Source organism: Salmo salar, chromosome 15, assembly GCF_965601325.2.
Source record: "Salmo salar chromosome 15, fSalSal1, whole genome shotgun sequence".
In the NCBI taxonomy this organism is placed as follows: Eukaryota; Metazoa; Chordata; class Actinopteri; order Salmoniformes; family Salmonidae; genus Salmo; species Salmo salar.
Genome location: NC_138305.1, coordinates 77988646 through 78132824, shown reverse-complemented (window position 1 = coordinate 78132824; position 144179 = coordinate 77988646). Strand labels below are relative to the sequence as shown.

Here is a 144179-nt window from a genome sequence, read left to right as displayed (position 1 = left end):
CAGTTACGTCCATTGAGTGCCTTTCAGACAGTAGATACGACCTCTCTGTTACCTAGCAAGCTAAGGAACTGGCAGTGGATCAAACCATTGTGAGGCAAAGGGTGGGGGGGGTCGCAATCTTTTGAAACTTAAAAACGCGCTATTAAGTGTCTATAATCTGCACAATTGCTTTCATTGCGTATTATTAATATTATTTAAATTACATAGTTATGTTTCAGTGATATATTGGGGGGGACAAATCATATTTTTCCCAGGATGGGGGGGTCGTGTCCCCCCCGTCCCCCCCTGGATTTCCGCCCCTGAATTGATGAGAAGTTATCCTGGAAAGATCATATTCAATTTGTAGCCATTTGATTAGCTGTTCATCAGATTTATTGGATTGGGGGTAAAAGCTGTTAAGAAGCCTTTTGGACCTAGACTTGGCACTCCGGTACCACTTGCCGTGCAGTAGCAGAGAACAGTCTATGACTAAGGTGGCTAGTTCGCTTTCAAGGTGCGGGACTCTAACCCGGATGCTTCTAAGAAATCCCGTTATGCCCTCCGACGAACCATCAAACAGGCAAAGCGTCAATACAGGACTAAGATTGACCTAGTCATCATTAACCCACTGCTAGCTAGCCAACCGTTACCGACTAGCAGCGCTGTAGATACTAATACTTTACAACGGAACGATTTGACTAGTGCAGTGTTAGCTAGCTAGCTACTTAGTTGTCTTTGTCATAGCTTGATAATTGTGTAGTTTAGTAATTACCGAGGTTAGCTAGCCAGCCATCGAGGTTAGCTAGCCAGCTATTTCCGTCCCCCGCGACGCCATTTTTCCTAACCCAGCCAACTATTACCGACGAGCAGCATTGTAGAAACTAAATACATTACAAGGAACGTCTTGATTAGTGTTATGTTAGCTAGCTAGCTACAAAGTTGCTTTGTATCATGACAAGGTGTAGTACTGAAACTATCGAGGTTACCTAGCCAGCTACACGTTCAAAGTCAACAACGCAGCCACTGCTAGCTAGCCTACTCCACCAGCCAGCAGTACTGTATCATTTTAGTCAATAAGATTTTTGCAACGTAAGCTTAACTTTCTGAACATTCGAGACGTGTAGTCCACTTGTCATTCCAATCTCCTTTGCATTAGCGTAGCCTCTTCTGTAGCTTGTCTACTATGTGTCTGTCTATCCCTGTTCTCTCCCCTCTGCACAGGCCATACAAACGCTCCACACCGCGTGGCCGCTGCCACTCCAACCTGGTGCTCCCAGCGCGCACGACCCACGTGAAGTTCCAGGTCTCCGGCAGCCTCTGGAACTGCCGGTCTGCGGCCAACAAGGCTGAGTTCATCTCAGCCTATGCTACCCTCCAGTCCCTAGACTTCCTGGCGCTGACGGAAACATGGATTACCACAGATAACACTGCTACTCCTACTGCTCTCTCCTCGTCTGACTACGTGTTCTCGCATACCCCTAGAGCATCGAGCCAGCGGGGTGGTGGCACTGGAATCCTCATCTCTCCCAAGTGGACATTCTCTCTTTCTCCCCTGACCCATCTGTCTATCTCCTCATTTGAATTCCATGCTGTCACAGTTACCAGCCCTTTCAAGCTTAACATCCTTATCATTTATCGCCCTCCAGGTTCCCTTGGAGAGTTCATCAATGAGCTTGACGCCTTGATAAGTTCCTTTCCTGAGGATGGCTCACCTCTCACAGTTCTGGGTGACTTTAACCTCCCCACGTCTACCTTTGACTCATTCCTCTCTGCCTCCTTCTTTCCACTCCTCTCCTCTTTCGACCTCACCCTCTCACCTTCCCCCCATACTCACAAGGCAGGCAATACGCTTGACCTCATCTTTACTAGATGCTGTTCTTCCACTAATCTCATTGCAACTCCCCTCCAAGTCTCCGACCACTACCTTGTATCCTTTTCCCTCTCGCTCTCATCCAACACTTCTCACTCTGCCCCTACTCGGATGGTATTGCGCCGTCCCAACCTTCGCTCTCTCTCTCCCGCTACTCTCTCCTCTTCCATCCTATCATCTCTTCCCTCTGCTCAAACCTTCTCCAACCTATCTCCTGATTCTGCCTCCTCAACCCTCCTCTCCTCCCTCTCTGCATCCTTTGATTTCCTCTGTCCCCTATCCTCCAGGCCGGCTCGGTCCTCCCCTCCTGCTCCGTGGTTCGACGACTCACTGCGAGCTCACAGAACAGGGCTCTGGGCAGCCGAGCGGAAATGGAGGAAAACTCGCCTCCCTGCGGACCTGGCATCCTTTCACTCCCTCCTCTCTACATTCTCCTCTTCTGTCTCTGCTGCTAAAGCCACTTTCTACCACTCTAAACTCCAAGCATCTGCCTCTAACCCTAGGAAGCTCTTTGCTACCTTCTCCTCCCTCCTGAATCCTCCTCCCCCTCCCCCCCCCCTCCTCCCTCTCTGCGGATGACTTCGTCAACCATTTTGAAAAGAAGGTTGACGACATCCGATCCTCGCTTGCTAAGTCAAACGACACTGCTGGTCCTGCTCACACTGCCCTACCCTGTGCTTTGACCTCTTTCTCCCCTCTCTCTCCAGATGAAATCTCGCGTCTTGTGACGGCCGGCCGCCCAACAACCTGCCCACTTGACCCTATCCCCTCCTCTCTTCTCCAGACCATTATCGGAGACCTTCTCCCCTACCTCACCTCGCTCATCAACTCATCCTTGACCGCTGGCTACGTCCCTTCTGTCTTCAAGAGAGCGAGAGTTGCACCCCTTCTGAAAAAACCTACACTCGATCCCTCCGATGTCAACAACTACAGACCAGTATCCCTTCTTTCCTTTCTCTCCAAAACTCTTGAACGTGCCGTCCTTGGCCAGCTCTCTTGCTATCTCTCTCAGAATGACCTTCTTGATCCTAATCAGTCAGGTTTCAAGACTGGGCATTCAACTGAGACTGCGCTTCTCTGTGTCACGGAGGCTCTCCGCACTGCTAAAGCTAACTCTCTCTCCTCTGCTCTCATCCTTCTAGACCTATCTGCTGCCTTTGATACCGTGAACCATCAGATCCACCTCTCCACCCTCTCCGAGCTGGGCATCTCCGGCGCGGCCCACGCTTGGATTGCGTCCTACCTGACAGGTCGCTCCTACCAGGTGGCGTGGCGAGAATCTGTCTCCGCACCACGTGCTCTCACCACTGGTGTCCCCCAGGGCTCTGTTCTAGGCCCTCTCCTATTCTCGCTATACACCAAGTCACTTGGCTCTGTCATATCCTCACATGGTCTCTCATATCATTGCTATGCAGATGACACACAATTAATCTTCTCCTTTCCCCCTTCTGACAACCAGGTGGCGAATCGCATCTCTGCATGTCTGGCAGACATATCAGTGTGGATGACGGATCACCACCTCAAGCTGAACCTCGGCAAGACGGAGCTGCTCTTCCTCCCGGGGAAGGACTGCCCGTTCCATGATCTCGCCATCACGGTTGACAACTCCCTTGTGTCCTCCTCCCAGAGTGCTAAGAGCCTCGGCGTGACCCTGGACAACACCCTGTCGTTCTCCACTAACATCAAGGCGGTGACCCGATCCTGTAGGTTCATGCTCTACAACATTCGCAGAGTACGACCCTGCCTCACACAGGAAGCGGCGCAGGTCCTAATCCAGGCACTTGTCATCTCCCGTCTGGATTACTGCAACTCGCTGTTGGCTGGGCTCCCTGCCTGTGCCATTAAACCCCTACAACTCATCCAGAACGCCGCAGCCCGTCTGGTGTTCAACCTTCCCAAGTTCTCTCACGTCACCCCGCTCCTCCGCTCTCTCCACTGGCTTCCAGTCGAAGCTCGCATCCGCTACAAGACCATGGTGCTTGCCTACGGAGCTGTGAGGGGAACGGCACCTCCGTACCTTCAGGCTCTGATCAGGCCCTACACCCAAACAAGGGCACTGCGTTCATCCACCTCTGGCCTGCTCGCCTCCCTACCTCTGAGGAAGCACAGTTCCCGCTCAGCCCAGTCAAAACTGTTCGCTGCTCTGGCACCCCAATGGTGGAACAAGCTCCCTCACGACGCCAGGACAGCGGAGTCAATCACCACCTTCCGGAGACACCTGAAACCCCACCTCTTTAAGGAATACCTGGGATAGGATAAAGTAATCCTTCTAACCCCCCCTTAAAAGATTTAGATGCACTATTGTAAAGTGGTTGTTCCACTGGATATTATAAGGTGAATGCACCAATTTGTAAGTCGCTCTGGATAAGAGCGTCTGCTAAATGACTTAAATGTAAATGTAAATTGAATCTTACTACACTGGATGTGGCAAGGCTTGCAAACTATTACAGACTACAAAGGGAAGCCCAGCTGCGAGCTGCCCAGTGACACAAGCCTACCCAATTAGCTAAATTACTTCTATGCGTGCTTCGAGGCAAGCAACACTGAAGCATGCATGAGAGCACCAGCTGACATGTTCTCCAAATAAACACATGTGAGATTTCATTAGGAGAGACTCAATTGATTTTGACGTTGCGTATTTTTTCTTTTGAATTGTGGAATGTTTCTCATGGAGTTCAGCATGCCAGGGTAGGCAGAGTCATTTTCGATTTCCCTGTATTTTGTAGGAGGGCTCCTACTCGGCGTAGATGGCAGTGGTGAAAGGAGTCCTTTGCCATGAGATCTGGAATGTTTTCCCATGGGATGCCCACTATGGGGCTGCTTGCTTCTCTCTCACTGCTACCAGCAACTGAGGTGATTAGCATCTGCTCAGCCATGTTTTGTCCTTTTCTGTTATTTCTGTCCATAAAGTTGTGCGATCACTGTATCTATCAATCCATCACCTGCTATTACAAATAAAAACAGGTCAATTTACAAAACAAAAGTCATAACATTTTCGAAAATGTACCACAAATGCCCTGGTTTGTTGGGACGTAAGTTCAAATAAAATACACCCATTCAGAATAACGCCATCTTACTCAATTAAATAATGCTATATTAGGTGAACATTAAAAAAATTTAATAAAATGTCTGCGTGTTAGTTACTGATTACTTTCTTTTTCATGTAACATCAAAAGGATTTTTTTTAATAGAAATCTGCTATCCGCCCAACCCTTGATTTGATATTTGATTACTAATCAATACTGTCACGCTGTATAATGATAGGAGACAAGTGCAGGAATATGTAATAGGGGGTTTTATTTTCTCCACCCAAACGAAAGAGCGAGGTGTAATCCTCTAAATAATACACGGGACGAGACCCGTATAACAAGTGCACAATAACACGTAGTATGGAAGCCGATAGAACAGCACAGGTGCTCACAAGACCAACGGGTGTGGTAACAACAACCGACAAGGACAATGGGGAACAGAGGGCACATAAATACACATACTAATCAGGGGGAATGGGAACCAGGTGTGCATAATGAGACAAGACAGTCCGGGGTTGGTGGTAATGAATCCAGTTCAGTGACGCCTAGAAGGCCGGTGATGTAGACCTCCGGAACTGGTGAATAGAATGAGCAGCAGTACCAGGGGATCCGTGACAAATACTGTTATTGTAACATGGGTCGTATAAAGGGGGACCAAGGTGCAGCTTGTAAAGTGCTCATATTTCCTTTTAATGATAAGACTTAAACAAAATAACAAAAACGACAGCCAACAGTTCTGTCACGTACATAGACAAAACAGAAAACAACTACCCACAAAAACCCAGGAAGAAAAACCCCTACTTAAATATGATCTCCAATCAGAGGGAACAAGGACCAGCTGCCTCCAATTGGAGATCAACCCCAAAAAAACAACATAGCAATAGAAAACCGAGAACACAAACATAGAAATAGAAAACATAGAAAAACACAAAACACCCCCTGTCACGCCCTGACCTACTCTACTATAGAAAATTACATCTTACTAGGGTCAGGACGTGACAGTTATACTGTCTTGTCTGTTATAACCAACTAATGTAAAAAAGCAAGTCCCTGTGATAAACTCTGCATATTCAATTGACAAAAATCTGATTTTGAGGTAAGAAAGTAATTATTTTGACCAAACTTGTTTTTGTGATTGCATCAACTGCTTTGCAGTTCCATTCACCAAACTTATGCTTTATAAGGTTAATAACCAGTCTGTGTAGAGATATTTGATGCAAGTTAGCAATGCTAAAGTTTTAACATTTAGCTAAAATGGAAGCTAGCTAATGGCTGCAAGGGTTTGGGTTAGTTGTAACTTCTTGCGAGAAAATATTACAACTAACCCTGAGTAAAACTTTGTGTTTTTTGGTGAATGTTTTCTATCACTTTCAGCATGCCTAGATCATGGAAAAGACAGATAGTAGTAGAGTACGTCTCTACACTGTGAAAAGAGCATCAAATGATGTAGCAGAGAAGGGGAAGTCAATCAGATCAGTTGCAAAGTTGTATGGCATACAGTTGAAGTTGGAAGTTTACATGCACCTTAGCCAGATACATTTAAACTCAGTTTTTCACAATTCCTGACATTTAATCCTAGTAAAAATTCCCTGTCTTAGGTCAGTTAGGATCACCACTTTATTTTAACAATGTGAAATGTCAGAATAATTGTAGAGAGAATGATTTATTTCAGCTTTTGTTTCTTTCATCACATTCCCAGTGGGTCAGAAGTTTACATACACTGAATTAGTAATTGGTAGCATTGCCTTTAAATTGTTTAACTTGGGTCAAACGTTTCGGGTATCCTTCCACAAGCTTCCCACAATAAGTTGGGTGAATTTTGGCCCATTCCTCCTGACAGAGCTGGTGTAACTGAGTCAGGTTTGTAGGCCTGCTTGCTCGCACATGCTTTTTCAGTTCCGCCCACACATTTTCTATAGGATTGAGGTCAGGGCTTTGTAATGGCCACTCCAATACCTTGACTTTGTTGTCCTTAAGCCATTTTGCCACAACGTTGGAAGTATGCTTGTGGTCATTGTCCATTTGGAAGACCCATTTGCGACCAAGCTTGAACTTCCTGACTGATGTCTTGAGATGTTGCTTCAACATATCCACATACATTTTTCTGCCTCATGATGCCATCTATTTCGTGAAGTGCACCAGTCCCTCCTGCAGCAAAGCACCCCCACAACCTGATGCTGCCACCACCATGCTTCACGGTTGGGATGGTGTTCTTCGGCTTGCAAGGCTCCCCCTTTTTCCTCCAAACACAACGATGGTCATGATGGCCAAACAGTTCTATTTTTGTTTCATCAGACCAGAGGACATTTCTCCAAAAAGTACGATCTTTGTCCCCATGTGCAGTTGCAAACCATAGTCTGGCGTTTTTATGGCAGTTTTGGAGCAGTGGCTTCTTCCTTGCTGAGCGGCTTTTCAGGTTATGTCGATATAGGACTCGTTTTACTGTGGATATAGATACTTTGTACCTGTTTCCTCCAGCATCTTCACAATGTCCTTTGCTGTTGTTCCGGGATTGATTTGCACTTTTCGCACCAAAGTACGTTCATCTCTAGGAGATGTCTCCTTCCTGAGCGGTATGACGGCTGCATGGTCCCATGGTGTTTATACTTGCGTACTATTGTTTGTACAGATGAACGTGGTACCTCCAGGCATTTGGAAATTGCTCCCAAGGATGAACCAGACTTGTGGAGGTCTACCATTTGTTTCTGGGGTCTTGGCTGATTTCTTTTGATTTTCCCATGATGTCAAGCAAAGAGGCACTGAGTTTGAAGGTAGGGCTTGAAATACATCCACAGGTACACCTCCAATTGACTCAAATTCTGTTAATTAGCCTATCAGAAGCTTAATTTCCTGGAATTTTCCAAGCTGTTTGAAGGCACAGTCAACTTAGTGTTTGTAAACTTCTGAGCCACTGGAATTGTGATACAGTGAATTATAAGTGAAATAATCTGTTTGTAAACAATTGTTGGAAAAATGACTTGTGTCATGCACAAAGTAGATCGACTTCCCAAAACTATAGTTTGTTAACAAGAAATTTGTGGAGTGGTTGAAAAATGAGTTTTAATGACTTCAACCTAAGTGTAAGTAAACTTTCGACTTCAACTGTTTGTCATGGGACACTGTACAGATTCTGCAGAGAGAGAAAAAGCGACTGGAGAAGGGGTCGAGAGAGCTTCCTCATGTAGGCTACCGTGGAAACAGGGTCTTCATGGATGAGCAGGAGTAGAAGTTGTCAGAGTATCTCTTGAGGGCAGCTGATTTATATTATGGATTGTCTCCCCATGAGGTAAGCACATGATAGGAAGGAGTAAGTCATGGCAAAGTTAGCAACCTCTTACATTTAGACGTTCTGCTAGCCGAACACCTGCTCCAATATCCAATGATAGGCGTGGTGCGAATTACAAATTCCTCAAAAATACAAAAACTTCAATTTCTCAAACATATGACTATTTCACAGCATTTTAAAGACAAGACTCTCCTTTATCTAACCACACTGTCCGATTTTAAAAAGGCTTTACAGCGAAAGCAAAACATTAGATTATGTCAGCAGAGTACCCAGCCAGAAATAATCAGACACCCATTTTTCAAGCTAGCATATAATGTCACAAAAAACAAAACCACAGCTAAATGCAGCACTAACCTTTGATGATCTTCATCAGATGACACACCTAGGACATTATGTTATACAATACATGCATGTTTTGTTCAATCAAGTTCATATTTATATCAAAAAACAGCTTTTTACATTAGCATGTGACGTTCAGAACTAGCATACCCCCCGCAAACCTCCTGTGAATTTACTAAATTACTCATGATAAACGTTCACAAAAAACATAACAATTATTTTAAGAATTATAGATACAGAACTCCTTTGTGCAATCGAGGTGTCCGATTTTAAAATAGCTTTTCGGTGAAAGCACATTTTGCAATATTCTGAGTAGATAGCCCAGCCATCACGGCTAGCTATTTAGACACCCACCAAGTTTAGCCCTGACCAAACTCCGATTTACTATTAGAAAAGTCTGATTACCTTTGGTGTTCTTCGTCAGAATGCACTCCCAGGACTGCTACTTCAATAACAAATGTTGGTTTGGTTCAAAATAATCCATTGTTATATCCAAATAGCGGCGTTTTGTTCGTGCGTTCAAGACACTATCCGAAGTGTAAATAAGGGTCACGAGCATGGCGCATTTCGTGACAAAAGATTTCTAAAAATTACCGTACTTCGAAGCATGTCAACCGCTGTTTAAAATCAATTTTTATGCCATTTTTCTCGTAAAAAAGCGATAATATTCCGACCGGGAATCTGCGTTTAGGTAAACAGACGAAAGAAAATAAAGCATGGGGTCGACTCGGGCACGAGCGTGAGTCTCACAGTACTGTGACCAGCCACTATCCAAACTCGCTACGTTTTTTCAGCCAGAGCCTGCAAAGCCACGATTCAGCTTTTTGCCGCCTTCTGAGAGCCCATGGGAGCCGTAGGAAGTGTCACGTAACAGCAGAGATCCCCTGTAATGGATAGAGATAATCAAGAAGGGCAAGAAATTGTCAGACAGGGCACTTCCTGCATGGAATCTTCTCAGGTTTTGGCCTGCCAAATTAGTTCTGTTATACTCACAGACACCATTCAAACAGTTTTAGAAACTTTGGAGTGTTTTCTATCCAAAGCTAATGATTATATGCATATTCTAGTTTCTGGGCAGGAGTAATAATCAGATTAAATCGGGTACGTTTTTTATCCGGCCGTGAAAATACTGCCCCCTAGCCATAACAGCTTAATGTTGGTGGCAATTAAAGTCAAGGGAGGTAGTACCTATGTAAATTATTAATGTAAAGTATTAATTGGGGTAAGTATTGAACATATTTTATTATATTGTTACAGGTCCAGGAAATTTGGTTCAGACTGGTTCTCGTCTTACCTAAAGCGGCACCCTACTCTGAAGCAACTAGTTGGACACGGGGCACACGTTTCAACAGAACAAATGTGGCAGAGTTTTTCAGCAAACTAGGAGAGGTGATAAATAACTACAGCCTTGATGGCAATGACATTTGGAATGTTGTCGAGACAGGAATCACCGCAATACAAACACCTGATAAAGTGGATGCGAAAGGTGATACCAAACCGTTTGGAGCAATCACCTCAGCAGAAAGGGGTACACTAGTGTCAATGGCATGTGCTATAAATGCAATAGGAAACTCAATCCCCCCAACTTTTGTTTTCCTACGCAAAAGGTACCACGACCACTTTGTACGGAATGGACCAATTGGATGTGTTGGAAGTGGAAATGGATCCTGCTGGATGCAGGAGGATGACTTCCTCATTTTCCTTGAACACTTCGCAAAACATACCAAGGTCAGCCTGGAAAGGAAGTTGGTCCTTCACCTTAACAACCACAGCTCACACCTGTCTATCAGCGCCATTGATTTCTGTAGGCGCTCTGGCATAGTCCTGCTTTCTTTCCCCCAACACCGTTCACACAAGCTCCAGCCCCTGGACAGGAGTGTGTAAGGGCCATTTAAGAAAATGGTGAACTCTGCCAGTGATGCCTGGATGAGGGTGAACTCCGGAAAGGCCATGACCATATATGACATTCCAGGACTTGTCAAAACAGCACTTCCAGGTGCCACAACACCCACAAATGTACAGGCTGGGTTCAGGTGCACTGGCATTTGGCCATACAACCTTGATATATTTCAGGAATGTGACTTTGCACCCTCACTTGTCACTGATCACCCTGCTCCAGCTGACATACTGGCCTTGCCAGCTGCCTCCCAGGTCACCTCTTCAGCCACCTCTCAGGCCACTGTGCCCAATGCTGTCCAGCCCTCCTCTCCAGCTGCCTCCCAGGTCACCTCTCCAGCTGCCTCCCAGGCCTCCTCTCCAGCTGCCTTCTAGCCCACCTCTCCAGCTGTCTTCTAGCCCACCTCTCCAGCTGCCTTCTAGCCCACCTCTCCAGCTGCCTCCCTGGCCTCCTCTCCAGCTGCCTTCTAGGCCACCTCTCCAGCTGCCTTCCAGGCCACCTCTCCAACTGCCTTCCAAGCCACTCCTCCAGCCACTTCACAGGGTACCTTCCTACATGTATCAGGTTGTGGGAAACACCTGATTACTCTTCTAATTTCAACCCAGTTAATGTACGCCCAAAAGCAGGGCCCAAGAAAAGGGGTAGGAAGAGGAGAAAAACTGCAATTTTGACGAATACACCCGTCAAGCAGGGACTGGAATAAAGCATAAAAAATCAAGCCTTCAGAAGACAAAATAAAAATGTCTCTGCCTAAAAAAACTGCTGGACAGAAAAAAGCCAAAACAAAGCACACTGAACCAGAATATTCAGATTCCTCCAACGAGGAAAACTTCTGCATTGTGTGCATGGAGCACTTTAACAATTCCAAGTCCAAGGAGGTCTGGGTGCAGTGCTTGGAATGTACAGGCCCACCAAGCCTGCTTCCCAGGACCGCCATACCACTGTCACAACTGTGACTCTGATTAAGTGAACATGTCCAACACCTAGTCACACACTCAGTTACACACACACAGACATGTACGCAGCACCCGCACGCGCACGCGCATGCGCACACTCACACACACACACACACACACACACGTGCAGGTGTTTAGTTTAGCCTAGTTGTTGTTTGGTTGAGAAAGATCATTTAGCAGAGGGTAAAATAATAAACATTTTATTATTTATTATTATTTCTGCCAAACAAAATGTTGAACATGGCAATGTTGCACTCATGGTCTTAATAAAGGCATTCAATAATTAGTTGCATGTCATGATTTATGCACTTTTTCAATCTGTTACAATTCCCCCAAAGCACTGTTACAACTAACCCAGACCATGGAGTAAAATTGTAACACTTCACTCCTTGTATTTAAGACAACACCATGCATTTGCAGTTTGATTAATATAAATGGTTAATGGTTAAATAAATACAAAATTGAAAAGGAAATTATAGTTTATTGAACAAAGTGAAAGGACGCTTCATGGTCCCCTCCTTCCTCATTGGGGAACAGGAGACGAGATCTTCCTCTGGTGGTGTTGTTAGAGACGGGTCCCTGTGGGCTACAGCACGACTCAGTTAACCATTGAGATTTGGTTGTTGAGTGTCAGTGGTCATAATGTCTATCTAGGCTAGATCTATTCTACATCTATCTATGCATACGTCCCAAATGACACCCTATTCCATTTGTAGTGCACTACTTTTGACAGGGCTCTGGTAAAAAGTAGAGCACTAGACAGAGAATAGACCACTTCCCTCAATCTTCTAAATGTATTCAGACATTTTCAGAATGGAGTGTCTGATTATAAACAAATGTATCTTAGTTCCACAACTCAATTAAATATTCATGCAGTTTCAGGTTATAAAGAAATGTAAATATGCCTAGCTAATATTATTGCCTAACTTTTCTTTGACGTCCTTGTGGGTGTTCATCTTCAAAGTGCGCTATTAGCAACACTTGAAGAGGGAGCTGCAAGCACAGGTGAAACTGTAGTTTATAAAAAGCCATTAAAACTCTGCCGGTAACAGGGGGTGTGGCAAGCGTAGCGGCAGAGAAAAATTGCCCACACGTGCCCGTCCCTCCCCGAATCTGCCCCCGGCGTTACATAGAAACCAATGGAGGCCCCTGCATTTTCCTCGTTGATTATTGATTACTTTAGGCTCTGTGACTGACTTGGCCTCACAGTGTCGTCCTGGCTGAAGTCCTGCGTCCTGGCTGAAGTGACAGACCAACTGACTGACTCTGTGATTAAACACTTACTTAAGAACTCCTACTATCTATTCTTACTATTCATGTTCATTTGACATTATGTGGACCAGATTACGTCATAAGTGTAAAAAACATGCCTGATGCAATGATGCTTGCATGTTGGCACCAAAGGGGACAAAGATTTTCAATTTCTAATCTTGCTATGGTTTTCTACCCTTTCTGATTCAAAACAAGTGGCAGTAGGACTACAATGGCTTGACAGAATGCATGACAGTTCTTCTGTGTGATTGAGTTATTCTGCATGGATTCAGCAGTAGTATATATACATCTTTGCAGTTTGGGCAAATACTCCCATATTGTGGCTACAATGAAACAGCACTGTATGGTCAATTACATTTGTAATTCAACTTCAGTTTATTAGTGATGATTTTTACACCCCAGCATACAGCAATTAAGCATATCATTATTTAACCTTGAGTACCATAGTGCTGTGCATATATTTAAAGCTAGAATCCTTAGTTGCTACATCCATATTGGACTTATATATTAATGATATATACCCATTGATTCTTGAAAAATGTAACGTATGCCTCATGAGTTTAGTTCAACTGTCATACCCCATCAGAAACGGAAATATAAACTTGTTTTACTCCAATGTTTGTAAACAATGTAAATGTAAACAAACACTATAGCCTCTAACATGGATAAAAGCATAATTCAGATATCATTGATAGTCAGTCCTGTTGTTGGAACTGTTTAAAAAATATTCACTTTTATTACTCTATGTAGCAATATGCAGTACAAATCTTTCTCTGACAATTAACAACATACTTAACATCAGAAATGGGTAAACACATTTTAAAAAATACCAGAACATTACTGATAACATTAAAAATCTGAAATCAATATATATATATAATTTTTATTTTTTTAACGGAAAAGGGATAGTGTGCTTGTATTACGATTGTCACGTCTGCTCCTGCTCCACCATTTGGCGAACAATTCCGCCAGAGTACTAACCACTGGTCCTGGCATTCATCATTACGCACACCTGGCACTAATCATTACGCACATCTGTGAATCACCTGGACCCCATTACCTTCATAATTTCCTCCCCTTTATATGTTATTCTCCCAGGTTCACTCACTAGTTGGTATTGTTCTTGTGTCTCGGCGTACTGCCTTATGTTAGCGGCGTGTTCTTGGTGTTGTTGTTTTATTAAAACGTTTCACCTGCTTCCGACTCACTGCCCCATCATTACAACGATCCTCCTCTGATACAGTCTTCACCAAGGTTACATAATAGCTGACACATTATCACCCCAAACAAACCCATTTCTATACGATACTAAGTTGTTCCACTGCTTGATTCACAGTTTCTTTGGGATTGCAATGGTCCTCTTGATTGGTCTTGTGATGCTGCCATGATGTCGTTATTTGGGGCGGCAGGTAGCCTAGTGGTTAGAGCATTGGACTTGTAACCCAAAGGTTGCAAGATCAAATCCCTGAGCTGACAAGGTACAATCTGTAATCTGTCGTTCTGCCCCTGAACAAGGCAGTTAACCCATCATTGAAAATAAGAATTTGTTCTTAATAACTGACTTGCCTAGTTAAATCAATTTGATGTTTAATTCTATGGCTCTGATCCAATGACTGTATGTATATCCATAGAGATCCTATTAGTATTCTAATCATCAATTCTGTACCTATGTGTACATTTAGGTCTTACCTATGTGTATTTAGTACTTAGCATTGTTGAACACTCATTTCTGATTGGCTTGAAGGACATTCTAGAGCATGCATTATTTCCCTTTAAACAACAGGTGGGTCTAATCCTGAATGCTGATTGGTTAAAAGCACATTCCAGCCGGTGTCTATTCCACAAATTACCACCGGCTAAATCTATGATGTTAAAATGCCTATTTACTCTGTTCCATCTGACTGCGCAATCCACTGTCTCATTAGCCCAGGCAGGGAAGTTAAACTTCACATAAAAAGCATCTATACATTATCTCACATTTCTTTTAGACTAACATTTAGATTTCAACAGAGGAGATTTGTATAAACCCTTACTGTCCTGTCTCTCGAGACCACTATGATGACACACCAAATGCGTTTGATGGATCCTTTTTGTCTTCTTCTAATGCCTTTTAAGGGGAAAGCAATCAGATAACATTAATGAGTTTGGGTAATCTAAAAGTTACGTTAATTATTATAACTTTGGACAGGTAACTAGTAACTGTAACGGATTACATTTAGAAAGTAACCTGCCAAACCCTGCAGGTAACCAGTCTCTGAAGTGGAACTTGAACAGGAAGACTACAGTCCAGGTGGTGACATCATATTTACAGTTCGGTGGGTGAGTAGTGGTAGAACTGCCGACTCCTGATGTCACATGGTCCTTGGTGGTGGGGGTTTGACCTATGTCTAATTCACTCTCTCCATCAGTCTCTCATTCTCATTCGTGAATTACTGTAAATAAAATATAAAAAGACTCAAATCTATTTCAAAAGAAGAAGAAAAGAACAGCCTTCATGGTCTTATGATGCTGTCGTGATGTCATATTCACATCTGGGTATGATCTTATTCTGTGGTGAAGTCATAAGTGATGTCCCAGCAGCCTCCACAATCCTATCTGGTGGTGCTGGGGTGATGTGACACGGGCTAAGTAAGCCTCCAGACTCTGTGGTTCTCTGCAGTGATGTCATTGGTTGGGGATATTGACTGGAGCGCTTGCAGCTGCTCCAGGCTGTCCTGCAGCTGGTGGGCGCAGCCGGCCAGGTCCATGTAGAGCAGAGCAGAGTAGATATCCTCCAGGCCTGCAGCCGGGCCCTGGCTCCACAGACGCAGCATCTGGTACTGCCGTTCCATGGAGCCTAGGCCCGGTTCCAGATCTACACGCTCCAGATGTTGGTCGGGCACAGAGAGCAGGCGCAGGAACTCCTTCCAGCGCCGCAGAGGCACCTCCTTGATGATGGCGTACAACACCTTGGCGGGCCAGCGCTCCTCCTGGGTCTCCTGTCGAGGGACTGAGGAAGAGAGGGGAAAGGTGGAGAAGAAATTAATTATTGTAGTGTTCAGGTGAGCAAGGTGGTGTGGTGAGTGTGTGATGAATATTCAATCGAAACTGGTATCAGGCCATTATGGTATGAGGAAACCATATTGTTCGACTGAGGAACAGAGAAATGGGAGGGAGGCAATCCGAAAGGTACTGTAATAGGTGAGAGAGATTCTTGAAAAAAAGAATTGTACACATTTTTACTAATTAATGAAAATTAAATAACAAAAATATAGTCGTTGCATAAGTATTCACCCCCTTAAATGTAGGGTCTTCAAAAACGTTTTATTCAATGTCGTCTAAAATGAGAACGGTAACCCCTGTCCATGAATACAGGGTGTCTCCTGAAAGCTGGGGATCTTCTGAAACACAACCCAGCCAAGCCGCACTGCTTCTTGACATAATGCCTGCTTAACCCGGAAGCCATGTGTTGGAGAAAACACCGTAAACCTGGCGACCGTGTCAGCGTGCACTGCGCCCGGCCCGCCACAGGAGTCGCTAGTGCGCGATGGGACAAGAACATCCCTTCCGACCAAACCCTCCCCTAACCCGGACGACGCTGGGTCAATTGTGCGCCGCCCCATGGGTCTTCCGGTCGCGGCCGGCTGCGACAGAGCCTGGACCCGAACCAGGATCTCTAGTGGCATAGCTAGCACTGCAATGCAGTGCCTTAGACCACTGCACCACTTTAGTGCGATTTAGTACCATATATGAGCATGTGGCCATAAAAGGGCAGGTCATACCCACGAGCCCATTTCAAGATGGCTGCGACTCAAGAAGCCAAAACGATACAAATCTTGAACAACGTTGATATGTGTTGAAAGCGAAGACTCCACAGACGATAGGGATATGTTATTTGTCAGCCTGTGACCTACCATTGTCGATTCAAAGCCCAGAGAGTCATTTTCACTAAACATCAAACAACTTACAAGGTAAGCAAAAAACAGTTACTTTGTGTGTGCTTAATCTTGTGTGATCTGAACTGAGCCATTCCTATCTATGTTCTGACCATTTCCTTATCTCCCAGGTATTTTCTTTCTAATGATACCAAGTTCACGCATGTCCTTTTGACATAACTGCTTATTAAAAGCAGTTACTTTTGGGTATGTCTATTTAGACGGAAAGCTACATTTTTGCCATTACATTTAAGAGGCTTTTGGCAAGCCTAAATTAGTTCAGAAGTAACATTAGGCTTAACAAATCACAATACGTTATATGGACTCTGGGTGAAATAATTGGGGTTGAAATGATTGAATGACTACTCCTTCCTCTGTCCCCCATACATACAACATCTGTAAGGTCCCTCAGTCAAGTATTGCATTTCAAGCACCGATTCAACTACTATTGTGTAGACCGTGGACAAAAAAATGACACATCCATTTGAATCCCACTTTGTAACATAATAAAATGTGAAGAAATCCAAGGGAGGTGTACACTTTCTATAGGCACTATAAGTAATAGAGAGTGTGGGCGAGATTCCATCAAAACTGGTCTCAGATCATTTTCTTTGGGATGAGAGAAAACACTGAGGATGTGTTTTTAGGAGTGATAAATGTTTTTATCAACATTAACATATCTCTGTCTAGTCTGTGTAAATTATAAGACCTAGTTTAAATAACAAAATGCTTGCTAGAAATAAAGGTATTTGCACACTATGCAAAATCCCAGTCCAATTCATTTGTTTTTGTGGGGGAAGCCTCAGTCTGGATGGGAATGACACGCAACCTGAGCTACACAAAAGCTCCATAACCTTACAACGACACCACAGGGGAATTCTGATGTTGACAACCATAAGCAATCTTCACGTAAACTAAACGTGGGCATACTATTTCATCATAAAGAGACATGGGGTTTTGACTGAAATATCAACAAGTAAACCTAACATTTGAGGTTAGACCCGGGTTGAAAGACTCGGGACAAACCCTTACTCTCACAGTGCTAAAACTACGCTAACTAATATCACGCTTATCAGGTACATATTTTCAGTGGATTGGATGTTGGAATCAGAGTGTAATTTGTAAGATGGATAAGGCAGCACGCTCAAATGTTAAAGGTCAAGCAGCTGGCTACTTCTTGGTATCGGATTTGCCATTTTCTCTGAAGCTCAGCTTATTTCTGATTCATATCATCAAAGTTTCCCAGTTTCCACCTACACATGCATGCACACCCACCACATGGCTGACCAGAGATACGTTTTACGCTGACACGCTGAGGTGTTAAAGGAAAGGCGGTTGTTTTGATTCTGAGAACACAACAAACCACAACAGAGATGCTACCCACACCAGGAACAGGAACAGGACAGGTAGTAAGTACTATGCTGTACACACTACTCAGAAATGTGCTTGATGGGATGTCAGTCCTATTTTATCTTAAGAGTACAGGGACTTCTGCTTCAGATTTTTGAAACATTAACGTTATTACAATATGTCATATTCATTTATTATAAATCCAAGCTTCTGAACCCAACCTTAAGTGCTACTTGTGTAGCTTGCTAGAGAAGCTGAAATGCAATGTTGGCTAACTAAGGCTGATGGCAAAGCAACAAACTACATTAAAGACTTACTTCTGGGCTCTCTACCTGGCAACAGGGGTGTGACAAGGGTGTGATACTCCGTCTTGGTAGCACTGTGAGAGAATGTCGTCATGGGAATCCCTTGAGTAATATTCAGTGTCTTGGAAGGGACAGTCAGACAGACAAAAGTCCTTAGCATCTGTCTCTCTAAGCAGTACAGAAAAGTTTCCATACGCACATACAGTATATGTACATGGTAACATCAAAATAGATACAGGTCATTTTCTAAACTAGATAAGTCCTTACAGGTTTAAAATCACTGACTTTGTAATTAAAGAGGATAAAGACAAATGATTGGAAGAAAAAAAGATCTATTGATGTAAACATAGTAACGTAATTAACAATGATTTTGCTTTGACATTATTAGTAATTTAGCAGACACTCTTATCCAGAGTAACTTAAATTTTCTTTTTTTTTCGTAATGTAGTGCACGTGCTAGTAGTGTGCGTAAAGCACGTGCTAGTCAGGATTGGTCTACAGGTAAATAAAATGTATTTTTCTCATGTTCTTTATCGTTTCTCATTTGCTTCCTTTCCCACACTATCACTGATCATGATCCAAATGTAACACAATTAACTGATACTTACCAGTGATGTTGGACCATTTGGCTGACCTGTTTGAGTTAAAGACAGACTATCAGCGTTTCCTGCACCAACTGTTGCAGGGAATAACTTGTAAAGTGTATTCACATCAGATCGCTTTAAGATTTAAGATGAATAATTATAATTTCTGCTAATAACAGTTGACCCATATTTTCATATAAACCAAGTATTACATTCAACACTTCAAAAAATAAAATAACTTTCTATTATATATGAATTGCTCTTAGGGGTTCAATCTCAGTAGGCCATTGATGAGCCAGAGCCCACACTGTGAAATGGGTTACTGGATAGTTTATCATTACCGTTGGCTGATGTGTCCCTTGTAGGCAACTGGAGGTCCTTTTCAGGGGTCGCACAACAGCCATGTACCATCCATCCACCCTTAGTCAGGACAAGGAGACCGGCAATTAACAGAGTGGTCATCAGGACAACCACAAAGACATAACTGGTGGTCAGAAGGGGATCTGTTGAGGATATGAATAAATATAACCATCAATGGTGTTTTTCATACCACAAAAACAACTGAACTATGTGACTACGTTCAGAAGAATGAAGGGGAGAGAGCAACAAGATTAAACTAGAGCACCATTTTTTGCATGGAGGAGAAATTCAAGTTACTGTAAAAAAAAAAAGTACATCATAGAATTTGTCAGTATGATGCACTAATGCTGTACATAGATTCATGCTATCAATTCAGCGGCAATAGTGCCAGATGATTTGGACAGCAACATGAACATGATGATACTCTTACGGAGGTGCAGTGATAATTCAGATGGAACTGTTAGCAGGCATATAGGTGTGCCTGTGTCAGTGAATACAGGGCGGCTTGGAACGCTGCTCGTCCAATCAGCATCCAGGATTCAAACAAACCATTTTAGAATTGTAAAAAGGTAAGGTTGTCTGACCGTTAATGACAGGCGCTGTGACAGGATTTCAAAGGCTTCATGAGGTGACTGAAAGAAGGATCTGTGGAAGCCAAGTTATTGGTGGAACTCACAATGGTCTGGACCTGTTTGAGTGATGCTGGGGTTGGGTGTCAAGGTTGGAGGTCTCTGAGTCGTAGTAATGGTGCAGGAGGTGTGACATTCTGTATAGTTTGAACAGTCTTTACTGAAACATGAAGACAGAAAAACTCAAGGTCACTCACATTAAAACCAGAGGGGATTTCCCAGAAAACCCTATCACCTTGACATTCATAACAATTGTTCTATACGATACCAACAACACTTAAGTATACATTTCAGGCCTGGTTAGGGAACATCAGATGGATCCAATGTTTAGAAAACTTTCAACGAAAGGAAGGTTTAGATAGAGATGTTTTTTTTGCATGTTGTGCTTTTGCGTTGTACTCAATCCAGTCTAGAAGTTTAAACTTCCTCAATTTTAGTGTCACTGATTTATTACTTAAATCAGAGGGATGAAAATAAATATTGTATCTGTGACAAGTGGGCGTGCCTTTAGAACATGATTACCAGAAACACAAGAGTACCTCAGAAACATAGACGGGATGTTCCTGAACTTCAGACCATATAAATCTGATAAAGCACCACTTTGAGAGGAAGTCCTCAACCCACTGACCTCAATGCATGTCATTACAGGATATGATTGATCTTTCAGCAGCATCCAACAAATAACTGTGCTCCCTTAGTTGACGTCAACAACAGAGCACGTTATTTTTCTAGTACACTGGATTAAAACCCATGGCTGAGTCATTTCAGGGAAATCAAGTCTACATCGACAAAACCTGTGGGTTTTGAGGGGTTATACTGAAGATGTTCTCTATATATTGCACTACTTATGTATTTTTTTTAAAATGTAACCTTTATTTAACTAGGCAAGTCAGTTAAGAACAAATTCTTATTTACAATGACGGCCTACCCCGGCCAAACCCGGACGACGCTGGGCCAATTGTGCACCGCCCTATGGGACTCCCAATCACGGTCGGATGTGATGCAGCCTGGATTCAAACCAGGTACTGCAGTGACGCCTCTTGCACTGAGATGCAGTGTCTTAGACCACTGTGCCACTCGGGAGCCCTTTTGATCAGGGCCCATATCAAAAGTAGTGCACTATATAGGGTCCACGATGCAATTTGGAATGCATGAAGGTCTCAATGTGAAACACTGTGGATGTGTCTGAGGTACTTTGGCAAGAATACAAATTGGATTTAAAAAATGTTCTAGGATGTTCTATGGTCATTGCCTCTGTCAAAATGTGATTGGTTTGTGAGACTGTAAAGACGTGTGTGAGCACTACTCCTTGGCACTACAGAATATTGTATTGTCAGAGCTAAACAGAAAGGGTGGTGCATATGCTCAGCTTACTAAATGTATAAATATTGTAGAAGCTGGAATCTGGTGGTCGTACGTTTGACATTTGATGCATTGCAATCGATGTTTGGATTTCTTTGGGTAGTAATTCTTCATGCAGCCACATTCAGTGTCATTCTTGGGCTCACAACTCTTCACCACCATTTGAGAGACTAAGACACAAAGACAAAGAAAAGACACTGTCTCAGTCTCACTCCTATCACACACACACACACACACACACACACACACACACACACACACACACACACACACACACACACACATACACACACACACACACACACACACACACACACACACACACACACACACACACACACACACACACACACACACCCTCTGTTGATAGAAACCGTTCTAGCAGTGTAAAATATTAAAATTGTTCTCTTTGCACACTGCGAGTGTCGTTCTGCTGACAGAATACGCTCAAGTCCCACACCATAAATAACCACACAGATATTCTTCACACCAACATGAACACATGTCTGAAAAATAACTGCAGCACTCAGTGCATTATTAGACTGCAGTCCATACAGTAAATGGTCACGTAAATAGGAGTGAAGAATGCTTACCTCCTTCATCACATGCTTTACAGCGTTTACAAGCTACATCATAATTTCGTATTGCAGTGAATTCTTTGCCCGCAATACATTTTATGCATTTGGAGGTTCCTTTTTCTTTGTGAAAGCCTGAAAGACATGTTGAAATACAGTGCAATGCATATGTATCTTTCGCCAAGTGATGCACAAACATTGTATTATATGCACTGTAATGTGTCTCAATTTAACTACGGTCTTACATCAAGATTGTGAACAAAGCTACGACAATACTGTATACAAAAAAAGCACATTTCTTGCAATTCAACACATTTTGCCATGGGGTGGAGAGAACATTTTGCCGTTTTAAAGCTGGAGTCCTTAATGGTGAAACAGCCCTGTCCGTTTGCAATACTACAACAACAAAGAAGTTACTGCAAACATCGAACACCTCGGACATCATTGCACGAGTGATAGAAGAGCACAATATGTACAACTTTTTTTTTATCATGTTGCTCCTCAGCTTCTTCACACTACTGCGGATCCATCTTTTAAGCTAATTTCCGGCAATTCTACACATTTTGCCATGTCTTGTGTGTGTTCATATGATACAAATAGCTCTGTAAGTAAATGACAGAACAAGAGGAAAACTGCCCATGCACTACCAAATTTCCAAATTGCACCGACTACTACAACTCTCAATAGCAGTAAGTTGAAAGCCCGACTTAGTTTAAAAAATAAATAAAAAAGTTAGGACCCGCGGTCTGTTTTGACCCCATTCTGGGTCCAGATCCGGACCGCTGTCAGCCTATTGAGTATGGCTGGTATACACTATACTGTAGTGTAGTTCGGGACTAACCAGTCCCACTTCTGTTCAAGGTCAGATTCTAATTGTGTTACTCAGTGATGTTTACCTGCTGGACATTCATAGCAGGTACTTTCCGGGTGATTTTTTAGCGTCTCTTCTGTGCAACTCCGCACAGAGTCAAGACAGGCTAGTGTCAACACCTGGCAGACAAAGGAGAGACAGAGGTTTGTCATTAGTGATATGCCATTTGTCCTTGAGGAGTGCATAAACTGCTACAGTTTACAACGCCAACATACTGATATACTCTTACAAAATACATTTATGTGTATTTGGAAATTACCTCACTAATGCCCCACAATTAAAGAGGCATTGTGCAGGGTTTTAACCTCATATTCATTATCTCCAGCACAATACCAGTGCTACATATGAGCAAACGATATGTGATAATTAGGAACACTTAATAAGAACCGGCCAGTCAACACATTTAGAAATATTGCCTTCCACTTCACAACCTTGCTAACACCTATGACAACTATTATCACCAAACATTAAATAGTAAACATTTCGAGCATCGTCATAAATAACCCTAAACCTAATCCATTGACAGTAACATGAAATAATTGTCTGTCATTATATAAATAATCTGCCATGATATCACTTTACATATCCATTATGATGTCGTTATATAAGCATTATGACAGGCCAATAACAGAAAAAAATGTATCCAAATTAATGTAAAGCAAAATGTGATTTTCCAATCAAAGTAGAGGAATTTGAATGAACACAACTAGAATATACAGAAATTAGATTTAGATAATAATTGTGTAAATACTTACCAACACATAGAACCACATTTTGAAAATAATTTAAAATGATAAAGTGTAGCCAGTGGTTTGCTTCTCTCATCTGAAATAAATGGATGTACTCAACTCAATCATAAAACAAAACTTAAGATCAATATTAAAAAGACTATAACGCCCAAAAAATACATAGCAAGTCAATACAAAATGTTTGCGGCATTCTATCTAGCCATTTGCCAATTTCCTAGTAGAAATTTGAACAAAAAAGCTAAAATGGCTCTTAATACGCTGTGATGAGTTAGAAGTAGGTCAAAGGAAGTCTATAGTGTCAGCTCTTTCAAGACTTCAGAGAACTGATAAGGCAACAGGAAACTCAGTCAGATAAAATACTGGTTTCCATTGCTGGTACAACCATACGTAAGCAAGCATTTCTATTTAAGTCTATAAAGCTGCAATTTACTGTACATTGCCTTCAAAAAATATTCACAACCCTTGACTTTTTCCACGTTGTTGTGTTACAAAGTGGGATTCAAATGGATTTTTTGTCAACAACCTACACAAAATACTTTAATGTCAAAGTGGAAGAAAAATTCTAACATTTGTAAAAATAAATATGACAAATAAAACACTCATAACTTGATTAGATAAGTATTCAACCCCCTGAGTCAATACATGTTAGAATCACATTTGGCACCGATTACAGCTGTGAGTCTTTCTGGGTAAGTCTCTAAGAGCTTTCCACACCTGGACTGTGCAGCATTTGCCCATTATACTTTTCAAAATTCTTCAAGCTCTGTCAAAGTGGTTGTTGATCATTGCAAGACAACAATTTTCAGGTCTTGACATAGATTTTCAAGTAGATTTAATTCAAAACTGTAACTCGGCCGCACAGGAACATTCACGGTCTTCTTGATTATCAATTTTCATGCCGTGGAGGAGGTCTTCGTGGGCAATACTCAGCCTTGTCTCAGGGTAGTAAGCTGGTGATTTCAAGATATCCCTCTAGTGGTGTGGGGGCTGTGGTTTGGCAAAGTGGGTGGGGTTATATCCTGCCTGGTTGGCCCTGTCTGGGGGTATCGTCTAACGGGGCCACAGTGTCTCCCGACCCCTCCTGTCTCAGCCTCCAGTATCTATGCTGCAATAGTTTATGTGTCGGGGGGCTAGGGTCAGTCTGTTATATCTGGTGTAATTCTTCTGTCTTATCCGGTGTCCTATGTGAATTTAAGTATGCTCCCTCTAATTCTCTCTCCCTCTCCCTCCCCTCCCGGAGGACCTGAGCCCTAGGGCCATGCCTCAGGACTACCTGGCCTGATGACTCCTTGCTGTCCCCAGTCCACTTGGTCGTGCTGCTGCTCCAGTTTCAACTGTTCTGCCTGTGGCTATGGAACCCTGACCTGTTCACCGGACGTGCTACCTTGTCCCGGAGCTGCTGTTTTCAACTCTCTCTCTCTCTCTCTACCGCACCTGCTGTCTCAAACTCTGAATGCTCGGCTATGAAAAGCCAACTGACATTTACTCTTGAGGTGCTGACCTGTTGCATCCTCTACAACCAATGTGATTATTATTATTTGACCCTGCTGGTTATCTATGAACGTTTGAACATCTTGGCCATGTACTGTTATAATCTCCACCCGGCACAGCCAGAAGAGGACTGGCCACCCCTCAGAGCCTGGTTCCTCACTAGGTTCCTTCCTAGGTTCCTGCCTTTCTAGGGGACTTCTTCCTAGCCACCGTGCTTCTACATCTGCATTGCTTGCTGTTTGGAGTTTTAGGCTGGGTTTCTGTATAGCACTTTGTGACATTGGCTGATGTCACAAAGTGCTTTATAAATACATTTGATTGATTGATTGATTGATTGATTTGGCCTTGTGTTTTAGGTTATTGTCCTGCTGAAAGGTGAATTGATCTCCCAGTTTCTGGAGGAAAGCAGACTGAACCAGGTTTTCCACTAGGATTTTGACTGAGTTTAGTTCCATTCCGTTTCTTTTTTTAATCTTGAAAAACTCCCCAGTCCTTAACAATTACAAGCATATCCATAACAGGGCTGGCACGAGAAAGAATCAGTTGATCGGGCCTTTGATTTCCATAGGCAGGCACGTTTTTTCAAAGAACTGCAAAGCTGCTGGGTTTTTCACGCTCAACAGTTTCCCGTGTGTGTCAAGAATGGCCCACCACCCAAAGGACATCCAGTCAACTTGACACAACTGTGGGAAGCATTGGAGTCAATATTACTCAGAATCCCTGTTGAATGTTTTTGATACCTTGTAGAGTCCATGCCCTGGCGAATTGAGGCTGTTCTGAGGGCAAAATGGGAGCGGGGGGTGTAACTCATTATTACGAAGGTGTTTTGCATATACAGTTGAAGTTGGAAGTTTACATACACCTTAGCCAAATACATTTAAACTCAGTTTTTCACAATTCCTGACAATTAATCTAAGTAAAAATTCCCTGTCTTAGGTCAGTTAGGATCACCACTTTATTTTAAGAATGTGAAATGTCAGAATAATAGTAGAACGAGCTTTTATTTATTTAATCACATTCCTAGTGGGTCAAAGTTTATATACACTCAATTAGTATTTGGTAGCATTGCCTTTAAATTTCTTAACTTGGGTCAAACGTTTCGGGTAGCCTTCCACATGCTTCCCACAATAAGTTGGGTGAATTTTGGCCCATTCCTTCTGACAGAGCTAAAGTAACTGAGACAGGTTTGTAGGCCTCCTTGCTCGCACACTCTTTTTCAGTTCTGCCCACAAATGTTCTATAGGATTGAGGTCAGGGCTTTGTAATGGCCACTCCAATACCTTGACTTTGTTGTCCTTAAGCCATTTTGCCACAACTTTGGAAATATGCTTGGAGTCATTGTCCATTTGGAAGACCCATTTGCGACAAAGCTTGAACTTCCGACTGATTTCTTGAGATGTTGCTTCAATATATCTACATAATTTTCCCGCCTCATGATGCCATCTATTTTGTGAAGTGCACGAGTCCCTCCTGCAGCAAAGCACCACCACAACCTGATGCTGCCACCCCAGTGCTTCACGGTTGGGATGGTGTTCTTTGGCTTGCAAGCCTCCCCCTTTTTCCTCCAAACACAATGATGGTCATTATGGCCAAACAGTTCTATTTTTGTTTCATCAGACCAGAGAACATTTCTCCAAAAAGTACGATCTTTGTCCCCATGTGCAGTTGCAAACCGTAGTCTGCCTTTCTATGGCAGTTTTGGAGCAGTGGCTTCTTCCTTGCTGAGCTTCTTCCTTTCAGGTTATGTCGATATAGGACTTGTTTTACTGTGGATAAAGATACTTTTCTACCTGTTTCCTCCAGCATCTTCACAAGGTCCTTTGTTGTTGTTCTGGGATTGATTTGCACTTTTCGCACCAAAGTACATTCATCTCTAGGAAACAGAACGTGTCTCCTTCCTGAGCGGTATGGCGGTTGCGTGGTCCCATGGTGTTTATACTTGCATACTATTGTTTGTACAGATGAACGTGGTACCTTCAGGCGTTTGGAAATTGCTCCCAAGGATGAACCAGACTTGTGGAGGTCTCCAATTTTTTTTCTGAGGTCTTGGCTGATTTCTTTAGATTTTCCCATGATGTCAAGCAAAGAGCCACTGAGTTTGAAGGTTGGCCTTGAAATACATCCACGGGTACACCTCCAATTGACTCAAATTATGTGAATTAGCCTATCAGAAGCTTCTAAAGCCATGACATAATTTTCTGGAATATTCCAAGCTGTTTAAAGGCACAGTCAACTTAGTGTATGTAAACTTCTGACCCACTGGAATTGTGATACAGTGAATTATAAGTGAAATAATCTGTCTGTAAACAAGTGTTGGAAAAATTACTTGTGTCATGCACAAAGTATATGTCCTAACCGACTTGCCAAAACTATTGTTTGTTAAAACGAGTTTTAATGACTCCAACCTAAGTGTATGTAAACTTCCGACATCAACTGTACGTAAACAATTCTATATAGAGTATCCCGCACATGCGCAAGCTCTCTTTGACCTTTAGCTTTCGGGAAGAGAGGTCCAGTAAAAGTCAGATCCGCAGCAGCTCTGTAAATTCTAAAGTCAATCTCAATGTGACTTGGATTTAAAAAGAATAGCGCAGAGACTGATGCTAAAAAATATGTTTACACCAATCCAATACTTTTAAACTTTAGTAGAACAAAAATAATCAAGTTGGCTCCTGAGTGGCGCAGTGGTCTAAGGCACTGCATCATTGTATCGCAGTGCTAGAGGCGTCACTACAGACTGGTTCGATTCCAGGCTGTATCACAACCGGCCGTGATTGGGAGTCCCATAGGGCGGCGCACAATTGGCCCAGCGTCGTCCGGGTTAGGGTTTTGCCGGGGTAGACCGTCATTGTAAATAAGAATTTGTTCTTAACTGACTTGCATAGTTAAATATTTTTAAATTCCCTGTTAGCTTGTGATAGCTAGTGATACACAAGCTAGGCCTATTTGAAAAGTTGCCATCTCCTGGATGCATTTACCTTCCAGATTCATTAGCTTGAAAACCTCCCAAAAGCTTGAAAACCCCATTAGATTTTTGGTTAAAGTTAAAGATGCAAAGGCCTCCCGAGTGGCATTGTGGTCTAAGGCACTGCATCGCAGTGCTAGCTGTGCCACTGGAGATTCTGGGTTCGAGTCCAGGCTCTGTCGCAGCCGGCCCGCGACTGGTAGACCCATGGGGCAGCGCACAATTGGCCCAGCGTCATCTGGGTTAGGGGAGGGTTTGGCCGGCAGGGATGTCCTTGTCCCATCGTGCACTAGTGACTCCTGTGGCGGGCCGGGCGCAGTGCACGCTGACACGGTCACCAGGTGTACAGTGTTTCCTCTGACTTATTGGTGCAGTTGGCTTCCGGGTTTAGTGGGCATTGTGTCAAGAAGCAGTGTGGCTTGGTTGGGTTGTGTTTCGGAGGACACACGGCTCTCGACCTTCGCCTCTCCCGAGTCCATACGGGAGTTGCAGCGATGAGACAAGACTGTAACTACCAATTGGATACCACTAAATTGGGGAGAAAAAGGGGTAAAAAAAGGTAAAGATGCATTATGCAGAAATCGGTCCACCATTTCCTGGTTGCTCAAATTATAATAGTGCGCTTAATTTCAGTATATGCGACAAAACAAGCATTATACTATGCCATCACACTTCTGACACCAGTGTAGCGAACAGCAACATTGCGGGTCGCCCAAAAAGCTACATATTGCAGCTTAAAGAAAAAATAAACGTAATACATAGTTTTCTTTTTTTGTTAGTTTCTGTCAAAGATAATAGTTGCAGAATATTTTTTGTTTTTCAAACCGGTTTGTTAATTATTTTATTTAAATTGACTAATTTGTTTTTTCCTGACAAGTATTTGTTTCAGTTTTCATTTACTATAAACCTTGGTTAGGAGACATAGGTTCGAGACCGGCAGGGGGATTGCCCTGTCACCGTTTGCTATGCCATCCCACTTCTGACACCAGTGTAGCAAACAGCAACATTGTGTATTGTGGTGAAATACTAGACTAAATCATTATTGTAGTATCCCCAGGAATGCTATATCCACTGCCCTTGGACTGTATGCTCTCTAACATTAATTATGAAACAATTCCATAATAAACAATTGTCACTTTGCTACCACTACTAGTGGAAAAAAATCAAGTGCCAATGTAACAAGTTTTGGGCGTGTGATAAGATCAAGAAGTCATGTATCGATCAACGCTCTTTTTGAGTAATGTTTGCCATTGACACCTGATGGACATTAGATCAATGCTTTGTGCGTCTTTGTTTTGCATTATAGCCAAGTTAAAATAAAAACCACTGCAGTTGGATTCAGATTAGCCTACTTTTTAAAATGTCCAGCCTTCGGACAGCTTGGCAACAGCAGCTACGTACAGTGTGTAGCAGCACCCAGAAGCGAACAAAGCGACCCGGAAGCGCTGAACCAATTGGAGGCAGGCAGAAAGAATACCAATCTTTAATAATAAAGCAAGACAAAATCTGCAATCGGGACATCAGGTCTGTGTGCAATTCATGGAATTTGTATGTAAATGTGCATTTCTGGAAGTTGATAAACCCCAAATGTATGCATTATGCAGATAATATCATGTATGCCCCTCGATTCGTTAAAAAGTTGGAATGTAAAAAATACCAAAGTGAACGCATTTTGGAAAAGATTGGCATTACGTCTTTTGAAATATCTTTCTGTCAGCGTTCGGTTGTTGCATTATGACCTTTACGCATTGATGATGTTTTATAAAAACATTTAAGCGCAAAGCTCGAGCATCTTACCTATTTCCGTGCTATTTGCAGGGCATGGTCTGTTTAGGAAGTGTCCGTTTTTTAAGAGGTGGGGAGGCCGGGCTATTCAAACCTGCAATTCGTCGTAAACATTGATTCATGTTTTTGACATAAACACACATCTGTGTTAAGCGGCCTCCTTTTAGGAGAAAATGAGACGCTCCTAATTATGGGGTCTGCAGAATATGGCGTCCCGCCTTATAAAAATAAGTCAGGCTGCCATTTTTGTTTCTCTTTTGTCTGAAAATGTTTTAATAAATGTGTCTGAGAATGTTTCTGTGTGGCATCGTATCGGATTGTCGCATCGCCAAATGTGACTGAATTTCAGAGCTGTCGAGGGGCACACGTGCTATCAAAAGTCTAGACTACCAAAGGAAACATTTTCTAAGTGAAATGCTGCCTAAATTAATTATAACTGGAAGGGGACGTAACAAATATTTTACAGGAAATATATTTTGTAAAGGATAAAACGTTGACATTGAGCCTATTCTGATTTCCGTAGACCAACAATGTGTGCTAAACTGTCTAGGCATAAAACCTCTGGCATAAACCTTTGGGAGTGGGATAAAGAATATTGAAGGTAGGCCTATCGAAAACGACTTGACAGGTGTGACCGTATTCAGTGCAAGTTTGGATGTTTGATTGCATTCTTGTAATGTCTTTTGAGGCCTGTGATTCACTGCAGTTTGAACTGAACATACTACGTTTTTATACAATAATTATGAACATTTATTATTGTGACTATGTGTGAATTGTGCTATTTGTTCGGTTAATTACCCAAATCAGACAAAGTTACTCTATTGGCATATCATATATTTTTTCTAATTGGCATATCATATATTTTTCCTAAGTATTCATGTAATATAGTAGAAAGAATATAATAACTTAACTTATTAGGTAATAAACTCATGATAACAGCCCACTTCACACAGTCACAATCTAATTTCATAAGCCATATGGTACAAAACAGGTTTCTTTGTCTTGAGAGGTAGAGACCTGAGTCTACCTCCCATTAAGGCTATTGTACTTTTCCCCACTCTACTACTACTGCTCTGTACAAAGGAAAATAGGAGGGATGCTCAAAAACAAAACAGTCACAGGAATCCAAGAATAGATGGACAGATATCTTGACTCTTGACATGAAACATCAGTATACCTGTCCATTTTATTCTTAGTTTAAATTTAATACGTTTTAATAACCTCCCAATACATGGAATAATGCTTTGTAGATAATTGTGTTTGGAAAATGATAAAATACCGCAATAAAACGTGCGTTTCTATTGCAGGATGGCTGAGCCTCGGTTCAACAACCCCTACTTCTGGCCTCCGCCTCCCTCCATGCCTGGCCAGGTAAGGACATCTGAATTTTTTTCTGTCCTTCCATCTAGGCTGACATAGTTATGCATACACAGCTCGTTATTTTCTCAGTTAAAAGTATTTCAATCTAGGCATGGTCCGTATAGGTAAATGCCCATCAGAAGAGGTTAACAACTAAGGTATTAAACGGTAACAAAAGTATGACTATAATGGGATCATCTTTAGCTTGATGGTTGATACAGTGGAGCTCTTTTCTGTTGAACATGACCGGTTAACCCTTTCAGCTGGATAACCTGGTGCTCATCAACAAGATCAAGGAGCAGCTGATGGCTGAGAAGATCCGACCCCTACACCTGCCACCCAACTCAGCCCCCTCCCAGCAAACCCTGCTGGTGGCTTCCTCCCCCTCGGACGGGGGGCAGCAGCAGCACGGCATGCCCAAGCACCAGCAGGGGCAGCACCACCCTCAGGGCTCGGTCCAGCAGCCTGACATCGCCCTGCACGCCCGCCCAGCCTCCAGCTCTGTGCCAGGTAGGTACTGTAACAGTGTTTGCTGTCTGCTCACCACACTGGAGTGCACACTGGCGACACCACCTGGCTCTGGTCATGCTTAAAGACCTATATTCTGTTCAATGGTCTCAATCTCAATAGTCCGAAGTGCATTCCCCTTCGCATCTCCTCTCCGTCATCTGCATTGATTAGGAAAGCACAGATTAAAGTCATATGGTGGATGCCTACCAGTGTAGTTCTTTCATATCGGTGCAGAGGATTGAAAGTAAGTAAAAAATGTAGCTTAAATGCAGCCATAGATGTAGACATTTTTAATCATCCCCGTTGTATTATGGAGCGTTGTAAGATCTCAGGATGCATGTTGAGTATAAATTGGTGCTATTTATAAAGTGATTTTCTCATTTGTCCCTCAGTTAGATCAGTTAATTTTATTACCTTCAATGTCGATGATGCAGACGTGAATATGGATGACAAGTCAGCAGTGAAGGCCAAAGGACTGTGGGATGAGTGGCACATGCGACAGATCGTCGAGCAGCCCTCTAGAGTTAACCATCGGTCAGGTAATAACCACACCACCTTTCTCATTGGAAACATACAATCGTCAATGAAAACATTAAAAAGCTGTGTAGTTCACGAGGGTTAGACAAGAGCCGAATACATTTCAGTGTGCCTCTTAAGTTCTGACACCTTCCCTAATTAGTTTGTGTCAAAGCTCATTCTCTCAGCAAGCTAAATCGCTAACCTTTTGCATGGCTTATCATTTGTAAGTCTTCATGTGCCCATACACAGGTCTGGCCCCGTCGTCCCGGCCGGACGGCCACAGCACTTCCGAGGCCCTCACGCCCACCACACCCACCTCTAGCAGCCAGAACCGACTGGGAGGGGCCCCATCGGTCAACATCATCTCCGGGCTGGCCAGTGGGCCTGGCATGGAGCAGATGAAGAGCGGGGGCCTGGCCGGACTCCTCGGCCCTCCACCCAAGACACCCCGCGGGCGGAAGAAGATCAAAGCGGAGAGCGGAGGGCCTCTTCTGGTGGTGCCCTACCCTATCATGGCCTCTGGCGCAGACCAGGGCTGCATCACCTTCCCTGCCAAAGAGGGCAAAACCTACAGGTATGGGCAATGTTTGTAAAACTGCTTCAATTTAGCTTAGTTTCAAGTGTACATAATAATTCTTATTTCTTCAATAAGCACCCATTTCAGTGGTTGTAGACCTAGAGAAGTTTTAGTCACATGCACATATCGGTAACGGTGTTATTGATAACACCGTGTTATACATAACACATTCATAACACCCTCAAAAATCTGTCATGACACCTTTTTGAGTGTTGCAGTATCATTCATAACACAACCTTCATCCATGACATATGATATGACCCAGTCCCATTTGTATGTATCCCTCCACCCAGATGCAAAGTGTGTCCGCTTACCTTCTTGTCCAAGTCGGAGATGCAGATCCACTCCAAGTCCCACACGGAGGCCAAACCCCACAAGTGTCCCCACTGCTCCAAGTCCTTTGCCAACGCGTCCTACCTGGCACAACACCTCCGCATTCACCTGGGCATCAAGCCTTACCACTGCTCCTACTGTGAGAACTCCTTCCGTCAGCTCTCGCACCTGCAGCAGCACACCAGGTAATTTGAGTTCACCTTCATGGAATAAGAAGGAATAGGAAAAAAAGTAATTACCAAAATCCACACCGTATTAAAATGTGTTTGTGGCTTCACAATGGCAATGACAACATTAAAAACATATTTTAAACAGGAACACTCCATGTATTGCTGGAATGTACAGTAGCCTTGAACTGCTTTGTTGGATAAGGGCTTGTAAGTAAGCATTTCACCGTAAGGTTGTATTGGTACCTGTTGTATTCGGCACATGTGACAAATAACATTTGATTTGATTTGCATCAGTGACCCTGACATTGGGCAGCACTGAGAAATGTATGATTATGTATCCTTTGTTTTGTAACTCTTTATTTATTTTTTTTACACCATATTCTTTTACATTGTCATTACATTATATTTCCTGTCATAATTACTAAATAAAACATAGTATTTCAGTCCATTCTCTCTCCAACATGCATCTATTTTTCTCTGCATGCGTCTTAGAATCCACACTGGTGACAGACCCTATAAATGCGCGGCCCCTGGATGTGAAAAGGCCTTTACCCAGCTCTCTAACCTCCAGGTCAGTATTACACCACAGCAGGATTACTTACGTATGCTCTACAGTCCATCTCTCAGTGCTGAATGGCCCCGAGCCTATTGATAATATTAAAGGTGCTACATAGTAAAATTCTAACTGAATGTAGCCCTAAATGACATACTGCAGAAGTGAAGGTATAAGATTCCATGAGAGAAAAATATGGTTTACTCACCCATACAATAATTACTTTCCTGGGATGCTCTGAATGATAGTTATCCTCTAATGAGTGACTGAGTTGTGCTTATCTCTTCTATTTCTCTCTCGCTCTGCCCACCCCCTCCCCCTTCTCTCTCTCTCTATGTAGTCTCACCAGAGGCAGCACAACAAGGACAAGCCGTACAAATGTCCCAACTGCTACCGTGCCTACTCAGATTCAGCATCGTTACAGATCCACCTGTCTACGCACGCCATCAAAAACGCTAAGGCCTACTGCTGCAGTATGTGTGGCCGGGCATACACCTCAGTGAGTATCCTATCCCTCTGTTCGGTATTAGGTGTTAGTAGTAGTGTAAGCAAATCCAAGGCATTGCTATAGTCCTGGTCAGTTATAGCGTCTGTAAACATTTGCAGAAGCCGCACATAAAACCACAACATAACTAAGCATGAATTAAGCTCACCACATGAAGAAAGAAAGAGGGGTCAAAGATTGTGATTTACAGAATCAGTTGCTTACTGACTTTTATAAAAACCTGCAGGTGATTACTGAATTTTGGGACCAGGGTTGCCAACCTATTCCTGTGTTTAGGTATTTGTGTGGAGAAACCAACAGGTTTTGAGTCGTCCATTTTGTGTCTTTGCAGGAAACCTACCTTATGAAGCACATGTCCAAACATACAGTGGTTGAGCACCTAGTGAGCCACCAGTCTCCCCAGAGGACAGAGTCCCCCAGTATCCCAATACGCATCTCCCTCATCTGAGCTCTCCACCCACACAGCATTACTGTATGTTGTTGTATTAATTGTCTATGTAAGGCTGTAGTTTAGGGACCCTGCATATAAGGCCATTGACACAAGGCCTATATACGGTGCCTTTGGAAAGTATTCAGACCCCTTGACTTTTTCCACATTTTGTTACGTTACAGCCTTATTCTAAAATTGATTTTTAATAAAAATCCTCAGCAATCTACACACAATACCGCATAATGACAAATTGAATACAGGTTTTTTGAATTTGTAGCAACAAAAAAAAAATTGGGGAAAAAAAAGAAATACCTTATTTACATTCAAACCCTTTACTATGAGACTCAAAGTAATTTATGGTAGAGTGGCCAGAAGGAAGCCACTCCTCAGTAAAAGGCACATGACAGCCTGCTTGGAGTTTGCCAAAAGGCACCTAAAGATTCTCAGACAATGAGAAACAAGATTCTCTGATCTGATGAAACCAAGATTGAACTCTTTGGCCTAAATGCCAAGCGTCACATCTGGAGTAAACCTTGCACCATCCATACGGTGAAGCATGGTGGTGGCAGCATCATGCTGTGGGGATGTTTTTCAGCGGCAGGGACTGGGAGATTAGTCAGGATCTAGGCAAAGATGAACAGAGCAAAGTATAGAGAGATCCCAGGTGAAAACCTGCACCAGAGCGCTCAGGACCTCAGACTGGGGCGAAGGTTCACCTTCCAACAGGAGAAAGACCCTAAGCACACAGCCAAGACAACGCAGGAGAGGCTTCGGGACAAGTCTCAATGTCCTTGAGTGGCCCATCCAAAACCTGGACTCATCTGACCTGATAATAGCTGTGCAGAAACGCTCCTCATCCAACTTGACAGAGCTTGAGAGGATCTGTAAAGAATGGGAGAAACTCCCCAAGTACAGGTGTGCCAAGCTTGTAGCATCATACCCAAGAAGACTTGATGCTGTAATCGCTGCCAAAGGTGCTTCAACACAGTACTGAGTAAAGGGTCTGAATACTTATGTAAATGTGATATTTCAGTTTTTTTTGCAAAAATGTCTAAAAAACAGTTTTTGCTTTGTCTTTATGGGGAATTTTGTGTCGATTTTTGAATAAGGCTATATCGTAACAAAATGTGGAAAAAGTCCAGGGGTCTGAATACTTTCCGAAAACACTGTATGCATCTCGACACCTGACATTCATTTCCAAACCCCTCGTTCTATTTTGACACAGATTGGGTCGGTTAAATGAAAACGAACACATTCTTTGCAAAGGTTTATGTCAATGGAAACAAATGTCGGATAATGTCTCGCGTCAAATAAAACTGAGCACTTACAAAGGCGTTTTGCAAACAGTGATTTATATATATATATATATATATATATATATATATATATATATATATATACAGTACAAGTCAAAAGTTTGGACACACCTACTCAGCATTTTTTGTCTTTATTTTTACTATTTTCTACATTGTAGAATAATAGTGAAGACATCAAAACTATGAAATGACACATATGGAATCATGTAGTAACGAAAAAAGTGTTAAACAAATCAACATTTATTTTCGATTTTAGATTCTTCTAAGTAGCCACCCTTTGCCTTGATGACAGCTTTGCACACTCCTGGCACTCTCTCAACCAGCTTCATGAGGAATGCTTTTCCAACAGTCTTGAAGGAGTTCCCACATATGCTGAGCACTTGTTGGCTGCTTTTCCTTCACCCTGCGGTCCAACTCATCCCAAACCATCTCAGTTGGGTTGAGGTCGGGTGATTGTGGAGGCTAGGTCATCTGATACAGCACTCCATCACTCTCCTTCTTGGTCAAATAGCCCTTACACAGCCTGGAGGTGTGTCAAGTGTGTCTTGTATTCTAAATAAATCACAGACTGTGTCACCAGCAAAGCACCATCACAACACCTCCTCCATGCTTCATGGTGGGAACCACACATGCGGAGATCATCCGTTCACCTACTCTGCGTTTCACAAAGACACGTCGGTTGAAACCAAAATTCTCAAATTTGGACTCATCAGACCAAAGGACAGATTTCCACCGGTCTAATGTCCATTGCTCGTGTTTCTTGGTCCAAGTAAGTCTCTTCTTCTTATTGGTGTCCTTTCGTAGGGGTTTCTTTGCAGCAATTCGACCATGAAGGCCCAATTCATGCAGTCGTCTCTGAACAGTTGATGTTGAGATGTGTCTGTTACTTGAACTCTGTGAAGCATTTATTTGGGCTGCAATCTGAGGTGCTGCTACTCTAATGAACTTATTCTCTGCAGCAGAGGTAACTCTAGGTCTTCCTTTCCTGTGGCGGTCCTCATGATAGCCAGTTTCAAAGTTCTTGAAATGTTCCGTAATGACTGACCTTCATGTCTTAAAGTAATGACGGAGTTTCGTTTCTCTTTGCTTATTTGAGCTGTTCTTGCCATAATATGGACTTGGTCTTTTACCAAATAGGGCTATCATCTGTACACCACCCCTACCTTGTCACAACACAAGCTCAGCTCATACGCATTAACAATGAAAGAAATTCCCCAAATTAACTTTAAACAAGACACCCCTGTTAATTGAAATGTATTCCAGGTGACTACCTCATGAAGCTTGTTGAGAGAATGTCAAGAGTGTACAAAGCTGTCATTAAGGCAAAGGGTGGCTACTTTGAAGAATCTCAAATATAAAATACACTGCTCAAAAAAATAAAGGGAACACTTAAACAACACAATGTAACTCCAAGTCAATCACACTTCTGTGAAATCAAACTGTCCACTTAGGAAGCAACACTGATTGACAATACATTTCACATGCTGTTGTGCAAATGGAATAGACAACAGGTGGAAATTATAGGCAATTAGCAAGACACCCCCAATAAAGGAGTGGTTCTGCAGGTGGGGACCACAGACCACTTCTCAGTTCCTATGCTTCCTGGCTGATGTTTTGGTCACTTTTGAATGCTGACGGTGCTTTCACTCTAGTGGTAGCATGAGACGGAGTCTACAACCCACACAAGTGGCTCAGGTAGTGCAGCTCATCCAGGATGGCACATCAATGCGAGCTGTGGCAAGAAGGTTTGCTGTGTCTGTCAGTGTAGTGTCCAGAGCATGGAGGCGCTACCAGGAGACAAGCCAGTACATCAGGAGACATGGAGGAGGCCGTAGGAGGGCAACAACCCAGCAGCAGGACCGCTACCTCCGCCTTTGTGCAAGGAGGAGCAGGAGTAGCACTGCCAGAGCCCTGCAAAATGACCTCCAGCAGGCCACAAATGTGCATGTGTCTGCTCAAACGGTCAGAAACAGACTCCATGAGGGTGGTATGAGGGCCCGACGTCCACAGGTGGGGGTTGTGCTTACAGCCCAACACCGTGCAGGACGTTTGGCATTTGCCAGAGAAGACCAGATTGGCAAATTCGCCACTGGCGCCCTGTGCTCTTCACAGATGGAAGCAGGTTCACACTGAGCACGTGACAGACGTGACAGAGTCTGGAGACGCCGTGGAGAACGTTCTGCTGCCTGCAACATCCTCCAGCATGACCGGTTTGGCGGTGGGTCAGTCATGGTGTGGGGTGGCATTTCTTTGGGGGGCCGCACAGCCCTCCATGTGCTCGCCAGAGGTAGCCTGACTGCCATTAGGTACCGAGATGAGATCCTCAGACCCCTTGTGAGACCATATGCTGGTGCGGTTGGCCCTGGGTTCCTCCTAATGCAAGACAATGCTAGACCTCATGTGGCTGGAGTGTGTCAGCAGTTCCTGCAAGAGGAAGGCATTGATGCTATGGACCGGCCCGCCCGTTCCCCTGACCTGAATCCAATTGAGCACATCTGGGACATCATGTCTCGCTCCATCCACCAACGCCACGTTGCACCACAGACTGTCCAGGAGTTGGCGGATGCTTTAGTCCAGGTCTGGGAGGAGATCCCTCAGGAGACCATCCGCCACCTCATCAGGAGCATGCCCAGGCGTTGTAGGGAGGTCATACAGGCACGTGGAGGCCACCCACACTACTGAGCCTCATTTTGACTTGTTTTAAGGACATTACATCAAAGTTGGATCAGCCTGTAGTGTGATTTTCCACTTTAATTTTGAGTGTGACTCCAAATCCAGACCTCCATGGGTTGATAAATTGGATTTCCATTGATTATTTTTGTGTGATTTTGTTGTCAGCACATTCAACTATGTGAAGAAAAAAGTATTTAATAAGATTATTTCATTCATTCAGATCTAGGATGTGTTATTTTAGTGTTCCCTTTATTTTTTTGAGCAGAATATATTTTGATTTATTTTTTGGTTACTACATGATTCCATATGTTATTTCATAGTTTTGATGTCTTCACTATTATTCTACAATGTAGAAAATAGTAAAAATAAAGAAAAACCCTGTAATGAGTAGTTGAGTCCAAACATTTGACTGGTACTGTATATTTTCCATTAAATGAATTTCCAAAATGTGCCAGACAATATTTACCATTATACGGAAAATAAATAGATTTGAAAAAATATGGGTGTGTTCTGGTGACATCCAAAGACCATCTTAAAGGGTCAATATGCAGTTGCTACATACATTTCTGGACGTATAAATGTATTCAATGTCCCCATTGATTCTTGAAGATTATAACTTATAAATGCTTCATAAGTTTAGGTCAACTTTCATACCGCATCAGAACCCGAAATATAAGCTTGTTTTACACCAATGTTTGTAAACAAGGTAAATGTAAACAAACACTGTATACCCTTAAAACATGGTTAAAACTATCCGTTTGATATCATGGGTGGTCAGTCATTGCATCTATAGCCCGGTCTATGAATTTGAGAGTGGTTACATTTCTCCAGCCCCATCCCTCAACTTTTTACCAAAACAGTGGCGGGGAATACATTTTGTTATTGTTTCAACTGCGGATTGTCCCTTTAAAGCACTTTCAGGCTTTGTGGTTTTGGCTCCAAATGTTTCCATCTTTTCCAATGGAAATGCAAAAGCATTGCTTGAGGCAGCTAAGAGTATTGACTGTGTCTAATCGAAAGTCTTTTTTTTTTTTTTATATATATATTTTTTGTTCAAGCAAAGTATACAGGGTCAAACTATAAAAGCGGCATTTAAGTGGAAAGCAATTGGAACTATGTGGACAATTCGATTGTAAGGTTGTTTCTCTCAGAGGAATGATGAAACAAACTAAATTGCACCAAAATGTAAAAAAGGAATGAATGTTTGTTTTGTCTAGATCATTTCAATCATTGTTTATGGTTAATCGAATCAAGATCATATGGGTTATATGACTAGACACTAATTCAATCAACTGAACTGTTCAAATCAACAGAACATTTCACCGGTTTTCCTTGCGGCCAGGTAGTACAGATGGTAGCTTTGCAGCTATTTGAGCCAAGTCAAGATTCATTAGGAAAGCAAGCTAACATTAGCTAGTGTGCCAGCTTTACGGTATTAGTTGGCACTGCCCTCAATAGGCATACGCAAAGATATCACAATGAGCATTACAACTGTCATTTACAGTCATGCCAGCTTTTGTCAAATAACTTCCGATGGCCCTCATAATACAAGCTACTGTTAGCTAAGGTGCTAATAACAGATAGTAATGCTTTTGTCACGATAGTTCTATAATAAGTCACAACAGCTGATGATGGCTCTCATGATTGTGACCGAGTCAGGCAGGCCTTGACAGGGGGCATCAAGTTAAGTGTTGCCACGTTGGTAATGTTGTTAGGTCTATGTTACTTGAGTAGAACATTTCTACTCCAAATATAGAGAAATATATAGCGAGCATACATTTATTGGAGGTTAAGTATTTGATATTTATGTTGACTTCTAGTTTGTTACTCTCACTTGTGTCACATTAGACTTAAAATTCTTATCAAGTCAACTTAAAGCTATTGCCCAGCCTGGTAATAGAGGCCCGTGCTGCTTTATCAATAGAAAGTCAGTCAATAAAACAGTTTAAACATGACAGTAGTCTTTGAAAGTGGACCAAAAAGTGAACCAATATTAACCCCTAAGCCCACTACATTCAGGATAGATTAATCTTGATTTTCAACAGGTTTACATTTAATTACCATAAAGTACAGTCAGTTTGAATTTGTTCAAAGGTTCATACCATATATAACTTCCTATGAACTGGCAGTGTTACTGCAAGTGTTTCTTTCATCATGGTATACACAGTATTGTTTGTTGTATTTTTACTGTAATTTTACCTTCTGGTTGCTCTGGATGGTACTAGTAGCTTGTATTCTTCCAAGTTGCTTAAGAAAAGGTGCTAAGGCTAGATGTTTATTTGAGATGGAGCTGAAAATATTGTTAAATACATTTATAGTATGTAAAAAAATAAAATAAAAAAATATATATAATTCAAGCCACTGGCCTGGAAACAAACATTTATGCCAACAGATCCTGCCTCTTCAATTTAGTCTCTTCTGAGAAAAATGATAGGGAAATGTACATGTTGCTGTATTGTAATGATCCTCATTCTAGTACCATTTTCATAAACTGTTGTTTTGGGTTAGAGTTTTGTACAGGTATGTTTATGTATGAACTTATTGTAATGATTTTAGTCTATCCGAATATTGATCATTTGTTATTAATATTAATGTTTTCAGTTTACGTATAAGCCTTAACTATTTTATCATTGAACAACCATTTTATTTCCATATTCTGTATTGTGTTCTTCAGTATTCAGTCTAGTAAACATTTTTATTTTTCCGCATGGAATATCCAAACTGTAATCTGTATATTAATGAACTGTTAACCCATATTCTCTATGAAAAGATATTATGTGTAGATTTATTACCTCTTTCTTTGTGATTTCATATAAAGTTTTTAGACAACTTAATGTGCACACAAGACTGAGAAGTAAAACTAAGAATATCGATGTTTAAAAAAACTTTATCTTTACCTCTATCTTGTTTAATAAACAGACAGTTAAACAAAAAATTGTACTGCATAACTTTGATGAATAATTTAAAACCAAACAACAGTTTGCAGCCACAGCATGTAAAACATGGGTTGAATGTTGTATTCGCCATTCAATATTGCAACATTTATCATCAACAACATGATTGTTCGACCTTCTGTTCCTAGATATGACCTGGAGTTTATTCATTAGGAACCAGAGAGAAGCAAACAGCCGAAACGGGGAGGGACTAACCTGAACTTGTCCAATAAGAAACTCAAATTTTCAGTTGCCCAAATTTTAGCTTCTGTTTGGCACAAATGAATACACCACAGGTGCGCTTAAACTAAACAAAGGAATCAAATACACATGGGAAGATTGAATTACCTTTATTTATGAAAATACATGTTTATTATCTTTATATATATTTAAAAAAACGCATTTACATTAGTACCTAAAAGTGAATGTTAATTACTCTAATGAATATGACTTAATAGAAAGCATTATTTGTAGATTGATATTCCCTCTCAGTTTAGCAGCAGGACAGAGCATTACACTTTATCATTACAGGCACGTTGAAGACAAAATGGATGATTACAAAGAATATCATACCATATTATTTAATGTACATTCCTTGCTGAATCAATCTCTAAAGGCTACAGTGAATGATTGTAAGTTGTTAGTGGCTAAATAAAAGGTTAAAATTCCAAGATTATAAAACATTGCTAAATTAAATAATCGCTTTGTGGTTAAAACATCTAAGAGTCATACTACACAAACTTAAAAAATCTATAGTGAAAAAGAATGCATTACTGTAACAGGTGATCAAATGCTGTGTATACTGTGAATATGGTATTTTCCAAGACTACCAAGCAGTCCCTAACCTCGACAAGATATTAATGTCACTCCCACAAAAGTTATGTAAAAAATAAGCAGCTTTTTTTATTTTTAATGATAAAGTACCTAAAAACCCTGACCTCTAAACGGGCATGCAATTCGATCCCATTCAAAGCAAAACAAACTATTGTAAAACTTGCTATCTTTCTTAACATTTTTAACCTTTATTTAACTAGGCAAGTCAGTTAAGAACAAATTCTTATTTTACAATGATGGCCTACCCCGGACGACGCTGGGCCAATTGAGCGCCGCCCTATGGGACTCCCGATCACGGCAGGTTATGATACAGACCGGGATCGAACCGGGGTCTGTAGTGACACCTCTAGCACTGAGATGCAGTGCCTTAGACTGCTGCGCCACTCGGGAGAATCTCTTACATAAGAGACAACACACTGTATTGTCCGCCATATTAAAACGTGTTTTAGTTAAGAACATAATGACAGAGGTATAGTATAGCCTACACCAGAGTACAGGTTTGTAGTGGTTTGAGTGATATTAGGATTGCTAATAATGGCTATTTGAAAGCCAACAATCTGTTTCTTAGCATTAGGCTACACACACATACTGTATCTGCCTCATTACAACACCTCCAGTTGTATGTAACATTCTCACCCTCGTAACACCAATGTTCCACTCGATAGAAAACACGTTTGTAAACTTAACAGATACGCCTTGAACCACGTTAAGACTTAATCTCAGAAAACATCCTAAAACATATTACAATCCCAAAAGGCATGCGTTTTTCATAGAAAATAAAATGCCTACAATGGATTTAAGTTAAAGCCTACAGCTACCGTTTCACTGCCACATTCCTCAGAATGTAAACCAACTGGAGCATGTTCTAAAAAAAGTGATAATTTTCAAAGGCTCTTTCACACCACTGTCATTTAATTGTCACTATTGTACAGTGATGTCAGACACATGCAGTAAGGTACAAAAGTATTTGGACAGTGAAATGTTTTGTTGTTTTGCCTCTGTACTCCAGCACTTTGGATTTGAGGGTATTTTCATCCATATTGGGTGAACCGTTTAGAAATTACAGCACTTTTTGTACTTAGTCCCATGATTCTAGGGAATCAAAAGTTTGGGGGAAAATGTACTTATGATATTTATGCCTATTTCTCACTCATCATTATTCATGATTCATTAAATTATTATCCGTAATCATGGTAGCATCCACATGAATGTAAAAGTATTTAGAAACATATTCTATTCTTATTTACAATAAAAGTGAATCCAAAATGAACCAATACATTATTTACCACGAATTTCTATTAGGCAAAACATTTTCTGAAACACAACCAAAACAAACTGAAAATGCATCCAACAAGTTTGTAGAGTCACAAGCTTGATGTGGTCATTGCGTGCTAGGAATATGGGATCAAATACTAAACTTTTGACTACACACAAGTAAATTTGTCCAAATACTTTTGGTTCCCTAAAATGGGGGGACTGTGTACAACAAGTAATTGTAATTTCTAAACGATTCACTTGATATGGATGAAAATACCATAAAGTTAAAGCTGAGAGTCTGCACTTTAACCTTAGTCATTGTACCATTTCAAATCCAAAGTGCCGGAGTACAGAGCCAAAACAACAAAATATGAGTCACTGTACAAATACTTTTGGACCTCACTGTATTAGTGTAGAAATTGTGATGCTAGTATCTAGAACAATTTTTAAAAAGTTACCGGTCTTTTCCTTGAATACAAAAACACATATTTGATTCAATGTAAATGTAGTCATACCACCTCCAGACCTTCATAAGGCTCCATGTTCAGTTTGGACTTATTTTCTGAATATAAAGACCATCGTAGCATTTGGAAGATTTAAAATTAAGAGCATCCACATTTAGTGCATCCAAAAAAGACCATATCTTAGTTAACTAGTTACTTCCACTTCCAATCGAATAGTTGCACTGAAGCTCAAATCACGCAAGTCAATGTTAAAAATACTATTTTCAATGTTTGCCATTCACACACTCCCACAGACTTAACCAGCCAAACCCCCAAAAGCTCACTTTTCAAACATCCCACTGTGAACACAAGGAAGATAAGGCAGCAGCTGCAAGCCAAATGAGGGAGTCAGTGGTATAATTCCACAATTCAAACTGTGTTCCACAGGAAAAGCAGAAAAGACCATGAATTGTCGTTACAGTGGAGGCATCGCATAAAAAATTCTCACAACTGTCTATTTTGTACACAATGACATGATTGTCTTGTAAAATCACCACTCAGGTCAACACCTCAAAGGTAAGTAACAGTAGCCTCAGCTTCCAGGCTTCCTTAGAGACTTGGAAGAATGGTAACGCAAGACTAGAGTAACAGTGACAGATTCTCCTGTGGTCAATGGAGCAGTCATTTTGTATACCAGGGTCCTCACCACCCTTTAACCCCTTCTTCATACCTAGTCACTCCCCACACTGATCACTTTCTGGTCACTGGTCACTCTCTTCTGGGTCTTTGGTGTCTGGGGGAGCTACAGGGGAGGTGAGGTTCAGGTAGCCCAGTTCAAAGGACTGCAACTGGGAATGGGGCGTGGAGGACGACGTCTGGATGCCCTCCACGCGCTCGCCCACCTTCACCCGGCAGATGGCATTGAGGATGCCTAGAGGGTCACACGCACCTGATGTCAGACTGCAGACAGACAGGTGGTTACTGTAAGAACAATGGATGAATGGTGCAAGAAGTTATGAATGACCTTGCTACAAGTGCAGTTAAAATGTTGTTCAAGCCCAGAGCAGTCACAATGTTGAAGAGCAGCTTCAAATAAGAACATACAAGCAAATAATGTAGTATGCCCTGAGTATATTTATGAACAAAAATATAAAAGAAACATGGGACCAACACTTTACACAAGTGTTGGTCCCATGTTTCAAGATCTGAAATAAAAGATCCCAGAAATGTTCCATACGCACAAAAAGCTTATTTCTCTCAAATGTTGTGTACACATTTGTTTACATCCCTGTTAGTGAGCATTTCTCCTTTGCCAAGATATGCCACCCCTGTCAGGTGGCTGGATTATCAAGAAGCTGATAAAACAGCATGATCATTACACAGGTGCACCTTGTGCTGGGGACAATAAAAGGCCACAAAAATGTGCCGTTTTGTCACACAACACTATAGATGTCTCAAGTTGAGGGAGCGTGCAATTGGCATGTTGACTGCAGGAATGACCACCACAGCTATTGCCAGATAATTGAATGTTCATTTCTCTACCATCATTTTATAGAATTTGGTAGTACGTCCAACCGGCCTCACAACCGCAGACCACGTGCATGGCGTCGTGTGGGGGCGAGTGGTTTCCTGATGTCAACATTGTGAGCAGAGTGCCCCATGGTGGCGGTGGGGTTATGGTATGGGCAGGCATAAGCTACGGACAACGAGCACAATTGCATTTTATCGATGGCAATTTCAATGCACAAAAATAACGTGACGAGATACTGTGAGGCCCATTTTTTTTTAAGGTATCTGTGACCAGCAGATGCATATCTTTATTCCCAGTCATGTGAAATCCATATATTAGGGCCTAATGAATTTTTTTCAATTGGCTGACTTCCTCATATGAACTGTAACTCCGTAAAATCAATGAAATTGTTGCATGTTGCATTTATATTTTTGTTCCATATATAATATATGAACTATAAATATATGCAATATATTGTATGCATCTATGCAATTTGTACCTTAATGTTGACTTATGAAGGACGCTGTCGTTCGCAAGACTTTCAGAAGGAAACATTTTCTTGATATCCTGAGGGGGGGAAAGCAGATTAAAAATGTGTTAGGCAAACATGATGCTCTTCTGCTCCAATGTCAGGGACCATGGGATTGGTACCTCTAGGTTGCAGAGCGATTGTGATTGAACGTTCCTCAGAGCCCGCTCTAGCGTTCCGACTTGATTGGTCAACTTTAAAGTTCTTTCCTGAAGTTGTCTGTTCTCCACCTCCAGAAAGTTGACCCTGAAAGAGACACATGATCCGTGTGGACAGGAGCTGGAAAACACCGTCATCTCTGCAGTCGCTGTTCTACCGGCTCTGGCTACATAACTTCTCAAAACTATAAAATAACACATGTAGTAACCAAAAAAAGTGTTAAACAAATCAAAATATATTTTATATTCTTCAAAGTAGCCACCCTTTGCCTTGACAGCTTTGCACACTCTTGGCATTCTCTCAACCAGCTTTATGAGGTAATCACCTGGAATGTATTTCAATTAACAGGTGTGCCTTGTTAAAAGTTAATTTGTGGAATTTCTTTCTTAATGCGTTTGAGCCAATCAGTTGTGTTGTGACAAGGTAGGAGTGGTATACAGAAGATAGCCCAAATTGGTAAAAGAACCAAGTCCATAGCATGGCAAGAAAAGCTCAAATAAGCAAAGGGAAATGACAGTCTATCATTCCTTTAAGACATGAAAGTCAGTCAATGCGGGAAATTTCAAGAAATTTGAAAGTTTCTTGAAGTGCAGTAGCAAAAACCATCAAGCGCTATGATGAAACTGGCTCTCATGAGGACCGCCACAGGAAAGGAAGACCCAGAGTTACCTCTGCTGCAGAGGATAAGTTCATTAGATTTACCAGCCTCAGAAATTGCAGCCCAAATAAATGCTTCAGAGTTCAAGTAACAGACACATCAACATCAACTGTTCAGAGGAGACGTGAAATCAGGCCTTCATGGTCAAATTGCTGCAAAGAAACCACTACTAAAGGACACCAATAATAAGAAGAGAATAGCTTGGGCCAAGAAACACGAACAATGGACATTTGACCAATTGAAATCCGTCTTTTGGCCTGATCTCCAAATTTGAGATTTTTGGTTCCAACCGCCGTATCTTTGCGAGATGCAGAGTCGATGAACGGATGATCTCTGCATGTGTAGTTCCCAACGTGAAGCAAGGAAGAGAAGGTGTGATGGTGCTTTGCTGGTGACACGTTGATTTATTTAGAATTCAAGGCACACTTAACCAGTATGTCTACCACAGCATTCTGCAGCAATACGCTATCCTATCTGGTTTGCGCTTAGTGGGACTATCATTTGTTTTTCAACAGGACAATGACCCAAAACACACCTCCAGGCTGTGTAAGGGCTATTTGACCAAGAAGGAGAGTGATGGAGTGCTGCATCAGATGACCTGGATTCCACAATCACCCGACCTCAACCCAATTGAGATGGTTTGGGATGTGTTCGACAGCAGAGTGAAGGAAAAGCATCCAACAAGTGCTCAGCATATGTGGGAACTCCTTCAAGACTGTTGCAAAAGCATTCCAGGTAAAGCTGATTGAGAGAATGCCAAGAGTGTGCAACGCTTTCATCAAGGTAGAGGGTGGCTTCTTTGAAGAATCTCAAATATAAAATACATTTTTATTTGTTTAACTCTTTTTTTTGTTACTACATGATTCCATGTGTTATTTCATAGTTTTGATGTCTTCACTATTATTCTACAATGTAGAAAATAGTAAAAAGAAAATAAAAACCCTTAAATGAGTAGCTGTGTCCAAACTTTGGACTGGTACTGTACCTTAAAAAGGGACAGTTCGGCAAAATTACATACTGTAAAAATTGTATTAATAGCCCAGGAGCTTACTTGCTTAAATCACTGAACACAACAAGCATTTATTAGAGACAGGCTTCTATTTGAGCCATTCTTCCATTTCCTTCCAGCATTCCAATCACTTCCAACATTTTAATACATTTCTTCATTTCCTGCACTAATGTGTTATCATTTACACACTGTAACCACGTTTCCATCCAGAGTTGATGCGAGTCATACCATATTTAAAAACAATCACAAAAGTTTCAGTATAATTTTTTAAATGCTGAAAGAATTTGTTTGTTCAATATCTTTATGTCTGTAAAATTAATTGTGCGAAAAATGGTGGTGGAAACACCTTCATGTGCAAATATTGAAAAAAATAATCATAAGCTTTGAGGCACGCGACGATATGGTGTGTGGTTCTCCCATTACGACTCGGGAAAACATGCAGTTTTAGGCTACAGAAGAAATAAGTCATGATGAATTTCACAGGGTGGTGAAAGTGAATGGTGGTCTTGATGCTCCTTTCCAATAAATATCTAGGGTCTTATTTTACTGACATGTTCGATGCTTGACTGCCATTTGACCCCCCAAAAATGCTGACCACAACGCTTGCGTTGCAAAATAAATGTAGTCATACATATTATTCAATCATTGCACCCACAATGCTCGCGCACGTCAACGAGCGTCGGCGTAGCCAGGCGCTAAAATAGAACTTGGTTCTATTTGTGACGCTTGATGCGCAGCAAGTACCGCCTCTCCCATCTCCTCATTGGTTTTAGGAGCATATACCCTCATGGATGTTTGAAAGATGACCTGGGGTCCACCCTCCAGACCAGTTGGTAGTGGTAATGCACCTTAAAGTTGGTTGCCAACCGTCATATAAAGTCCAAAGAAGAAGAAGCCTGAAGCAGAAGAAATTTCTAGAAACAAACTTTTACCCTTTTATCTGTGGATTAATTGTCGGAGTAGAGGACCTTGTGCATTTCAGGTAAAATAACAACCCAATGTTTATATCCAAGGACAAATTTGCTAGCAACAGCAAGCTAGCTAGCTAAATTGCCATAAATCTTTAATGCTTTTCGACCTGTCCCCAAATTAATACAGATGGTTCAGAGTTCGTTTCGTTATTTCAACCTGCATGTCCTGATCGCGTCTGCTGTGGGTGGACAAAATCAACATACGCGCGATGGTGGCGCACGAGTGATCTGGTCAGCATGTTAGGCTATCCATAATAATCTCATCATGTAGACTAGACTACCTGCACAGCCTACCCACACTGTATCTGCGAGCTGTTGGCTAGAGCACTCGTACCAAGACCATAGTAGGCACATTTGCAATTTAACGCAACAGTTTTGTCACAAAAACTATCTGTAGAGTTGAAAATGCGATGAAGAGACATTGAACTTTAGATTTTATTCGGTACATGAAAACATAAGCGAAAGAATACATTTTGCCTGCACTACATCATCACGCAATGATTATTTATCCACAACCAGTCCGTTTGGTGGAAACACCACTGGTGGAAAATGTCAATATTTTCTTGATGCTTTTTTTAATATTCACATAAATCTGTTGCCAATTTAATGGAAACCTAGTTAATGTCACTTTTCTTTTGTCTTAGTATACTGCCATAAAAAAAATAAAAAAAAATATATATATATATATATATATATATATATATATTACTTTTCCTTGACAGAATAATTTGACTCTGACTGTGCATTTCCTGCAGTTGTACTTTCACCACTAGAGGGTGATCTGCCAATTACTGACTGTTTTCTTCTTGCCAGTTAGCTTGCAGTTCTCAGCTGTTGGCAGCCAATGGCTAGTTGTTTCTTACTGGCGATAAAAATGGATGATTTACATTTTTTTTTTGTCAATACTGAATTATTTAATGTAACAAATCAAACCTCAAACAATTCATTAAGATCCTGTGTTTATTTGAAACAGACATTTACTTGGTGAAATGTGTGCCGTTGCCCGGCTTTTAAAAAGGAACAGGAGGCTATTCGCGTTTAGTTGAAGTTTTACGGTATTTAGATATTTGTTTCCTTACCCTGAAAGCAGTCTATGGAGAAGCAGAGACTGAAATCCACATGTTGGTTTTGTGGAACTTTCCCTCATTTCGCTGAACTATACCTTTACCCAGGTGACTATGTTACAGCCTGAGTTGCGTGTGGTGAACACATTCACATCAACACTTGACCGAAAGACACACTCCTTAATTTGGCAGCCCCACCTTGCTTTAACTACTTATTACAAAAATAAGGAATGGGGCTGGAGAAATGTAGCCACACTCAAATTCATTGATAGAGTACTCAGTACCTGTGCTGAACATTGGAGGCCTTTCTCAGGCCGTTGCTCCCCATCTCCTCTGCCTCGCTCATCCTCCTCAGAAGTTCTCTCTTCTCTACCAGCAATTTTTCATTCTCCTCCATAACTGTCCTGATCCAGTCTTTCTCCTGCATACCATAAGAGAGGCAGAGAGGTAGAGTCCTTCAAGGCTATCATCACTATTATTACTACTACAGCAACTGCTCATGCCACATCTCAATGCTCTCTCAGACAACAGATACCAGGACACTACAGATGGCACTCTTTCAAAAAGGGCAGACAAACCCATCTAGGGATGTTGAAAACTAGCATATAGCATCGGATGATTGTTACATCAATGTGTCAATGTGTTTTTACCTGTCCCTATTCATGAAATGAACCATGAAACCAATGAAATGACTGACAAACGGACAGACTGATTGACAGACAGACTGACCTTGTGGGAGAGGCTGGAGGCCAGGGCAAGGTCGTTCTCCAGTTTCTGGATTGTGCGGTCTCTCTGGGCCGTGGCCATCAGGAAGATCTGCTTGGCCTTCCTCAGCTTGGTCTTGTGTTGCGACTGTTTCTCATTGTACTTCCTGTATGTGGAATGGGGAGGTGGGAGAGATGTTGGAGCGTTCAGGAGGTCTATAGTTTAATATTAGTCTATAGTGTTTATGGTATTCATGGAGGAAGTCATCTTAATGTTTGTGTATGTGTACAGTAAGTCGTTGGAGAGGTTGGTGGTGTGTGTGTGTGTGTGAGCAAATGTGCCCATATATATATATACACTGCTCAAAAAAATAAAGGGAACACTTAAACAACACAATGTAACTCCACGTCAATCACACTTCTGTGAAATCAAACTGTCCACTTAGGAAGCAACACTGATTGACAATACATTTCACATGCTGTTGTGCAAATGGAATAGACAACAGGTGGAAATTATAGGCAATTAGCTAGACACCCCCAATAAAGGAGTGGTTCTGCAGGTGGGGACCACAGACCACTTCTCAGTTCCTATGCTTCCTGGCTGATGTTTTGGTCACTTTTGAATGCTGGCGGTGCTTTCACTCTAGTGGTAGCATGAGACGGAGTCTACAACCCACACAAGTGGCTCAGGTAGTGCAGCTCATCCAGGATGGCACATCAATGCGAGCTGTGGCAAGAAGGTTTGCTGTGTCTGTCAGTGTAGTGTCCAGAGCATGGAGGCGCTACCAGGAGACAGGCCAGTACATCAGGAGACGTGGAGGAGGCCGTAGGAGGGCAACAACCCAGCAGCAGGACCGCTACCTCCGCCTTTGTGCAAGGAGGAGCAGGAGGAACACTGCCAGAGCCCTGCAAAATAACCTCCAGCAGGCCACAAATGTGCATGTGTCTGCTCAAACGGTCAGAAACAGACTCCATGAGGGTGGTATGAGGGCCCGACGTCCACAGGTGGGGGTTGTGCTTACAGCCCAACACCGTGCAGGACGTTTGGCATTTGCCAGAGAACACCAAGATTGGCAAATTCGCCACTGGCGCCCTGTGCTCTTCACAGATGAAAGCAGGTTCACACTGAGCACGTGACAGACGTGACAGAGTCTGGAGACGCCGTGGAGAACGTTCTGCTGCCTGCAACATCCTCCAGCATGACCGGTTTGGCGGTGGGTCAGTCATGGTGTGGGGTGGCATTTCTTTGGGGGGCCGCACAGCCCTCCATGTGCTCGCCAGAGGTAGCCTGACTGCCATTAGGTACCGAGATGAGATCCTCAGACCCCTTGTGAGACCATATGCTGGTGCGGTTGGCCCTGGGTTCCTCCTAATGCAAGACAATGCTAGACCTCATGTGGCTGGAGTGTGTCAGCAGTTCCTGCAAGAGGAAGGCATTGATGCTATGGACTGGCCCGCCCGTTCCCCTGACCTGAATCCAATTGAGCACATCTGGGACATCATGTCTCGCTCCATCCACCAACGCCACGTTGCACCACAGACTGTCCAGGAGTTGGCGGATGCTTTAGTCCAGGTCTGGGAGGAGATCCCTCAGGAGACCATCCGCCACCTCATCAGGAGCATGCCCAGGCGTTGTAGGGAGGTCATACAGGCACCTGGAGGCCACACACACTACTGAGCCTCATTTTGACTTGTTTTAAGGACATTACATCAAAGTTGGATCAGCCTGTAGTGTGGTTTTCCACTTTAATTTTGAGTGTGACTCCAAATCCAGACCTCCATGGGTTGATAAATTGGATTTCCATTGATTATTTTTGTGTGATTTTGTTGTCAGCATATTCAACTATGTAAAGAAAAAAGTATTTAATAAGATTATTTCTTTCATTCAGATCTAGAATGTGTTGTTTAAGTGTTCCCTTTATTTTTTTGAGCAGATATATATATATATATATATATATATATATATATATATATATATATATATATATATATATATAGATTCCCTTTTCACACTATTGTGCACAAACAACCCGAACTGTGCTGACTGAAATTTCCTTTCCAGCACAGTTCCAGCAACTGTGGTGGGATGCGTAGCCAGGCCAGTTTGGTACAGTAGTGTGAAAATCCTTTTATAGGCTACTTGATGAACAGGCTCTGACCTGATGTAAGTGTCCAGCTGTGTGATGACCTGCTGGAGCTCCTCCTGGAGCCGTTCACTCTCCTGCTGACTGGCCACCAGCTCCTCTCCCAGCTGAAGACACGACCTCTGGCACTCTCTCTGCTGCAGACCAGAGCATGCATACGCAAAACACAACGTTCAATCTTTATTCTTAATACTAGGGTTGACCACATGGAGTCGAATTGATGAATATCAAATTATACAAATTATCTGATTTGAATGGTGGCGAAATGACATTTTTAACATGAACCTCGGCCTTGAAAAATACATACACTAATCAAAACATTAGCTTAATTAAAGTGTTGGCCAAATTGTTTCCACCTTTCTGGGCGCAGAGACCCAGTAAAAGTGAATGAGGGCAGAGAAAAGTAAAAGAACTATGGGATTGGAAACTCGCTTCAGAGGTAGATCCTGTAGGTATACTATTTGAGATAATTTCAAAAACATTAGCTGGTCACCAGTGAGCTTCCCTGTTGCCATGGAACAAATACAAACGTCCCAAAAGTTCAAACCCCACCCCCCTGGCATTCTAGACAGACTAAAAGAAACGCTCAAAGTTTTTGAAAAATATCAAATAGTATTTGAACCCACGTCTGGGCCCAGTATCTACTGACCTCCTCTCTGGCCTTGCCATGCTCGGCTTCCAGGACGGCTAGGCGTGTCTCCAGCTGCTGTGTGAGGTGTCTGAGCTCTGAGTTGCTGCGTCCCAGCGATACCTCCTTCCCCCTCAGAGAACGCACCTGCTGCTGCAGCTCCTCCTCCCTCTGCTCCAACAGCTTCCTGTTCAAGGGGGCAGGGATGTGGGGACATGAGATACAGCCATAGTCAGATCAGGCACTCTGTGTTAGGTGATGGTACTTTTAAAAGTGTCATCCTTTTTAATATAAATAATTTGCATTGACCCACTTTTTTTTGCACTGATATTCTCACACTGGCTCGATGCACACTCATTGGACTCTACCCACACACACACACACTACACTGACACTCCAACAAACATAGATGCACACTACATACGCTCACAGACAAACATATTGATGCCATTCACTCACACACTCCTCACATATGCTGCGGCTACTGTTTATCATCTATCCTGATTGCCTAGTCACTATTACCCCTACCTACATGTACATATTACCTCAATTACCTCGTACCCAAACACCAATCTTAGGCAAAGTCATACTATAAAGCTAACAGAAATATTGCTAGCGATTGCCAAGAAATGTATTGCCTTGAAATCGGATTCCTTCCTGCCAGTTGCAATGTGGCTATCGGAAGTTAATAGTTGTATCCCACTGGAGAAAATCACTTACTGCTTGAGGAATAAGTTAAAGACATTTTACAGAATTTGGCAACCTTTTATTGACTATATGGAGAATCTCCCCTCACATCACATTGATTGAATCTCTATATAATTCTTATATAATGTTTCACACGTAATGTATAATATGTAGCTTACGGCAGGTGACCATATGATTCAATGTCTCATTAATATTATTTTTTATTTTACTCTTTATTATGACTTATGTATCATGTATGTTTTTTTATGTATTATGCATGTCCGTATATATAAATTTTATTTTTTATTACGCTCGTCTGTTACCGTCACTTTGTCCTTTGTTGTCTAACATATTTTCACTTTTGTTTTGAATGTTTTTAATTGGAAAATGCAAAAATAAAATATTCAAAAAATATATATATAATTACCTCGTACCCCTGCACATTGAGTCGGTACAGGTACTCCTTGTATATAGCCTTGTTAATTATATTTTATTGTGTTACCATTTCCTTGCTAAACTTTTCTTACTTTTTAACACTGCACTGTTGAGAAAGGGCTCGTAAATAACCATTTCACGTCTACACCTGTTGTATTTGGAGCATGTGACAAATAAAATCTGATTGAGATACGAGTCTCTTTTTCAATGTGATCCCTCGAGGCCTTTTCTTCTGTCCTACAGCTCACTCAATGATCTTTAAAGGCTGCGGGGGTAAAAGCAATATAGTAGTGAGTGAGAGAGAAAAGATCCAAAGTAGTATATTTTATAAAGTGCCCTGGTGTGCCTCAGCAGACTATTATTCTCTGACTCTAGAGTACCACAGTATGAGTCATAATACCCATAAAACATAGCGGTCAACCATTTTTCCACCATTCATTTTTTCCATAGTGGATTTTAAAAACACTTAAAATTAGAGCTGCTTCTCATGTAGGCTTACCCTGGCGTGATGTTTTGATAACTGTGTAAAAGCCAATTATGCTTGATCAGAAAATGTGGTCTAAAGCGCCGTATGGATGGTTGTGATGCAATTGGGAGCCTCCAGAGGCACGCAGAAGCCAAATTGAGCTCCGCACCGACTCTCAAATTTTGTAACAATGTGGAGGGCTCCGTATAGCTCTGCATTGACATGATTGGTTGGTGGTAGGTGAGGGCGGGAGGTCCTGTATAAACACAAACTCACTTTCTTGACAACAGCAAGTAGTACAGTATGAATGCCCTGATTTCTGCAGAGGACATATTACCGTAAATTCTGCACGGTCAATGCAGATGGTCGATTGATGTGGAAGTTACCAATCGTCCCTTGACGAGTGAGGGTCAATGGGATATTCAGCTATCCAATGCCTCTGCTTTCTTTACACTAGTAATCACCTCTGGAGCTGGTCCTCCAGCTGTCTGGCTCGGAGAGAGGAGAGGGTGTCGGACATGTCTCTACTGTCCCTCTCTAGCCGGCTGGTCTCCCCGGCCCGGGCCTCCTCCAAACGGAGCTGGTGGTGGGCACTCTTCAGCTTCTGCTGCAGCTCCAACACCTACAGAACACAGCCAGGCCACAGCAAGGGGTTCACTTACATGAAAGAATATACATACCTTTGGGAGGGTCCAAAAAGCTTTATAGTTTCAAAAGTATAAATATTAGCAAAAAACCTTAATGGCAAACTAAGTTGAGGCAAGCAGCATATTATAAAGTTAGATTGGTGTGTCTAGCTTAAACTGTTGAAGAGCAGGATGTGTTGATGTGTTTGCACTGAGAGGACAAATGTTTCTGTAAAATATGATGAATCAAAAACCCTAAACGGCATGTTCCACTACCGCTAAGCAATCATGTTGGCTCAGTATTGAGTGAGAACTGAGGAACCTTCTTGTCTGCAGAGATGACGCGGACTCTCTCTGCTTGGAGCTCCTCCTGCAGGCTGGCGTTGGTGTTGCGGCTCTGCCCGCTTCTGGCCAGCTCCAGTTCCAGCTCTCGGAGCTTGTGCTGCAGCCGCTCCGTCTCCGCAGCCTGCCCCGATCCACTCTGCTCTGCCTGGGAAAGCTTTGCCTGGGCCTGCTTTAGCTCCACACACACCTGGGAAAAGAAGTCCACATTTCGAAACCCCCAAGCACAAAATGACTGTACTGAAACTCCAAATGTAAGTTTGGTGAAGATCATAACCTCTCACACACAAACACACAATGACAATAAGTGGATGAGCAGATGGATCTGGGCAGGGGTGGTGATGTAAATGTTTGTGTGCGTCTGTATGTTGTCGTTTGTATGTGTATATTTTGTATTGTTAAAAAATATACAGTACTGTTCAAAAGTTTGGTGTCACTTAGAAATGTCCTTGTTTTTGAAAGAAAAGCACATTTTTCTCCATTAAAATAACATCAAATTGATCAGAAATACAGTGTATACATTGTTAATGTTGTAAATGACTATTGTAGCTGGAAACAGCTGATTTTTGATGGAATATCTACATAGGCGTACAGAGGCCCATTATCAGCAACCATCACTCCTGTGTTCCAATGGCACATTGTGTTAGCTAATCCAAGTTTATCATTTTAAAAGGCTAATTGATCATTAGAAAACCCTTTTGCAATTATTTTAGCACAGCTGAAAACTGTTGTCCTGTTTAAAGAAGCAATACAACTTGCCTTCTTTAGACTAGTTGAGTATCTGGAGCATCAGCATTTGTGGGTTCGATTACAGGCTCAAAATGGCCAGAAACAAAAACCTTTCTTCTGAAACTCGTCAGTCTATTCTTGTTTTGAGAAATGAAGGCTATTCCATGTGAGAAATTACCAAGAAACTGAAGATCTCGTACAACGCTGTGTACTACTGCCTTCACAGAACAGCGCAAACTGCCTCTAACCAGAATAGAAAGAGGAGTGGGAGGCCCCGGTGCACAACTGAGCAAGAGGACAAGTACATTAGAGTGTCTAGTTTGAGAAACAAGTCCTCAATGGCAGCTTCATTAAATAGTACCCGCAAAACACCAGTCTCAACGTCAACAGTGAAGAGGTTACTCCGGGATGCTGGCCTTCTAGGCAGAGTTCCTCTGTCCAGTGTCTGTGTTCTTTTGCCCATCTTAATCTTATCTTTTTATTGGCCAGTCTGAGATTTGGTTTTTTCTTTGCAACTCTGCCTAGAAGGCCAGCATCCCGGAGTCACCTCTTCACTGTTGACGTTGAGACTGGTGTTTTGCGGATACTATTTAATGAAGCTGGCAGTTTGATGTTAGTGTTAGTTTGATGTTAGTGTTTTTGAAAGAGTTCTTTCAAAAACAAGGGCATTTCTAAGTGACCCCAAACTTTTGAACGGTAGTGTACAGTCGTGGCCAAAAGTTTTGAGAATGACACAAATATTAATTTTCACAAAGTCTGCTACCTCAGTTTGTATGATGGCAATTTGCATATACTCCAGAATGTTATGAAGAGTGATTAGATGAATTGCAAAGTCCCTCTTTGCCATGCAAATGAACTGAATCCCCCCCAAAAATTCCACTGCATTTCAGCCCTGCCACAAAAGGACCAGCTAACATCATGTCAGTGATTCTCTCGTTAACACAGGTGTGAGTGTTGACAAGGACAAGGCTGGCGATCACTCTGTCATGCTGATTGAGTTCAAATAACAGACTGGAAACTTCAAAAGGAGGGTGGTGCTTGGAATCATTGTTCTTCCTCTGTCAACCATGGTTACCTGCAAGGAAACACATGCCGTCATCATTGCTTTGCACAAAAAGGGCTTCATAGGCAAGGATATTGCTGCCAGTAAGATTGCACCTAAATCAACCATTTATCGGATCATCAAGAACTGCAAGGAGAGCGGTCCAATTGTTGTGAAGAAGGCTTCAGGGCGCCCAAGAAAGTCCAGCAAGTGCCTGGACCATCTCTTGGCGGTCAGGCAGGTGTGAGTGCATCTGCACGCACAGTGAGGCGTAGACTTTTGGAGGATGGCCTGGTGTCAAGAAGGGCAGCAGAGAAGCCACTTATCTCCAGGAAAAACACCAGGGACAGACTGATATTCTGCAAAAGGTACAGGGATTGGACTGCTGAGGACTGGGGTAAAGTCATTTTCTCTGATGAATCCCCTTTCCGATTGTTTGGGGCATCCGGAAAAAAGCTTGTCCGGAGGAGACAAGGTGAGTGCTACCATCAGTCCTGTGCCATGCCAACAGTAAAGCATCCTGAGACCATTCATGTGTGGGATTGCTTCTTAGCCAAGGGAGTGGGCTCACTCACAATTTTGCCTAAGAACACAGCCATGAATAAAGAATGGTACCAACACATCCTCCGAGAGCAACTTCTCCCAACCATCCAGGAACAGTTTGGCGATGAATAATGCCTTTTCCAGCATGATGGAGCACCTTGCCATAAGGCAAATATGATAACTAAGTGGCTCGGGGAACAAAACATTGATATTTTGGGTCCATGGCCAGGAAACTCCCCAGACCTTAATCCCATTGAGAACTTGTGGTCAATCCTCAAGAGGCGGGTAGACAAACAAAAACCCACAAATTCTGACAAACTCCAAGCATTGATTATGCAAGAATGGGCTGCCATCAGTCTGGATGTGGCCCAGAAGTTGATTGACGGCATGCCAGGGCGGATTGCAGAGGTCTTGAAAAAGAAGGGTCAACACTGCAAATATTGACTCTTTGCATCAACTTCATGTAATTGTCAATAAAAGCCTTTGACACTTATGAAATGCTTGTAATTATACTTCAGTATTCCATAGTAATATCTGACAAAAATATCTAAAGACACTGAAGCAGCAAACTTTGTGGAAATGTATATTTGTGTCATTCACAAAACTTTTGGCCACGACTGTATATGATATATATATATAAATAAAACAATGTTTTAAGAGGATAACAAGATGATGTCTAGGCTCGATGGTGGTACGATTTAACGGGCGAATCCTAACTTCCACATAATAAGCACTTAAGTCTCAGTCCCATTGACATCAATGCATGACTAAGTGAAACTGTCAGTGAAAGTTAGAATTGGCCGTCAGTGAACATGTGGTTGTGTTAAGTGTACCTTGATCTTCTCCTGGTCCAGGAGGGCGTTGTGTCTCTTGAGGTCCAGGTTCTTCTCTCTCTCGTAGCGTAGCTCCCTCTCAGCCGAGGTGAACAGACTCTGGGCTCTCTGGAGGTCCTGCTTCAGCTGCTTGCTCTCCTCAGCTTTCTGCCCCAGCACAGAGTCCTGGGACTGGGGAGGCATTGGGGAAGAGGGATGGTGGGGGAACAGATACGCCACTGAATTGGAAGGGCTGGTTCACCTCAAAAAAGGAGAATATCACATCAGCCAATATTTCAAAAAGTGCTTTATATGGCTTTATATTTGTGTTTATATTAGGGACTAGACTTTTTGTTTCTTTGTCTTTAGTGCATTAGGTGTGACAGTATTTTGATTGAGTAATGTTGGCTTATTATCGAGGGATAACGTAGACTAATATTGGCTTATCGTTGTTCAGTGCATTATGCATGACAGTATTGATTGAGTTACACTGACAGGCCGTTGAGGGGACATTGGGTACTGACCTTAGTGCGGGCCTGGGCCTCGTTGATCTGGGCCTGCAGGGCTAGCTGGTGCTGATTGGCCAGCTGCCGCTCCTCCTCCAGGGTGGCGTGCAGACGACTCAGCTCACACTTCAGAGACACCAGCTAGGAGGGGAGCGCAGAGCACACACACAGAACACACAGAGACAGACACAATCTTTGTTAGGGAAGATACATAAACAATCTACTGATAATTGATGTATGTGCCAACACAATTCGATATTCATACATCGTTTGGCTTGTCATAAATCAGATAAGATGTTTTTCTATTTAAGACCCTATGAAAGTAACCATGTTCACCTTATGTTTCTATGTGAATGCTTATCCAGGTACCTGGTTGAGGCATTCGTCTTTGGTCCTCTCTGCTAGGAGGAAGCTGTGGTCTGATTCTGGGGTATCCTGTCTGGGCCTGGTGGGCCTTGCGGTCTCCTGCCAGGTCTGGGTGGAGAGTTGGAGTTGTTCCCTGAGCCGGAGTAGCTCGATGCCCAGTCTCTCCTTCTCCCCTTCAGCCGTCAGCTTCTCCCGGACCCTCTCACTCAGCTGGGCCTGGAGGTCTGCGGCCCGCCTCCTCTCCTGCACCATCTCATCCCTGAAATTTGGCATGGACAAGCAGAAGTGGGAACTGTTACCGTGGCATCATTGAGTGTGACCTGACTAGGACGCATGACTGTATGGCAACCTAACAGTACACAACCGCAAGGCCATACGGGGGAGTGTGAGGACGACAGATTGGAGGGAACGGTACAAGGAATCATAGGGATAGAGCTGCACTCTGTAGAGGACAATTACATCAACCGCTGCCGCAACAAGGCTCACTGTATAATCATGTGTACCACATAACAACAGAAAATCACATTTCAAACCTCCAGTCACAAAATGACTAGGTAAAGAAAAAGTCAGTCTAAAGTCTAGATTGGTGGTCACCAACCTTTTGAGTCAAGATCACTTTCGCAGTCAAAAAGCAAGCCAAGATCTACCGCTCAGATTTTCTTATTTTTTTTACGTGAAAAATGTAAGCCTATGCAACATTAACAAAACCAGTTCTGTAGGAATAAACTTTCTGCAGTAGGCCTAATACATTATCACATAATATTGGCTATTTGCCTGGCCTGCTAATATTGTTATTCTCAGGCCATATTAGATTTCAAACCTTGAGCTTTGACAACAAAACAGATCCGTTGTATTACTTGTGAGGCACAGCGGAGCATAAATTGAAATAATTGTATTTTTTATTGACCAGAGGGACACCGTCCTCCTACTGATGGTGAAACTCGAGTCGCACCGCATTATTTGTGCCGCATGCACAAATGAACGTTGTTTCTATGACCAGAGAAAGTGAAATATTCCTTGATATTAAAATAGACATAACGAGCTGCTAACAATAAAAACGGAGGCCTATCGATACACTTGGCTGCTAATTCAGTGCAGCTGCACCGCGAGAGTCAGGAGAAGCGCGTTTTATGTTTAATAAAAACATTGTTGAAACATGGTGAAGCCGCAAAATTCCCCTCGCTAGAAGCCTGTGTTTCAGACATAAGGAAGTGGATGGCTGCAAACGTTCTACTTTTAAACTCGGACAAAACAGAGATGCTTGTTCTAGGTCCCAAGAAACAAAGAGATCTTCTGTTGAATCTGACAGTTCATCTTGATGGTTGTACTGTCGTCTCAAATAAAACTGTGAAGGACCTCGGCGTTACTCTGGACCCTGATCTCTCTTTTGAAGAACATATCAAGACTGTTTCAAGGACAGCTTTTTTCCATCTACGTAACATTGCAAAAATCTGAAACTTTCTGTCCAAAAATGATGCAGAAAAATTAATCCATGCTTTTGTTACTTCGAGGTTGGACTACTGCAATGCTCTACATTCCGGCTACCAGGATAAAGCACTAAATAAACTTCAGTTAGTGCTAAATACGGCTGCTAGAATCCTGACTAGAACCAAAAAATTTGATCATATTACTCCAGTGCTAGCCTCCCTACACTGGCTTCCTGTTAAGGCAAGGGCTGATTTCAATTTTTTACTGTTAACCTACAAAGCATTACATGGGCTTGCTCCTACCTATCTTTCCGATTTGGTCCTGCCGTACATACCTACACGTACGCTACGGTCACAAGACGCAGGCCTCCTAATTGTCCCTAGAATTTCTAAGCAAACAGCTGGAGGCAGGGCTTTCTCCTATAGAGCTCCATTTTTATGGAATGGTCTGCCTACCCATGTGAGAGACGCAGACTCGGTCTCAACCTTTAAGTCTTTACTGAAGACTCATCTCTTCAATAGGTCCTATGATTGAGTGTAGTCTGGCCCAGGAGTGTGAAGGTGAACGGAAAGGCTCTGGAGCAACGAACCGCCCTTGCTGTCTTTGCCTGGCCGGTTCCCCTCTCTCCACTGGGATTCTCTGCCTCTAACCCTATTACAGGGGCTGAGTCACTGGCTTACTGGTGTTCTTCCATGCCGTCCCTAGGAGGGGTGCGTCACTTGAGTGGGTTGAGTCACTGACGTGGTCTTCCTGTCTGGGTTGGCGCCCCCCTTTGGGTTGTGCCGCGGCAGAGATCTTTGTGGGCTATACTCGGCCTTGTCTCAGGATGGTAAGTTGGTGGTTGAAGATATCCCTCTAGTGGTGTGGGGGCTGTGCTTTGGCAAAGTGGGTGGGGTTATATCCTGCCTGTTTGGCCCTGTCCGGGGGTATCATCGGATGGGGCCACAGTGTCTCCTGACCCCTCCTGTCTCAGCCTCCAGTATTTATGCTGCAGTAGTTTGTGTCGGGGGGCTAGGGTCAGTCTGTTATATCTGGAGTATTTCTCCTGTCTTATCCGGTGTCCTGTGTGAATTTAAGTATGCTCTCTCTAATTCTCTCTTTCTTTCACTCTCTCTCTCGAAGGACCTGAGCCCTAGGACCATGCCTCAGGACTACCTGGCATGATGACTCCTTGCTGTCCCCAGTCCACCTGGCCGTGCTGCTGCTCCAGTTTCAACTGTTCTGCCTGCGGCTATGGAACCCTGACCTGTTCACCGGACGTGCTACCTGCTGTTTTCAACTCTCTAGAGACAGCAGGAGCGGTAGAGATCCTCTCAATGATTGGCTATGAAAAGCCAACTGACATTTACTCTTGAGGTGCTGACTTGTTGCACCCTCGACAACTACTGTGATTATTATTATTTGACCATGCTGGCCATTTATGAACATTTGAACATCTTGGCCATGTTCTGTTATAATCTCCACCCGGCACAGCCAGAAGAGGACTGGCCACCCCTCATAGCCTGGTTCCTCTCTGGGTTTCTTCCTAGGTTTTGGCCTTTCTAGGGAGTTTTTCCTAGCCACCGTGCTTCTACACCTGCATTACTTGCTGTTTGGGGTTTTAGGCTGGGTTCTGTACAGCACTTTGAGATATCAGCTGATGTAAGAAGGGCTATATAAATACATTTGATTTGATAGTGCTGAATGAAAACTTCAACATGAACTCACTCATAAAAACAGCAGCTCTTTGCTGTATTCTTTGACAGTTTCTCTCTGGTAGGCTGGTATCAAACTTTGCTGTACTAGGCACGTTGATTTGAGCTATGCGATTGGCCAGGTCAGTAGGCGCACTTGATTAGGCGGAGTTTGCCCCTTCAGACAAATGAAATGGTTCTTAATGGGAACACTTTGCCTAACCGGAGGGCAGGGCTTCTGAATCAAGTGCACTTCTGCCAAAAGCGCAAAGTCAAAATAAAAAATAAATAAAGGAACGCAAGCCTTTATCGTTGGCTTTTCTACAGAAATGTTTGGTGATCAACTAGGAATGCCTATAAGATCGACCGGTTGTTGACCACTGGTCTAGATAATGACCACACACACAAACTATTGTCTAGATAATGACCGCAGTGTGCAATGCTCTTCCTCCAAGCAGGAGAGCACCGAAGTGAGTCGCTCCACTTTGGCTCCCAGCTCCGCCACCTGCGTCCTGCTCTCCCTCAGGTCCTCCTGGGTCCGGCTGCTCTCTGTCTGGTGCTCCCGGTCACTCAAGAGTCTGCTCTGAGCTCGCTCCAACTGGGCCACCTGCCGTGAGCACAAAGTGAATGAAAAACACTTTCACTAGACATGTTGTCCATTCAGATCAATAGAAAATTATATTAGGTCAGTACATTGTCTTCTGTTTGGCAGCTTCAGCCCTACGACACAATAGTCTCTTGATCAGTGCAGTCGAATACAATGAAGGATAGATTTGAAATTCATCACAAACCGAACACTATTGCCCAAGTCGCACTATAGGGCCGTCTCAAACCGTACTTTGCTGGCCCAAACTGTACTTTTATCTTCAAATCAAATCAAATTTATTTATATAGCCCTTCGTACATCAGCTGATATCTCAAAGTGCTGTACAGAAACCGAGCCTAAAACCCCAAACAGCAAGCAAAGCATCTTGTCCTTTTCAGCGCGGTTTCAGCATTTTACCAGGTCAGCCAGCCCAGTATATCTCGGCTTGGCCCTATAGTGTGAATCAGAGTTTGTGTTTTTGATGAACGTATAACAATGGTGTCCAGACTGTATTCAGTGATGAACAATGGCAGGGGCAATTTGGTAAATTCAACTCACTTTCTCTTCCAAGATTCCCTTTTCCCCTTTAACTTGCGTTAGGCTCTTGATGAGCGTTTTCCCTTGTTGACATTCAGTTTGCAGGCCCTGCAGCTCCAATCGCAACTTCCTCAGCTCCCTCTCATCTCTCTGCAGTGTCTTGAGGTGACAGACAATGACAGTATTATCAATAAACAACTATAGTTGCTAAAGCTATACTTCTACAGATAAAACTACAGCTATGAAACCAAAGGAAAAAGATCTTGCTGTTGTGTATTTCCAAATGAATGAGATAGGCTGTTGTAACCTTTCCACATGCTTTAGGCTAAAACCATGCGAGATGTATTCAGGGGACAAAGTAGGCCCCTGATAGATAGCTATCCAATGGAGGAGTCTGACAAATTCAACCATTGGAGGTAACCAATGATGTGTATAAACCCTGGATGACTGACATGGAGCGCTGTATTGAACCCACCGCACAGCCATCTTGGTTCTCCTCCATTGTAAAAAAGAATTTGGAAGCTATAGAAATGCATTTAGGTCTACATACATTTTTGCCAAGTATATTCTACTACAGACACCTTAAAGCATACTTTTAAATTATATTGTGTGAACTAAACATTAAAAAGAAAATATCTAAACATTTTTCTGCAAAATTTCTGCAAAGAAACCACTACTAAAGGACACCAATAAGAAGAGACTTGCTTGGGCCAAGAAACACGAGTGATCGACATGAGACTGGTGGAAATTTGTCCTTTGGTCTGAGGAGTCCAAATTTGAGATTTTTGGTTCCAACCACTGTGTCTTTGTGAAATGCAGAGTTGGTGAAAGGATGATCTCTGCATGTGTGGTTCCAACGTGAAGCATGGAGGAGGAGATGTGATGGTGTGGGGGTGCTTTGCTGGTGACACTGTTGGTGATTTATTTAGAATTCAAGGCACACTTAACCAGCATGGCCACCACAGCATTCTGCAGCGATACGCCATCCCATCTGGTTTTCACTTAGTGGGACTATCATTTGTTTTTCAACAGGACAATGACCCAAAACACACCTCCAGGCTGTGTAGGGTCTATTTGACCAAGAAGGAGAGTGATGGAGTGCTGCATCAGATGACCTGGCCTCCACAATCAGCTGACCTCAACCCAATTGAGATGGTTTGGGATAAGTTGGACCACAGAGTAAAGCAAAAGCAGCAAACAAGTGCTCAGCATATGTGTGAACTCCTTCAACACTGTTGAAGCTTGCTGAGAGAATGCCAAGCGTGTGCAAAGCTGTCACGGTGGCTACTTTGAAGAATCTTAAATATAAAATAGTTTTTTGATTTGTTTAATACTTTTTGTTACTACATGATTCCATATGTGTTATTTCATAGCTTTGATGTCTTCACTATTCTTCTACAATGTAGAAAATAGTAAAAATAAAGAAAAACCCTTGAATGAGTACGTATGTCCAAACTTTTGACGGGTACTGAACATCATTGGACTTCGCAAAACCCATTATTCCACCTAGCATGCCTTGCAGTGTACCTCTTTGTTATTTTTGAGTGCAGCCTGGGCAGCGCCGAGGTCTACCTCCAGCTGTCTTCTCCAATCCTTCTCTTCGGTCAGACGAGCCTCCAGCAGGGCCACCCTCTCCTGGCTGCTGTCCCTCAACTAGGTAGGGGAGGCAGAAAAACATATTACAGTTGTTAAAAGTCCTTATTCACTGATGAAAGTTCAGGTATTTTTATAGTCCTTCCTGTTTTGTGGTTAGGGGCAACTTGTAACTAAAGCACAGCTCCTGTTCTCAAAGTTCACAAATCACAAACCGTTAAGATGTACAATAGGTCACTGGCAATCAAATAGCTCTAGGCGATGGCCAGTCTGGGTGTCTCTGGGTGCCTGGGAAGAACTTCTTTGGCCTGCTACATTGGTTTTAAATGATTACCATTCATGGGTGCCTGACACTTTTGAGAAAGTAGTTGGATGAGACAAAACAATGGCACAGGCAAGTTAGTTTACAGTGGAAATTTAAACGCTAACAGCACAACGTTTTCCTACCTGATGTAAGTACGTCTCGGTCTCTCTGCCGACGACACCTCCATCCTTCAGCACCTGGTCCTGAGCACAAATCTTCTTCAGGTCTGCCTCTAGGGTTTTAATCTGTGAGTGGACATTTAAAGGAACACTTTATTATGATTTATAACCTCATATTCATTATCTCCAGCACCATAATAGTGTCTAAATCTGTGAAGAGATGTTCTATGTTTTGTTAGCAAAAAGTTAAGAAGAAAAGGTTCTGAGAAAATTACTCTTGATTATGTAATTTATGTCCCTCCTCGTTCAACCCCCTCTCCCACCTTGCGGTGCAGTCCCTCGAGTTCACCCTCATGGCGCTGGCACTCCTCCTTGCTGGCGTTCTGGGCATCTCCCAGTAGCGCCTCTAGCTCTTCGTTCCTCTCCACCAGCTCCTCCTGCTCCCGCTGCTGCCTCTGCATGCGCCGCTGCAGCTCCCGCAGCTGGCAGCCCACGTCCTCCACAGCCTCGCGACACCTGCAGGACAGGGTGAGAGTGTCAGGGAGAGAGTGAGATCGTGTGAGAAAAGTGTGTAAAAGAGAAGGAGGGAGAGAAAGAAAGAAAGAGTGTGACATATGCGAGTAAGTTAAGGGGAGGGAGAGAGAAAGACGGCACAAGGGAGTAAGATAAATGTGTGAGAGGGAGAGAGAGTGTGAGAAAGAGAGAATGTTAGAGCCGATTTGGACATATTTGTATTAAAGACAGAATATACAGAGCTCCATGTACATTTGTGTAAATATACTGCTCAAAAAAATAAAGGGAACACTTAAACAACACATCCTAGATCTGAATAAAATAAATAATCTTATTAAATACTTTTTTCTTTACATAGTTGAATGTGCTGACAACAAAATAACACAAAAATAATCAATGGAAATCCAATTTATCAACCCATGGAGGTCTGGATTTGGAATCAGACTCAAAATTAAAGTGGAAAACCACACTACAGGCTGATCCAACTTTGATGTAGTGTCCTTAAAACAAGTCAAAATGAGGCTCAGTAGTGTGTGTGGCCTCCAGGTGCCTGTATGACCTCCCTACAACGCCTGGGCATGCTCCTGATGAGGTGGCGGATGGTCTCCTGAGGGATCTCCTCCCAGACCTGGACTAAAGCATCCGCCAACTCCTGGACAGTCTGTGGTGCAACGTGGCGTTGGTGGATGGAGTGAGACATGATGTCCCAGATGTGCTCAATTGGATTCAGGTCTGGGGAACGGGCGGGCAAGTCCATAGCATCAATGCCTTCCTCTTGCAGGAACTGCTGACACACTCCAGCCACATGAGGTCTAGCATTGTCTTGCATTAGGAGGAACCCAGGGCCAACCGCACCAGCATATGCTCTCACAAGGGGTCTGAGGATCTCATCTCGGTACCTAATGGCAGTCAGGCTACCTCTGGCGAGCACATGGAGGGCTGTGCGGCCCCCCAAAGAAATACCACCCCACACCATGACTGACCCACTGCCAAACCGGTCATGCTGGAGGATGTTTCAGGCAGCAGAACGTTTTCCACGGCGTCTCCAGACTCTGTCACGTGCTCAGTGTGAACCTGCTTTTATCTGTGAAGAGCACAGGGTGCCAGTGGCGAATTTGCCAATCTTGGTGTTCTCTGGCAAATGCCAAACGTCCTGCACGGTGTTGGGCTGTAAGCACAACCCCCACCTGTGGACGTCGGGCCCTCATAACACCCTCATGGAGTCTGTTTCTGACCGTTTGAGCAGACACATGCACATTCGTGGCCTGCTGGAGGTCATTTTGCAGGGCTCTGGCAGTGCTTCTCCTGCTCCTCCTTGCACAAAGGCGGAGGTAGCGGTCCTGCTGCTGGGTTGTTGCCCTCCTACGGCCTCCTCCACGTCTCCTGATGTACTGGCCTGTCTCCTGGTAGCGCCTCCATGCTCTGGACACTACACTGACAGACACAGCAAACCTTCTTGCCACAGCTCGCATTGATGTGCCATCCTGGATGAGCTGCACTACCTGAGCCACTTGTGTGGGTTGTAGACTCCGTCTCATGCTACCACTAGAGTGAAAGCACCGCCAGCATTAAAAAATGACCAAAACATCAGCCAGGAAGCATAGGAACTGAGAAGTGGTCTGTGGTCCCCACCTGCAGAACCACTCCTTTATTGGGGGTGTCTTGCTAATTGCCTATAATTTCAACCTGTTGTCTATTCCATTTGCACAACAGCATGTGAAATTTATTGTCAATCAGTGTTGCTTCCTAAGTGGACAGTTTGATTTCACAGAAGTGTGATTGACTTGGAGTTACATTGTGTTGTTTAAGTGTTCCCTTTATTTTTTTGAGCAGTGTATATTAAATATTAATGTATATGATGACATATTAGGTACGTACCTTTATGATTTATATTCACCTGATTGAGATGTATTCATTTGTTGTTAGTGTAACTTAGTTTTTGGCCCCCCCTCTTGCCCATTCATTGTACTGTGGTAAGTGTGTTAGGATAAAGGCAGGAAGTTGGGCCTTTGGGGAGAGGAATCCTTGCTAGACGTGGGAGCGGTATAGTTTTTTGACCATACAGACAGGTCATATTATGTATTTTCCATATCAAGTAATCTATGGTTTAAGTTGATTGGATAATACTTTTTTTGTTAGATATAAGAAGAATAAACATTTTTGTTGTACCATATCCCTGGATCTCATTGAATGTTTGGCCGTTTGGATACCTTGAGTGTGGACTGTATGCGTACCAAACAACCCCGCTTCAGGCTTGGGCAGTGGCTATGGTAAAGAGGAAAGGAAGCCACTACAATCAAGTAAAAAAACTCAGTGAAGGATTGCTATCGGAAGGAAATCTCAGGTTCGGACACACGCTGGATATTGTTCTATTTGTAATTGCATTCGGACCATAAGGACGGCTCGCTTGGAAGGACTTGAACTCCTAGAATTCGCCAGCCGTGAGTAACCACTGCGAATGAATGAGCTGCCCTGTTGAATGTGATCATTGATCATGCATATTATGGTAGCGCAAATGTGCTTATAATTGGAATGTTTGATAAACTTGGAAATAGAATTCAAAACACAGCGCTGCGAAAACAATTAGGAAGTTTAAGTTTGGGAAACACTGAGATCCTATGCACAATGTAGCCTAATCATATGTCTAATATTTGGCCTAACGTGGAAATGCAATGCATCAACGCAACGAATGCAACTTAAGGATCTAAAGATACTTCGTGTTTAAACTTCATTAAAGGGACAAAACTTATAAATGGGATGAAATGTTTAAAACGCATCTAAAATGCCGAACTTGCACATGTTCAATTCAAAATGGATCAATTTGCTGAAATGGATGACTGTTTTTAAAGCATTAAAGGAGGTCCAAAGGGGCATTACGTTTAACAATCAAACCAACAACTGTGTCATTGTAAATTGAGTGAACTAAAAGTGAATGATGGAGGATGAAATCCCAAATAAGACTCCACTGGAGAGGGCAGAGGAGCATCTAAATTCACTCTATGCAGCCCGGAGAGACAAACTTGGAGTGTGTACACACAAAATTAATGAAATAAAAGTCCTTCTTGTTGATGGAGGAAATATTGAAACTGTGAATGAGAGTCTTGAAGCATTTGATGCTGTTCTCAATGACTTTAAGAATGCTCACGAATCTGTGCTAGAGATAGTCAGTCACAGAGGAGGAACAGGAAAGCATGAACTATTATCAACCAAGAATGACAACTTATTAACATTTCCTGAAAAAGGTGGAAATATGGAAAAAAAGCTGAAGTTGAGCCACAAACGCTCATTGAACCACACGACAGCATTTCCAATGTGTCAAAAACATCAAGTAATACAGAGTATTCTAAGACTGCTTCCTCAGTGTCCTCTGCACGCCTAAAAGCTGAGGCAGAACAAGCAGCTCTACTAGCTCGCCAAGCATCATTACAGGACAAGCATGCATTGGAACTGGAGAAAGCTCAACTGGAACAACAGAATGTGCAACTGAATGTTAGGATGGAGAAAATGGCACTGGAAACGGACATAGCAGCATATAATGCCAAACTGAAGGTCCTGGAGAGTGTTGAGTCAACTTCTCAATCCCATGCTGTGGCAGCCCATTTACTAAGCCAAGAATATGGAATGACCTCTTATTTTGAGAACCAGGAACCCGAGGTCTATGAGGAACCTGAACCATCACCTGTTGAGTTTGCTGCATTAGGTGCAGTTCCAAAGACCCCACTACAAAGAGTTTTACAACAACCGACCACAAAGCCATCAAAACCTATTCAGAAAACAGTCATAAACCACACCCTTCAGCAGCCAACAGCAAGGTCTAGCAATCAACACAGAATCAACACTGCGGGTATCAGCCACAATACCAGCCATGATAACCTCTCTACTGTCATGCAAAGGCAGAATGAAATTGCTGACCTCCTTGTACTACAGCTCAAACAGGCCACACTCCCACCTATGTTTGACGGTGATCCTCTAAACTTTAGGCCATTCATGCGTGCATTTGAGCATGGTATAGAAGATAAGACAAGCAGTCACCAGGATAGGCTCTATTACCTGGAACAGTACACCACTGGTCAGCCCAAGGATCTGGTATGTAGTTGTCTGCATATGGAAGCCAGAAGAGGCTATGTAGAGGCTAAGAGGTTGCTAAAGGAACACTTTGGCAATGAAATCAAAGTCACCACTGCTTACATGGAAAAAGCTTGGAACTGGACAAACATCAAACCAGATGATGGAAAGGGACTGGGTGGTTATGCACTCTAAGAGGTTGCTGTAATGCTATGCAAGACCTACAGAACATGGAAGAGCTTAATCTTCCCTCCAACATGAAGTTGATCATGTCAAAACTTCCCTACAAACTAAGGGAAAAATGGCATGTCTACGGCATGTGATATTTTAGAGAGAAGCCACCTGAGGGCCCAGTTCAGTGACCTTGTGACGTTCATGGAAAAACAGGCCAAAATACTGCAGGATCCGTTGTATGGAGATATTCAAGATCCCCTGTCCAACAAAACGTTTTTAAAAACCAAAACAGATGCTGACTTTAAACAGCAGTTCAAGTCCAAGAGTAGGGGAAGTAGCTTTGCCACTGCAGTAGCTGTAGTGGCAGATTGTGACTCTGAAAAACCTCTAAAAGAACAAACAGGTACCAGGTACCTACCCTTCTGATGCTCCCAGTATCTCGTGTATTTTGTGCTGGAGAGCATTTATTGGTTGACTGTCAACAGGTGAAGGCACAGCCACATGAATCCAAGGTTGAGTTTCTGAGATCAAAAGGCCTTTGTTTTGGCTGTTTGATGAGAGGACACTTAAGCAAAGAATGTAAAAGAAGGATGACCAGTCAGAGCTGTCAAAGAAAGCACCCCACTATCCTGCACATTGAAGGAAGAGAGAGATTTAGTTCTCAAAAGGCAGATATGAGTGGTGTAGCAGTAAAGCGGGAGGAGACTGTCAGCAGTGCTCTTGGTGACGATACCGGGACCGGTACAGATTGTGCACTTGCAATTGTGCCAGTTCAAGTAAAGGTGGCAAATGGAAGCAAGACTGTGTTAACCTATGTGTTTCTCAATTCTGGTAGCTCAGCAACATTTTGTACGGAGAGACTCATGAGGCAGCTGAAAGCTAAATGCAGTGAGGCTGAAATTCTGCTACGCACAATGGGGCAGGAGAGTCCTACCAAGAGCTTTGAGATATCTGGATTAGAGATTGGCAACGTGGAAGGCAACACATTTCTTGCATTACCAAAAGTCTACACTCAAAATAAGATCCCAGTGAAAAGAGAGAACATTCCCACTCAGAAAGATCTCAAAAGGTGGCCATACCTGAAAGAGGTTCAGTTGAAGGAAATTGATGCCAACGTCAAACTCCTGATTGGTGTAAATGCTCCAAAGGCAATGGAACCCTGGCAAATCATAAATAGCCAAGGCAACGGACCGTATGCAGTGAAAACCCTCTTTGGATGGGTGATGAACGGTCCTCATAACAATTGTACCATGGCAGAAGAATCTGGATGTCCTACAGTGATGGCCAATCGTATGTCAATGGCTGACCTGGGGGTTCTTCTTGTAAATCAGTACAACCATGACCTCCCTGAGAGAGAGTATGAAGAGAAAAGTGAGATGTCAGCTGAGGATCGTAAGTTTGTGGAGATAGTATCAAGCTCCATAACCCTCAAAGACCGTCACTACTACTTACCGTTGCTCTTTCGCAACAAACATGTAGTCCTGCCGAACAATCGTGACATGGCAAAGCAGCGGGCTCTAAATATCATCAGGAAGTTCAAGAAGGATTAAGGTTACGCTGCAGAGTACAAAGGCTTCATGGAAGAGATGATAACAAAAGTTTATGCCGAGAAGGTACCACAAGAACAGCTTCTCAGAGAGAAAGGCAAGGTATGGTACATACCACACCATGGCATTCACCATAAGTGCAAAGGAACAATACGAGTGGTGTTTGACTGTTCATCATCCTATAAAGGCACATCTCTCAACAGTGAACTCCTTCAAGGCCCTGACCTGGCAAACACGCTTATAGGAGTCTTGCTAAGATTTCGGCAAGAGCACATTGCCATGAAGGCAGACATTAAAGGAATGTTCCATCAAGTACGTGTCCATGAAGATGACTTAGACTTCCTGCGATTCCTATGGTGGCCGGATGGTGATACTAACAAAAGATTGGAGGAGTACAGAATGACGGTACATCTTTTCGGTGCTATATCCTCTCCAAGTTGTGCAAACTTTGCACTGCGAAAGACAACTGTGAGAGGTACGAAGAAGAGGTGATTCAAACAGTCAAGTCCAACTTCTATGTTGATGACTGCCTCAAGTCAGTGGCCACAGAAGAACAAGCCATACCTCTCACAAAAAACCTCAGGGATGTGTGCTCTTAGGGTGGGTTCAAATTGACTAAGTGGGTCAGCAACAGCCGTGCTGTGCTGGCTTCCATCCCTGATGAACACAAAGCCAAACAGATAAAATAACTGGACCTGGACAGAGAAAAGCTGCCTGTTGAAAGAGCACTTGGAATCCGATGGAACATTGAAAGTGATGCGTTTACCTTCTGAGTCACTGTCAAGAACAGACCCCTTACAAAAAGAGGTATTCTCTCAACTGTCAGCTCTGTTTATGATCCATTAGGTTTCCTCGCCCCATTCGTATTAAAGGCAAAGCAAATTCTTGAAGTGCTCTGCAAGCTAAAGTGTGGATGGGCCGAAGTCATCCCCGAAGAACACTCTATTTCATGGAAGAGATGGCTCTCAAAGCTAGACCAGCTCTCCAGATTCCAGATAGACAGGTGTATGATGCCTGAGAACTTTGGTCAAGTCAAGATCGCACAGCTGCATCACTTCGGTGACGCAAGTGAACAAGGTTATGGCACGGCAAGCTACCTTAGGTTCACAAACAGTATGGAAAAGGTCCACATCGCATTCATACTGGGGAAATCAAGGGTGACTCCACTCAAGCAGATGACGATCCCCAGACTGGAACGTGCTGCAGCAACATTGGCAGTGCGAGTGGACAGGATGTTAAGGCTGGAGCTCCAGATTGAACTTGAGGAGTCAACTTTCTGGACAGACAGCCAGTCTGTGCTAAACTACATCCGCAACGATACCAAGAGATTCCATACCTTTGTGGCTAATAGGGTTGCTATGATCCGTGACCTATCGAAAGCAAAACAGTGGAGGTATTTGAACTCCAAACACAACCCAGCCGATGATGCCTCAAGAGGATTACATGTTGAAATTTTCCTGAACTCAAAGAGATGGCGCAAAGGACCAGAATTCCTGGAGAAAACAGAAACAAAATGGCCGAAAGTCCCCGAGGAGCTTGGCTCCATCCCTTCGGGTGATCCAGAGGTGAGAAAAGACGTCATCGTAAACAGTACATGTGTGGAAGAAAAGAGTCCGACCAACAAACTGATTGAGTACTATTCAACATGGAACAGCTTGAAGAAAGCAGTTGCCTGGATGCTGAAACTGAAGAGACTTCTTCTACAGTTAAGCCAGAAAAGGAAAGTTTTCACACAAACTGATCCAGGATCAGATCAGAGTCTGATAAACTCATTTAAGGAACAAATTGACAAGTTCAAACTGCCATTTGGAAAAGAAAGTCTGTCTGTGGATGACCGAGATGAAGCAGAAAAGGTCATCATTCGATTTGAGCAACGACAGCACTTTAAACAAGAAATTGCACTAGTTGTGAAAGGAAAACAATGTGCCAAGAGAAGCGGCTCAATCTGTAAGCTTGATCCAATTGTTGACAATGGCATTCTGAGAGTGGGAGGAAGGTTAAGCAAAGCTGCTATGCCTACGGAACTAAAGAATCCTATGATCCTGCCCAAAGACTCCTACATCTCCAGACTGATCTTACTCCACATCCATGAGCAGGTTGGCCACTCTGGGAGAGGTCACATGCTTTCTAGACTTCGCCAGCGATATTGGATACCCTGTGCCAACTCCTTAGCAAGGAAGATCCTTAAGAGCTGTGTCTTCTGCAGGCAGATGCAAGCTAGAGCTGGAGAACAGAAGATGGCCGACCTTCCACAAGATCGGGTGTCACCTGATTTGCCACCTTTCACCCATGTGGACATAGATTACTTCGGCCCCATAGAGGTGAAGCGAGGCCGCGTTCATCTGAAGCGGTATGGTGTGATCTTTACTTGCCTTGTGAGTCGAGGTGTCCATCTAGAAGTTGCTAGTTATCTGGATACTGATTCCTGCATCAATGCCCTGCGCTGGTTCATCTGTCGAAGGGGCCCAGTAACAAGTATCAGAACAGACAATGGCACCAACTTTGTTGGAACACACAGAGAGCTAGGAGAAGTTCTGAAAGAGCTGGATCACAACAAGATTCAAAATGAATTACTGAAGGAAGGAGTGACATGGTCATTCAATCCTCCCTCTGGAGCCCACCATGGGGGGGGGGGGAAGAGGTTGATCCGACTGGTCAAAAGGATCCTCTATTCAGTCCTTAAAGAGCAAGTATTAGATGATGAGGCTTTGCAGACAGCCTTGTGTGAAGTTGAGGCGATTATGAACGACAGACCAATCACAACTGTAACAAATGACCCTAATGATCTACAACCCCTGACCCCGAACCATCTGCTTCATCTGAAAGCAAAGCCAGTCCTGCCACCAGGACTATTCCAGAGAAGCGACCTATACTCACGAAGGAGATGGAAGCAAGTACAATATATTACTGACCTCTTTTGGAAGAGATGGATCAGGGAGTATCTTCCACTTATGCAGGAGCGGAACAAGTGGAACAAAACTAAGAGAAACTTCAGTCCTGGTGACCTTGTGGTCATCGTCGATGACACCGCCCCAAGGAACTCTTGGCTAATGGGGCGTGTGGTGGAGGCTTTGCCAGGGGCCAAAGGTCTTGTCCGGAGCATCATGGCTAAGACCAAGACCAATATCTTACAGAGACCTATCAATAAACTCTGTCTGCTCCTTGAGGTGACGGAGTGAGATATACACACACACACACACACACACACACACACACACACACACACACACACACACACACACACACACACACACACACACACACACAGTGCTCCATCTTTGAATCACGTGCACCTCTGATTCGTTGATGTCGTACTCTTACATTCTTTGATGTCGTAGTCATACATTTTTGGATGTCAAACTCTTGACATTTTTGGAAGTTGAACACCTGAACACTTCAACTCAGACTGAGATCTATGGACTATTTTCCTATATGGTACCTTGTATATTTGTATATAGCTATGAACTGTAATAATACTCTGGTATAGAATGTTTTGTGTATTGGCTCTACGTTTGAAAATTAAGTAATTGTTGTGCATTCAGTGCAGTCAACAATTAGTGGCCGGTATGTTAGAGCCGATTTGGACATATTTGTATTAAAGACAGAATATACAGAGCTCCATGTACATTTGTGTAAATTTACATTTACATTTTAGTCATTTAGCAGACGCTCTTATCCAGAGCGACTTACAGTAGTGAATGCATACATTTCATTTCATGCATTTTTTTTTTTGTACTGGCCCCCCGTGGGAATCGAACCCACAACCCTGGCATTGCACACACCATGCTGGCGTTGCAAACACCATGCTCTACCAACTGAGCCACAGGGAACCTGTGTATTAAATATTCATGTATATGATGAAATATTAGGTACGTACCTTCATGATTTATATTTACCTGATTGAGATGTATTAATTTGTTGTTAGTGCAACTTAGTTTTTGCCCCCCCCCCTCTTTCCCATTCTTTGTACTGTGATAAGTGTGTTAGGATAAAGGCAGGAAGTTGGGCCTTTGGGGAGAGGAGTCCTTGCTAGACGCGGGAGCGGTATAGTTTTTTGACCATACAGACATAAAAAACAGGTCATATGTATTTTCCATATCAAGTAATCTATGCTTTAAGTTGATTGGATAATAATTTTTTTGTTAGATATAAGAAGAATAAACATTTTTGTTGCACCATATCCCTGGATCTCATTGAATGTTTGGCCGTTTGGAAACCTTGACTGTATGCGTACCAAACAATCCCGCTTCATGCTTGGGCAGCGGCTATGGTAAAGAGGAAAGGAAGCCACTACAGAGAACAAGAAAGACGTCAGATCATTGGTGAACGGCAACTGCTGACGTAAAAGGGCTTCATTAAATACATTTGATTGAACACAGTGAATGCTACTTCTTATGACTGACATGTGGACATGACTGACATGAGGTGACTCCTGGTCAGCACAACCAGAGAAAGACCTCTGAACAAAATGATTCTACAGATGCAGGATAAACGTATTTATTGCAATGGGGCTGAGTGTGCATCCATACCTTTTATGAATCTGCTCCTGCTCCTCAGGTTTCGATGTTGTCAACAACAGCGTAGGCAGATCTTTAGGGTGCTCACTGCTATTGCCCTCCCCCTGACAAATACAAACATTGTTGTACACACATCATTCCTTCTGTATAGGAAACAGCCTCACTCTACTTCACAAGGCTCATAAAAGTACTAACCACATCCCATAGTGATGAGAGTTTGTCTGTCAGTCTGTGACATTACTGTTCGAGCTTACAAAGGATCAGCTAGGTAATATGTGGTAACCCAATATTTTAGGGCCCAAAAGTAGGCTTATATGTTTAGTCAACGCGCACCATCTGTAAGAGGGTTTTCTTCTCAGAGTCCAGGGAGCGTACTCGCTCTCTCAGAACCCGGATTTCCCCATCCAGTCTTTCGTTGTGCTCCTTCGCCTTCTGCAGCTCCAGCGTATCTAAGGAAAACAAACAGGCATTGTATAAAGGGGCTTCACATGGACCTCCACAAATAAAGTGCTACTTAATAAGTGCTATTACAGTGCATTGGGAAAGTTCAGAACCCTTCACTTTTTACTCATTTTGATACGTTCCAGCCTTATTCTAAAACAGATTAAATTGTCCCTCCCCATCAATCTACACATATTACCCCATACTGACAAAGCAAAAACGGGTTTTTAGAAATTTTAGCAAATGTATAAAAAAATGTACTGAAATATCACATTTGACATAAGTATTCAGACCCTTTACTCAGTCCTTTGTTGAAGCACCAGTCTTCTTCGGTATGTCGCTACAAGCGTGGGCACACCTGTATTTGGGGAGTTTCTCCCATTCTTCTCTGCAGATTCTCTCAAGCCTGTCAGGTTGGATGGGTAGACACGCTGCACAGCTTTTTTCAGTTGTCTCCAGAGATGTTCGATCGGGTTCAAGTCCAGGCTGTGGTTGGGCCAATCAAGGACATTCAGAGACTCCTGCATTGTCTTGGCTGTGTGCTTAGGGTCGTTGTCCTGTTGGAAGGTGAACCTTCACCCCAGTCGGAGGTCCTGAGCGCTCTGGAGCAGGTTTTCATCAATGATCTCTCTGTACTTTGCTCCGTTCATCTTTCCCTCGATCCTGACTAGTCTCCCAGTCCCTGCTGATGAAAAACATCCCCACAGCATGATGCTGCCACCACCATGCTTCACTGTAGGGATGGTGCCAGGTTTCCTCCAGAAGTGGCCCTTTTGCGGCACTTTTGCCACAACTTTGGAAGTATTCTTGGGGTCATTGTCCATTTGGAAGACCCATGTGCGACCAAGCTTTAAATTCCTGACTGATGTGTTGATGTTGCTTCAATATATCCACATAATTTTCCTCCCTCATGATGCCATCTATTTTGTGAAGTGCACCAGTCCCTCCTGCAGCAAAGCACCCCCACAACATGATGCTGCCAACCAGTGCTTCACGGTTGGGATGGTGTTCTTCGACTTGCAAGCCTCCCCTTTTTCCTCCAAACATAACGATGGTCATTATGGCCAAACAGTTCTATTTTTGTTTCATCAGACCAGAGGATATTTCTCCAAAAAGTCCGATCTTTGTCCCCATGTGCAGTTGCAAACCGTAGTCTGGCTTTTTTATGGCGGTTTTGGAGCAGTGGCTTCTTCCTTGCTGAGCTTCTTCCTTTCAGGTTATGTCGATATAGGACTCGTTTTACTGTGGATATAGATACTTTTGTACCCGTTTCCTCCAGCATCTTCACGAGGTCCTTTTCTGTTATTCTGGGATTGATTTGCACTTTTCGCACCAAAGCATGTTCATCTCTAGGAGACAGAACGCGTCTCCTTCCTGAGCGGTATGACGGCTGCGTGGTCCCATGGTGTTTATACTTGCATACTATTGTTTGTACAGATGAACGTGGTACCTTCAGACATTTGGAAATTGCTCCCAAGGATGAACACGACTTGTGGAGGTCTACAATTGTTTTTCTGAGGTCTTGGCTGATTTCTTTTGATTTTCCCATGATGTCAATAAAAGAGGCACTGAGTTTGAAAGTAGGCCTTGAAATACATCCACGGGTACACCTCCAATTGACTCAAATTATGTGAATTAGCCTATCAGAAGCTTCTAAAGCCATTACATTATTTTCTGGAATTTTCCAAGCTGTTTAAAGGCACTGTCAACCTAATGTATGTACACTTCTGACCCACTGGAATTGTGATACAGTGAATTATAAGTGAAATAATCTGTCTGTAAACAATTGTTGGAAAAATTACTTGTGTCATGCACAAAGTTGATGTCCTAACCGAATTGCCAAAACTATAGTTTGTTGACAAGAAATTTGTGGAGTGGTTGAAAGATCTCGTACAACGCTGTGTACTACTCCCTTCACAGAACAGCGCAAACTGGCTCGAACAAGAATAGAAAGAGTGGGAGTCCCCGGTGCACAACTGAGCAAGGGGACATGAACATTAGCGCGTCTAGTTTGAGAAACAGACGCCTCAAGTCCTCAACTGGCAGCTTCATTAAATAGTACCCGCAAAACACCAGTCTCAACATCAACAGTGAAGAGGCGACTCCGGGATGCTGGCCTTCTAGGCAGAGTTCCTCTGTCCAGTGTCTGTGTTCTTTTGCCCATCTTAATCTTATCTTTTTATTGGCCAGTCTGAGATATGGCTTTTTCTTTGCAACTCTGCCTAGAAGGCCAGCATGCCGGAGTCGCCTCTTCACCATTGACCTTGAGACTGGTGTTTGCGGGTACTATTTAATGAAGCTGCCAGTTGAGGACTTGTGAGGCTCAAACTAGACACTCTAATGTACTTGTCCTCTTGCCGAGTTGTGCACCGGGGCCTCCTACTATTCTGGTTAAGAGTAAATTTGCGCTGTTCTGTGAAGGGAGTAGTACACAGCGTTGTACGAGATCTTCAGTTTCTTGGTAATTTCTCACATGGAGTAGCCTTCATTTCTCAAAACAAGAATAGACTGACGAGTTTCAGAAGAAAGGTCCTTGTTTATGGACATTTTGAGCCTGTAATTGAACCCACAAATGCTGACGCTCCAGATACTCAACTAGTCTAAAGAAGGCAAGTTGTATTGCTTCTTTAAATCAGGACAACAGTTTTCAGCTGTGCCAACATAATTGCAAAAGGGTTTTCTAATGATCAATTGGCCTTTTAAAATGATTAACTTGGATTAGCTAACACAACGTGCCATTGGAACACAGGAGTGATGGTTGCTGATAATGGGCCTCTGACGCCTATGTTGCTATTCCATTAAAAATCAGCCGTTTCCAGCTACAATAGTCATCTACAACATTAACAATGTATACACTGTATTTCTTATCAATTTGATGTTATTTAAAAAATGGACAAAAAGTGCTTTCTTTCAAAAACAAGGATATTTCTAAGTGACACCAAACTTTTGAACGGTAGTGTGTGTATATATTATATACACACACACACACACACACACCACACACACACACACACACACACACACACACACACACACACACACACACACACACACACACACAGAACCCCTAGACATAGCAAGAGTTTTCTGTAGACTGGCTAGTTTGTTTCCTAACAGTAGTTTAAGTTAGCCTACCTTACACACTTTGTGTGCATAAGTCACCAACTGGCTTCAGTCAATAACGGAGCTTATTGAGACTCCGCGTTAATATGGATTGTGAAAAGAAATTGATGGAAGAGGAGCTATCAAGGTCAAGGCAACACAAGTATCTCACCACATTGCTTCAGCTTGTCCACCTCCTTCCTCAGGCTCTCCACCTCTTGACCAGTTCGCTCAAGCTCAGGTCCTACATTTTTTTTTACAAATGACAAAATTGTGACATGATTTTAAGAGCAGGCTACACACTTCTATTACGCCAGCATTTTTCTCACTAATATCACACTTGATTAAATTGTTTAAAAATAATTGTGAAAAATTCCCAACATTTCTCATGTTATGGTGTAAAGGGATGAACTTCCCTCCTGCACATTAGCAATCCTTTCATGGTGATGCAACACTGCGGCATATTCTCCTTTCCCGTTGTGTGTGAAAATCATAAGAAATAAATGTGTTATTATTATAATATTGTGGGAGCATTTAAAAGTGTTAAACATGTATTATAAACTGGGTGGTTTGAGCACTGAATGCTGATTGGCTGACAACCATGGTATATCAGACTGTATACCATAGGTATATGGCCAATATACCACAGCTGAGGGCTGTGTCCAGGCACTAAGAACAGCCCTTAGCAGTGGTATATTGGATATATATATATATATATATATATATATATAATCTCACCCCCCCCCCCCCCCCCCGGGCCTTACTGCTTAATTATACATTATGCTACCTAAATTCCTAGTCTATGTTATAGCCCTTTTTGATATATACAGTGGGGTCCAGAATGACCGAATCCCTTGATAAAGATGAGCAAAAAGCGTGTATAAAATACAAAATGCAACAATTTCAAAGATTTGACTGAGTTACAGTTCATATAAAAGGAAATCAGTCAACTTAAATAAATTCATTAGACCCTAATCTCTGGATTTCACATTACTGGGAATACAGATATGCATCTGTTGGTCACAGATACCTTAAAAAAAGGTAGGTGTGTGGATCAGAAAACCAGTCAGTATCTGGCGTGACCTCATGCAGCGCAACATCTCCTTAGCATAAGCTGATGATTGAGGCCTGTGGAATGTTGTCCCACTCCTCTTCAATGGCTGTGGGAAGTTGCTGGATATTGGCGGGAACTGGAACACGCTGTCGTACACATTGATTCAAAGCATCCCAAACCTGCTCAATGGATGACACATCCATGGAAAAACTGGGTCATTTTCAGCTTCCAAGAATTGTGTACAGATCCTTGCGACATGGGGCTGTGCATTATCATGGTGAAACATGAGGTAATGGCAGCAGATGAATGGCACAACAACGGGCCTCAGGATCTTGTCACGATATCTCTGTGCATCGATAAAATTAAATTGTGTTCATTGTCTGTAGCTTATGCCTGCCCATACCATAACCCCACCGCCACCATGGGACACCCTGTTCACAACATTGACATCAGCAAACCGCTCACCCACACAAAGCCATACACACTGTCTGCCATCTGCCTGGTACAGTTGAAACCGGGATTCATCCGTGAAGAGCACACTTCTCCAGCGTGCCAGAGGCCATCGAAGTTGACCATTTGCCCACTGAAATCGGTTACAACGCCGAACTGCAGTCAGATCCCATTGAGGACGACGAGCATGCAGATGAGCTTCCCTGAGACGGTTTCTGACAGTTTTGCAAACCCAGTTTCATCAGCTTCCGGGTGGCTGGTCTCAGATGATCCTGCAGGTGAAAAAGCCAGATGTGTATCCACTCCAGCCCAGAACCTTCACATGGTCTGCAGTTGTGAGGCCGGTTGGACGTACTGCCAAATTCACTAACAATGTTGGAGGCAGCTTATGATAGACAAATTAACATTCAATTCTCTGGCAACAGCTCTGTGGACATTCCTGCAGTCAGCATGCCAATTGCACAGTACCCTCAAAACTTGAGACATCTGTGGCATTGTGTTGTGTGACAAAACCGCACATTGTAGATTACCCTTTTATTATTCCCCAGCACAAGGTGCACCTGTGTAATGATGCTGTTTAATCAGCTTCTTGATATACCACACCTGTCAGGTGGAGTATCTTGGCAAAGGAGAAATGCTCACAAAAAGGGAAGTAAACTCATTTGTGCACAAAATATTTGAAAAAAAGCTTTCAGTGCATATGGAACATTTCTGTGATCTTTAACTTCAGCTCATGAAACATGGGACCAAAACTTTTTACACGTTGCGTTTATATTTTTGTTCAGTATACATACAAATACTGAGATATTGTATGCTCCATAAAATCTAAAAAGTATTATTTTATACTTACACAATTGCTCAGAGAAAGCGATCTTAAGTAATTTTTTGTATAATTATTTTTATTAAGATGGGTAAAAATGATTGTATCCCCTGTTTTCAATACTCCAGCACCCTCTCCTTTGCAAGGATAACGACACAGCCTTTTTCTAAAATGTTTTAGGAGATTGGAGAATATGTTGCGAGTGATCTTAGACCATTCCTCCATAAAGAATCTTTCCATATCCTTGATGTCCTTCGTCTGCTCTTATGGACTGCCTTCTTCAATTCAAACCACAGGTTTTCAATGGAGTTCAAGTCCCGAGACTGAGATGGCCATTTCAAAATGTTGATTTTGTGGTCAATTAAGATTTTTTTGGGGGGGGGGATTTTGTGGTATGCTTAGGGTTATTGTCTTGCTGGAAGATCCACTTGCAGCCAAGTTTCAGCCTCCTGATAGAGGCAGCCAGGTTTGGTTAAAATGTCCTGGTACTTGGTAAAGTTCACCTTAACAAGGGCCCCAGGACCAGTGGAAGCAAAATAGCCCCATAACATCGGACTGTAAATAAACCCTATATTACTCATATGTACTGGCCAATGAGACTATCAAGCCACTGTCCGCCATATTGGTACTCCTTCTCAGAAGGAGCAGTCCTCCATAGCAATGAATGGAATTCTACAGTATTTCAATTAAATGATTCAAGGACAAAATGTTATGTACTTAGAGATTGAATGGGATCTTAAGCACTTACAAATTCGTAACATATTGTACGAATTGTAAATAAGGTATCTGTTTTTTAATTGTTTTTAAACCTGTTTTCACTTTGTTATTATGGGGTATTGTGTGTAGATTAATGAGGAAAACATTTAATTTAATCAATTTTAAGGCTGTAACTTAACAAAATGTTGAAAAAGTCAAGGGGTCTGAATACTTTCCAAATGCACTGTTAAGGGTTTTCCTTTATTTTTATTATTTTGTACAGTGTAGAATAATAGTGAAGACATCAAAACTATGAAATAACACATATGGAATCATGTAGTAAACAAAACAGTGTTAAACAAATCAAAATATATTTTATATTTGAGATTTTTCAAAGTAGCCACCCTTTGCCTTGATGACAGCTTTGCACACTCCTGGCACTCTCTCAACCAGCTTCATGAGGAATGCTTTTCAAACAGTCTTGAAGGAGTTCACACATATGCTGAGTACTTGTTGGCTGCCTTTCCTTTACTCTGCAGTCCAACTCATGCCAAACCATCTCAGGTCGAGTGATTGTGGAGGCCAGGTCATCTGATGCAGCACTCCATCACTCTCCTTCTTGGTCAAATAGCCCTTACTCAGCCTGGAGGTGTGTTGGGTCATTGTCCTGTTGAAAAACAAATGATAGCCCCACTAAGCACAAGCCAGATGGGATGGCGTATCGCTGCAAAATGCTGTGGTAGCCATGCTGGTTAAGTGCGCCTTGAATTCTAAATAAATCACCAACAATGTTACCAGCAAAGCACCCCCACACCATCACACCTCCATGCTTCACGTTGGGAACCATACATGCAGAGATCATCCATTCACCTACCCTGCGTCTCACAACGACACGGCAGTTGGAACCAAAAATCTCAAATTTGGACTCATCAGACCAAAGGACAGATTTCCACCGGTCTAATTTCCAATGCTCATGTTTCTTGGCCCAAGCAAGTCTCTTCTTATTGGTGTCCTTTAGTAGTGGTTTCTTTGCAGCAATTCGACCATGAAGGGCTGATTGACGCAGTCTCCTCTGAACAGTTGGTGTTGAGATGTGTCTGTTACTTGAACTTTGTGAAGCATTTATTTGGGCTGCAATCTGAGGTGCAGTTAACTCTAATCCTCATCCTCTGCAGCAGAGGTAACTCTGGGTCTTCCTTTCCTGGTCTCATGAGGTGGTCCTCATGAGAGCCAGTTTCATCATAGCACTTGACGGTTTTTGTGACTTGAATCTCAAATATAAAATATATTTTGATTTGTTTAACACTTTTTTGGTTACTACATGATTACATATTTGTTATTTCATTGTTTTGATGTATTCAATATTATTCTACAATGAGTAGGTGTCCAAACTTTTGACTGGCACTGTACATCATTGACTCCAACACACGCAGGTCTTTTATAATGGCCATGCATCAGTTTCCATTTGAGCAAATAAACACCAGGTGGGCCGTGTCTTATATCCCTCAGACGTGTACATTTTGATAAAACAGTCAATTTATCAGTTGGATCACATACATCTACACAAACTAAACATGTTAACAATATTTGTTTTCTCTGAAAATCCCCAGATTAGGAGATGGGATCAGGTCAGCCCAGTATTGTCCAATGAGGTTGCAGAGTGGGCCCAAGCACACCACAGTTATTTTTACTCTCTTTGTGCACATGCTGCAGGGCTCGAGAAAAATTATGTGATACACATTATATGACGTTGTACACATTTTTCAGGGATCCATTTTGGCTCGTGAGTGCTAGTTTCAAAACTGCTGGCTGAATTTAGACAAAATCTCTGTAATATCACAAATTTAACCTCTTGAGATGAGAAAACATGTTTTATGAAGTTGAAGACGTGCTCTTTAAACAATGTTAAAATTAGGTGAAATAATTATTTGACAAAAATACACTATCCAAAAGGCACTATTTGTGGAATGGTATTATAAAAAATTACAAGTAGGCTATACATGCACACATTTAGCACTGCATCAAACATAAGCCTGCCTGTTATAATCAATATTTGTACATTTTATAGGCCTCGCCTCCTTTCCGGAGTTTCCTGCTGCATTCTCCTGTTTATCCTCAGTCATTTGCTGGCTTACCCATCTGTCCACTATGGGGGTTCTGCCTTTTTCAGGTACCACAAATGTGCAGCCAGGGTGGAAACTCAACCACTTTCTCCTACTCTGTACTCTGGCTTCCACCACCACTCACGCCAAACAACTTCCACCATCCACCCTTCCAACAATCATCTGATGACAAGAAGCCAAACTTCTGACTTGGGATGTATTGATGTGTTTGACAAATGGTATCACTTCCGGTTATTGTTGGGCCGTAACACAGATTGATAAGATCAAATGCTAATTTTATTTGTGTGACTGCAGGATTACACCCTGAACTGCCAAGCAAATAGTGTACTAAGAAAGTGTGTAGGGGAATATCATTTATATTAATCCTCTGAATTGAGAAGATGGTCATGTTATTGCTTGGTACCAAAGGTAATTATGGAAACACTTGAGTAAGTGAAAAACACAAAATATATTGAAAGCAAGTGATTCCACACAGCTGTGGTTCCTGAGTTAATTAAGTAATTAACATTCCATCATGCTTAGGATCATGTATAAAAATGCTGGGCAGGCCATTATTTTGGCTACCATGGCTCCCATAGGATGAAAATGCCCCCTTCTCCACAGGGCACGAGTGGTCACTGAATGATTTGATGCAATGGCCGTCTCAGTCACCAGAACTCAACCCAATTGAACACTTATGGGAGATTCTGCAGCGGCACCTGAGACAGCATTTTCTACCACCATCAACAAAACACCAAATTATGGAATTTCTCATGGAAGAATGGTGTCACATCCTTCCAACAGAGTTCCAGACACTTGTAGAATCTATGCCAAGGTGCATTGAAGCTGTTCTGACTCGTGGTGGCCCAACACCCTATTAAAACCTGTTATGGCTAGGGGTTCTGCTAGCGGAACGTTTCCACAACATCCGGTGAAATTTCAGAGCATGAAACTCCAAAAAAAATTGAAATATTTCACTTTCATACATTCACAAGTGCAACACACCAAATTAAAGCGCAACTTCTTGTTAATCTAGCCAGCGTGTCAGATTTCAAAAAGGCTTTATGGCGAAAGCAAACCATTCGATTATCTGAGGACAGCACCCCAAACAAACACATGACAATCATACACTGCTCAAACAAATTAAGGGAACACTAAAATAACACATCCTAAATCTGAATGAATGAAATAATCTTATTAAATACTTTTTTCTTTACATAGTTGAATGTGCTGACAACAAAATCACACAAAAATAATCAATGGAAATCCAATTTATCAATCCATGGAGGTCTGGATTTGGAGTCACACTCAAAATTAAAGTGGAAAACCACACTACAGACTGATCCAACTTTGATGTAATGTCCTTTAAAACAAGTCAAAATGAGGCTCAGTAGTGTGTGTGGCCTCCAGGTGCCTGTATTCTCCCTACAACGCCTGTGCATGCTCCTGATGAGGTGGCGGATGGTCTCCTGAGGGATCTCCTCCCAGACCTGGACTAAAATATCCGCCAACTCCTGGACAGTCTGTGGTGCAACGTGGCATTGGTGGATGGAGCGAGACATGATGTCCCAGATGTGCTCAATTGGATTCAGGTCTGGGGAACGGGCGGGCCAGTCCATAGCATCAATGCCTTCCTCTTGCAGGAACTGCTGACACACTCCAGCCACATGAGGTCTAGCATTGTCTTGCATTAGGAGGAACCCAGGGCCAACCGCACCAGCATATGGTCTCACAAGGGGTCTGAGGATCTACCAAGTATATGCATATCCTAGCTTCTGGGCCTGAGTAGCAGGCAGTTTACTTTGGGCATGCTTTTCATCCGGACGTGAAAATACCGCCCCCTAGCCCGAAGAGGTTTTAACTTCTTATGGATGGGTGGCAGTATTGAGTAGCTTGGATGAAGAAGGTGCCCAGAGTAAACTGCCTGCTACTCAGTCCCAGAAGCTAAGATATGCATATTATAGAAAACACTCTGAAGTTTCTAAAACTGTTTGAATGATGTCTGTGAGTATAACATAACTCATGGCAGGCAAAAACCTGAGAAAAAAATCCAACCAGGAAGTGTGGAAATCTGAGGTTTGTAGTTTTTCAAGTGATTGCCTATCCAGTATACAGTGTCTGTGGGGTCATTTTGCACTTCCTAAGGCTTCCACTAGATGTCAATAGTCTTTAGAATGTTGTTTCATGCTTCTACTGTGAATGGAGAGAGATTAAGAGCCATTGGAATCAGATGACTGAGAAAATGACATGAGCTCAGTGGCGCGCACTCCCGTGAGAGTTAGGTGTGTTCCTTTTCATTTCTGAAGACAAAGGAATCGTCCGGTTGGAATATTATGGAAGATTTATGATAAAAACATCCTAAAGATTGATTCTATACATCGTTTGACATGTTTCTACGAACTCTAATATAACTTTTTTGACTATTCGTCTGAACTAACTGCGCGAGCACAGTGCATTTGGATTACTCGACGGAACGCGCGAACAAAAAGGAGGTATTTGGACATAAAGGATGGGCTTTATCGAACAAAACAAACATTTATTGTGGAACTGGGATTTCTGGGAGTGCATTCCGATGAAGATCATCAAAGGTAAGTGAATATTTATAATGGTATTTGTGACTTGTTTTGATGTGATTGTTTTGATGTGATTGTTTTGATGTGAGCGCTGTACTCAGATTATTGCAAAGTTTGCTTTCGCTGTAAAGCTTTTTTGAAATCTGGCACAGCGGTTGCATTAAGGAGAAGTGCATCTTTAATTCTGTGCATAACACTTGTATATTTTATCAACGTTTCTGATAAGTATTTCTGTAAATTGATGTGGCTCTCTGCAAAGTCACCGGAGGTTTTGGAGGCAAAACATTACTGAACATAACGCGCCAATGTAAACTGAGATTTTTGGATATAAATATGAACTTTATCGAACAAATCATACATGTATTGTGTAACATGAAGTCCTATGAGTGCCATCTGATGAAGACCATCAAAGGTTAGTGATTCATTTTATCTCTATTTCCTCTCTTTGGCTGGAAAATGGCTGTATGTTTTTTTGTGACTAGGTGCTGACCTAACATAATCGTTTGGTGTGCTTTCGCTGTAAAGCCTTTTTGAAATCGGACACTGTGGTTGGATTAATGAGAATCTTATCTTTAAAAATGGTGTATAATACTTGTATGTTTGAGAAATTTTAATTATGAGATTTTTGCTGTTTTGAATTTGGCGCTCTGCACTTTCACTGGCTGTTGTCATATCGATCCCGTTAATGGGATTTCAGCCGTAAGAAGTTTTAAGACACTTTATGTTGGTGTTTTATTTTATATGGGCAGTTACATGTACAATATAATGAGAAAGATAATTATACAATATTGTTTTCTCATACCACACATGGCCTGGGTCTTCTTGGCAGATTCCAGCTTGTCTGTCAGTCTGCGGATGTCCTCGTGGGCCATGGAGAGCCTCCGAGATGCCTCCTCCAGATCCCTCTCCAGCCGCTGGCGCTCAGAGCGCTCCTGGTATACATCCTCATTGTGGACCTGAGACAGAGGGAGAGCAAAGACTACAGAGTCAAGATTGAGTCAAGATACCATGTCTGTGTTAGAACTTTAAACAAATGCATGTGGTAAAAATATTGGATAAAATGTTTATAGATATTTGCATCTGATAGAGTATATAAATGTACTAAAGCTGAAACCCAACAAAAAAACACATAGACACTTTGTTTCTCTTGGTAATAATTACATTTACAGAGCTTCATATAAAGTGTACAATTTCCACCGGACCCATAACTCTCCATGCCCATGCCATTCAAAATGCCAGTCTTAAAAGGAAAATAATTTAAACAGTTAGTGAGGCTCCGGGGTTAGCAATGTGAGCAGATTCGTGGATGCCTTGCCAACAGTAGTACGGCTCTGAAATAGGACTTGAAAGGCAAGAACCACAGAAAAGTTGACCCATGCAGTCTTGCCTCAAGATATTACAGTATCATGGTTAGTTGATATGGCAGATAAGATGGGGACCTACAGGTGCACCATTGTGTGTGCTCTGTGAGGACTTGCGTAGGCCAAACAGCTTCTTCCAAGGCCTCTGAGCTGGAGACTGCTGCTCCTTGGGAAGAAAGACCACGGGGCAGAAGGATTGACAAGAGACCCTATGAGGGTATCCCCACTGTCCAGGATCAATGCCAGCTACGTCAAAGCGGTATCAACTTAAACGCTAAATCAGCATTTCCCAAACTCGGTCCTCAGGACCCCAAGGGGGATTTTTGCCCTAACACTACACAGCTGATTCAAATGATCGACACTTGATGATTAGTTGAATCGGCTGTGTGGGGTTAGGGCAAAAACCAAAACGTGTACCCCTTGGTGTCCAGAGGACCGAGTTTGGGAGAAAAAAAAATATTATTAAAGGATCAATCTGCAGTTTCAACAATAAAGAAAGTAACACCCAGAAATGTAACCATTTAAACTGATCATCCATGATATCAATATTATGGTTTTACAGTGTTAGCTTACAATCAAATTGTTTACAAACTAAGGAGAATGTATTTTGGGGTTCTGATGGGGTATGACAATTGAACTAAGCTAATGAGGCATTTATAACTTATATCATTCAATAATCAATGGGTGTATATATAATGAATTTAAAAGTCAAAAAATTGATGTAGCAATTGCAGATTGGCCCTTTAAAAGTCAGACTTCACTTCATTATCTCTTTTCTTTCACAACCTGAGAGAGATGCTGACCAGTCTCAAGCAAGAGGAGGTTTTCCACCCAGATATCTAGTTATCCCTCTTTACCTGGTTCATGCTTTCTTTGGTACACTGCATGGTCTCCCTCTGCTGCCTTAACTCTTCCTCCATAGTGTGGCGAATATGATCCAGCTCGTCCTGTGAAACACAGCAACCCCACACCCCAGGACAGTCGCATACATGTAAAACTGCACTCCGTGACTTGGAAATACATTTTATTGACTGTATTCGAAAACAGCTTTCCTTATATCCTTCATTGTGTAACACAACGAGGTAGAAAATAACCAATAAAAACATAGTCCGTTACCTGCAGGTGGACCTCCCTGAGGTTGCCTGTGAGGCTCTGCGTGTCCAGCCTCTTCTCTGCAGCCTCCAGTCTCTCCAACAGCGTGGCCCTCTCCACCAGCAGGTAGGCCACCTGCTCACTGGTGCTACTGAGGCCAATTTCACCCAAGTCCTCCTGGGCCAGCATCTCCACTACCTCCTTCCTCTGGGAATCTGTCAGACAGTGGAAAGGAGAGCAATTGGGTCAATGCAGTATCTTGCCCAATCCCAAACGGATATTAATCCCAACCGCCCAGGTATTTGTGGAGATAGACATAAGCAAGATTCTGTGTCTACACTGTTGTTCAGCCAGCTTTTTACAGAGTGTGCTAAGTGACAACAATGCGTGCCAGTGAAGACATCTTCCATTGGTCTTGCCTAAATACCTTGCTGGAGCCTAATCTGCTGGAGGTCTGCATGGAGCTGCTCGTTGTCCTGCTCATACTCGGCTGTCAGAGACTCACGCTCCTCCAGCAGGCCACGGATGTGCTCCACATAGTTCTCCACCTGAGACAGACCGACAGCCATCCATGAATGACATTGGACCATGGACGAGGCTACCCCACATTAGGGATGGTATTAAGAACCGGACCAGTACTTTCCTAGTACCAGTATTAAATTGGACAGAGCTGACTGAATCCAATTGGAACTTTTGGTGCCTCATTAACCATTCTTTAGAACTAGGCATCAGATAACAGATCCTAGCCTACCATCTGTGGCGACTGGTGTGTTATGTGCATTATATGTTAGGCAACTGTTCCAGAACCAGTTGAGTAATTTACTTCAAAATGGTTAGTGGGATAAATGTGGTGGGAATTGCTGATCCCAAGTCAGTTCATAGTAATTAGAGTGTGGTGTCTGCTGAGCTAAGGTTTGCCTCACCTCCTTCATCTCGGTGGCCTGCTGTGTGCGCAGTGTGTGCAACTCCTGGGTAGCTGTGCGCAGGTCTCCCTCACAATGCAGGAGCTGACGCCACAGGTGCCGCTGACACTCCTCCGCACTTGCCGAGGAAGCCAGGCCGGCCTCCTGCAGACGCAGGGCAATTTGATCCAGCTCCGACGGGACCTGAGCGCCATAACAAAACACAAACAAAATGATACGTCATAGTTATTTCCTTTTTATAGGTGATGTCATGTCGTACAATTTGGTGTGATTGAATGATTTAACGGCAAAGCAGTCAGTTTAACTGTAATGTGATCTCCTTTGTGACACATGGGAAGACGCGCAAAGAGACCCCTGCCAACGCTAAACACTGCCTAACATAGAATTCAATACTGTAATTTGCAAGCCCCGTAACCTGAGACGGCTCATCATTCAACGATGAGGCTACAAGGCTAAGACATTGTTCAACATGCTAGTAGATAGAATGGCTCAACAAACTGCCACAGAGCATCAGGTCTCATCCACCCCACCTGTTGTTGTGATCTAACAGAAATTATTACTGCCAAGTCAAAATTGTTCTGTTAGGCTAGTTGTGAGTTCACAATGACTAAACTGCAATGGAATTGAACTGTCAGTTGTTCTCATACTTTGCTATCACATAGGGCCCTATCTCTAGAGTACCCAAGAGGGCATACAGCCAGCCCTAGGGTTCTCAGTTGAAAGTATGGACCTCACCTGGGCAATGTGAACTACAATCCCGACTGTTTTAACATTTAGAAATGCTAATAAAACTTGCTTGCGATTCGGTTTTGAAAACCTTTGGAACTTAAGTTTCATATCACAGAAAAATAATTTTACAAAAACATATATATTTTTTTTTTATAGAATCCCACAGAAGTGTTTTGCATTGCACATTTACCTGAACTACAAGAACACTTCTTGAGTTAATGGAAACGCGGGACGGAACAACAACAAAAACGTTGGCTCGTGTAGCTGTATTACACAAAAAACCTTAGGGGAAATCTGTAAAAAAAAAAAGCTAAGAGTGAGTGTATCTTTTGTATTTGTAAAGTTATTTTTGGATGATAATTACGTTGTGTTCAATCAAGGTTTGCAAAAGTGTATCGCAATCAAGGACTCATGTTTCTAGATAGAGCATTTCACACTTGAATCCCTTCAGCTAATCAAAAGGAATGTGGAATGACTCAAATGCAATTGGAGTCATGATAAGGGCAAATAGGGCCCTGGGCTAGACTAAGAAATTGCTACTGAAGATTAGCAACTAAAACATTTGCATTGCATGACATGCAGGTTTAAAATGAACATCTTATCAAGCTGGCTGACTTCATACATATGCCTATCTCGTTTAAATAAGTAAATTCAGGGTTGAGTTTACCTCATCATAATCCATGTCCATACACTAGCTAGATCCAAGGGAGTTGCATCTGCAAGTGATGAACTGTTTCCTTCAGTAAAAAGTTACCAAGTAGCAGGCTACATGGTACACTGTTGAACAGATTGAGGTTTGAAAGGCATGACAAGGATGGATGCAAGCCAGCGAAATCCATAGACAGTAGTTTAGAACTTCCATCCCAAGTCAATCACCTGAAAAAGATGACAGTGCAACTATAAACAGAGCTTGGAATGAGCAAACGATTACAGCTAAGCAAGGCTTATTCGAGACGATTATAGTTAGCTAGCTAACGTTAGCCCCCTAAAAACATATATTGGGGAGTTGTCATGATGGTCCAGCAGCAGCTACAACGTTAGTTGCTCTAGAGAAACCCAAGTTGGCATTCTACTGCCTTTATCCCTAGACTCGAGTTAACTAGCTAGCGTCTATGGAATAGTCTACTGACGTTACGTTAGCTACTACAGAGAACGAAACTCTGAAGCTTGCACTAATATCTGTCTGACGGATAACATTTCAGGGTGCAATGTCTCACAACAAGTAGGCAGACAACCTTAGTTAACTAGCTAGCTATAAAATAGAGGTAGTGCAACGTTAGCCAGCTGGAGTTGAATAAAATTCCTAATCCTGCCCAAAATGTCTGACAACGCCAGAAGAAAGACTTGCTAACGTTAGCAACCACAGAGAGTTAGCGATTGCTAACGTCAGCAAAACGAATGATCGTTGACGGCATGCATGCCAAAAAGTTATTAATTAATAGTTGTAGACACAATTGAGCGACTTCAAATCTTGGACGCTTGGCCCGATCAAACTTATTGCACCGCCACTTCCAGCAGCAGGCAATACATACCTACCTACCTACCTACCTACTTAGCTAGCTAGCTAGCTAGCTAGCGTCGAAGCTCAGGTGCAGCAGACACTCACTGGTGTATCCAGTAGCCAGTAGGGGTGGTCAAGTTTGTCGCTTCTACAAGCACCTAGGCAACGGAATATACCATTCAGGCGATACAGGGGATAAATGGGAAAATCTATATATTGTATGATGGGGAGAAATATGTGGCTCTTATCATTTTATGCAAAACAGGAAATGGTAACAATAAAACTATGTAGAAAAAAAACTACGTTCTATACATTTAGTTGTTCTATATCTGTATAAACCTGAAAACACCAACATGTGGAATAGCAGGCCCAGAATGCACCTACATTTATTTCGGTGTGTACAGTAAATTCCTCTGAAAATGAATGCCTTATAACTGTATTTAGCCTTCTGTGTGTCATTTAATTGAATTGCTTTCTGGCGTGATTTGCATTTCTATTTCATTGTTGCCAGTCAACTTTGTAACTCACCACACGCCCATACAAATTAACATAATGGTTTGTGTACTGTACAGCCGCATTTTGGCCTAGCACACTCCCCCTCTAAAATAGCTTCTTTTTTTCTTTTTTTGTTATATATCTTTCTTTAGGAGTTAAAGATGGGGTGAGCATAAGTAGTGCACTATGATCATATAGACAGACACCAGATGTGGTTTTAACTCAAAGTGAAAGGTTTACAGTAGACAACTTTTCATGTGGCTTGCTGTTCTACCGCTCAAGGGTGGGTCTGGTTTGAGTCTTTTTTAGATGGTGATTTTGGACTGAAGGGAGTCAGCAGAGCAAAGGGAGCTCTGTTCAACTAAAAGGAAATGGGCGTTTGGGGTTTCTTTTTTTAAAACTCTACAGCATTCCTACTCCTTTCCTCCTCATGGAAACTTTGGAAATGGAGTGATTGAAAAAAATAAAGGGGGAGTGGCAAGAGAGGAAAGGAGAGGACCACCAGAGGGGAAACTTTTACAGAGAGGCTTGATTCAGAGGAGCGTGAAATACACAAACTAAGGTGCGTAGAGATTCTTCAATGATAATTCTGACTTTCTGGAGTACATTCACCAGAGAGGTTTGTTATATACATGTTTTATAGGCCTATTTGTCAGATTCAGATTCAATAAAAACACGTTCTTAAATCACCAGAATGAAGTAATCAGAGCATAACGCATGGAATTGAGAAAGCTTGTGACTTTAACCATTTTCTATTAATGTTTTGATTTCCATGCTAATTCTCATTCAATCCAACCATTACGTCACATCTAAGACCTTCATTCAGTTGTCAGATGGAATTGGTTTCATTTAATAGTATAATTTGACGATCACGATATACTCACCCCAAATTGGGCCCCTCCTAAAGATAGAGATCTATACAGACGTGTTCATCCTTCTACCCTTTTTGCTGGGCTAATTCATCATGTCCCCTGTGGTAAAATTATATTTTTATGTTTATGACTAGCATACTACTACAGAACTACTATATTATGACTATGTTCAATGTTTGCAGTGTTGTTGGTGTTGTTGTAATAATGTGAGTATGATCTATTAACCTGGATTTGCTCGTTACAAGTTTAAATGTTATAATGTTAAAACCATTTGTTAGCCCAGTTTTCTCCTCCAAATTATGAAGCACTTATTCTCTTTTTCCATCATAGCAGAAATTTGAGGTTACTTCAGTAAACAACTTGTCACAATTTTTATTTCAACCTGCCCCGCCCTCTCATTTAAATACATGTTTATTACTGTGACACAGACCAGTCAAAGAGCAGTTTTAGAAATAGTTAAATAGCACTCTGTTTTGTGGCCTTATGTAAGAGAGTATCCTGTATTTTCACAGCTCAGACTTTCCATTTGCGTTTGGGGTGACATTTATTCGAGCTCAGAAGCACACAGTGGTGGAAAAAGTACACAATTGTCACAGTTGAGTAAGAGCAAAGATACCTTAATAGAAAATGACTCAAGTAAAACTCACCCCAGTAAAATACTACTTGAGTAAAAGTCTAAAGGTAACTTGTTTTAAATGTACTTAAGTACAGTAGTTAAAAACATTCTAAATTGTGATACCTGAGTAAAAGTCAAAGTAAATGCTATACATTAAATTCATTATGTTAAGCAAACCATGTTGCACAATTTTCATGTTTTTATTATTTACAGACAGACAGGGCACCTTTCAATACTCAGACATAATTTACAAACGCAGTATTTGTATTTGTATTTGTATTTAGTGAGTCCACCAGATCAGAGGCAGTAGGGATGACAACACGTTATATTGATAGGTGTGTGAATTGGACCATATTGCTGTCCTGTCTGAGCATTCGATATTTAATGAGTACTCTTGGTGTCAGAGAAAATGTATCAGAGTAAAAAGTAGGCTATATTTTTTTAGGAATGTAGTAGAGTAAAAGTAAAAAATATTCATAATAAAGGAAAAGTACAGATACCACCAAAAACTTTACTTTAAAGTATTTTTACTTAAACACGTTACACCCCTGAAAGCATAGTAAACCTATGTTATGAAGTGGATGTGGGGGTGGGGCAGTCATGTGAACCTGATGAAAAACATACATTTGCAAATATTACTTTATATTTTAAAAATGTTTAAAGTTTTTTAATTTAGCCTTCATTTAACTAGTCAAGTCAGTTAAAAACAAATGCTAGACCACATGTTTCTTTTTGCCATAATCAAAATATTGTTTTGGCTGCCCTCAAACCAATAAAAACACCAACCAAGCCAAAACTGAAACAGTACATGTGAAACAGTACATGTTGCCTATTATGTGTAAACCATCTGTGATTTCAGCCACATTTCAATCTCCATTTTCGGACAGGGACCCTGTTCAGATGGCGTACTTGCTGATGTTTGTGACCCTGCTGCATCTAATCACCTTGGCCATGCTCTTCATTGCCACCATGGAGAAGGTGAGAGCTCTACTTCACCAATATATCTTTCCATTATTGTTAGTTAAGATGTAAATGTGTGATAAAAGTAGTTCAGCCTTTCTTAAACAATAGGTGTTTACCATACAACACATTTACTTACTTACTGCCTCTCTTTCCTTCTTAGTCCTGGTGGGTATGGGATGGGATGGAGAACTCAGATCTCTGGTATAACTGTAGATTTGACAATGACACTGGAACCTGGTTGTGTGCCTCGTCCAAGGAGACTGGTAAACATATTTTTTACCCTATGAAATCATTGAAATCCTCCCTTCCCTGACAGTATGAGGTGCATATTGATACATCGTTCCTCGTTCTTCCTCAGAGTGGCTCCAATCAGTCCAGGTGTTGATGGTGCTGTCTGTGGTCTTCTCTTCGGTTTCCTTTCTGGTTTTCCTTGGGCAGCTCTTCACAATGTCCAAAGGGGGGCTATTCTACTTCACCGGGTTATGTCAAGTCTTTGCAGGTAATGAAGTGAAACAATGAACCATCTCTATCTGCCACTAGGACTGTTGTAGTTGATTTTAAAAAGGTCATGTGGTCAGAAAAAGCGCATGGTCCTAACCACCAGTGCTAGATAATGTTTACAAACATTCACACGTGCTGTGAAAGACCAACGAGCTCCCCTTATGGTGAAATACTGCAGTCTCCTTCAAATCCTTTCAGCCTACCTCTGAAAGTTTTTTCAGTGCTTTTTTACGGTTGTTGTAATATAGCAATTTGATGAAAGACTAGTATAGGATTATTTCAACACTCGTATAGAGTGTCAGTTGTTACAGCCCAAGTCAACCGCTTTGCAATAACCAGAAGATGAACCATTAGCTTGTTCATGAGTACATGCCACGGTAGGCCTATGACAACATCAATAACAAATGCCTCTTCAGCAAAGCCCTCTTCAGTATGAAATCAATCAAATCATAGGGGTGCTTAACTTCCCCCTTAATTCCTTAATTTCATTCTTTCTTTCCTCAATTTGACTTTTCTTGACACTATAAAATTATCAGTGAGCCTAAATTGTGCATGGCATTTCGTTGCCATGCATGATGACATCCAGGATATCATTTTAGTGTGGCGATTCTGATTTTGTGACTTTTTCATCCAAATGATCGTTTTCAGCTGGAAGCAAATTCGTACTGATGATTTATGCGAACTTGGAATAGACGCATGGCCGCGGGAAGATGTTTTGGGCTGGGAGTGCTGTAGTGTATGTATTTATTTATCAGGGGGTGCTGCAGCACCCTCAGCACCCCTACTTCCGGTGGCTATGAATAGGCAAATGTCTTTATGCTGGTTCAGTCACCGATTGACAGCTCATCAGAACAGTCCATACTCAGGCTCTTTATACCTGATGGGAGGCGCCAATTCAGCACTCTGATTGGTGTGGGCACACTCACACCTGATGCTCCTTTTCGTTGATTATGGGGAGGTAATGCACACAGAATAATTTAACTCCAAAACAGGCAGGGACAACAACATAACACAGTATACAGTAGAGTTATCTTGATGTGACTCATTTAAGAGGGTTACAGGAAAGAATAGAATAGATGCTTTATTGTCTATTGTTCAACGGAAATGTGTCATTTTGCTGTCACAGTACACCCAGTGCTTGACTTGGGCAGGATCTCACTGGAGCTGGCACCTCAACTTTTCTACTGCTTGAGCTCCTGCTCCTCTTACAGAATATTAGCTACAAACTATTGTGGAGCTCCTGCACCTAAATATAAACAGTAACACCACCCAAAATGAGTAGCGGCACCTATTTCAGTCCAAGTTAAGCAGTGAGTACACCCCTAATTTAGCTCTGGCTTTTGATTCTCTTAGGTCTCACTGCATTTGCGGCTGCTCTCATCTACACGCTGCACAACCAAGAGATCCTCCAGGACTCACGAAAGCTGACCGAGGGACATTTTGGCTACTGTTTTATACTGGCCTGGGTGTGTGTGCCGCTGCTACTCATCAGTGGAGTCATGTACATCCACCTACGTAAGAAAGAGTGACCATGGAAGAGAGGTGAATACTGAGCACAAACAGAAAAGCATAGTTGTTGACATTGAGCTATAATAATATCAGAGGCGATGGAGCTCAATCACATGAGTACAGATCTGGGTCTGTTACTTTGTCGGCATTTAGAAGCAGCTATTTCTGGTCAATCCAAATATTGATTGGATCTTGGATAAAAGCGAATCTGGTGAAGCTTTTAAATATAGCATGTTTAGTAGCCTATAGAGCATCGGTATACAGTGCTACAGGCAATTATATATTTTTTTCCTATTTCCAAAATATCTATGTCTGAAAAAGTCTGAAAGCTCCAAGTCAGTATTTATTGTAAATCTGGGTGACTTATAAAGCCAATGATGACAACTGCCAAATAAGTGTTCCTGATATATTGCAGAATCAAGCTTGTTTTGATTTGAAATGTATGTATATGAATAGGGAAATATATTTTTGTACTTGCAATATGTAGTCCTATCAGCTAGAGCTGCTCTAACTTTCCTAAATAAAACACATAGAATATGCGTTGAAGTTGTTTCTTATTATATTCTCTTTTATTTATTTGATTGAAATGCTCTTATTTCAGTTTGCAGGACAAAACACGCCACATACATCTTTTATATTCAATTCAGTAACAGTTACCAGTAGTGATCATATCCTGTGTTTTTTTTCCCCCGAAATGATCTATTCACACATGAAGATAGCAGCAAGGTCAAAGTTGTCTTCCTAGACCTGGGATAACAGATAACACTACACAATTCAACTCAATGGACTTATGTCAGGAAAGGATCAAAGACAGAGTTGAATCATTAGTGTGCATGCAAGCCCACTCTAGATACTCGACATTCAATGTGCCAAAAGGGCATAAGGGATGCAGATTGGATATAGAGTTACAGTAAAGATTTGATGTGGTGCCAGACATAGCATACATAAAAGATAAGTAGCGTTTTGTTTTTGAACGTGTGCACGCTTTTCTCTTCTGCGAAAAACAACAGCTGATTCAAAGAGGGTGTGTCGGATTTCAAAATGCTTCCTCGATAGGGAGCCTCGGGATAAACGTGAGAATCCTTCCGGGTAGGAGAGGAGGACGGGAGGAGTCGAGGAGAGGACAGACTTTTTTCCAATTGAGAATCTCTCAGAGAGAGGAGAGAGAAAGGAAAAGAGGATAAAGGGAGAGAAGGAGGGGGAAAAGAAAGAGGGGTAGAGTGCTAATAGACACATAGACTGTTCAGTCATAGAATGTTCTCTCTGCTTCTGCAAGGCAAGTGGTACCGATGCACCAAGTCTGGAACCAACAGGACCCTGAACAGCTTCTACCCCACAGCATAAGACTGCTAAATAGTTAACCAAATAGCTACCCGGACTATCTGCATTGACCCTTTTTGCACTAACTTTTCTTCTCTATTTTCTTTCTCTCTGCATTGTTGGGAAGGGCCCGTAAATAAGCAGTTCACTGTTAGTGCACATCTGTTGTTTACGAAGCATGTGACAAATAACATTTTATTTCAATTTAATTGAATATGTAATTGGTCCACAGAGTAGATCTTCAAATAATGACTCAAACTTCAAACAAAACACTATTGTATTTCTATCACTTGTTTGATCATTTTCTGTTGACAACATCTTTGTCTACTGACACCCCTTCAAAGGTCTGAATACAGCTATCTACTGATCCTTCAACGCAAGCAAGCTGTCATACTTTGAACTGTTCAATGTACAAGCAATAAAACAATACATGGAAAACACTGGTTTCATCGTCTTTGGAACTTGTCTTGGAGTCATTGAAATCTAGGGGTAGACACAACAACGACAACAATAACAGCAACAACAATAACAACAACAACAACGACAATAACAGCAACATGTGTCTTTGTTGCCAGGCTATGGCAGCCACCAGCAGTCCACCAGTGTGCTCCATCTGCCTGAAGATGTTCTCAGACCCAGTCACCACCACATGTGGACACAGCATCCACTTGGCTTGCATCGGTAGATACTGGGGAAGCAGTGACCAGTACTGGTGTCCACTCTGTAATAAGAGATTCCAGAAAAGACATGAGGTAGATGTCAACACAACACTCAGAGAGGTTGTTGAGAAATCTAAAGCTAGACATACTGCCCAATGTGAAGTCTTAACCTCAGCCCCAGCCACAGCTAGACATGGAGAAGAAGAGCCTGGCAGTGTTTTCACTGGATGGAATCTCATCACCCTGGTAACCCGTAACCACATATTCACTTGGAGCCTGACAAACCACTGGGGGAGTGGGGAGAAAGGTTGGTATGTACTGTGTGTGGATGATGGACCCATGCATTAGTAAGGAACAAACCAATGAGACATCTCTTTGTAAATGTGTTTTTGTTTCAGTTAAGAAAGTGAAGTCAGAAATGCAGCAGATGATCCAGGAGATAATGGAGAAGGTTAAAGAGGTCAAATGCTCAGTGGAGCTCAGCAAGATGAGTCAAAATTGTCAAAACCCACAATGACTGCTATGTGTGACTTAGTTGACATGGCACCTACTACCACACCCTGTTCAAAGGCACTTAAATATTTTGTCTTGTTCATTCACCCTCTGAATGGCACACTTACACAATCCATGTCTCAAGGCTTAAAAATCCTTCATTAACCCGTCTCCTCCCCTTCATCTACACTGATTGAAGTGGATTTAACAAGTGACATCAATAAGGGATCATAGTAGTCACCTGGATTCACCTGGTCAGTCTATGTCATGGAAAGAGCAGGTGTCCTTAATGTGTTGTACACTCAGTGTACAAAAAAGTTCCAGTATAAGAATTAAAAACAAATGTTCAGTTTTGTCATAATCATCAGTGTCTTAAATGATCCAAAATGAAACCTTATAATCCAAGTATTTGCACGTTCTGAGAGTAAACTTTATTCCACCATCACAAAAATACTTTTGGACGGCTGAAGCGAGCACATTTTTATTCAGGAAAATGTATCATAAAATGTATTATTTATCTCTCTGATCAAAAGTTAAATATGTTTATACAGAACAAACGTTTAAATACGCGGATCTGTTTGTATTTGTTAGATGCCTATGTTTCTGTGCTGTTCTCTTTTTTAAACAAGACTAATACCATCAAAGTTCGTCTCCATAGCAACTTGAAGCGTTCAGGAAACAAATTGTAAAAGGTTGTTCTCACCGAACAATAGCAAATAGGGTAAACTTTTATTTATTATATCATGAGCTCAATAACGAGGAGTAAATCTCATGTTTCGGCACTGACGTCAGCGATAAATCCACTTGCAAACCCAAGAGGAGCGAAAAAGCAATGTGAACTTTGTCAAAACCATGCGCACCTGCAATGCACCAAATGTCGAGTAACTTTCTACTGGTAAGTTTATGAAGTAACGTTAGTAGTCGACATAGCTAGCTAGCATAGATAGGACTTAAATGACCATAAATAATTATTGCCATTGTTTTAATATTGCTCCACTTTTTTGTTGTGTAACTAGTGGACTCCAGTAGTTAAATACACAACAAGAACAACAACTTGCTAGTAAGTTACAGTAGTTAAAGCTTCTGACTAAGTTTTATGAAAAATACATCTGATCAGTTTCAATACTAGGTGGCAGTGTTTAGCTAGCTACAAACGTATTACTAGACTGTCAGAGAACACTAAAAACAGACTTGTGTTTGCCTCAGTCAAAATGTGGTACTGGAAACAGTTGGAAAGCAAGTTAGCTCTTCTGTAGCATATTTTTAAGAGAAGAATGTCAAGTGAGTTATGCCTAAGCCCTATCATGTGGTCTCTGAAAGAGTGCACCCTTATATAATAGCAAGTCCTACTGAATTTCTAGTTTTATATGCTACATTTAAAAGCACAATCCTTAATTCGTTCTTCATCCAAACAGTAGCCTCGCCACTTGGTTTGCTGTATTTGCTGAATTTGTCACTTTTGGGAGAGCAAGGCTTCTTACTAATACAGTACCTTCAGAAAGTATTTACCCCCCCTTGACTTTTTCCCCAAGTACAGTGGGGGAAAAAAGTATTTGATTCCCTGCTGATTTTGTACGTTTGCCCACTGACAAAGAAAGGATCAGTCTATAATTTTAATGGTAGGTTTATTTGAACAGTGAGAGACAGAATAACAACAAAAATATCCAGAAAAACGCATGTCAGAAATGTTATAAATTGATTTGCATTTTAATGAGGGAAATAAGTATTTGACCCCCTCTCAATCAGAAAGATTTCTGGCTCCCAGGTGTCTTTTATACAGGTAATGAGCTGAGATTAGGAGCACACTCTTAAAAGGAGTGCTCCTAACCGCAGCTTGTTACCTGTAAAAAAGACACCTGTCCACAGAAGCAATCAATCAATCAGATTCCAAACTCTCCACCATGGCCAAGACCAAAGAGCTCTCCAAGGATGTCAGGGACAAGATTGTAGACCTACACAAGGCTGGAATGGGCTACAAGACCATCGCCAAGCAGCTTGGTGAGAAGGTGGCAACATTTGGTGCGATTATTCGCAAATAGAAGAAACACAAAAGAACTGTCAATCTCCCTCGGCCTGGGGCTCCATGCAAGATCTCACCTTGTGGAGTTGCAATGATCATGAGAACGGTGAGGAATCAGCCCAGAACTACACGGGAGGATCTTGTCAATGATCTCAAGGCAGCTGGGACCATATTCACCAAGAAAACAATTGGTAACACACTACACCGTGAAGGACTGAAATCCTGCAGCGCCCGCAAGGTCCCCCTGCTCAAGAAAGCACATATACATGCCCGTCTGAAGTTTGCCAATGACCATCTGAATGATTCAGAGGACAACTGGTGAAAGTGTTGTGGTCAGATGAGACCAAAATGGAGCTCTTTGACATCAACTCAACTCGCCGTGTTTGGAGGAGGAGGAATGCTGCCTATGACCCCAAGAACACCATCTCCACCGTCAAACATGGTGGTGGAAACATTATGCTTTGGGGGTGTTTTTCTGCTAAGGGGACAGGACAACTTCACTGCATCAAAGGGACGATGGACGGGGCCATGTACTGTCAAATCTTGGGTGAGAACCTCCTTCCCTCAGCCAGGGCATTGAAAATGGGTCGTGGATGGGTATTCCAGCATGACAATGACACAAAACACACGGCCAAGGCAACAAAGGAGTGGCTCAAGAAGAAGCACATTAAGGTCCTGGAGTGGCCTAGCCAGTCTCCAGACCTTAATCCCATAGAAAATCTGTGGAGGGAGCTGAAGGTTCGAGTTGCCAAACGTCAGCCTCGAAACCTTAATGACTTGGAGAAGATCTGCAAGGAGGAGTGGGACAAAATCCCTCCTGAGATGTGTGCATACCTGGTGGCCAACTACAAGAAACGTCTGACCTCTGTGATTGCCAACAGGGGTTTTGCCACCAAGTACTAAGTCATGTTTTGCAGAGGGGTCAAATACTTATTTCCCTCATTAAAATGCAAATCATTTTATAACATTTTTGACATGCGTTTTTCTAGATTTTTTTGTTGTTGTTATTCTGTCTCTCACTGTTCAAATAAACCTACTATTAAAATTATAGACTGATCATTTCTTTGTAAGTGGGCAAACGTACAAAATCAGCAAGGGATCAAATACTTTTTTCCCCCACTGTAATTGTGTTACAGCCTGAATTTAAAATGAATTAAATTGAGATTTTTTGGGTCACATTGTTACACACAATATCCCATAATGTCAAAATGGTATTATGTCTTCATTTTTATTTTATTTTTCTTACAAATTAATACAAAATGAAAAGCTGAAATGTCTTGAGTCAATAAGGATGGAACACCTTTGTTATGGCAGGAGTAAAAATGTGCTTAACAAGTCACATAATAAGTTGCATGGACTCACTCTGTGCAATAATAGTGTTTAACATGATTTTTGAATGACCTCTACCTCATCTCTGTACCCCACACATACAATTATCTGTAAGGTCCCTCAGTCGAGCAGTGAATTACAAAGACCAGGGAGGTTTTCCAATGCCTCCCAAAGAAGGGCACCTATTGGTAGATGGGTAAAAAAACTAAAACAGACATTGAATATCCCTTTGAGCATGGTGAAGTTATTAATTACACTTTGGATGGTGTATCAATACACCCAGTCATTATAAAGATCCAGGCGTTCTTCCTAACTCAGTTGGCAGAGAGGTAGGAAACTGCTCAGGGATTTCACCGTGAGACCAATGGTGAATTTAAAATAGTTACAGAGTTTGTCTGTGATAGGAGAAAACCTTGTAGTTACGCCACAACACTAACCTAATTGACAGAGGGAAAATAAGGAAGCCTATACACAATAAAAATATTCCAAAACATGTATCCTGTTTGCAATAAGGCACTAAAGTAAAACTTTAAAAAATGTGGCAAAGAAATTAAGTTTGTCTTGAATACAAGCTCTATGTTTGGGACAGGTGTGACCTGGGTGTCCTGACTCTCTGTGGTCACTAATGACCCTATGGCATTTATCGTAAGAGTAGTGGTGTTAACCCCAGTGTCGCTAAATTCCCAATCTTGTACTCATACCATCATGGCCACCTAATCATCCCCAGGTTCTAATTGGCTCATTCCTCTCCCCTGTAACTATTCCCCAGGTCGTTGCTGTAAATGAGAATTTGTTCTCAGCAACTTACCTGGTAAAATAAGGGTTAAAAAATGTAATTAAATTCCCTGTGGCCGGGTTAGGTTTTGACTTAAATCTATTTCACAATCTGTGGCAAGACTTGAAAATGGTTATGTAGAAATGATCAAGAATCAATTTGACTGTAGGTGTGCAAAGCTTTTAAAAACATAGCCAGAAAGACAGCTGTAATTGCTGCCAAATGTTATTCTAACATGTATTGACTCAGGGGTGTAAATACTTATGTAAATGAGATATTTCATTTTCAATACATTTCTAAAAACATGTTTTCTCTTTGTCATTATGGGGTATTGTGTGTAGATGGGCGAGACATTATTATTTTGTATACATTTTTTTATTCAGGCTGTAACACAACGAAATGTGCAATAAATCAAGGGGTAGGAATACTTTCTGAAGGCACTGTACATAATATGGCCTAGTGCTTGGTGACAGCCTTCCACTAGGCCTAAGCTTTAAGGGATGAGACACTAAATCCATTCCCTCTGAGGGAGCTTAAAAGTGTGTTATATCCCTGGCTCTATTCCCCTTACTGCATCTCTTCTTTTAAAATGCATTTCTCTCACCCTGCAAGTATTCTCCAAAACAAGAGAAAAACTAGCCTACTTCTGGGGCCAGCTGTCTGCCTACGTCCCGATTTAATACACGTCTCCGTGCCAAGGGACTGCGTAAACACTTCCATGCTCCGGAGCAACAGCGAGCAATCCCAACTAGCCAAACACACCATACATTATGGTCTACAGACTCAGAGTTAGGGACCTTCAAGGAATGAGAAAGTACAGGTCTGTGTCCTTAGAATCCCCTTGACTCTTGTGTGAGTGCATAGTAAGTGCACATTTCAGCCCTTGTGAGCCAGCCCATATGCTGTGTTATTGCCATGACGTGACTGAAACTCCAGACCAGTAAAAACACATTGGAATGTTCAAGCACCGCAGAAAGAAAACATGAGGAAACTCAGACAGTTCCAACACATTGGGAAAATAGCAAGATGCATGACATTATTAACCTGTTATTTAATGGCATACAATTTAGGATACCTTTAGGAGAATTGAAAGATGTTGCACATGGAAGGATTCAAATCATAGCTTAGGCCTATGCCTTCTTATTAAACTGTTAGATAAGGCAATGTGACTTATGCAGACAATCTGATGTCTTATCTAGTCTAGTGTTCCTTAAAAATGTTCTGTAGACAGATCTACGCATGACATGCCAATGCATACAGGTACAGCTATAATGTCTTCAAAACAAAGTTCCTGAAAACAAGAAATGCCATTTGGTAAAAGTAAGTACTGTGAGAAACCACATTGCTCACATTCAGTCCTGTGTGATTCGCACAGCGGGGTCAGCTAGGACAAAGGGAAGGGAGCCCATTTTGGGGATTGGAATGCAGCCCATGTCTCTTTTTTCCTTTTTTTCAGTGACACGGAACACCAGCAGGCTGACTGGGTAGGAATCCATGAGAAGATCTGCCAGCTGCTCATCCCCATCCGCACCGCAACGCCCTTCTACAGCCTGCAGGCGGACAGAGACCACCACTGCACCCAGATACTGCACAGACAAGTGAGGATCAGACACTCACCAGGGTCTCATTCATTAGGGCACACCTAACGGAAAACAATAACCATCGGTTCTTATGGACTAGTCCAGTTAGGGAGGCTCTTTCAGTCCCTTTCTACTGTTTGTTGTCTAATGAATATGAACCTGAATAGAGATAGCTGAACCCAAAATCAATGTTTTGTCAGACATTTGCATACCTAAAGAGTTATTTGAGGACAAGATGATTCCAGGCCATCTTCTAATTAAGAGCCTATACAAAATTGGAGAAATCTGTAGCCCTCAATCACAAATTATGTCTGTAGAAATATCTGATAACTTTGATTTTGTGCGGAAACAACCTACTGAAACACATGCCCTGTACTGTAACTGTAGTGTCTTTGCCTGGTGTAACCCCTGTTTAGGAGGAGCTGATTGAGATCTCCAGGGCTGTGGCTCAGAAGAAGCTGTTTGAGGGGAAGTATCAGGAGTCACTGCCTGCCGCCCAGCTCTCCCTGCGCTGTGCTATGGACGTCTATGGCCCCAGTGCTGTCCAGCTGGTCCCTGCATACCTCCTGCTGGCGGAGGCAAACGTGGGTGAGTCACAAGATGGAGGAAACTCCCCATGAGCTGGCAGTTTTACCAAAGAACCATAGGAAGGCAGAGACCAAATCAATTCAAATGCAGCTATGAGATACTATTGTGTTTACAATATTCGTGCAAGGGTAGTAGTGGATAGATTCGATTTTAGAGAACCTGCACTGTGTCTTCAGTCCATTTTCAGCATTGTGTTGAACTCAAATCATTGCTGATCTGTGTCGAACTCTTTGTTGAAACACTGTGATCCATTCTTTTCGGGCCGAATCTTACTTAGGAACCGTGCAATTTCATTTCGCTACACCCGCAATAACATCTGTTAAGCACGTGTATGTGACCAATAAAATTTGATTTGATTTGAATTCCCTCTCAAATCTCCCATTTATGCGACAGTCAGAGATATGCACGTGGATCTCAAGCTAGTGTTCAGCGTTCACAGTCAATAGTCCTGCCCTGTAGATTCATGATTTAGATGTTGAGACCCTTACCTCTGATCTGTAGGCCCATAGTTCTGTCCTGTTTAAGTTTAGTTTTGACCTGGATTTGACCCTGCTACATGACTCTGACCTGTAGAGTGACCAATACCACCGAACTGTAGACTGTTGTTGTGTTGCGTATGACTCATTCCTCTGCTCCCCTCCCCCCAGGTCTGGGCAGTCTGGCCCAGGCAGAGGGGTACCTGTCTCAGGCCGAGTGGACGGTGATGAAGACGCCCGAGTGTAGCCAGACCGTCCGCCACCAGCTGCACCGCAACCTGGGTCGCCTCTACACCGCCACGGAAAACCTGGAGGGAGCGCTATTGCACTTTGCCAACGACGTGAGTGTCAAAGCTTATCAGTGGTCAAATCTACCAGTGCTTCAAAACCACAGATTTACTATGGAAGTCGAACTATAGAGGTGCATTTCAATTGTGGAAAGTGGCTTCCTCTCTTTGTTTCTTTGGTGAAAAGATGGGATTTAGTGCGTCTCCTTCATATTTATTCATTTCAGGCTTAGGGAGTAATGGATTACATGTAACATATTACAACAACAAAAAACCTGAAATCCGTTACACTACCAGCAAAATATTGTAATCAGATTATAGATACATTTGAAAAACTAGATGATTACTTGACACCTTTCTGTTTTATCAATGACACTCAAATCAGCATTGAAAAAAGGCACAAGTTTAAGTTTGTTTCACCTGGGTGAACAAACTTAAACCACAAGTCAGAGACCACTATGATGACACACCAAATGTGTTTTATGAATCGCGGGAAAAGAGCAGGAATAGGCTTTTGTAGGCTACAGTCCAAGTATGTTTTCCAATGGTGCAACTGCTGTCTGCATCCAAAGGTTATCCAGTTTAAATAAACGCTTGGAGGTAAGGACGACAGCAGTGGTGTAGCCTACGGGCGATACTGATATCAGTTATTATTGATATCTACATAGCGCATTGATGTGAATCACACTGCTGGCAGAACTTAGCGATTTCCGCTAGATGGGCCAGCAGCAAAGCCAAAATTGGCTATGTAAAAATGTATGAAAACCAACATTTGCTTTTTGGTCTTAATTTAAGGTTAGGTTAGGCATTAGGGTTAGCAGTCTGGTTAAGGTTAGGGGTAAGGTTAGGGTTCCGTTTAAAAACAGATTTCCTGACTTTGTGGCTGTGCCAGCTAGTAACCACTGTGCAGAGCTGCCTCCAGAACAAGGTTAATGTCGAAAAACAGAACCTGCACCTCTTAAAGGTCCAATGCAGCTGTTTTATCTCAATATCAAATACTTTATGGGTAACAATTAAGTACCTTACTGTAATTGTTATCAGTTAAAATTGTTAAAAAAATATATATATATCTTGCTAGGGTGGTCTGGAAGTGGTCTGAGTGGAGATGGGAAAACTGAAAGCGAGCTGTTATTGGCAGTCTTTATTATTGGTCTATTAACTAATTTAGCGCCTGGTGTAGTCACCAGGCAGGCCAGAAATCCATCCCACCAAAACAGGCTGACATTTCAGGTAGTCTTTTTAAACAGCTCTTACACCAAAAAGGCATTATCATCATTTTCACAATTTCAGAGTATTGTTTCAAACTCTTAGTGTGGAAGTATATATAAAACACAGGGAAATCTAGTTTCTGACTGCACTGGACCTTTAAGAGGAAAGTAATCAAAATGTAACTGAAAGTAAACAGATTGAATTACTGAGTTTGTGTAATCCAAAAGTTATGTTACAGATTACAATTTTGGACAGGTAACTAGTAACTGTAATGGATTACATTTAGAAAGTAACATACCAAACCCTAAAAATCTGAAAACACAATGATCACAGTGCAGATTATAAGGAGTTTTTCAGTATTGTTTTAAACCAATCAGGGCCTGTATTCACAAAGCCTCTCAGAGTAGAAGTGCTGGCTAACCTGATCCTAGATAAGCACTCCTACTCTGAGACGCTTGATACATATGCTCTTTTGCATGTCCAAAATGTTAGCTCCGTGTTCACTGAAGGTTGCTATCCCCATGCCAAACATAAGTACCAGTGGAGAATCTAAGGAATTATGAATGCACCTTGACTACCTATTTGAATAGAGGTATAATATGCTGCAATATTCCACATCTGAACCTGTTTCTTTGGTTTTCAGGTGTACTATGCCAGTGAGGAGTATGGCTTGGATAACATTGTCACTTGTGGTGGGTACTTTCTGATGGCCAATGTCTTTATCAAGCAAGAAAAGATGGATATTGCCAGTTCCTTATACACTGAGGTAAAAGTTAAATAAGTGCCTGACAGTAAAACTGAAGATAAAATACTGTAGTGTTATCGTGATTATATTACTGGTCTAGCATTAAAACAGCAAATGCGTCCATGAAAACATAGTGTTTTGGTGTGTTAGTTTGCCTGACTACTTTTTTGTGTCTGACTTTACAGGTAGCAAGTACATGGCACTCTCACCTCACCAAACTTTTGGAGACTCATACTCCAGGATCCATGATGCTGGAGCACTCTTTTGGTGGGTACAGCTTCATATCGAATAGATACCAAGGACTGCTGAGAAATATGTATACATTCTTTGGTGGTGCGTATATGTGTAGTGCATCTACAACAGGTTTATGTATTGACAAATCATTCAAACCAAGACTAAATTAAAATGGAAACTTGATCAGATAATGGCTCCCAAGTGGCGCAGTGGTCTAAAGCACTGCATCTCAGTGCTAGAGGTGTCACTACAGACCCTGGTTCGATTCCAGGCTGTATCACAACCGGCTGTGATTGAGAGTCCCATAGGGCGGCGCACAATTGGCCCAGTGTCGTCCGGGTTAGGGTTTGGCCAGGGTAGGCCGTCATTGTAAATAAGAATTTGTTCTTAACTGACTTGCCTAGTTAAATTAAGGAAAATAAATAAAGATTATGATGCTGTTGAATTAGCTTCAGCTCCTTCAGTCAAAGTCCATACCCAGAACCATTGTGAACAGACTGATGGTAGATGATAATAAATTGTTGACACACAGAGATACATTAAACTGAATTGGTCTATTTAATTCTGTGGGCTCACTAACAGCCACATGCTGCAGCCAATCACACACTTAATAAACAACACCACTGCCAGCTCTAAGTGGCTTGATGACATCAGTAGGCATCATCATCATCTCCACCAGCCCAACAGCATTTGGCTTCATTCGTGGATCACTGAAAATAAGGTCAATGGCGCTAAATTTAGCATCTTACCCTGACGTGCTATCCTAGAGCTAAACCCCAGCTTTAAATCGACAGTGCTGGGGGCTGACTAAGACCATTCATGACACATCTCTGGCTGTTGCAGCATCCGACACCGCCTCTCTGCTGCTTCCCTGCCCTAGTCACGATGCTAAGCTTGTTAGCGGCAATGCAATTCCCCAGGATTTTCAGGCAAGCCACCACTGCAGAGCATGAGCTTGTTGTTAGCTCACACCGGTCAGTTTCTGCTGGGATGTGTCTTCTTCTCCTCTATTATGAGCGTTCTGGCACAGGATGGCTGTTATGCGCGCCTCAGGTTGGGTGCTACTGTAGGCTACATCTATTCATTGGTGGTGGATGAAGTAGGTTGACCCTGCCACGCCCACCCCAAACACATAAACAATGTAAAGAGCTTTGGGACCTGGTGACAAACGTTATATAAAACCAATCCATGAACAGTGTGTGTGTGTGTGTGTGTGTGTGTGTGTGTGTGTGTGTGTGTGTGTGTGTGTGTTTGTGTTTTCTAATGATCCCCATGCACATAAATCCCCTGCCTAATGGGACAACCACATAGCAGGCTTAATTTGCCCAGCCATAAATTGTCCGTCTTTCACTTAAACAATGGGAATGAACCAGGAAGATCCGTTTTAGGCTATGCCTACTGGAATTCCTTACAGTTTGGTTGTTGTCAGTGAAATATAAAGTCGCCCCACCACTCCAAATCTTCCATTTACATACATGATTTGTGTGAGAGTCTATTGGAAATTAATGAAATTCTTCTATAGTCTGGCTAGGCATGACAGATAATGAAAAAGCAGGAAACCTATATTTCAGTTAGTATTCAGTGGTCACAGTCAATAATTCTGCCCTGAAGACTCATGATGTTGAGACCCTTACCTCTGATCTGTAGGCCTATAGTTCTGTGCAGTTTAGGTTTAGTTTTGACCTGGAAGTGTGTGTTTTGTATTGATCTCCATGCAGATGAAGCTCAGCAGGCGGAAGCGGACCAGATGCTAAGGGCCATGCTGAAGGTTCAGGAGAGTAACCCCAAGCAGGCTGCGGCCCAGAACACCCTAGTGGCCCACTCTCTGGCCATGCTGTGGTTCCTAGGAGGATCCCCAGACAAGGTGAGGTGTTATGATGACCAGTGATCTGGTGGTTACTGGTGACACCCTGACACATTTCCCTCCACCGTGTGCTTCCCATGGAGCGCTGTCTAGAGACAGGATTAGCTTCTAATTGATAAAGCTTTAAAGATTATCACTCTGGCGGGATTTAGTTGGACTCGATGCGACTGGCCTGATACTCTAATTGCCCTCCCCGGGCTTCTGGCCAGGCAACTTCTCTCTGATCTCGCAAGTATGCTAGTGCTTAGTGGGGGATTTTGGGAGTGTTATCCAGGGATGTAGCTAGTATGCATATCTATGAGAAAGGTCATGCAAATGGAGAGAATGATTTGCCAGGAGAAGTTTAATAGTTGACCTCGTGAAGGTCACTCAATCCCACTGACCAACCAATTACCTGAGGGAGTTACCTGAGTTTAATGCATCAGAAAGGGAGTCAGGGGGATAAGGTATTTATAGTTATGGCAGCGTTTCCCAAACTTGGTCCTGGGCACCCCAAGGGGTGCACGTTTTAGTTGATTATTTGAATCAGCTGAGTAGTGCCCGCTGATTCAAATGATCAAAGCTTGATGATTAGTTTATTATTTGAATCAGCTGAGTAGTGCCAGCTGATTCAAATGATCAAAGCTTGATGATTAGATTATTATTTTAATCAGCTGAGTAGTGCCAGCTGATTCAAATGATCAAAGCTTAATGATGAGTTGATTATTTGAATCAGCTGAGTAATGCTAGGGCAAAAACCTAAACGTGCACCCCTTGGGGTCCTGAGGAATGAGTTTGGGAAAACCCTGAGTTATGGTCTTTAGTTCAATAGGACACAATGTCTTGGCGAGAGTAAATAACACACAAACCCCGAACGTCTCCCACTGTCCCACGTCTGCTTCGATCTCTCCAGTCCCTCCCTTGATGTTGTTGCAGGGATCAGGAGCAGCAGCTCTCGTCACATGACAACAAAGATAGTAAGAGGAGTTGGCTAAAGCACATGCAGTAGAGATCTGGAGCAGGCTATGATTGATCGACCTTCAATGGGGGTTGAATGAAGCTCAGCTTGGCTAGCCATTACAGTGCATCTTAATGACAGTTGCTTGTCACCTATACCTCATCTGCACTGATCTGAAAAGGAAAGTGGGAGAAGCCAAAGAGAGGAGACTTGGTTTAAAATGCTGTTCTTTCAGATCAGTGTGGTTGAAGGAGAAATATGAGGACAGGAAGCCACTATTAGAGATGACTGAAATTCACCTATAGTCTGGCTTGGCATGACAGACAATGAAAAAAGCAGGAAAACCAAGGACACATTTTTCATTGAAACCCATATTTCAGTAATGGCGTTTAAACATATCTATTTTCTCCATTGTCCGTAATAACTGGAAAAAGTTCGATTCCCTTTACAGTTGGATGCTTCCAGAATTAGGCATGTGTGTAAACTGGCTGCATTGGTATGGATGAAGATACTGAATAAGCCTTACTGTGGCAGGTTTTATTGAATCTATCCAAAATACTGACTGCACTTAATTTCCATTGCTACATTTGTCAATAAACAAAACATTTTTAGATATTGCCTGAATCATTTCAGTTCAATACCTTTCATCGTGGTGCATTAACATCAGAAGATTTGTATTTATTTTGTCTGGTTTGTAAAACGTCCCAGGCAGTGTCTCGGTAGTTCCAAATACTTTTCTTTCCTCGTCTTCATTCCTTCATAGCCGCTGATAGATTAAAGGACTGGATATGTTTTCAATTGTCCTTTCAGATCAGTGAGCATGGTACTAAGGAATCTTTTAGAGACTGTTGGGGCAAAGCCCAGTTTTACAGTGATACATATTAAGTATCTAAATGAATATACTGTGTATATACACACAACAGGCAGTGGGTGCAATGGCTTTACTGTGTGTGTGTGTTGTCAGGCACTGGAGTTTGGCAGGAAGGCCCTGCAGTCCAGCCAGCTGGTCCCAGACCATAGCCTGACAGAGCACATCCAGAGCCTGCTGCAGCTGGCAGCAGAGAGAGGCCCACACCTTACCATCGCAAGCTGACTGCCCGCCTGCCTGACCGCCTGTCTTCTTGACTGCCTGTCCATCCACCAGCCGGCTACCTCCTCAGCTCAACACAAAAGAAGCACGCTCTATACATGAAAAAAATGGGCCATAGTAGAATCATTACAGAATAAAAGATGCTGTGACTTTCCATGGTGACTTCTGATAGGATGTGACTGAACAGTAAGGATGTCATACCGGTATGTGTGTTTTTGAGTTTAGAATACCAAATACCCATGATGCAGACATGTTGGGAGAGGTACATTTCAGGTTCAGGCTCATATATGTCCACACTTGAGACATCTTCTATTCCCATTTGTGGGTATTAAGTATGCAATTACACTATTGCCATGTAGTTTCTAAATAAATACCAGGTAACTGGCGGTCTGTCAAAATTAGCGTCACCCCGTTTTCATTAATAAGATAATGCTGACATCTCATTGTACGTGACTGAAACTTTATTTGAATAGTGACAGAACACATGTCTGTTTTGAATAATGACTCATTTTATTTGAATAAAAAAAAGAGAGTTGTCTACATAATTTTTGCATTGGTAAATATATCAGCTAGAACCAAATTTAGGATCCATTTTCGCCATGCTGTCAAAATGGTTCACATAATAATGATATGATTGACCCTATTTCTTCACACAAAATTCTTGCATGACTCGAGCCTGCAGATGCATGGCATTAGCGGTCCAAAACGTCATCATTTATATACGTTTTTAATATTTCATCATACACAGATGGTTTGAAGGTGACATTTCTTGTGTTATGGATTATATGAATTTGTATTTAAACCCACAAAGTTTAATCAAATCATGAAAAAAATAGGGCATATCAGTAGCAGTTTTTTGATCAACTAAATATATCAATCAATATTGTAAACCTTAGAGCAAATTCAGGTTCTTTTCTGAAAACAATGGATGGATGAAAGCACCCTAAGGAACTCTTTCAAGTCCTACATATGTACAGGTCATTTCTGACATGTCTTTATTATTATTTATATCAAAACACAAAGAATAAATGTTAAAATCATTTCACTACTAGTATTATTTGTATAGAATTTTTACAACAATGCTTGTTTTTGGCATTCAGATTGATTTCCTATGTGTTGAGAGGCAGAGAAACTCAGAGACACATTGGATTCCTCAATTCCCTTTCAAATATATGAGCCAAATATACATTAGCAGCAATTCAGAAATAAATAGTAACTTTTAAGTTGTGTTGTGTACACAGTTACCAATGAGGATAGTCACAAACCCTTCACACAGCAGAGGTCAGTACAGAACAGGCTGGAGTGTTACATCATCAAACCAGCACCAATTTGATAGCTTTAGCCATGTCATAAATAGAATAGCCAGTGTAACCTGTTCTCGTCAATTGGTTCCTTGTCTCCTTCCTATGGTGGGCACTGATCGGAAAAGACCGGATAGATGAAATCAATGACTAGTTGGGGGTGCTGCCAGGCCAGTTTGTACTGTGATTTCCTATCAGTGTCCACAAAGGAATTGGGATGATAAGGCATTTTAAGTGTTTTTGGACACATACTGAACCATACTGAGTAAATTAACCTAGATATGCTGTAGGTTATATGAATGTAGTGAGCAGGGATATTATTTCAACAATGCATATGTTGGAGAAAATGGCCGTCCTTTAATTCTTTCCTATGGCTAGTCTTAAGGATGTGTTCGCTTTACATTAATCTAAAAAAGAATGAATGTGGAATGACACAGGCTTCATATAAAACACAATAAACGTAACCTTTAAAAAAAAGAAAAAGGGACAACAACAATTGTAGACCAGTCACCCAAAAGCTGTGGAAGGAAGCAGGGTGACTTAGCCTTATTGATGAACAGACCCCGTGGTCCTATGTCAAGTACAGGGGAATCACAGTTCTCAGAGGGATATTTCATAATGCTGGACAAATCACAGTACTGTAAATGGTGTTAAATCCCAGGGGAGCCGCTGAGATACTTGACAGCTTTTTCCCAAAAAGTCACAAATTCTTTGCCGCGTTCACATTTGACACGCTTGTGATTACTGCCTCAGACCCCTGTTAGATTCCAGACCGTTAGTAAATCGCCCCCACAAAAATCAAGCTTCACAGCGGCCTCACTTTATTTGAGACAAGATTAGTGCACACAAACCACTCTTTTCCTTAAAAAATACCATAAATTAGCGGAAAAAACACTGAACATCATAAAACAAGCAAGGAAAAAAAGTGCACGTTAACCTTCATGGTACACCACATTTTTTAATAGTTTAACATTTATTTTTTTGTTTGTCATCAATACACATTTTAGGCAGATCTGTAGCTAGGATGGATATGTCACATGCCTTAGGAGTGGGGATGAGATCAAGGCTGCTTCCCTGAGTTATGTTTGAGAGTCAACTGTTTGACATAGAAGCCTTCTACATATGAGTTATGGGCCTCAACAATAATGGCTAGTCACTAAGTGGCACAAAGTAGGGTGGCTTGTGCTTTGGATGATTGCTGCGAATGCTTTTTGGTTGATGGCAGATGCCCCAGAGTTGATACGTAGTGGATAGGTCTTTTTTTAAGGCTGAGTGGTAGAAGATTTACCGCAATTAACCAACAGCTCAAGAGAGAAGCTCTAGGCCACAGATATCCCTGGAGAAGTTTTCCTTTTGAGGAATGAAACGGTAACATTCTATCAAACACACTGTAAAAAAAGATAGTATTGTTTTGCATTTTATTTGTACAACAAGTTTATGAAGTTTAGCTCACTTGAGAAGAATAAACAGTAATTTGTCATCAGCCAAAACATTAGGCTGATAAACCGCATTTAGCCAAATCCACAGAAATGTTAGCACGCATGTTCTTTGTTAAAACTTTATTTTTGACATTGCATGTTCTGTACAAACCAATCTGTTGTACACAATAGCTTACCAAAATGTTTAAGTTTAGAAAGTTTACAGTTATTTCAGCCCCTAGGATTTTCATATCAGCCCGATACTAGTAAGCATGAACGCTTCTAAAATTATTATTTACAAAAAATTGACTTGACTATATTTACGTCCTATGGAGGGATCAAAGCTTGTAAAGTCAAGGCTCACTTGAAACCACAAGGATGCTGGCAGATATGTATGACTCAAAGTAGTTTATTCTATGGCAGTGAGAAGTTCTGTTTTGAGGTATATTATTCTTGTAGGTGTAGTGACAGCTTCCGCACTGTAACTCACTGTTCCTAGACGGATCCAACTTTCTTCCCGAGAACTATAAAATGAAGAAAAATAAACCGTGTCTCATAAGAGAGAGTTTCCGTTTGACTATTGTTCCTGTAAAAAGCTTTAAAAAAAAGCAAATAAAAACAAGCCCCTAAAAACATGCAATTGAAAACAGAGTGACTGTAGGCTCGATTTTGGGTCAATTGTGCTTGACCTACGCTTATGTGTTTCTAGATGCATTCTCTTGAGAGGAAATAGTGTAGTGTTGTTACTATACAAGGTGCCCCTAAGCAATGGTCCTAGGTCAGTTTTGTTATTCGAATGAGATCTAAGATGTTCTGACATCTTCAATTAAGAATTAGGGGAAGGGAAGTCAGACCATAGATCCAGTGTTTAGGAGTTCCTCGTCAGTGTTGGGGGGGGGGGGGGGGGTAAGTTCCATTTTGATTCCAGACAATTCATGAATTTAATGCAAATGAAATGTGATGACGATTTGTATTTGATGATTTTCAATCATCCCATTTCCAGAATTAACTGAGGTAGAAAATGGAATTGGCCCCAATCTGCACTTAATAGTCCCTGTGACAGTGTAACCTGTCTGTCCTCTGCTACATGGAGCTGGTGGGCAGTCTGTCTAGTCCTCTGTGTGTACCTCTCCCAGTCATGGTGAAAATCCCATGCAAAACAATTCATTTCACCAACAGTAAATCAAGCCTGGCTACGTCCTCAGTGGTTGATCTACAACGACGACCACGCATCAATCTCATTCTCCAATATACAGTTTTGTAGTGTGTGCTCGCTCAATAGGATGGACAGATTTCCATGACTATGTGCTGGTGTATGTAACGCTCTTTAGGGTTCTCCCAACAAAAAAAACTCTTGCTCACCTCACCCTCACAAAGCAATTGAAAACAAAAAGATTCTGTAAATCAGCTAACCTTCTGGATCCCACTTCTGCCACCAACTGCAGTTGTAAACTAACTGGGTTGTTTGCAGTGGGGGAGAAGAGAAGAGTCAGGGGAGCAGCCTTAGATCTCTATGTGTTTATGGGGGGGAGTTAGTATGAGAAGGCGCGTGCGTCTACATCTGTTCGTCATGTCAGTTTATGTGGTCATGGCATTTTTCATTACATTTTTGTTTGTTCAGCTCATGCTTTTGCATGTAACATCCTGCCTGTGTAACGTGTATAGGAGTTTGTGTTTGTGATCTGCAACAGGAATGTCCACCGCCAAATGTTCAGGTGTGTGTTTGTAAGTGTGTGTGTGTGTGTGTGTGTGTGTGTGTGTGTGTGTGTGTGGTGTGTGTGTGTGTGTGTGTGTGTGTGTGTGTATGTGTATGTGTGTCTTTGAGTGTGTGTGAGTGTGCGTGCGTGCGTGCCTTGGCTGTGTCCAGCTCACTCAGTCAATAATTTGATCTCGTTGGCGAGGAGGGTGTTGAAGTTGTAGGCCGGGTCGGGGAGGTTGGGTAGCACCGGGCTGGGGCCAGCTTGGCGGCTCGGGGGCTGCGGGGTGGTATCGGCCAGCTCGGGGTCGCTCTCGCTAGATGTAGAGCCCACGCTCATGTTGCACACAGCCTCGGGCAGCACGCTGCTGACTGCCGGGCACACCTCGGGCTCACTGCTCGTCTCGCTGGCGCTGGACACCACCGAGAGCAGCGACATCTTGCGCGTGAGGCGGCTGGGCAGCAGCGAGAGGGCATGGTCGGCCACGATGCCCGCCACGTCCATGCCGCACGCCTGGTCGAAGGCGATGAAGCCCACGTTGGCGTTGGCCTCGCACACCACGAACGAGCCGTCGTTGAGCTGCAGCAGGTCGATGCCGCACACGTCCATGCCCAGGATGTTGGACACCTGCACCGCCAGCTGCTTGCCCTGCTCGCTCAGCGGGCACATCATCCCCACGCCGCCTGCGGGAAAGAAGGGGACAATGGAAGGATAGGGACGTCAGTCACCGCTATCTGTGGACTGTAGACTGTTCACTGTGTGCCATACATGGACATTATTCACATTCTCTGAGGCCTCTATAGCGAGGAAGCGGCAGCGTAGCCTAGTGGTTAGAGCGTTGGACTAGTAACTGAAAGGTTGCAAGATTGAATCCCCGAGGTACAAATATGTCATTCTGCCCCTGAACAAGGCAGTTAACCCACTGTTCCTAGGCCGTCATTGAAAATAAGAATTTGTTCTTAACTGATTTACCTAGTAAAATAAAAAACAATCATGGAAGGACAGAGAAAACAGTGACCAACTATGTCTTGTGGAATTATTAGTATTTATTTTAGTGAAATAGATAGAAATAGGATGGACAAACACATACATCATATACTATATGACCCAGCCAGAGCAACTGAGAATCTATGCTTGCATAAGACAAAACCAAATCTTATTATAACATCATGTGACACTTGTCATATAACTGTGGAACAATTGATGACCGATGACCCCAAAATGTCACAAGACATGAGTGTGTCGGCTAGCCTAAAACTGCAGATGTTATGACAAGCATAATCATGTCTGTCATCAACAACAAAGTCACGTTCAAGACAACTAACTATATTGTCCTTCTGTGGTCAAATTCAAGTGCACTGCTCCTCTTACTGTCCCCTATGATATGGTGTGATTTCCTAACATAGACAAACTATGACTCTGCAAAATCCATTGGAATCCTCTTGTGAACCACAAAATAAACAAAACTAATGGAAATAGCACGTTCAGGGTAAAAAAATATGTTTCTTAGCCAACTAAAGAAATTCTCATTCATTGAAAATAACATAAAGCAACATTTGTTTTATGGAACTCCATTAATCTCGGTTACTCAGAAGTCAAATTCTGTTGAGAAAGTTTCTAATTTTCTGTTTTACTTCTGGGGGGGAATGCCGTTAACTGTGATTACCTTAGTGCAAAGGAAGGAGGCGAAATCTCCTCCCTCGCAAACAGAATCTCTTGGCCAAACCCCTCCCTTCGCCTGTGTTTTGTAGTCATGCATTTTTACAATACAGACTATTTTGACTTTGTGGCTGTGGATTCTAGCAGAAACTGTTTATCAAACACACACAGGCTTAAAAATCTCTGCACCAGTTTAAGCACCGCCTTCGCCCAATCCTGATTCATCCAAATAATCAACACTCCTGCTCGTAATCACATAATTCTATGTGAGCCTTGACAGATTATTGCCGTTTTATCTGTCCACGAGAATCTGTCCACGAGAGATTAGAACTCCATAAAAAAACAGATTTGACTCTGACCTTGGTTTTCTCTAGCGATAACCAGTCTATAGACACTGTGGTGACAGCATCACATAAACAGCATCACTTAAACCTAATTTATTTTCTGTCTGTAAAACCCTGATGAAGGCTACATGCCGAAACGTGTCGGTTGTAATAAAGAAGCATAAAAAACTAACTTCCATTGTCCAAGAATAATATCCTTCTCTCCTCTGTCCAGCGTCACTCACCCAGGGAGCAGTTGCTCTGCATGCGTCCGTCGGTGGAGCAGCGCAGCATGGAGCCGATGACACGGCCGCCCACCAGCACCACCCGGACGTCGCGACCGTGCGACTCTTTCACGTACTCCTGGAAGAGGTAGGGAGCGTCGTGGCGAATCAGGTGGCTCAGGTCAGCCAGGTGGTGCTTGTCCCTGGCCAGGAACACTGCCTTTCCTGTGAGAGAGGGGGGGGGGGGGGGTTGTTGAGGAGTGGAGGGTAGGGAGAAATTTAGAACTTTTCATTACATCTCAAGAATCACAAAGATGCTTTAAAAAGGAAAAGAAACATTAGGCTATTGATAATTCATGGCCTGAACAGGGGTTTTCAGTCACAAAAGTCATCATTCATTCATCTGACCTTTGCCCTCCTGACCATGTAATACTCTGCACACAGTGCCTTCAGAAAGTATTCGCACCCCTTGACCTTTTCCACATTCTGTTGTGTTACAAAGTGGGATTAAAATGGATTTAAATGTCATTTTTTTGTCAACAATCTACACAAAATACTCCGTAAAAAAAATATATGGAAAATGTTACCTTTATTTAACTAGGCAAGTCAGGTAAGAAAAAAAATCTTACTTACAGTGACGGGATAACCCGGCCAAACCCTAACGACGCTGGGCCAATTGCGCGCCGCCCAATGGGACTCCCAATCACGGCCGGTTGTTATACAGCCTGGAATCAAACCAGGGTCTGTAGTGACCCCTCTAGCACTGAGATGCAGTGCCTTAGACCACTGCGCCACTCGGGAGCCCTAAATAAAACACTAATATATGTTGATTAGATAAGTATTGAAACCCTGAGTCAATACATGTTAGAATCAACTTGGGCAACGATTACAGTTGTGAGTCTTTCGGAATTGTCACCTGGATTGCACAACATTTGCTATATTACTTTAGTGCTTTGTTATACAGGCTTCCTTCTTTTCACTCTGTCAATTAGGTTAGTATTGTTGAGTAACTACAATGTTGTTGATCCATCCTCAGTTCTCTCCAATCCCAACCATTAAATGATGTCACTGTTTTAAAGCCACCATTGGCCTCATGGTGAAACCCCTGAATGGTTTCCTTACACTCCGGGTACTGAGTTAGGAAGGATGTCTATCTTTGTAGTGACTCTGTGTATTGATACACCATCCAAAGTGTAATTAATAACTTTACCATGCTCAAAGGGATATTGAATGTCGGCTTAATTTTTTTAAGCAGACAGCTACCAATAGGTTCCCTTCTTTGAGAGGCATTGGAAAACATCCTTGGTCTTTGTGATTGAATCGGTGTTTGAAATTCACTGCTCGAATAAGGGACCTTACAGATAATTGTATGTGTGGGGTACAGAGATGAGGTAGTTATTAACATAATTTTTAAAAGACTATTAAACAACACATTTTCCCCCTCAGGTGACTGAAAAGATTTTGCATGGGTCCCCAGATCCTCAAAAAGTTCTACAGCTGCACCATCGAGAGCATCCTAACAGGTTGCATCACTGCCTGGTATGGCAACTGCTCGGCATCTCCCCAGTACATCACTGAGGCCAAACTTCCTGCCACCCAGGACCTATATACTAGGTGGTGTCAGAGGAAGGCCCAAAACATTGTCAAAGACTCCAGTCACCCAAGTCATAGACTGTTCTCTCTGCTACCGCACGGCAAGCAGTACCGGAGCGCCAAGTCTAGGACCAAAAGGCTCCTTAACAGCTTCTACCCCCAATCAATAAGACTGCTGAACAATTAATCAAATGGCCACCCGGACTATTTACATTGTTTTTACACAGCTGCTATTCACTGTTTATTATCTACATGTATGCATAGTCACTTTACAAATAACCTCAACTAACCTGTACCACCACACATTGACTCGGTACCAGTACCCCCTGAATATAGCCTCGTTATTGTTATGTCATTTTCTTGTGTTACTTGTAGATTTTTTATTTAAAAAATGTTTATTTAGTAAATATTTTCTTAACTCTATTTCTCGAACTGCATTGATGGTTAAGGGCTTGTAAGGGAAACGGGGATACCTAGTCAGTTGTACATATTTATTATGTGACTTGTTAAGCACATTTTTACTCCTGAACTTATTTAGGCTTCCCATAACAATGGGGCTGAATAGTTATTGACTCAAGACATTTCAGATTTTCATTTTTAATTAATTTGTAAAAATGTAGTGAAAACATAATTCCACTTTGACATTGAGGAATAGTGTGTAGGCCAGTGACACAAAAGCTCAAATTAATCAATTTTAAAATTCAGGCTGTCACACAACAAAATGTGGAAAAAGTCAAGGGGTGTGAATACTTTCTGAAGACACTGTGCGTACTTTCAGTATTTTTCTGAAGCTGACAGTGATATTGTGAACGCTGACACCTCTCACATGAAAGGCCATGTAACAATTTAAATGTAGTCATCTTTCAAGACACTCGGGACACTGACTGAGAAGCCATGGTGGGGAGAGCAGAATGACTCTCGCACTGGCTAGCAAAAATGCCAGGGCCCATTTTAATTAGTGCAGACTCTGTCCTCATGCTCAGTGGCATGTCCTCTAACCACAACACAGGTCAGCGTTGACTAAGTGACCAGGGAGGGAGACCAGTGAGAGGAGCATGTGAGTGTGTTGGGGTGTGTCTAGAGATATTCGAATAGGTTGCGTTGCTTACACCACGCAGACAGGACAAAATGGTAGCCATGACACCTCATAGCTGAGATCAAACAACAGGACATGGCAAGGCCCCATGGAACAGGAGCAAGACAGCTGTCCAATGAGATAGAGGGGGCACACCCACTAAAAACCAGTGTCAACCAGCCAACCAGATTACACACTCAACAAAGAGGACCACTTAGCTTTCTTTACATGTGAGGAAAGAAGGAACGACTGCCCGTTGGCATTGCTATTGGCTAGGTATTTGGATCTTAAGTCATGTTAAATGCTCAAGAAATGGCTCATTGGCTGATATCCACCAATGGTCTCTTTCCTTAACAATGCCTTGTCTTGATAGTCTATGCCCTGTCACTACCCAAAGTCTATTATCCATAGAGACAATGGACGACCAACTAGGAGACCAACTAAAGCGTCAATGACTATGAATAGATAGGTTGATGGGCCGGTAGGCCTCTGTGGAATAGCCCGGGGTCAATCTCTTCCCAAAATGGTAGGGTTCTAAAAAAGGTCTCTGGCAATCCTTCTATAAAATATGAAAAGAAAGGGACCATGATTAATATGGGTTTAAATAAGCTGTCAAAGATTCATACTTGGTGCTTTCCTCAAACAATTAGCACTCCTTTGTCAAATTATATTAGGTGGACCAAGGTGCCATTGGCCACAATGCATATTTGAACTTGATTTAACTATGCAAGTCAGCTAAGAACAAATTCTTATTTACAATGACGGCTTACCCCGGCCAACACTGGGCAAATTATGCGCCGCCCTAAGGAAATTCCAATCACGGCCAGATGTGATACAGCCTGGATTCGAACCAGGTAATGTAGCGACACCTCTTACACTGAAATGCAGTGGCTTAGACCACTGCGCCACTCAGAAGCCCATAAATGGTGGAAGAGGATTAGAGAGAGACAGGTTTGCATAAACCCAGAAGCCTGGGCTGTAAAGAGACAGCGATGAGAGAGGGGAGGGATGGTCGCAGTCAGACTGACCTCTGTGACCACGAGTGTTCTTCACCACCACGGGGTAACCCAGTGGTTCCGCCTCGTCGATCATCTTGCGGAAGTTCTCGTGTCCTCCTACGAAACACACAAGACAGACCCACATACACGTTACAATTTGTCCAATGATCAAACCCTCTCTATTAACCCTCTGTGTACCTCAGTCATTTGACCGTGCGGAATGGGGTTTGTTGCTATAGCATCCATGTTGTGACTTGTGAAGCAAGATGTAGAGTAGTGTAGTCTTTATTATCCCAGGGTGGCAATTGATTTTGCAGCATGTAGTAAAAACACATTGAACACATGACAATAATATACACCAAAACAATAAATAGAGCAATATGCACACAACTAACAGTATTTCAGACGTATTCGTTTTAAACTTGGAGAGCCTGTATCTGCCCTCTGAGGGAAGCAAGATAAATTCATCAAACAAGGGATGCTGGGAGTCCTTCAGAATGGATTGCGCCTTACGGATGACTCATGGCTGATAAGAAATTATTGCCATTGGTATGTCATTCTGTGTTAATACTTGGCTGTTTAATCGTCTCTGACTTTTCATGTGACTATATCTGATAATACAATTGACCATTAAGAACTCTGTTGACATTTAAACATCATCTGGAGAGAGAGAGCTCTGCTTCAGTTTGCTCTGTCTGGGACCGAACTGTTTGGAATATTGAACACTGAAATTTGAGCGAGAAGGAAACACAGGATCATTTAGATTTTTTCTGTGCTCTCGGTCTCTGGTCTGGCATTTTAACAGAGAACCAGATGTGAGCTGCCCTGCACATGCCTTTTTCAAAAAGCACACGTCCACACTGCTGTGGGAATGAGAGAGGGAGACAGAAAAAGAGAGACACAGAGAGAGAGCAGCACATACAATTTAAAGCTCAGTTCTACCATGTCACTGGCTGCTGCAGTGGGGGGGAGGGGGGGGCAGAGGAGGGGTGGGGCAGGAGGGAGGGATCTTTTATTTTCAAAGTCATGAGGGTGGAGAGGCACATTACATAAGTGCTCCAGCTTCCCTGCACCGCCTGGTCTGCCTGGCCTCTTTATTCCGAATGCTATTCGGGAAAGATTATCCCTGCTGCCCTTGCCAAAACACACGGCATTCGATTTTTGCAGTGGCAAAAAAAAATATCAAAATGATGATGATGATGATGTAGTCTTACAACAAAACAAAAACACAGCGAGTGTGTGGTTTTGGCTTAGGACGTACAGGCCCTGTTGCCTGCCTGTGTTCTTACACATCCTGCTTTGTCCAACGTAAAGAAGGAAGACATTCCATGGAAAATGTGACAAATGCTCTAAAATGACGCAGATTATTTGTCTTGGAGAAAGGGATGATGATAGAGGAGGGGATTGGATGTGAGATGCTCTTTCTGTTTTGATTCTTAAGATCAACTAATCGGGTGACTTATGTTAATCCTGGTTGTGGAACCGTTTGTCATGATTACGTCTAGACTACGTCTACACTCAGACCAGCTCAAGTGCATTTAAAAGCATGCTTGGCGAATCATTCTCTGCAAGGCAGGTAGCCTAGTGGTTAGAGCGTTGGGCCAGTAACCGAAAGGTTGCTGGATCGAATCCCTGAGCTGACAAGGTAAAAATATGTCATTCTACCCCTGAACAAGGCAGTTAACCCACTGTTCCTTGGTAGGCCGTCATTGTAAATAAGAATTTGTTCTTATTAACTGACATGCCTAGTAAAATTTAAAAAAGGCAAATCTCCGATACAAGGATGCACCCAATTCATTATCACTGCCCTCACTCCAAGAACAAAGAGAGCAGCTATGCTTTGATTTAGTAGTCTTCCGCTTTACGTACAATCGGTGGTAGAGTGTAAGTAAGGACTTTTGATTCGTGATAATGTTGTAGATTGAGATTTGAAGCAGTATATCCTTAGTTATTATAGTCCAATATATATCCATATAAGATCTCAAGTAATGTGTGTGTGTGTGTGTTTTAACCCTTCACTTGTGGTCAGATGTCTGTGCTATAAAGGGCCACTCCGCTGAGGAATTCATCTGGTAGAGAGCTCTGCGTATTCTGGGCAGTAAGGTTGCTGAGCAAGACACATTCTCCCGGAGGGGATAAGTTGAGTTGTTGACCAGTTTGAACCATTTATTTTTAAGTACCATGTCAGTCAGCTCTCTGTTAACCTCATGTTAATGCCATATTTGAAGTATGGGTAGTTCTGTACCGACCAATAAGAAGTGCATCAAGTGACAGTATATAAGCTATGTAAAAAAAAATATTTTGAAGTGCAACCCTTCCATCGCAATGAATTAGAGAGAGTGCTTCCCTGTGGCTCAGTTGGTAGAGCATGGTGTTTGCAACGCCAGGGTTGTGGTTTCAATTCCCACGGGCGGCCAGTAAGGAGAAAAAAAAAAAAAAGAAATGTATGCATTCACTACTGTAAGTTGCTCTGGATAAGAGTGTCTGCTAAATGACTAAAATGTAATTAAACAATTGAACCTGGACAAACTGTCCGAGATTCCTTGCGTCGACTCCTTACAAGCTGTCTTAAGTGTATACTGACTTGAACAAAGATACTGTACCTGTTGATTACCTGCCCCTGCACTGATAGACAGAAACAGCGAAGAGTGGTGCAGTAGCTAATTAAAAGGTATATAACTAAATATACTGAACAAAAATATAAAACATACAACAAATTGCAAAGATTTTACTGAGTTACAGTTTATAAAAGGAGATCTATCAATTCAACTAAATTCATTAGGCCCCACTCTATGAATTTTACATTACTGGGAATACAGATATGCATCTGTTGGTCACAGATTCCTTTAAAAAAAAGGTAGGGCGTGGATCAGGAAACCAGTCAGTATCTGGAGTGACCACCATTTGGCCATGAGGTCAAAGGAATTGTCTGTAGAGCTCTGAGACAGGATTGTGTCGAGGCACAGATCTGGGGATGGGTACCAAAACATTTCTGCAGCATTGAAGGTCCCAAGAACACAGTGGCCTCCATTTTTAAATTGAAGAAGTTTGGAACCACCAAGACTCTTCCTAGAGCTGGCCGCCTGGCCAAACTGAGCAATCGGGGGAGAAGGGCCTTGGTCAGGGAGGTGACCAAGAACCTGATGGTCACTCTGACAGAGCTCCAGAGTTCTACTGTGGCGATGGGAGAACCTTCCAGAAGGACAACCATCTCTGTAGCACTCCACCAATCAGGCATGTATAGTAGAGTGGCCAGACGGAAGCCACTCCTCAGATAAAGGCACGACAGCCCGTTTGGAGTTTGCCAAAAGGCACCTAAAGGACTCTATAGACCATAAGCAACAACATTCTCTGGTCTGATGAAACCAAGACTGAACTCTTTGGCCTGAATGCCAAGTGTCACTTCTGGAGGAAACCAGGCACCATCCCTACAGTGAAGCATTGTGGTGGCAGCATCATGCTGTGGGGATGTTTTTCAGCGGCAGGGACTGGGAGACTAGTCAGGATCGAGGGAAAGTACAGAGAGATCCTTGATGAAAACCTGCTCCAGAGCGCTCAGGACCTCAGACTGGGGCGAAGGTTCATCGTCAAACAGGACAACGACCCTAAGCACACAGCCAAGACAATGCAGGAGTGGCTTCGAGACAAGTCTTAATGTCCTTGAGTGGCCCAGCCAAAGCCCGCACTTGAACCCGATTGAACATCTCTGGATAGACCTGAAAATAGCTATGCAGCGACGCTCCCCATCCAACCTGACGGAGCTTGAGTGGATCTGCAGAGAAGAATGGGAGAGACTCCCCAAATACAGGTGTGCCAATATTGTAGTGCCATACCCAAGAAGAGTTGAGGCTAAAATCACTGCCAAAGGTGCTTCAATAAAGTACTGAGTAAAGGGTCTGAATACTTATGTAAATGTCATATTTCAGTAAAAAAAATATATACAGTTGCAAACATTTAGAAAAACCTGTTTTTGCTTTGTCATTATGAGGTGTTGTGTATAGATTGATGAGGGGAAAAAAACATTTTAATCCATTTTAGAATAAGACTGTAACCTAACAAAATATGGAAAAAGTAAAGGGGTCTGAATACTTTCCGAATGCACTGTATCTGGTGAATATGCAGTCCATGGAAAAACTGGGACATTTTCAGCTTCCAGGAATTGTGTTTATCCTTGCGACATGGGGCCGTGCATTATCATGCTGAAACATGAGGTGATGGCGGTGGAGGAATGGCACGACAATGGGCCTCAGGATCTCGTCACGGTATCTCTGTGCATTCAAATTGCCATTGATAAAATGCAATTACCGCCACCATGGGGCACTCTGTTCACAATGTTGACATCAGCAAACCACTCGCCCACACAACACCATACACGTAGTCTGCAGTCTGAGGCCGGTTGAATGTACTGCCAAATTCGCTAAAACAATGTTCAAGGCGGCTTATGGTAGAGAAATTAACATTCAATTATCTGGTAATAGCTCTGGTGGACATTCCTTCAGCCAGCATGCGAATTGCACACTCCCTCAAAACTTGAGACATCTGTGGCATTGTGTTGTGTGACAAAACTGTACATTTTAGTGCCTTTTTTTGTCCAGCGCACATGGTGCACCTGTGTAATGATCTTGCTGTTTAATCAGCTTCTTTATATGCCACACCTGTCAGGTGGATGGATTATCTTGGCGAGGAGAAACATTTTTGAGAAATAAGCTTTTTGTGCCTATGGAACATTTCTGGGATCTCTTATTTCAGCTCATGAAACATGTGACCAACACTTTACATGTTGCGTTTATATATTTTTGTTCCGCGTAGTTATCCAATTTCAGTTACAGAAATACATTTCAGCAAATCATTATAATCAAGGATGTAATCAACACAACAAGAAAAGTCAAGGGATTATGGGTTTTCTAAGCTCAGGAATGAGAAATAATATGGACCAAGCTTTGGAGCTCACCGTAAGAGAAGGTGTCCGGGAGGGGGACCCCGTGGCCGGCCAGCTCCTGGAAGGTCCAGAACTTGTTGACGCAGTTGAGGATAGCCTGGGGCCGGTTGACCAGCCTGCAGCCCATCTTCTCCAGGTGGCGCAGAACCGTGATGTCGCTGTCCGACTGCACCCAGGGGGTGGGCACCCGCACCACCGCCACCTGAGGGTAGGACGTCACCACCTCCTGCTCCACCCGCAGACCTGGGGATGAAAGAAGGGAGGGAGAGAGAAAAGAGAGGCCTCTATCTTAAAATATTCCCAATGTCACATAGCTTCATATAGAGAGCTTTGGCAATTATTGATTGATGACATAGACAGGTTTCGCAATCTTCTACAGATACGGAAATGCAGGCTACACTTTCACTCATGAACGCCAAAGGAAACAACACATTTAACTGATATCAACATTTTTCTGAGCAACTCAGGTGGCGACAGTGGCTTGGCTTTGTATGTATCACACAACAGAAGCCCAGACAACCTAGGAGTAGCTAGTGCCCATTTGGAACATTCAGGCCACGCCCATACATCTGTTCCCACTGCACCAAAAACGTAGGGCATAGTCTAGCTGCGATCGGTTACTACTGTGTTTGTGTACGCAGCTCGTCATTATGGAGCTGCTCTGGACGTGCGAGTTCTGAGCTGGCTGTGAGTAGCAGAGGCGTGGGTCCAGGTAGGGTACTGTAACCTAGTGGTGTAAGTGCTTCATTTGGACTGGGTCCTGCCTGCATCGCTCACTCACATCACACCCTGCCCACATCCTCATGCTCCCCCGTGGCACTGCCAACTTCTCTGGCCTCAGGGCCAAGATTCGTCACCCCTGGAGGAGCACCGATCCCCAGCTGTGTACTTAATACAGCTTACAGTTCATTGCGTGCTGCCAATATAGGTAGGTATCAGCACAAATAGGGGAGATTGAACCTAAATACACATAAGAGATTTCTACGATCATGCACACAAGATGTACCACCAGCACCAATTCTCTGAATGATCTTGCACCACGTTTGAGAAAGTATACAAGAGATAGCTATGTATATAGCCTATCTGTAGATTGTCAATATAAATACACATATGTTTGTGTGTTTGAACGTTTTGTTGTGCACGAGGTTACTCACTGTGAGATTTGAACTGGCAACTAACAGTCCATTTTGGCCTACTACCAGCCATTTTAATTCGGGAAGAAAGAACAATAAGGAGAGGCAGATGGGGTGATGATGGTACGCGAGGTGGAGCGGGGGAAGGAGAGAGGCTTGTCACTGACGCAGCACTCTTCAATCCACCGTGACCTGCTTTTCAGCCATCTTAAGATCTCCACTCACCAAAGCGACAGCGTCAACGCTGGATCGACAGAGGTCGCAGTGACTGAGGCACACAAACAAAGGATAGGTGACGGGCTTCTCAAATACTGGCTCCTGATGCTAAAAAGGAGCGCACAGAAAAAGGGAAGGACATAGGTCATTTTTGATTCAAACGATGGTCAGAGAATAAAAAAATGGAAAAAGGCTGGATATGTATGCATAAAGAACTGCAGGGGCGGTGGGGAAAAAGTGTGTGAGTGTGTGGCGGGGGATGACTCAGAAGTGGAAAGCGTTTGTTTGGGAATAGCAGTCCGTCAGCCCTCCCCTCACTCTCAGTATTCAAATCGAGGGATAATTCATACACACCCTTTTCTCCCCAATCACACTTTTGATTGTGCAGCCGTTGAGCGAGCCATGCTACAAGTATTAAAGGACACCGGCCAAGACAGTGTCCACATCACTTGTCTCAGTTTCCAAGGGAACTACACAGAGCACATTGAAAACCTCAATGAATCCGTTCATTCATTTGGGGTGAGTGGGTGCACTTATAGTACCATGTGAACGTTCAGAAAACGTTCATATAACCTTCCAGTCCTCTTGTCAGAACAACAGATCATATAAGGAAATCAGTCAATGTAAATGGATTTCTCTAAAACAATGTTGGAGGTGGTTTATGGTAGAGAAATGAACATTAAATTCTCTGGCAACAGCTCTGGTGGACATTCCTGCAGTCAGCATGCCAACTGTATGCTCCCTCAAAACTTGAGACATCTGTGGCATTGTGTTGTGTGACAAAACTGCACATTTTAGAGTGGCCTTTTATTGTGCCCAGCACAAGGTGCACCAGCTTCTTGATATGCCACACCCGTCAGGTGGATGGATAATCTTGGCAAAGGAGAAATGCTCACCAAAAGGGAGGTAAACAAATGTGTGCACAAAATTTGAGAGATATAAGCTTTTTGTGCGTATGGAAAATGTCTGATCTTTTACTTCAGCTCAAGAAACATGGGACCAACACTTTACATGTTGTGTTTATAGTTTTGTTCAGTATATATATATATATCCCCTGCTGTTCCGGAGGGCTGAGTGATCTCACTCTCTCTGAAGCCGACGTGAGTAGGCCTAAGTCTTTTAAACGGGTTAACACACGTAAGGCCGCGGGGCCAGACAGAGTTCTAGGGCGCGTCATCACAAAATGTGCAGACCAGCTGGCAGGCGTCTTCACAGGCATTTTCAACCGCTCCTTGTCCAGTCTGTAATCCACACATGTTTCAACCGGACTACCACCAATCCTGTTCTCAAAAAAGAAGGAAAACTGCCACAATGACTACCGGCCTGTAGCGCTCACATCTTTAATCATGAAGTGCTTTTGAAAGGCTGGTCACGGCACACATAAACTTCGTCATCCAAGACACCTTGGACCCACTCAAATTTGCAAATTAGTTGTTGTGAGACTGCTTTCCACCGTGGTTCTTTTTCCAATGGTCAACTTAACTCACAGATCGGTCTTGGGTACTATATAAAACCTACATCTACTGTACTACCAGCGTGACCCCTCTTACAGGTATGCTTTCACTTTTAAAAATTAGAAGTGTGTGGGCGCAGGATGAAAATTGTAAATTAAATATTTGAAGAAGAAAAAAATACATACAGTACCAGTCAAAAGTTTGGGCACACCTACTTATTTAAGGGTTTTTCTTTATTTTGACAAATTTTCTACATTGTAGACTAATAGTGAAGACGCCAAACTATGAAATAACACATATGGAATCATGTAGTAACCAACAAAGTGTTAAACAAATCAAAATATATTTTATATTTGACATTCTTCAAAGTAGCCACCCTTTGCCTTGATGACAGTTTTGCACAAGCAACAGGTGTAACGTCTTAAAAAGTGAATTTATTGAATTTCTTTCCTTCTTAATGCGTTTGAGCCAATCAGTTGTGTTGAGACAAGGTAGGGGTGGTATACAGAAGATAGCCCTATTTGGTAAAAGACCAAGTCCATATTAGGGCAAGAACAGCTCAAATAAGCAAAGAGAAACGACAGTCCATCCTTATTTTAAAACATGAAGGTCAAAATTTAAAGAACTTTTAACGTTTCTTCAAGTGCAGTCGAAAAACCATCAAGCGCTGTGATGAAACTAGCTCTCATGAGGACCGACATAGGAATGCCATGAGACCCAGAGTTACCTCTGCTGCAGAGGATAAGTTCATTAGAGTTACCAGCCTCAGAAATTGCAGCCCAAACAAATGCTTCACGGAGTTCAAGTAACAGACACATCTCAACATCAACTGTTCAGAGGAGACTGCGTGAATCAGGCTTCATGGTCGAATTGCTGCAAAGAAACCCCAACTAAAGGACACCAATAAGAAGAAGAGACTTGCTTGGGCCAAGAAACACAAGCAATGAACATTAGACCAATGGAAATCTGTCTTTTGGTCTGATGAGTCCAAATTTGAGATTTTTGGTTCCAACCGCTGTGTCTTTGTGAGACGCAGAGTAGTATGGAGGAGGAGGTGTGATGGTGCTTTGCTGGTGACACCGTCAGTGATTTATTTAGAATTCAAGGCACACTTAACCAGCATGGCTACCACAGCGATATACCATCCCATCTGGTTTAGGCTTAGTGGGACTGTCATTGGTTTTTCAACAGGACAATGACCCAACACACCTCCAGGCTGTGTAAGGGATATTTGACCAAGTAGAGTGATGGAGTGCTGCATCAGATGACCTGGCCTCCACAATCACCCAACTTCAACCCAAATGAGATGGTTTGGGATGAGTTGGACTGCAGAGTAAAGGAAAAGCAGCCAACAAGTGCTCAGCATATGTTATAACTCCTTCGAGACTGTTGAAAAAGCATTCCAGGTGGAACTGGTTGAGAATGCCAAGAGTGTGCAAAGCTGTCATCAAGGCAAAGGGTGGCAACTTTGAAGAATGTCAAATATAAAATATTTTGATTTCTTTAGCACTATTGGTTACTACATGATTCTATATGTGTTATTTCATATTTTTGATGTCTATTATTCTACAATGTAGATAAACCCTTGAATGAGTAGGTGTGTCCAAACTTTTGACTGGTACTGCATATCTGCCCATCTGGGTTTAGAACTCACCACCATTGAACTGTCTTAACGGACTGCACCACCAATCATAGCAGTTGGGATAAAATACAACAAGTTGACATGACCACCATTGTCATCTATTTATTGTCATCTATTTAATGTCACCGATTTTACTGAGTTACAGTTCATACAAAGAAATCAGTCAATTGAAATAAATGAATTAGGCCCTTATCTATGGATTTCACATGACTGTGCAGGAGTGCAGCCATGGGGGCCTGAGAGGGCATAGGAATGAGTTTCCCCCCACAAAAGTACTGTCCGGGTGGCTGGTCTCAGACGATCCCACAGGTGAAGAAGACGGATGTGGAGCACGCCAACACAGGACGCACTGCCAAATTCTCTAAAACGACGTTGGAGGTGGCTTTGGTAGAGGAATAAACATTCAATTATCTGGCAACAGCTCTGGTGGACATTCCTGCAGTCAGCACGCCAAATTGTCAACCTCTCCCTGTCTGAGTCGGTAATACCAACATGTTTCAAGCAGACCATCATAGTGCCTCACAGAGGTGCACAATGTCACAGAGGTGCACAATGTCACAGAGGTGCACAATGTCACAGAGGTGCACCTGTGTAATGATTATGTTGTTTAATCAGCTTCTTGATATGCCACACCTGTCATGTGGATGGATTATTCTGGCAAAGGAGAAATGCTCACTAACAGGGATGTAAACAAATGTGTGCAGAACATTTGAGAGAAATAACCTTTCTGTGTATTGAACATTTCGGGGATATTTTATTTGAGCTCATGAAACATGGGCCAAAACACTTTACATGTTGTGTTTAGTATATATTATTGGCACACTCCACTTACCAAGACCATTGCCAAGTAAAGCGAGCTGTCACCTGTTTTAATAGTAAGCCTTGTGGTGGTACCACCCAGCAGATCTAGAAGGGAGTGTATATCATACCGAATCCCTCCCTTGAGATGACATAGACTAGAAGAACTTTCTCAAGGTGCCTCTACGTCACTTTTTAAATTGTAGTGTCAAACCGCCAGGGGCAAAACGAGCTAGATTTACAACTTAAAGCCCAAAATATATCACTTTTGCAACTAACTGTCAAAATGAAAAGCAGAATTGACGCGATTAACTATAACTATGCCGAAAACATGTGTTTATCCCTAAAAAAAATCCCATGATAGTTATTCTTTAACAAGGGCCACAGGCCCAGTGGAAGCTAAATAGCTCCATAACATCGATGATGCATCACAATATTTTACCGTAGGTATGAGGTACTTTTCTGCATATGCTTCAAACCCACCACTGGTGTGCACGGCCAAAGCGCTCTATTTTCACGTCATCTGACCATAGCTCCGCCTGGAGGCATTGGCACTTGGATCGGAACCGGTGCTATAGTCAACATCGTTGATGTTATGGCCTATTTTGCTCCCACTGGTCCTGGGGCCCTTGTTAAGGTCAGTGGCATCTGAGCCAGGACATTTAGCCAAAAACCTGGTAGCCTCTGCCAGGAGTCTGACACTTGGCCCCAAGTTTATCTTCCAGCAAGACAATAACCCTAATCACTAATCAACAATGAAATGGTTAATTGACCACAAAATCAACATTTTGCAATGGCCTTTTCAGTCTCAAGACATGAACCCCATTGAAAACCTGTGAAGAATTGAAGAGGGCAGGTGAAGGATTTCACAGATCTGGAAAGATTCTGTATGGAGGAATGGTCTAAGATCCCTCCCAATGTGTTCTCCAATATCATAAAACATTTTAGAAAAAGGCTCAGTGTCATTATGAAAATGCGTAATCTTGCCCCCCATCTTTTGAGATTTTTTTGTATTACTTGTTAAACAAAATATCTTTCTCCGACCAATTCTATTAATTCTATTAGTACAAAATACAATTTCCCCTTCCTTTTTTAACAACCAACATAGCTCAGTATTTATCAAGGGTGCCAGCAATTATAGACCCCACTGTATATACCTACCTGAATAACTCCATTATCCCTGCACACTGTAATAATAGTACTGGCACTGACCTGTTTATAACTTACATTCTTGTGTTTATTTTTTCTTCTCTTGTATTTCTTTTTTTCTTAACTATATTATTACTTTTATTCTGCATTGTTGGAAAGAGCTCGCAAGTAAGCATTTCACTGTACTGATTTACACCTGCGGTATCCTGTGCATGTGACAATAAAACTTGAAACTGATGGATCAGCATGGTTCGTCAATGGGGAGTCTTTCCTCAGTGTTCCGGTGCCAAGATTATGATTAAGGAAAGACAGGGAACTGAGCCCTTGGTCTATTACTGATGCGCCTCGCATCATATTACTGGCGGTGGTGGAAAATCACAATGTGCTCAATTGGCCATGGCTCGAGAGTTCCTGTGTCCTGTTGCCTTCGATAATATTATGGACGTGCTATATTTGTCATCTCGCGGTGAAAAGTGTGTGTGTCGCCTCTACGTGGAAGGCCAAAGAATCCGGCGTCGATTCGTAACCTGTTTAACCTCTTGCACAACTCTATATCTCTGAATCATGGGATGTGAGATTCCTTTGGCTGATCACTGGGTTTGGCCTCTTACGTGAAGGTCCATCTTTGGTATTCCAGACAAGCTAGTGAGCACATAGCCTGTTCAGAGGACATGGAGCATCCATTAAACACTTTTGTATGGAACAGGCTATGACAATGGACTTTGCTCTGTGGTCTGTTGCTACAAAAGTTATTTACACAATACAGGGCTGATACATGCTGAACCACTTCAAGCCTGCTGTCATTTCATACTGTTTATTAGATAGCACTGCAGGTATTGGCCTAATGCATTATGATGTGGTTACAATGCATTGTAAGGCCCGTCATGTCACGAGCATGTATGACTCCCTGTGAGAAAAAAGAAGGCAGGCCACATAACACACAGCAGTGCTCCAGTTATGGCTTTAGCCAATAGTCCTACCCTCTCTTCCTCCTGGGTGTGTCACAGATTATTCAGCATTGAAGACTAGGCTATCTACCAAGAGGCCATTGTTAAAGTGGGTGTCTGACTGGCTTTGACTTTACCACCATTTTGTAAGGCAAGTCATTTCGTAAGATACATTTTCCCCCCCAACTGCTGTAGAGTAACAGATTCAACATGTAGCCTACGTGAAGGATGAGGAGAATGTACACTGGTTTCTAGATCGTACGTGCTTCATCCCACGTGAGGAAGCTACTGGATTCGGAAGCCGTTCCCAATCTCACTGCCACATGTCAAAGAGACAGCTCCATCCCCACCTCCTGGTCTGAGTCAGCTTGCCCCCTCCCTTCAGTCAATGCCATCATGTAAGATGTGCTATAAGACAGCCTGCCACCTCATTGAGCTAAATGCACCCCCTATTACACAAGCTCATGCCTGACTACCAAATTCCACACAAGGGTCCTCACGTTCTTCAAATCAAGCAACCAAGGATATTAAAATGTGATAAACAGTTTAGTGATAAACTTATAGTAGCTATTGTTGGACTTGTCCCACCAGCCATCAGTGCTAAAGTCTGTGTTCTGATGCCTGTGTCTGTTGTCCCTGCATGCAAGTGCCTCGTGAGAAATCCAATATCTCCTATGTATTTGCAATTGTTGTACTCGTGTTGACTCAAGTTTAAAAAAAAGAGAAGACAGCTAAAAGTGAATCAATATAGCTAGATAGCTAAACCCACTACACACTTCACTTAGCTAATTACAAGTCAAATCAATGAAAATTGCATTACATCTTCTTCTATTGCTTAACGTCATTAGATACTTCTATTGAATTAATGTTAGCTAGCATAGCTGTGCTGGCCCATCAAGAATACCCCATAACCTACTAACGTTAGCTACTAGCTAGCCACTCTCTTTGTATTACGATGCGGGTGTAGCGCAATAACATCTGCTAAATATGTGTATGTGACCAATAAAACGTGACTTGTTCACAAAAGCTATCCAGCATAACGTTAGCTAGCTAGTTATTATACGTTTCCATAATGTAGACAATATTTTCCACATAGGCATATAATAAAGTAGCTATTCGATTTAGCAATTTTTTTGCCTTGGCATCATGGAGAATCTCTGTCTGACTATTCGAGGGTGTCTGGAAACTGGGTTGGTGCTATACCCAAGTGAAGTTGTATTGGATATTCGGTTTTGATAGTGAATATTCGGTTCACTCGTCAATAGCTATTGAACCAAGCATGTCATGACTATGAAAAAGGTAGTATATTCTGAATCATGGGAGGATGGAGAACCATCAAAACATTTTATTTTGTATAAAACATGGGTAAGGTTTCAGATTTAAATCTTAAGTAGCTCTTAAACAACAATCCACACATTTTATTATACGATTGCAATCTTTCAATAGCTCTTAAACTAAGTGTACTATCACTATGACAACCATATATTCTGAATCAAGATATTCCCCCAAAATAAAATGTGTGGATTGTTCTCCATCCTCCCCTGATACAGAATATATACTTTTCATAGTCATGGTACGCTTTGTTTAAGAGCTATTGAAGATTTAAATCTGAAACTTACTTTTTATTATTATTCAAAAAATGTAATATTGTTTTCCATCCTTCCCTGGTTCATAATATACCATTCTAATAGTCATTGCATGCTTGGTTCAATAGCTATTGACGAAAGAAAGCCACAAATCCAATGTAAACACATTTTACCTAGGTTTAGGCGGTCACGTCACAGAGTTAGCTAGCTAGCCAGCAGCTCGCGCTAGCAAGTTGTGTGTGTGTGTGTTTCGATGCGGAACAATACCTGCTATTGCTAGGCTCGCTAGTGCTATAATACTACACTGAAATACACCCCACCATAGACAACAAGAATACACGATTAAACCCAAATTCAAAACAGTTGAAAAATGACATGACTATTAGTACGGTGGTAGATGTGCCACTTCAAATCTAGTGATACTTGCCTAATTGTCCCTCGCTGATGGTGAGCACGATTTGGTCCATGAGAAGAGAGCGGAATTCAACATCCTCCTCGGCGCATCGCTGTTTCAGAGCCCGAAGGATTTGGACTTGCGGATACTCCTGGTGGATACGCCGGTCGGTCACAAACCAAACCCGAGAACACATATTTATATCAAACTGTGTCGTGCCGATTGAAAATAGTACCGAATACACACCGCTGTGGCCGAGAGGGTGGCGGGCGGGCGAACGAGAGCGCGGGATCCTAGTCAGAGATTGACGCGAATAATACAAAGATGCTCACACAATAGAGTGCAGCTACACGAACAAGCAATGTGGCTAAAAAAATCAAACACCACGATTAAGGCTGTTCTTTTAATGGTCGATTAATTACTCGATTTCCACTTGCTTCCCTTCATTTGCAGGCCGTTATTCCTGGTCCCTTTCGATCCAAGAACCCGCTGAATCACAATGAGCACCACAGATTATTCCCTTCTAAAAACAATACTGGTAGCAGTATTAGCTATGACTCCTTGCTCTTGCAGCCCTTAGGGCAAACAAAGCTTGTGCCGTTTTGCTTCGAATCCACCGCTCATGGAACTCAACAGCTACTATCCAGTGAACACCGCAGCCGCTTGGCTGAATAACACAATTGTGGTAGCTCTATGATTATCGAAGAAACCAATGCTGCTCGTATCCCCACGCTTGTCTGGTCTGATTAATTGGTGGAATGGCCCTGTACCGCTATCCACGAGGATCGGTGCTGAAAAGGTGCACGCTTGTTTTCAGTCCTGCGTTTTCTTTCAAGCACGCGCCTCGTTTACGACTCAATTTTCCTCGTTCCCGGACAATATATGGCCAATGATAATCGAGTTTATGCCATAATATCGACCAATCGCAGTTTATAAACCAACGGTCACTGAAGTATGTGCTTTCGTTTAAGCTCTATGGGCGGAGTTTGCGTATTTTATACAATTTTATTGGTTCTAAAGTGAAATCCGAGGCACCGGACGAGAACGAGTGCAATCGGTTTTATTGTCCAATCAGGATGCTGACGCTGTGGAGGCTCGCAAGACAAGTGAGCCAATGACAATGCGTGAATTAACACAGGGGTGTGGCCAACGTGGGCGCGCTAATGCTGTGATTTAGTGCATGTCATACAAGCTACAGCACAGAGGGGGGGACTCAGAATCACGAGTTTGCGCATCACCCGAACCGGTTCAGACCGGGTGCTGGGAGGTTTGGTGAATACTAACGCCTCTGTCTCCATGTTGTGATGCTGAAACGTAAGGAATTATAACATAGCTTCAACAATCGGATGGTCAAACTGTTTTTCTTAGCTAGCTGTAGCCTAATCGAAACGTTGATCGACAGCAAATCTCTGCCGGACAGACTAGCATTTGACCAATTATGCGAGACTTTAGTTCTGGCCGACAGTTTATAAACAAAAAAAGAAAGAAGCCAGATGTCTCACAGGATGTATACATCTGAAGCATCCGTTTAGAGCATCCACTCACCACCAAATATGGTGATGAAAGGAAGTCCAGTGGCGGGAAACTAATTTTCTCATCGATTAAACATTTGATCTCAGTAGAATTTTCGGTTCCCAAAACTATATTCTGTTACGAACAGATTGCACTAAGGTTTGTAGACTCGACCTTTTGCCAAAGTTTCAAGAAATGTTGTTTAGAAGGATTTCAAGGGCGAATCGAGAGAACGCCTTTGCTTCACGGAGAAGGCGTTACCTAACGAAAATATGCAATTACATGCTAAATTACGCCAATAGGATCTCGCTAGCTCGTGCTTAACTCTCTCCACCTCCTTGCTTGTTCTCCCCACTATGCTTGCTTGCCTTCGTTTGCTCTCATTAGAAACGACCCTGATTAAATATCTTGGGTTAGTTACCAGTAATCTTTGCTGTAACGGTCCGAAGCTTATTTATCCTCGCAAAAGCAATAGTGTATATGATTTCAAGAAACAAGATCTCGCATAGTTTTACTGGTAGAGGACGTCAATAGTCTATATGATTTCAAGAAACAAGATCTCGCATAGTTTTGCTGGTAGAGGACGTCAGAGTCGTTAGTTTGTAGGCTTTTTCTAACAATTTCAACGATACTATTTTTTGTAGGCTATTGTCGACGCTTAAAAACAAACAGATCTGAAATGCTCTGTTATGAGCTTTATTTTACAGAATACAAATGGTCTATCAATCGACTGGTCGTATAGGTTTGTGTGTGACTGGCTGCTGTGCATCACGGATTCAAAACACATGTGATCATCACGGGCGAAATTATGCCTTCGCAATGAGCTATTTCCGAGAAAGGAATGGAGTGGAGAGCTATTGCAGGCCGTGTTCAATGAATTTGGATATGTATTGTTTTTCAGACAATAGCCATATTCAGACTTTATAAGGACAACACTATTGATTGTTCACAACCAATATGACACCCCTAGCACTCCTGACCCCTCCCATTTTGAAGTACTTTAGGATATGTCTAAATGTTACTTTTAGGGCATTTCTGGGTATCTTACAATGTGAGATTTGTTTCTTCTAGAATTCTGAAAATGGATGATGAAGTTCTGGACTGGACAGGCACACAAGTGGAACTGCAGAATGAATAGACCAATGTAAGAACCAAGCCAGGTCAGTTGTACCAAAACCAATCACAAGACAGACAAACACATCTTTCTCGCCTTTGTTCAATAGCACTACCCTCTTCCAGCTGAATCACATCCATCATGGACAAAACAGCCTGGCCAGCTCCACTGACCAATCAGACTTCCGAGGAGGAACGCATTCATCCTTCAATGTGAGCACAGCAAGACGCTGCTGAATGGAATGATGATATTTGTTACATTCAAGTTCTGCAAAATAGACTAACAACTGTGAATCACTGAGATGCCCTGATTAGACTTTTGTTGTAAATGTTGTAAGATACACAAGACACTTTTTAAAAGTGTGTGTGCCTTTTGAAGTGAATTTGATTGTAAGACATGAAATGAAAGGTCATGCCCCTTTAATTGTGCTTCATAAAGCCGTAAAGCTCATGGCTGCAATCAATGTTAGATGTTACTTTATCCCTAGGGTTACCCTAAGGGGATTGTTATGGTTTTATCCTAGACTAGTCAATAAACAGTTTTAGTCAACATGAAGTTTATAATAATTGATTAATAGTTTTAAGTCATACAAATTGTGGAATGATCATTTTGGTGCATGTCAAATAGTGAGCTAATATGTCACTGTATAATAACAGCAATAATGGATTACATTGCATCAAAACCACACTATTTGAACCAATGAGTTAAAGATTAAGTGTTAAAGATTTATAAGCTACATATGAACTAAATCATTTTTGTTTCTTTTGTGAGAAACCCCAATATGTGTTGTTGTAACAATTCAGTTATATACATTTTTGTTGTTGATTTGATTTAGATTTGACTGTTTTTCTTTTGTGATTCATAGAAGACTATCATGGGCGGGTTCCACCAGATGTCATATCTTACTATCTTAATTATTTTGGTGAAATGGGTGATGAACTAATAGTGACTAAACAGGTCTTGGAAAAGAGTCTGTAAAAATGTCTTATACAGAAATAATAATTATTAGTCTAGAGCGCCATCTACTGACATAATACTGTATTGTACAACAAAGGCAGCCTTGTCTGAACGTTATTCTGTACCCACTAGGGTTGGGGTCAATTTCTAACTGTATTTGAATGACTGTAAACCAGTGGCCCTAAAGGTGGCTGTTATGAAACATATGTAAAGACATTGCGGTTTAAATGAAGGAGGGCTAGGCCCTACACCTGTACCTGGCAACAAAGTCTACTCAAAATTAAACACTTTTGGCTAAAAACAATCTAGAATCGTGGAAAGCTCTGCGTTAAGGTATAATATAGATAAACACATGTTTTTTCCCTAGTCTTCCGCCATTTGTATTTGTTTCCTGTTCAAACAATGCCACGGTGTGTTTCGTTCAAGAACTTCAATTGACTTTCAATGATTTTTCCCTCCCTCCCTCCATTTCTTTATTTTTATTTAATTAAATGTGTTATGTGTATGAGGTTGAGATATGACCTGTGGGCTTATGGTGTATGTCAGTAGGTATATACAGAGAATTTAAAATACCATTATACAGATTCCCAGATCCCAGTCTATAGCTTTAAAGAGATTTTTTTTGTTGTAACTATATACATCTAAAATCATTCTGAGATGAGAACGGAGCAGAAGACACATTTCTATTGTTCGCTGTAACACATGGAAAACAAAGTTGTATTCTATTCTTGGAGACATGCCCTTTATGTCTTAATCAGACAGCAGTACATGTTTTGCCCGAGAGGCTTGAGTAGGCTGGAGTAGGAAGTCAAAACAAAAAGGCAGTGACTGTCAGCTGCTACAGAGTCACACAGTGTTCACAGAATGTCATCAATGCAATATAACAGTGAATAATCAGTGTGTCCTTGGCCCTTGTACCTCCAGTCTGGCTTCAATCACTATCAACAGAAATGAGAATAATTCATAACATTCAGTATAAAATCTGCACTCTTAGAACAAAAGGTGCTTCAGTTTGTCCCCATAGGGGAGCCCTTTTTGGTGCTAGGTAGAACCTTTTGCAGAGGATTCTACCTAGACCTAGAACCCTCTATGAAGGATTCTTCATAGACCCCTCCATGAAAGGTTCTTCCTAGAACCCTCTATCTTCTGAAGGTTTTTTCTAGGGCCCTCTGTGAAGGGTGTAAAGCCTTATTTGTATATTTCCCTGTGTGCATTTCGAGTGAATTGTAGAGTTACTGTACCACCCATGACTGTGTTTGTTAGTGACAGAGACTTGGTTGTTGCATTCAGTGGCTTTCAATCCTGTAGCCTCCATCAAGTGAGTGCCTAAGTGAATATGTTATCATAACATTTAAACTCTTTATAACAATACAGGCTAAGTCACACCTGATGTAGCCTGCATATAGAGTGAGGATATCCAACAATTGGAACTTTTAATCACCTGCCACCCACATTCAGAATGACTTTCAAGGTAGGGAAGAGTGATACATGAGACTACCTAAACCAGGGATGGGCAACTTTGATGGGGATGGGAGCCACAAAAAAATCTGAACTCATCATGAGGGGGTGCAGTGGCTTGCAGGTCTGCGTAACCACATCCATACCCACACATGCAGTCAACTGATTTGTGCAATCAATGCATTTGTGCAGTTAAACTACTTAACTCTATTAAGGAAATG

At 42.3% G+C, this 144179-nt stretch overlaps 6 protein-coding genes and 1 long non-coding RNA gene across 18 annotated transcripts; 4 read left to right on the top strand and 3 right to left on the bottom strand.

The window, feature by feature from the left end:
• Window positions 1-12997: 12997 nt before the first annotated feature.
• On the bottom strand, window positions 12998-23849 carry LOC106572155 (tumor necrosis factor receptor superfamily member 25). The gene is made up of 9 exons (XM_014146057.3): window positions 23334-23849; window positions 22604-22697; window positions 21726-21842; window positions 21188-21302; window positions 19818-19930; window positions 19123-19284; window positions 18806-18831; window positions 18210-18318; window positions 12998-15617 (listed from the first exon to the last, which is right to left on the bottom strand). Exons 1-9 carry the CDS (start codon window positions 23349-23351, stop codon window positions 15253-15255), a joined length of 1119 nt encoding a protein of 372 aa, XP_014001532.1. The 5' UTR covers window positions 23352-23849; the 3' UTR covers window positions 12998-15252.
• A 5208-nt stretch (window positions 23850-29057) lies between these two features.
• LOC106572154 (zinc finger protein 362) lies at window positions 29058-41282 on the top strand. 7 transcript variants are annotated; one of them, XM_014146056.3, is made up of 10 exons: window positions 29199-29307; window positions 30092-30169; window positions 30876-30939; window positions 31218-31437; window positions 31830-31976; window positions 32185-32530; window positions 32827-33051; window positions 33529-33607; window positions 33930-34088; window positions 34426-41282. In XM_014146056.3, the coding sequence occupies exons 3-10, from the start codon at window positions 30877-30879 to the stop codon at window positions 34540-34542; spliced, it is 1356 nt and encodes a 451-aa protein (XP_014001531.1). In that variant the 5' UTR covers window positions 29199-29307; window positions 30092-30169; window position 30876; the 3' UTR covers window positions 34543-41282. The 7 variants fall into 7 exon arrangements, with proteins under 7 accessions (XP_014001526.1, XP_014001528.1, XP_014001527.1 ...); XM_014146054.3 differs by having other exon boundaries at window positions 31191-31437; XM_014146051.3 differs by lacking the exon at window positions 30092-30169 and having other exon boundaries at window positions 29058-29307.
• Window positions 41283-41781: 499 nt separating this feature from the next.
• ccdc30 (coiled-coil domain containing 30) lies at window positions 41782-93956 on the bottom strand. 5 transcript variants are annotated; one of them, XM_045696044.2, is made up of 28 exons: window positions 93858-93956; window positions 92977-93185; window positions 91581-91763; window positions 91085-91205; window positions 90682-90872; window positions 90423-90512; window positions 89648-89731; window positions 89007-89160; window positions 80682-80753; window positions 77300-77415; window positions 76979-77070; window positions 66474-66666; window positions 66175-66276; window positions 65662-65787; window positions 64156-64293; window positions 63440-63618; window positions 59914-60169; window positions 59563-59685; window positions 59060-59230; window positions 55893-56102; window positions 55409-55566; window positions 53378-53543; window positions 52744-52865; window positions 50610-50751; window positions 50165-50301; window positions 46142-46265; window positions 45990-46057; window positions 41782-44961 (listed from the first exon to the last, which is right to left on the bottom strand). In XM_045696044.2, exons 2-28 carry the CDS (start codon window positions 92995-92997, stop codon window positions 44742-44744), a joined length of 3759 nt encoding a protein of 1252 aa, XP_045552000.2. In that variant the 5' UTR covers window positions 92998-93185; window positions 93858-93956; the 3' UTR covers window positions 41782-44741. The 5 variants fall into 5 exon arrangements, with proteins under 5 accessions (XP_045552000.2, XP_045552002.2, XP_045552004.2 ...); XM_045696046.2 differs by having other exon boundaries at window positions 41782-44940; window positions 92977-93929; XM_045696048.2 differs by lacking the exon at window positions 64156-64293 and having other exon boundaries at window positions 92977-93931.
• An 808-nt stretch (window positions 93957-94764) lies between these two features.
• Window positions 94765-99308, top strand: emp3 (Epithelial membrane protein 3). Of its 2 annotated transcripts, none has more exons than XM_014145638.3 (5): window positions 94765-94867; window positions 96653-96771; window positions 96917-97019; window positions 97115-97255; window positions 98611-99305. In XM_014145638.3, exons 2-5 carry the CDS (start codon window positions 96694-96696, stop codon window positions 98784-98786), a joined length of 498 nt encoding a protein of 165 aa, XP_014001113.1. In that variant the 5' UTR covers window positions 94765-94867; window positions 96653-96693; the 3' UTR covers window positions 98787-99305.
• A 2592-nt stretch (window positions 99309-101900) lies between these two features.
• Window positions 101901-114916, top strand: zmynd12 (zinc finger, MYND-type containing 12). The gene is made up of 8 exons (XM_014146066.3): window positions 101901-102132; window positions 106818-106959; window positions 107358-107529; window positions 108177-108346; window positions 110145-110267; window positions 110432-110513; window positions 112199-112344; window positions 114246-114916. Exons 1-8 carry the CDS (start codon window positions 101981-101983, stop codon window positions 114372-114374), a joined length of 1116 nt encoding a protein of 371 aa, XP_014001541.1. The 5' UTR covers window positions 101901-101980; the 3' UTR covers window positions 114375-114916.
• A 2300-nt stretch (window positions 114917-117216) lies between these two features.
• Window positions 117217-139874, bottom strand: LOC106572158 (beta-citrylglutamate synthase B). The gene is made up of 5 exons (XM_014146065.3): window positions 138951-139874; window positions 129611-129841; window positions 124690-124776; window positions 121015-121218; window positions 117217-119470 (listed from the first exon to the last, which is right to left on the bottom strand). Exons 1-5 carry the CDS (start codon window positions 139111-139113, stop codon window positions 118959-118961), a joined length of 1197 nt encoding a protein of 398 aa, XP_014001540.1. The 5' UTR covers window positions 139114-139874; the 3' UTR covers window positions 117217-118958.
• Window positions 139875-140060: 186 nt separating this feature from the next.
• LOC106572160 (uncharacterized) lies at window positions 140061-143016 on the top strand. Its single transcript, XR_001321066.3, has 2 exons — window positions 140061-140231; window positions 141501-143016. It is a non-coding gene; the product is annotated as an uncharacterized LOC106572160 (long non-coding RNA).
• Window positions 143017-144179: the final 1163 nt, after the last annotated feature.

What these genes read in the sequence shown, in the direction of transcription:
- emp3 (XM_014145638.3), top strand. Translation starts at nt 96,694, where the DNA reads ATGGCGTACTTGCTGATGTTTGTGACCCTGCTGCATCTAATCACCTTG. An exon ending in TGCCTCGTCCAAGGAGACTG is followed by an intron (nt 97,020 to 97,114) that starts GTAAACATATTT and finishes GTTCTTCCTCAG; the next exon opens with AGTGGCTCCAATCAGTCCAG. An exon ending in GTTATGTCAAGTCTTTGCAG is followed by an intron (nt 97,256 to 98,610) that starts GTAATGAAGTGA and finishes TGATTCTCTTAG; the next exon opens with GTCTCACTGCATTTGCGGCT.
- LOC106572154 (XM_014146049.3), top strand. Translation starts at nt 29,144, where the DNA reads ATGTCCAGCCTTCGGACAGCTTGGCAACAGCAGCTACGTACAGTGTGT. An exon ending in ATCTGCAATCGGGACATCAG is followed by an intron (nt 29,308 to 30,875) that starts GTCTGTGTGCAA and finishes TTTCTATTGCAG; the next exon opens with GATGGCTGAGCCTCGGTTCA. An exon ending in AGCCTCCAGCTCTGTGCCAG is followed by an intron (nt 31,438 to 31,829) that starts GTAGGTACTGTA and finishes TTTGTCCCTCAG; the next exon opens with TTAGATCAGTTAATTTTATT.
- LOC106572158 (XM_014146065.3), bottom strand. Translation starts at nt 139,113, where the DNA reads ATGTGTTCTCGGGTTTGGTTTGTGACCGACCGGCGTATCCACCAGGAG. An exon ending in CATCAGCGAGGGACAATTAG is followed by an intron (nt 129,842 to 138,950) that starts GCAAGTATCACT and finishes TTTCATCCCCAG; the next exon opens with GTCTGCGGGTGGAGCAGGAG. An exon ending in GCAGAGCAACTGCTCCCTGG is followed by an intron (nt 119,471 to 121,014) that starts GTGAGTGACGCT and finishes TCTTTCCCGCAG; the next exon opens with GCGGCGTGGGGATGATGTGC.
- LOC106572155 (XM_014146057.3), bottom strand. An exon ending in AAGGGACACATCAGCCAACG is followed by an intron (nt 18,832 to 19,122) that starts GTAATGATAAAC and finishes TAACTCAAACAG; the next exon opens with GTCAGCCAAATGGTCCAACA. An exon ending in CAAATGGTCCAACATCACTG is followed by an intron (nt 18,319 to 18,805) that starts GTAAGTATCAGT and finishes GTCCCTTCCAAG; the next exon opens with ACACTGAATATTACTCAAGG.
- zmynd12 (XM_014146066.3), top strand. Translation starts at nt 101,981, where the DNA reads ATGAGCTCAATAACGAGGAGTAAATCTCATGTTTCGGCACTGACGTCA. An exon ending in CCCAGATACTGCACAGACAA is followed by an intron (nt 106,960 to 107,357) that starts GTGAGGATCAGA and finishes ACCCCTGTTTAG; the next exon opens with GAGGAGCTGATTGAGATCTC. An exon ending in GCTGGCGGAGGCAAACGTGG is followed by an intron (nt 107,530 to 108,176) that starts GTGAGTCACAAG and finishes CCCTCCCCCCAG; the next exon opens with GTCTGGGCAGTCTGGCCCAG.
- ccdc30 (XM_045696044.2), bottom strand. Translation starts at nt 92,997, where the DNA reads ATGGACATGGATTATGATGAG. An exon ending in AGGCCACCGAGATGAAGGAG is followed by an intron (nt 91,206 to 91,580) that starts GTGAGGCAAACC and finishes GGTCTGTCTCAG; the next exon opens with GTGGAGAACTATGTGGAGCA. An exon ending in AGGGAATCTTGGAAGAGAAA is followed by an intron (nt 63,619 to 64,155) that starts GTGAGTTGAATT and finishes TGCTCACGGCAG; the next exon opens with GTGGCCCAGTTGGAGCGAGC.